The sequence below is a fragment of the Labrus bergylta genome, chromosome 5, assembly GCF_963930695.1.
Source record: "Labrus bergylta chromosome 5, fLabBer1.1, whole genome shotgun sequence".
Lineage (NCBI taxonomy): Eukaryota > Metazoa > Chordata > Actinopteri > Labriformes > Labridae > Labrus > Labrus bergylta.
In genome coordinates this window covers 21,724,669-21,865,128 of record NC_089199.1, presented here as the reverse complement: position 1 = coordinate 21,865,128, position 140,460 = coordinate 21,724,669, and the positions used below count along the sequence as shown (strand labels likewise).

At 39.8% G+C, this 140,460-nt stretch overlaps 17 protein-coding genes across 18 annotated transcripts in view; 14 read left to right on the top strand and 3 right to left on the bottom strand.

The window, feature by feature from the left end:
• Positions 1 to 19,433: 19,433 nt before the first annotated feature.
• On the top strand, positions 19,434 to 26,387 carry trib3 (tribbles pseudokinase 3). The gene is made up of 4 exons (XM_020630636.3): positions 19,434 to 20,058; positions 23,639 to 23,917; positions 24,024 to 24,316; positions 24,409 to 26,387. Exons 2-4 carry the CDS (start codon positions 23,639 to 23,641, stop codon positions 24,896 to 24,898), a joined length of 1,062 nt encoding a protein of 353 aa, XP_020486292.2. The 5' UTR covers positions 19,434 to 20,058; the 3' UTR covers positions 24,899 to 26,387.
• Positions 26,388 to 26,664: 277 nt separating this feature from the next.
• Positions 26,665 to 39,319, bottom strand: atrip (ATR interacting protein). 2 transcript variants are annotated; one of them, XM_020630630.3, is made up of 18 exons: positions 39,022 to 39,319; positions 37,885 to 38,228; positions 36,809 to 36,891; positions 36,301 to 36,471; positions 36,101 to 36,210; positions 34,848 to 34,993; positions 34,677 to 34,769; positions 33,931 to 34,036; positions 33,599 to 33,757; positions 33,044 to 33,308; positions 32,542 to 32,595; positions 32,177 to 32,361; positions 30,069 to 30,205; positions 29,890 to 29,981; positions 28,247 to 28,333; positions 28,071 to 28,149; positions 27,736 to 27,957; positions 26,665 to 26,996 (listed from the first exon to the last, which is right to left on the bottom strand). In XM_020630630.3, the coding sequence occupies exons 2-18, from the start codon at positions 38,225 to 38,227 to the stop codon at positions 26,923 to 26,925; spliced, it is 2,406 nt and encodes an 801-aa protein (XP_020486286.2). In that variant the 5' UTR covers position 38,228; positions 39,022 to 39,319; the 3' UTR covers positions 26,665 to 26,922. The 2 variants fall into 2 exon arrangements, with proteins under 2 accessions (XP_020486286.2, XP_020486288.2); XM_020630632.3 differs by having other exon boundaries at positions 33,599 to 33,754.
• Positions 39,320 to 43,790: 4,471 nt separating this feature from the next.
• LOC109981762 (uncharacterized) lies at positions 43,791 to 58,234 on the top strand. Its single transcript, XM_020630708.2, has 6 exons — positions 43,791 to 44,422; positions 48,374 to 48,597; positions 49,078 to 49,180; positions 49,682 to 49,777; positions 51,109 to 51,620; positions 51,845 to 58,234. The coding sequence occupies exons 1-6, from the start codon at positions 44,381 to 44,383 to the stop codon at positions 53,277 to 53,279; spliced, it is 2,412 nt and encodes an 803-aa protein (XP_020486364.2). The 5' UTR covers positions 43,791 to 44,380; the 3' UTR covers positions 53,280 to 58,234.
• Positions 58,235 to 59,800: 1,566 nt separating this feature from the next.
• Positions 59,801 to 61,284, top strand: LOC109981711 (transcription factor HES-5-like). The gene is made up of 2 exons (XM_020630624.3): positions 59,801 to 59,935; positions 60,045 to 61,284. The coding sequence occupies exons 1-2, from the start codon at positions 59,813 to 59,815 to the stop codon at positions 60,372 to 60,374; spliced, it is 453 nt and encodes a 150-aa protein (XP_020486280.1). The 5' UTR covers positions 59,801 to 59,812; the 3' UTR covers positions 60,375 to 61,284.
• A 2,234-nt stretch (positions 61,285 to 63,518) lies between these two features.
• LOC109981694 (transcription factor HES-5-like) lies at positions 63,519 to 65,228 on the top strand. The gene is made up of 2 exons (XM_020630605.3): positions 63,519 to 63,629; positions 63,739 to 65,228. Exons 1-2 carry the CDS (start codon positions 63,519 to 63,521, stop codon positions 64,156 to 64,158), a joined length of 531 nt encoding a protein of 176 aa, XP_020486261.2. The 3' UTR covers positions 64,159 to 65,228.
• A 4,128-nt stretch (positions 65,229 to 69,356) lies between these two features.
• On the top strand, positions 69,357 to 70,839 carry LOC109981710 (transcription factor HES-4-like). The gene is made up of 2 exons (XM_020630623.3): positions 69,357 to 69,467; positions 69,576 to 70,839. Exons 1-2 carry the CDS (start codon positions 69,357 to 69,359, stop codon positions 69,903 to 69,905), a joined length of 441 nt encoding a protein of 146 aa, XP_020486279.2. The 3' UTR covers positions 69,906 to 70,839.
• Positions 70,840 to 73,302: 2,463 nt separating this feature from the next.
• LOC109981708 (transcription factor HES-5-like) lies at positions 73,303 to 75,218 on the top strand. The gene is made up of 2 exons (XM_020630621.3): positions 73,303 to 73,741; positions 73,851 to 75,218. The coding sequence occupies exons 1-2, from the start codon at positions 73,619 to 73,621 to the stop codon at positions 74,265 to 74,267; spliced, it is 540 nt and encodes a 179-aa protein (XP_020486277.3). The 5' UTR covers positions 73,303 to 73,618; the 3' UTR covers positions 74,268 to 75,218.
• Positions 75,219 to 77,179: 1,961 nt separating this feature from the next.
• On the top strand, positions 77,180 to 78,772 carry LOC136179351 (transcription factor HES-5-like). Its single transcript, XM_065955529.1, has 2 exons — positions 77,180 to 77,302; positions 77,412 to 78,772. The coding sequence occupies exons 1-2, from the start codon at positions 77,180 to 77,182 to the stop codon at positions 77,829 to 77,831; spliced, it is 543 nt and encodes a 180-aa protein (XP_065811601.1). The 3' UTR covers positions 77,832 to 78,772.
• Positions 78,773 to 80,741: 1,969 nt separating this feature from the next.
• Positions 80,742 to 82,368, top strand: LOC136179350 (transcription factor HES-5-like). Its single transcript, XM_065955528.1, has 2 exons — positions 80,742 to 80,879; positions 80,989 to 82,368. The coding sequence occupies exons 1-2, from the start codon at positions 80,757 to 80,759 to the stop codon at positions 81,403 to 81,405; spliced, it is 540 nt and encodes a 179-aa protein (XP_065811600.1). The 5' UTR covers positions 80,742 to 80,756; the 3' UTR covers positions 81,406 to 82,368.
• Positions 82,369 to 83,990: 1,622 nt separating this feature from the next.
• Positions 83,991 to 85,052, top strand: LOC109981709 (transcription factor HES-5-like). The gene is made up of 2 exons (XM_020630622.3): positions 83,991 to 84,453; positions 84,563 to 85,052. The coding sequence occupies exons 1-2, from the start codon at positions 84,331 to 84,333 to the stop codon at positions 84,977 to 84,979; spliced, it is 540 nt and encodes a 179-aa protein (XP_020486278.3). The 5' UTR covers positions 83,991 to 84,330; the 3' UTR covers positions 84,980 to 85,052.
• A 2,852-nt stretch (positions 85,053 to 87,904) lies between these two features.
• Positions 87,905 to 89,517, top strand: LOC109981707 (transcription factor HES-5-like). The gene is made up of 2 exons (XM_065955527.1): positions 87,905 to 88,027; positions 88,137 to 89,517. The coding sequence occupies exons 1-2, from the start codon at positions 87,905 to 87,907 to the stop codon at positions 88,551 to 88,553; spliced, it is 540 nt and encodes a 179-aa protein (XP_065811599.1). The 3' UTR covers positions 88,554 to 89,517.
• Positions 89,518 to 91,480: 1,963 nt separating this feature from the next.
• On the top strand, positions 91,481 to 93,083 carry LOC136179349 (transcription factor HES-5-like). Its single transcript, XM_065955526.1, has 2 exons — positions 91,481 to 91,603; positions 91,713 to 93,083. The coding sequence occupies exons 1-2, from the start codon at positions 91,481 to 91,483 to the stop codon at positions 92,130 to 92,132; spliced, it is 543 nt and encodes a 180-aa protein (XP_065811598.1). The 3' UTR covers positions 92,133 to 93,083.
• Positions 93,084 to 94,884: 1,801 nt separating this feature from the next.
• On the top strand, positions 94,885 to 96,652 carry LOC109981706 (transcription factor HES-5-like). Its single transcript, XM_020630620.3, has 2 exons — positions 94,885 to 95,167; positions 95,277 to 96,652. Exons 1-2 carry the CDS (start codon positions 95,045 to 95,047, stop codon positions 95,697 to 95,699), a joined length of 546 nt encoding a protein of 181 aa, XP_020486276.3. The 5' UTR covers positions 94,885 to 95,044; the 3' UTR covers positions 95,700 to 96,652.
• An 11,156-nt stretch (positions 96,653 to 107,808) lies between these two features.
• Positions 107,809 to 117,976, bottom strand: slc5a8l (solute carrier family 5 member 8, like). The gene is made up of 15 exons (XM_020630706.3): positions 117,189 to 117,976; positions 116,828 to 116,893; positions 116,597 to 116,648; positions 116,088 to 116,155; positions 115,629 to 115,783; positions 112,607 to 112,747; positions 112,383 to 112,512; positions 112,181 to 112,269; positions 111,745 to 111,857; positions 110,361 to 110,428; positions 110,171 to 110,257; positions 109,859 to 110,046; positions 109,281 to 109,390; positions 108,830 to 108,915; positions 107,809 to 108,703 (listed from the first exon to the last, which is right to left on the bottom strand). The coding sequence occupies exons 1-15, from the start codon at positions 117,540 to 117,542 to the stop codon at positions 108,590 to 108,592; spliced, it is 1,821 nt and encodes a 606-aa protein (XP_020486362.2). The 5' UTR covers positions 117,543 to 117,976; the 3' UTR covers positions 107,809 to 108,589.
• Positions 117,977 to 119,571: 1,595 nt separating this feature from the next.
• On the top strand, positions 119,572 to 121,246 carry tshba (thyroid stimulating hormone subunit beta a). The gene is made up of 2 exons (XM_020630732.3): positions 119,572 to 119,880; positions 120,604 to 121,246. The coding sequence occupies exons 1-2, from the start codon at positions 119,719 to 119,721 to the stop codon at positions 120,880 to 120,882; spliced, it is 441 nt and encodes a 146-aa protein (XP_020486388.1). The 5' UTR covers positions 119,572 to 119,718; the 3' UTR covers positions 120,883 to 121,246.
• Positions 121,247 to 125,634: 4,388 nt separating this feature from the next.
• Positions 125,635 to 130,953, top strand: slc25a55a (solute carrier family 25 member 55a). Its single transcript, XM_020630725.3, has 10 exons — positions 125,635 to 125,768; positions 126,450 to 126,549; positions 126,789 to 126,914; positions 127,330 to 127,385; positions 128,672 to 128,762; positions 128,860 to 128,978; positions 129,088 to 129,283; positions 129,394 to 129,548; positions 129,644 to 129,719; positions 129,816 to 130,953. The coding sequence occupies exons 2-10, from the start codon at positions 126,530 to 126,532 to the stop codon at positions 129,973 to 129,975; spliced, it is 999 nt and encodes a 332-aa protein (XP_020486381.1). The 5' UTR covers positions 125,635 to 125,768; positions 126,450 to 126,529; the 3' UTR covers positions 129,976 to 130,953.
• Positions 130,954 to 133,791: 2,838 nt separating this feature from the next.
• Positions 133,792 to 140,460, bottom strand: part of LOC109981714 (CD9 antigen) — a 15,844-nt gene continuing 9,175 nt past the window's right edge. Inside the window, exons 3-8 of the mRNA XM_020630627.3 lie at positions 136,105 to 136,202; positions 135,608 to 135,682; positions 135,402 to 135,494; positions 135,250 to 135,324; positions 134,956 to 135,039; positions 133,792 to 134,833 (exon numbers count right to left, since the gene is read on the bottom strand). Of these exons, the coding sequence (XP_020486283.1) occupies positions 134,768 to 134,833; positions 134,956 to 135,039; positions 135,250 to 135,324; positions 135,402 to 135,494; positions 135,608 to 135,682; positions 136,105 to 136,202 (491 nt within the window). The 3' untranslated portion in view covers positions 133,792 to 134,767. The remainder of the gene's footprint in view (positions 134,834 to 134,955; positions 135,040 to 135,249; positions 135,325 to 135,401; positions 135,495 to 135,607; positions 135,683 to 136,104; positions 136,203 to 140,460) is intronic.

Sequence of the window (140,460 nt, the reverse complement as noted above, 5' to 3'; positions counted from 1 at the left end):
TTGTCCATGATGGATGTCAGCTTCACTAACATCCTCCTCTCACCCACCTCCTCTACAGAGTCCAGTGGACAGTCCAGGACAGAACTGGCCCTCCTGACCACTCTGTTCAGACTGGTCCATGTTGATGGCCCTCATTATCTTCACCTGTGTTATCAGTCTCACCTGTGTTTGATTACCCCTGTGTCTATTTAGTCTCTGTGTCCAATTAACAGCCTCAATGACTTCCAGCCTGCAGGAAATTTGACTATTTTAGTAGTGCCGTAACTAAGCTCAGCCATCATCACATATTGATTCTGTCAGCGCTGAAAACATGACTTATTATCATGACTGTATGAATCGGGAGCGGATGTAAAAAACTGGGACATTTTAGAGATTTACAGATATTCAGAAGGACTTTGGAAAACTGTTAACATATGGGACACACCATAAAGTCTGATCGCCATAGATATAAATTCATATTTAGTTACCAAAGTTTACTTTTTCAAGCCCTCCCACCAGAATGAACCTGAAGCAAGTTGTTATCAATTAACTCTGAAGTATACATTTAGATTTATTTTCCCACACTAGATCAATATTAAAAATTCTTCCAAAGCAGCTACGTTTGTCTGTCTTAGCCGTCAAGTTCATAGTTGGACTGGGGTCAGCCAATGAGAGCGGAGATCCTGCGCTTAACAAGCAGCAGATCGTCGGTCACTTCTGTTTTAATTGAAACGGTACATCCAGTCTCATGACCGCCGACACACCTCACATGTTCCGCTCTAACTTCTGTTCTGATCAGCTGCTGCTAATGAGGCTCATGAGGGCCTGATGGAGAGGGGTCAGGAGCAGACTGGACCCAGGGCTGACCTGGAACCAAGCAGAGACCAGGTAATAAGACAATGAAGGGAGTTTTTCTAAGCAGTCAGAATACAGAGTGTAAAACTGAAAAAAAAACTTAAACGCTAAAAAAAACTTGCCTTCAGTACATCTCAAGAAGCAGAAAGGGTTTTTTTTACTTTCTTTTTTTTTTTTAGGTCAAAATCTGGAGAAGTTTCACGTGTCACAGATGAAGTTCTTTTGGCTGCCATTAAAAGAGATCAGATGCAGTCTTTTATCTCTCTCTGTGTGTGTGTGTGTGTGTGTGTGTGTGTGTGTGTGTGTGTGTGTGTGTGTGTGTGTGTGTGTGTGTGTGTGTGTGTGTGTGTGTGTGTGTGTGTGTCTGTGCACGTGTTTGTGTGTGTTTTAACAGAAGCCATGTGGGAGCTGGTTATCAGGTTAATAAGCGGAGCACAGCTGGTGGTTAACAACACACAGACAGAGAGGCTGACTGACTGATATCACGTTATTCAGGGGGGGAAACTAGGACTTTACATAACATAAATACACTACAAAAAAATGAGACATCTTTATGCACATGTAATGAAGAATAGTTTAGTTTAGTTTTGATTGCAATGCAGCTCCATGTTGATCGGTAAGTCCGAGAATTAAGAAAAATAACTCTAAAAAAAGAGTTATTCCTCCAAATGTAAGTATGTCAACAATTAATTGATTTATTGGAATAAAATTTGGTGCAAATAGTCCTGATGCACAGAGGATGAATGCTGATGACTTTTAAAAAATAAAATTTGTGGTTCGAAGGGAATTGCCAAGAAATTACATTTTAAAAAATGAATTTTCCCCTCAAGATGAAATGTTATGTAATGTGTAGTTTGACAGAATCACAATATCAACAAAACAGTGGAGAAGAACATACCAGAGAACAGAAAACATAATCCAGTAGTTTAATTATAAATAAACAACTCAGGTCAGTTACTGCCACAAATGCCGATCTCCCTCAGTGCAAAACTTCACTCTCACAGTGTTCAAGGTATGACTGTATAAGTTTGCAACAGCACCTCAATACTTTTTCATGGAGTCACTGGACCTGATTTATCAATAATCTAATCTCTGACATTTTCTGTTCCACGCACCAGCAGGATCCACTATTTGAAAAGGTCTTTTGAGGGACAAAGTGGAGCAGTTGTAAGAGATTCTCGACCACATTCAGAGTTCATTTTAAGTCAAACGTTTACTAGATGAGATATCTTGTTAATCTTATAAACTTGAAATGAAATCAACTTGGTCACTGATGACGCTCCAGACTTTAACAGATACATTTGTGTCACCTGACTCTGGAATCTGCTGCTATATTCCAGTTAACCTTTTTTCAGCTTTCTGCCTGTCTGTGTTTAACGTCCGGCTGAACGCCCAACATTACTGCGTTCCTTCACTACAGCTGCAATGTAGAAAATGTGACTGAGTCCACTCAAACTGCATTCAGATATTTGACATTCCTGGACGTATATGTGATTTAAGCAGCTCGTTGAGTCCCATATTTTACTCCTGCTTTGTCAGCTCGACGAGGCCAGAATATATCAGGATGGTAATTCACACGACCCGTTTAAACGTTAAATTCTTGTGAATTGTGAATCAACTGTAGCACACGTCTCTGATTGTTACAAGAATAGATGGGTAACACTAAACGATACCAGACCAATAGGTGAACTTTGGATGGGGGATGTCAGAGACTAAGCCTGGCTACACACTGGATGATTTTAGATCTGACTTTGGGACACAAATCCCCTCCTTTGAGAGTGAAAACCATCAGTTTTAAGTCCAAAAGTAAAAGCTTTACGCCTGGATTTCTTTCTCTGTGTATATAAGTCGAGCGCACAAACAAAGTGAGTGTGTAAAATCCTGAACACGACCGCAAATATTTCAGATTCTCAGTGAGTCGTTTTTGGATTGTCGTCTCATTGTTTCTGCTCCACAAACTGATGAAGGAAGGTTTTATTCTGACTCTGACTGGGTTTTGTTTTGTTTGTGTCAGCGTGACGTCAGACCAGCATGTCATGAAGTAACAAAGAGAGACGATCTGGTTGTCATTCCAGAGAAGATAAACGAGAGGCTCAAGATAATTGTTCATGTAAAAAGGAATTGTTAATTTAACATCTTAAAATTGTGGTAACACTTTATTCAAAGGGGACATATTATGAGAAATCCACTTTCACAGTGTTCTTGAACATATATTTGGGTAACCTGAGTGTCTACAGACCCACAACAATCCTTTGTTTGTAGTCTGCATGAGTCTTAAAACAAAGGGAAATCTGCTCTGTTTCAAATGTGCTCTCCTTGTGATGTCACAGTGGGATTCTGGTAAAAGAAAATCGCCTCCCCTCCCCTGTATCTCCACCCATGGACTCCACCTAGAACGCCTAGAACAAAACTTTTGTGCAGGTCCACCATTTTTATTCTCTCTAGCAAGGAGTTATGTCTAAACTCAGGGGGGCTCATTGCATTAAAGAGACACACACACCAAAACGGAGCGTTCTGAGAGAGCTGGTTTATACAGGGTCACAAACCTCCTCTGGTGCTTGATTCATGTTATAGTTTGACCAAAGCACAGCACAGATGTTTCATTTAGACCACAGGGGACTGTTTGAAAAGGTGGAGAAGGGGGATAATATGTCCTCTTTCAGAGCAGAATGTGTGATATTTTACACATAAATAAAGCAGAAATAAAGTAAATCCTGTGTAAATGTCTCTCTGAGTCATGACTGTCTTCAATGAGTGAGAAGCGTGAGTCCCACCTGCTGTACTGTTGTCAGAGCCGTGTTTACATCTAACTAGTTTATAGTGAATATTGTGACCTTGTTTCCACATTTGTGTTAGATAAGAGCAAATCCAAAACCAAACCTTAAGTCATGAAGACAGTTCACACTAATCAGACAGATGTTGCTGTGATTCATGTGACAAAGAAGGAGGTCAATGTGTGTATGTGGAATCAAAAAAGTGACTCTTGGGTGCAATGGTACTGGAGGAAATTTAAACAAAAAATGGCAGAGGAGAGATAACAAGACACCGATTTAACTATATAGGCTATGAAGCCATCCCCACAGTCCTAGACTGAGGAACTGATGATAGTCGAGGACTGAGATGTTTTCCCCCGTTATTATGAAAAAAGTCCATCCTCTCTGTCTTTTGCCTGCTCCACTTTTCAGAAAATGTGTGCTCAAACAGGCTGTTTGGAGATATTCCCTTCATGACATCACAAAGGGCAGTAGCCCCTCCCCCAGGTGGGTGACACTGCCACAGCTAAGTGTTTGTTCTGCCCTCTGAGTCTGCCTGGTCATTGTTAAAAACTGGAAACGAGAAAGCCAGAGCCACCCAAGCCCTTCCAGAGAGGGGGCGTGGTCAGACACAGCTCATTTACATTTAAAGACACAGAAACAGCCTGTTCTGAGCAGGGCTGAAATAGAGGGGTTTATAGACATGATGAAATACAGGATCAGAATGGATTTAGAACAAGAAACTTCACAGACATGTTTTAGGGAGCTCTGAGACTTATTTAAACTGTTTGAAGAGGAGGAGAATATGTGACCTCGAATTAAAAAGACTATTTTTGCATTTATCTCATAATCTACAACAATAGGGAGGTTTTTTAAAAGTATGGACATAGAGTGAGAACATTTTAACATTTTTAAACAGGTAAGACTGTTCTGGAGACTAGATCATTGTAAAAGAGAGGAGCTTCTTCAAGGAAGAGGACTTTCTGTAAAGTCAGCGTTTTAGTTGGGTGCAGACTTTTTGTTACAGGAAGTAAAGACATTGCATGGAAGCAAGGATTAAAAAAAAAGAAAAATTAACATTTTTAAGTGAGTTATTCTGAGGAAGGCATGTTCATTTTGTGAGAGGGAACATATTTGGAAAAAAGAGAATTTTTATTTTAGCAGAAGATTGTGTGTTTGAATCGAAGAGTCTTTATCTTTTCTTTGTAATTTAAGACTCAGACTTTAGTCCAGATGTTTATAATGTTGGCTGCATTTTGACATATTTTAAATATATTAAGCATGTTTTTTCTTGTATAATTAAAACATGAAGAAGTATATTGATACCTTAATATTTACAGTCTATGATTGGTCCCTGTGCCAATGTAGACCTGATGAGAAGGTGGAGTTTGTCTCCCTCTTGTGGCCGCAAGTTGCTCTGCATCAAATCTCATGTCATCCTTTTGACTCATCCTGAAGACAGAAACAGTGAGAGGAAATTAATCACTGAGCTGCAGATGAGAGTTCATGTTAGTGTGAATCACCTGTTTCTGACTTCACAGTTCATTTTTTTAAAATCTGATTTTGAGTCGTTTTACATTTTCTGTGATCTGACTGAAGTCCTTCACGTCTGCAGCGTTTGACTGTCATTCATCAACAAAGTGAATGTGTGTGCGGTGGTTTATGGCTATTGTATGTGTGTTGCATCATGCAGACGCTCTGTACGGATCAAACTGACACACACACACACACACACACACACACACACACACGCGCACACACACACACACACACACACACACACACACAGGATGCAGCAGATGGGAGATAACTGGACGGGTTTCATCACATAAAAACACTGTGAGAAAAGTTAATTAATGGTTGTTCATCAATAATTCAGAGCGCAAACATCCTCTGACACTCAACCTTCAACTAATGCTGCTGAAACATTTTCACGCTGCTGAAACTCTTCAGTGTTTTCTCGTCGGTAATCAGCTCTTCAATGCAAACACGATTAACACACTGTTTGCGTTCACCCATACAGCTCCTATGGAGTTTTCTGCAAGTTTGGAAGCACTATAAGTGATACACTTGGACTTCTTTTAACATCCAACAACTTACAGGACAAGAATAGCAAAGCGATGAGGTACTGCTTTGTCCACAGGGGTCGCCAAAATTGACACAAGCCTAAAGTTCCTCCTTTAAGTTTGAGCTTTATTGGAGGTCACAAAACTCCAGCAACACTTCATCAGGGTCATGCAAAGGCCAAAAGCCGAAACGCTTCTGTCTAATTTGTTAATAAAGTTGATCTTCATACTACAAGTGTTGCTGGAACATTTTGACCTCTCACCTTTCACTCTTCATGCACCGTGGTAGTTGGTGAAGTTGTGCCAACTTCTGTGTCTGCTTCTTCAGTTTGAGCTTTATTGTAACAAGCTCATTTAAGGATTATAGACAGAAAATGTCAAACAAATATTCAAATATTTTGATCAGAGTATATTCTAAAAACTATTATAAAGTACAGCAAAAGATGCAGAAAGCTCTCAAACAGCCTGAAATGTAAAGCAAAACTAAACTTTATTCACACAGAAGAGAAGTCTAATCGTGCATTTGTGTTGTCACACACGGAGAAAGATTTGGTTGTATGCAACAAAGACGCAGAGCAAGTGACTTAAATTAAATTTTCATTTCTTTTTCATTTTCAAACCTTTATTTATCCTCGAAAGGACGCTGAGGTTTGCCTCATTTCCAACACCGTTGAGATTACAAGCACAGTAAAACAAGCAAAAACACAAGAAACACTCAGAATCAGTGACAAAAACCACTGAGATTATTTAAAACAGTTACAATTTGAAACATAAATGAAAATGAAAGTAAAGCAAAGCTTATAAAGATCAACAGAGTTTAAATGTTTTGTCAAAGCATTTTTACAATAATTTTATTCTGTGGATCTCTCAGAAAGTTGAAAACCGAAGCAGACGGAGCATTTGCTGCTCCGGCTCCTCGGCTGTCGATCGACCCACCTCAGGATCTCAGACGAGTTGCATCAATATCTTCTCTTAAATCATTTCTGAAGACTTATTTTCACCGAAAGGCCTTCTTCTTATCCTTGTTTTACCCATGATGTCTCATTGTCTCCTGTAGTCTTTGTCTCAGTACTTTCTATTTTAAAGTCTCTGTCTTCTTGTTTTCTTAAATTCATGGTTTTAATACGACTTTATTATCTCTGTATTTTACTGTTGACATTTTTATGTTCTGTAAAGAAGCACTTTGTGACTTTGGTTTTGATAAGAGCCTTTCAAAATAAAATTGATTATTCTTTTTAAGTTTTATATTTTGTTTTTGTTGCCCTAAAATAACTTAAAATTTAGGAACAATTATCTTATTTTTTTGAATATCGTCTTTCAACTTTAAGCATCTTCATCTACCACAACTTTTATTCTTATTTATTTATTTGAAAAAGAAAAAAATGTCAAAGCAAAAACAAAAAGCTTTTTAATTCCTTTTTATTTACCTCAATGTTCAAAACATGAATGTGTGAGTGAGAGTGTTCAGATGACTGCTGCTGTTCATGCAACTCTTACAGTATAGATGTGACATCATGGCAGTATGAGGTCAACACACACACACACACACACACACACACACACAGGAACTATTCAACACTCTGTAACTCTTCTGCAATCAGAGGCTGACTTCATCCTTCAACCAGCCTCACTGTGTGTGTGTGTGTGTGTGTGTGTGTGTGTGTGTGTGTATGTGTGTGTGTGAGAGCATGTTGTTTGTGTTCCTGTGTGTGTGGTGTGTGTGTGTGTGTGCTTGTGTGTGTGTTGTGTGAATGTGTGTGTTGGTCAGCATTGCGTGTTGATTGCACCTCGTTACGGCAGAAAGCAGCCGGATGGTGTGAGAGGGAGTGTGTGTGTGTGTTTGTTTGTTTTGTTTGTTTCGGTCGGAGATGGGTGAGTGTGTGTGTATCTGAGTGTGTGTGTGTGTGTGTGTGTTTGTGTAGGGTATTGCCTCAAGTTGCATTTGATGGTTGCACAGGAGAGCAATGAAACCACGGACACATGCACGTGTACACACACGCACACACGCACACACGCGCACACACACACACACACACACACACACACACACACACACACACACACACACAGAGTTAAAATAAAACTTAATATTTGATGCTTCTTTGATACACTGTTCAGGTTTTTTTCTAAACTATTTTAATCCCCTCATCTTGTTCCTAAAATCTTTTTCTCCTTTAGAACAAAACTCGTCAAATGTTAATCACTGAAGTTTTATTCAACTCTCTTTCTGTCACCTGAACATTTAGATTTCACAGTCGGCTCAGCTATCACTAAAGGAAGTGTTACCCTCTCCTATGATCCATTATCAAACAAAATGTTCGACATCATTCAAAACATATTGGACTGATTTTAATCCAGCTCGTTTCTACAGAGGTTTTTTTTTTTTTTTTTTTTTTTTTTTACCCTAATCTCAAAATTGTACCAAAGATAGAAGTCCATCGAGCCAACTTGTGTCTCTGGATCTTGATGCAGTTTTTGGGAAATTCCAGGCGGATAATCTTTGTGTATTTCTGGTCAGACCCAGAGGCGAGCGAGAGGAATCATAAAAATTGCATCTGAACTTATTCATATCTTGTCTATTTGTTTTTTCTAAAGCTCTGTGAGGCCTCGCACAGTTTCTTGTTGATACACTGGAGGGAAACAATGAGAACAAATAAACCAGTACAACTCCAGCAGCCAGAGTCCTGACACACCAACAAAATACATGTAAACATGGGGCGCTGGTGGCGCAGGGGTTAGTGTGCGCGGCCCAGGATCGAATCCCGCCTGTGGCTCCTTTCCTGCATGTCATTCCCCACTCTATCTCTCTCCCTGGTTACCCACTCTATCCACTGTCCTATCTCTCCAATAAAGGCACAAAAATCCAAAAAATAAATCTTTTTTTCTTTTAAATCTAAAAATGAATAAATGTAAACATTTAACACCAGTCCTCAGAACGATTCTGACCTCAAGTCAGCAAGTCGGGCACCTAATTATTTTCCAAATTTCTGAGTCGTTGTTCCGACTTTAGCAGGTATTCATGTGCATTTTACAACTTGGAAAGTAGTTTTTCCAATGTGTCCATATTCCACCAGATACCACATGAATGCAGCATCTGCACTGACTCCAGTCACAGGATATAAACGTCACTCCCCCCCCTCCTATTGGCTCGAGGTGAATTCTACTGATAATATACTGCTGCGTTCTCACATCAGCTCACTCGGACTTGCTGCGGAAGAACAATAGGGATCTGGCAGGAGAAACTCCGGGGGAAGTCTGAGGGAAAAATGTGTCTGTTTACTTTCACACATGCAGCTCCTCCAGGAAATAACAGAAGTTTTTATTTTTCTTTCTTTTTGCGGCTTTAATAGAGAGTTAGGACAGTGGATAGAGTTGGAAACCAGGGAGAGAGAGAGAGAGAGTGGGGAATGACATGTGGGAAAGGAGTCAAAGGTGGGATTTGAACCTGGGCCGCCCGCTTAGAGGACTACAGCCTCCATGCATGGGGTGCATGCACTAACCACTGTGCCACCAGTGCCCCATATCAGGAGTTTTTCAGGAGATTTCTGCAAGACGTTTTCAGGAGTGCATGCGTAAAAACAGCTTGACAAACGTTTAAAAGAAGCAATGTGTTAATGCTGAAAGAAAGACCTAAACACGAGAATGTTTCTCATCTCCACCATCCGTCCAATAAAATGATGCAAACGCTTCATAAATGTCGCGCTGGTTGTTTGCCGTGCTGCAGGAAAATCTTAATTCACGTGTCAGTCTGAAATCTGACACAAGAGCCCTGACGAGTTTGAATGATGAATCTGAATCATGTCAATAAGCATCGAGAGTCGCTCTGCACTGTTTTTTTAACGAGATTTGTATTTTGGTAAATGAGGAAAGGATTTGACGCTCACATGGGGGGAAGAATAAGGAGCCTAATTAGCTGCTGATGCAACACACCTGAGAGACGCTGAGGAAGATGAGAGGAGGATTTGTTTGATTCATAAATCCTAAACCGCATGAAGGAAACAGCAGTTATTGTGTGGGCTTTAAAAGCTTGTGTGGGATGGATGGTTAATTAGATTGTGCTCGCTGCTGGGGGATCAGAGAGAAGGCACATGCATGGACACAGATTTAACAGCATACATGGATTTTTTTTCTCTTCATTTGTGGGTTTGCATCCTCGTAAATGTGGCTCCAAAAGACGACACAAAGAAGAAACAATTTTCACTGAGTGCATCTACAATAAAAGTTCATTCAACTACTTTTGTATTTTTACGATGATATAAGCGGCAATCTCAGGTTTTGAAAAATGAAGCCAGTGCAGAAGTGCAAGATCCTGCAGTTCTTCAAGGGTCCGCTTGATGCTCGCTGCAGAAGCACAGGAAGTCACATACACACCCAATTCAAAAAAGTCATTTTTTACAGCATAGATTAACATGTTTACAGCCTGGTTCAAAAAAGATAAAGGTCTGATTAGTTATTGTGCTGTACTGGGGCTGACTGTTTTTTCAAAACACATCCGTTCTGATTTTCTGATCGATACATGTTATGCATAGTTGGGTTCATTGACGGGTGGGTGCGGTGTAGCAGTTTATCATACGGCTTAAAACCCGCCTCAGCTCCAGCTCTCAGCTTGTCGTCTATCTCTTTTCATTTGAATCATTTTCTCATTTCAAGAGATGCATTTTTTAACACCCCTGACATGTTCAAGAGATAGACATTGAAAACAGAGACAGAAAAGTCAGCACACTAAATGTCCTTCCAGTTTCCTTTATTTGTGTAAGAAAACAAAACAAAACAACAACGGACGCGTTTCAGCACAGTGTTGATGCTGATGAAGGCCTTGTGCTGAAATGCGTCCATTGTTGTTTTGTACGCTGCTCTTACCCAGATAAAGGAAACTTGAAGGACATTTAGTGTGCTGACTTTTCTGTCTCTTTTTTAGTCTTGCTGCAGTGAAATATATAGCTTTTAATAATGAAAACTTCCTTCTCTTATGTCAATATGATCATCCCCTGGTAACATTTATAGCTTCTGTTTTGCAGAGTGCAGTCTACGATGTGTGGCTGCTCTGACTCGTTACCATCGGCTTTAAAATGAAGATCAAGAGGTCCTCCATCAGGTGAGCTGAAAGGCCCAGGTGTAGAAACTAACCTAAGGTAACCTGCCTCCTCACCTGAACGCCTAGTCGTTCAGTGGCTTACTTAACAGAGCACAGAACTTTTAGTGTCTATAAACAGGAGAGACTCACCACCAGCCTCGATGGAGTCCGGACCTGCAGTTTAAGTCACGCCTGTTTGTTGAAGACAGGGAGCCCTACTTTTTAACCAGGTGTTGTCATCCTTGCTTTAATTGGACACGCCCCTCACCTCTATGTCAGTGCCCATTGGTCTGGCCAACAAACCTAACCAGTGGTGGGCTGGTTAGTTTTGTATTGGCTGAAATACAAATAAGTGGATGCATTTGATTGGTTGTCTTTACCTTTTTTTTAAAATTTTGTACCTCTCTTTCAATTTCCTACCTTCCCTATTTAAATGATGTTTGTTGCTTTTCTTACTACAAGTGTTGCTCGAGCTTTTTGACCTCTTGAAGACAGGGACACAGATCACATGAACAGAAAGACGATGGGGGAAATCATGCAGTAGCAGGTGTTATTTTTTCAAGTTCCTTAGAGATTGTAACCCTGAGTGTGTGCTCTTGTCAGCGTTCAAGTGAAGGCTGCTCTCTGATTTCAGGACAAATCATAAATCTGTGACCTCTTTCATCAGCATTACAGAAAATGTGTTTCACATTTGATTTGAATGTGCAATCAAGAATCATGCTATGGGCAGTGAGTTCTGCGGAGAAGATCAAAGTGCACAGATAATATAATGCAGCACTTTAATGATGTGCTTGGGGATTGTAGCGGCCGTGTGCATACAGTCTATGCACCGTGCAGCAGTCACAGGATATAAACGTTATCACAAACATCATGCCTTGTGTCCTCAGACCCCCAACCCCCTGCCCTCCTGTCTGACAGGGTTAGTCTCCCGCTGTGAGGTGCATGTGTGAACAACCAGATCAGGAGAATGTCCGCAGCAGTCCTCCTGAAATAATCTAGATATTTACAGGACATTTGCAGATGTGAATACGGTTCCTGACTTCATGCGACAAACTTACCGGGAGAACGGTTAAACTTCAGGAAGTTTTCAGGCGTTTTGTGCAAGTGTGAAGCCACTAACAGAGATTAAGTTGAAAATCAGCAAACATGCTCCGTATCAGGGGCTGCACAACTGAAGCATCGGCAAAAATATGCCAACGCAATCTTTCATTTTAAGCCGTTTCGTTTCATGCAATCCTTGTGCTGGGATTAAGATCAAACGCTTAAACACATAAAAAACAAAGTTAAAGGTAAAAATCATCTTTACGTCCAATTTATTTTAAAAGTTGACTTTAAGAACAGATTGCACAACTTTCTGTAACAGACACAGTGAGGAGGTCAAAGGTCCTCACACACACACACACACACACACACACACACACACACACACACACACACTCACTCACACGCGCACACACACACACACACACACGCGCACACACACACACACACACACACACACACACACACACACACACACACAGACAAACACACACGCGCACACACACACACACAGACACACACACACACACGCGCACACACACACACACACACACACACACACACACACACACACACACACACACACACACACACACACACACACACAGTCATGTCACAGTGGATGGAGTTGTCATGCCAGCAGCAGACATTACTGCTGGTTTCATCACAGAGACAATCCCAGGCTGGCCTCACTGTATGTATGTGTGTGTGTATGTTTATATAGATACCACACACACAGATACACACACACACACATAGAGTATTTAAGTATCCTCTTATCTCAGTTTTGCATCATCCCTGGTGACCTCTATGAGTGAGTGAGCGTGTGTGTGTGTGTGTGTGTGTGTGTGTGTGTGTACTTGCGTGTGTGTGTGTGCTTGCGTGTGTGTGTGTGTGTGTGTGTGTGTGTGTGTGTGTGTGTGTGTGTGTGTGTGTGTGTGTGTGTGTGTGTGTGTAGGGGAGAATTACAGAGGAGACTGAAATGAGGCGGCTGTGACGGGATCAGTTTTCATTTGATGTGAGCGTAACAAAGACAAAGTGTATAATAACCAAGGGCCTCAGAATAATTCCTTTGAAATTAAAATTAAAATTAAAAAAAATGACTGAAGTAAATCAAATCAACAATAAGTTTATGGGCTCAGCTATGGAGCAGCTCATGAGGCTGTGCTTGTGTATAAAGGACGCTGCGTTCAAGTCCAAAGCTGAGGTCAGTGTGTGTGCACCTCAAGTGTTTGAGGTGCACAAAACCAAAGAGATCATCGGGCTGACTGAGATAATGTTTTCTTTAAACATCTAAACACACAATGAAACTCTCAGCTGTGCACTGATGTTGATGAAAACATTCACACGCTTAGATGTGAACTGTTTCCTCTCCAGCAACCAGTCCCAATTTTCTGAGCTCTAGTTTGTTCTGTTACTTAAATCTGTGACCCTCCGGTTCCCAAGCCAGGTCTCTCCAGACGAACTACTGCCACCCCAGGATTTATCAGGATGCATTTCCAGGTAATCCAAGGGAGGCTTACACATTTAAAAAAAAAAAAGTTTTCTTGAAAAAAGGACAGCTGAGGTCCGAGGTCAGATTTGAACCCACAGCCTCTGTACATGGGACGCGCAACATAACCGCTAAATTAGACACTCCCAAGTTTTCTTTTTTTAGAGATTTTTCAGCCTTTTACCTCCAGTGATAGGACAGCTGCAGGCAGGCCCGGCTCTAGAACAAAATGACTTGGGGTGCATCTGAGATTAAAGAGGTCACAGCTACAGTGACCTGCAACAGCAATGGAAAAAAGCATAGGTTTCATGGGTACCGCATGAAGTCTCTGGAGAACAGACAGGTCACGTGCACGTGTCCTGACCATCAGAACATGGAGGTAAAAAAATCAGGATCTGGGTCACTGTTGTCATTTGAAAGCATTTTTTACTTTCTTGTGAATCAAAAATGTTGTTATTATTACTTTGCATCCATTGAATTGAGGATGCAGACATTTAAAATGAGGGTGCATCCTTTTGGACCCTCGTCGAACTGGGCCTGGCTGCAGGAAACAAGAAGTGTGGAGAGGAGAGAGAGCGGGGTAGATATGCGTCACAGGGCCGTGGTTAAGAGCCGCACCTGCAGTCGAGAACAGTAGCTTCTGTCATTTTTCCGTCTGCTCTACTGACTGAGATAAACCAGCAGCCCGGTCCGAGCTCATTTCAAGTCTTCAAATAACGTGCTGATACTGGAAGAACACTATCATATAAATAATACTTTTATTTATATAGTGCTCTAGTGCTGTACAAAAGTGAGTACAAAAAACATTTCAGAAACTAAAAACACTTAAAACACAATCGGGCTCTCAGAGAAACATACAGAGAAATCATGACTCATACACAACAGTAAACAGATGGGTCTTTAGCTTAGCTTTAAATACCTCAACAGAACAAGCCTGCCAGATGTCCAGAGGTAAACTGTTACAGTGTCCGCTCACCAACTGTCTTCTTCCTGACCTTTGGGACGCTCAGAAGACCCGTCCCCTGAGACACTACATTTTATGACTTCATCGAGCTGCACCACAGACGGGGAACTCTGGTTAAAAAAATGCACATGTTTTTCACATGATACACCTTAATCTGAAAGATGTAGAAGAGGCTGAAAATCAGCTCAGTCCTCGTTATGGGGGTTAAATGAATGAAGTGCTGTGGCCTCTGTTTATTGGGCTTCTGAACTTATGACCCCTCAATGGTTCTGTTTAATCATAAGAAGTTGTATGAATCAGTGAAGACACCATGAACTCTTCCGCTAATCACAAAGAGAGATACAAACTCACCACATTTGTCTTCATTGGACAGCGAGGTTTTGAGAGACTGTGATCTGAGAGGTAAATAAAGGTCAGAGAAATGTAGAGGAGGAAAAGCTCATTTATTTCCAAAAGACATAAAAAGGAGAACATTTTTGAGTATGCAGAAAATGTTCATGTGAAGTACAAGTATAAGAGTCCCTGTAAACGGGGATGTTCATAACAGGTGAGAGACTTGAAGTGATATAAAACAGAAAGAGCTTTAAAGTTCACTCAGACCACCGCCTGAACGTTCAGCCTCCCTGAAGCTGAAACCGTCTTTAACGCTCGCTCTGTTAGCCAAATATTAAACTCAGCAGGAGCCCCCCGAGGCTCGATAGACCAGCATGCCCTGCAGCAGGGAGAGACCACCCGAACACGGCTGAGTAGAACACACACACACACACACACACACACACACACACACACACACACACACACACACACACACACACACACACACACACACACACACACACTGCAGCCTGACTCAGGTGCAGATCAAATATGCAAGAGTAACAGCTGCACAGGGGTTCGTGCAGGTGGTCATCCTGAGAATGAGGACAGTGTGAATCAGAAATTGTGTGATGGAGAGAGACAGGGCGAGTGTGTGTGTGTGTGTGTGTGTGTGTGTGTGTGTGTGTGTGTGTGTGTGTGTGTGTTCTCGTAGCGGACCATAGTTGAGTCAGACACTTGGCCTCTGATTTCATCACGTCGGTTATGAAAGAGACAGTAAAGTTTAACTCACACACTCACACACACATGGAAACACACACACCCACTAAATTTAACACACAAACACACACACACACACACACACACACACACACTGACAATGTTCCTCCTCCTCTGTTTCTTCAATATTTCATCATAAAAACACACTAACCATGTGGAGATAACCTGCTGTGTGTGTGTGTGTTCGTTTGCATGTGTGTGTGTGTGTGTGTGTGTAAGCAGGTCAGTCAGGCTCTTTACCTAAGATCAGACACACACACACACACACACACACAGACACACAAAGAGGGCGCAGGTGACACAGACAGGATATCTGCATAATGAAGCTGTGACCTCATTTCCTGTGGAGCAGCAGGTGTCTGTGTCAGCGTCCTGCAGGATTAAAAGTTTCTCACGTGTGTTCAGGTAAAGAGTGTGTGTGTGTGTGTGTGTGTGTGTGTGTGTGTGCTGAGGTCCCTTCTGTCTGCGCCGGCTGTGAGGTGATCCCTCAGACATCCTCCACCTGTGTGCACACAGCTGCTCAGGTTCAGCTGAAAAGAGTTTGTGGATTAAAACATGAGGAGTTTTTTTTGTTGGTGTTGCAATTTATTGGTGTTACTTTATTTGATTTCCCCTCAGTCATTTCTTAAAGCTGATGTTTCTTTAGTTTCTTTATGCTTTATTTTTTTGTGTGTAATCTCCATAAATACATGCTGCATGTGAAAACAGAATTAATAGGCTACGATGAGATTTCTGGTTTGCGTTTGTAGTCGGAGTAAAATTTCCAGGAAGCGATTCTGCAGGCTTCGGCTGTATGCAGGAAATCTGTCTTTACAGAGAGCAACAAAACAACACATGAAGACATAAAAGACATAAAACATGATCAAAAAGACTAGAAGAAGGCATCAGAGGGAATAAAAATACATGGACTAGTAAAACAAAAGAAGGATAAATTAATATGTCAATAAATAAGAGCAATAAGAACAATACAGGACAATAAGAACAGGACTTTAGATGAGGACTGATGCATGAGAGGAGAAGAAGGGATAGAGGAATGGAGAAATTAAAACATGCAATTATGCACCCTATGACTAAAATGTGGGAGTTGCTAATGGTAACACAGTTTGCATCTTTGGAAAACAAAGTCTGAATTTATTCTTTTGAGACATGAATCCTCTGTGTTGCACAAATGTAAATAGATGAGATACCATCCCCTTAAATGAGATACTGACAGACCCTTTTAATCCAACAAGTTATTATTATAGCCCTGTTTCCACCAAGCGGGCCGGTTCAGTTCGGTTCAGTACGGGTGGAAAAGGTACCAAATTATGGATTTGTACCGTTCCACTTTTTTGGTAACCTTCTGTCGGGGTGCCAAGCGTACTGATCCAACCCTATAGGTTGGAGCTAGACACACTGAAGTCTGTTGACTGGGCGAAAGAATCTTCACTTCCTGTGCGACAGCGATAATAAAGGACAAATACAAAACGCTTCATGTTTAAATATCCTGCAGATTTGGAGAGAGTCATTTCAAGGCTGTTTCTGTTTTTGACCTTCCTAGGAATCATTGATCTTTGTAATGAGTCACATTCTTCTTCTTTGTTGGATTTATTTACACTATGCCGCGCTGCTGTGATTTAGTGATGTGTGAGGGTTTACTGTACTGAACCAAACTGGACCGCTTGGTGGAAACGGGGCTTTAGAGTGAGCAGCTGATCTGCCACATGTACTCTTACCTGTGTGAGTGGATTAGAGAGGGGAGGGGGCAGAGGCCGGTCAGGTGAAGAGAGAAAACTCTAACTTTAGAAATGGAACCAGCTTCTACCTAAACGTGTAACGCATCTGTTGTTGACATGCATCCATACATGTTATTTACTTTCCTGGGATATCTCATCTTATTTATCTCGTATCCACTGAGTTTAAAAAGCACAAAACAAACACAGGAATCGACTTAACATGCCCTCATTAGAGTGAGGCTTGGCAGCATGGCTTGTTGTGGTCGGGCAATGACCTGCCTTTTGTTTTCTATTTCATGGACAGTGAATCATGGCGTTAACACGAGAACACGTTAAGCTTATTTAAAGAGATAAATAAGTCGATTTCTCAAGAAAAAAAGGGAAAGCAGAATATATGTAAGGATGAATGTCCGCTCAGGGCTCCTGTAGTTTGCCTTCAGATGGTCCAGAAACCTGTGCTTTAATCCAGACTTATAATTCTCAGTTTTAATTTTACACTCAAAGTCTGCAGGTACATCTGTGTGAGTCAACCTTTACTTACTTATTTCCTGATCCCACATGTGACGAGGCAGATGATCGATTATTAATAGATGAGGTCGATTGAGTCTAAAAACGTGTTCCACGTGCGTCTGAATTGGAGCAAACTGCAGGTAAACAGCCGAGCGTGTTCGGGAGGTGAACACCTGCTGAGCCGCTGACCGCAGACTAACGATGCAGATTAAGGTCAACAGCAGTTCAGGTCAAGTCAAAGTCTGTGAATGGTGTGTAATCCTCCGAGGGAAAACCCACATCTACTACACACGATCACACTGTGTGACTTTCTAACAATATCAAAGTCAATACTACTCAAATAACAGTAATTTAACATTTATTACGTTATCTTTGATCCACAAATGATGGGTCATAATTGAATCTTTATTTAAACTTTCATCTTGTAGTTACACTTGATTACATTTCTTTCATTTTTGAGGACTATGTCGTAATTTATAACGAGTTGTATTCAATGTTGGGGAGGAAAAAAACAAAGTAAAAAAACAAACTGGACAAAGTTGTTAAACTAGGAAGCAGGATAACTGGGAAGTAAGTGAGCAGCATTGTTTACCTGACAGACCGGTACACCCTGAATTAATCCAACAACTTTACAGTGGACCCTCTGAACCCCCTTTTGGTCTCACCAAAGGTGAAATATGATATGTCTCACTTAATTAACTGATTTGAACTCGTCATTAAACCTGTAGTTTAGATTTAGACGTCCAGTCGCTGTGGATCAACATTCCTAATCATGTTGAGTCACATTTGGGGACTCTTAACAGTCCACCATGTTTTGATTCTGTTCTCGCTCCTCTCCTAAAAGTTACATTTAGCTTTTTTGGATGCTAAATGCTCATGCTCTTTATAAACAGCGAGGTGCATTTAGCCACCAAGATTACAGCGGACCCTCTGCACCCCCTTTGGTCTGAGTATGAACTCCTGACTTCAGGGCGCGGGTACAGAAGGACCAGGATGAGGAGTGAAAGAGGCGTTACATCCTCAGCTAACTTGGAATATGGAGACTAAGTCTTCTATAAAAAAAGCATTTTGAAGTATTTTTGGGAATAAAAACTCCCGTAGAGACACAGTGAATCGTCTGAAACTATAAATATACATAGAGTTTGTAAGAGACCAAACAGTTCATTTTAAAAAGACACTTTTAGTCCTACAGTGTGTCAGTAATGTGACTGTGTTCATTTTACAAAACAAGCAGCCTAGTGTAATGATTGATCCTAATCCCGTTTAGTTTGTTTCTCCTGATTGTGTGCCTGTTTATGCTTTCTCTTTCTAATTGTTTATTCCATCCAGGGAGTGACCAGGACCCCCCCCCCCCCCCCCCCCCCCCCCGGGGAAATCTGATTAACCGCCCCAAAATCCTGAACTATGATTGTTTTTTTGCCTTATCAGAGGCGGGACTTAACCTTACTCAACTTGAAAGTTAACTTGAGTACTTTTACTTTCTGTTATCTTTTTCTTCTTCTAATCTCAGGAAAAATAAAATAATATATATATATTTTTTTTACTTTTCTACGTTAATTTTCTGACTTCATTAACTTTAGGTTCAGATTTAGGCTATTTAAAAATAAATTGATAGGCTACTAAAGTATGATGCAATATTTTAGATTTAGATGTTTTGTGTGATCTCCAGGAGGGAAATTAAGAAATGACCCTGCATTCAATTAAATAAAGTATATATTTTTTAAAAACTCCACCTTTAACAGCTTCATTATGTACGAACTTAACGACACACTGGTGTTTTGGTCCCGTGTCTGTTTTCTGACGACTGATCGGCTCAGGATTGCAACATCGAGGCTCCGCCCCCTCCACTGGATGACGACACCGAGGGAGGAAACACCGTAACCAAACAAACCCAGAGCCAGTCCCAGGTCCTCAGAGCGGATAGAGTCCCGAAAGTTCTGGAGAGGGGGTAGGATACGGGTCTGAGCAGACCAGAGTCCGGAGGGAGTCAGACAGGATCTTAAAAACCACACCTTGAACCGGACTTTACTTTCATTTCACATCGGACAAGAAGGAGCGTACAGGACTCGGTTGGACTCGGCTTTGTTCGGCTTCGTTCGCTCCAGCCTCGGATTAAACAAAAAAAAAAAAAAAGTTCGGTTTTTACATTTTGGCATTTTTCGGGTTGTTTTGTTGAACTATTTTTTTTTTTTTTTTTTTTTAAAGTTTGCTGAAGAAGAAGAAGAAGCTCAACACCTCACAGCTGACTGACGAAAAGTTGCGCAACCGACCCGACAATAATAACCAGACAAAGACGTCATCACCGTAGCCTACAGTCCGCTCCAGTTCTCCCAGTATCAACACATCATCTACTGGATCCACCAGTCCGAGTTCAAACTCATTTTTGATTGGTATCTCCACATAAAGTTCTGCTCCAAAACTAGGCGGACCCTCAGTAACCATCTTTGACTCTAACGTGGTTTCTCCTGGATCTTACTGGTTTCCTGTTGAGTCAGTCCGAAACCGGAGAACAAGGTAAGAAAAGAACCACCTGAGAGCATTTGTAAAGTTTGTATTCACTCAAAGCCTGTCTGTCTTTCATAATGTATAAAGATGCAAATGTTTGCCAAATAGTGTACCTTATGCAGCCTAAACTAAACATGCGGAGTTGTACTTTTATAGTGGGATATTTCATATTTTTGTACTTTTAAAAAAACAATTTATTACATTTACTGATGCCTTTCCGTGAAAATAGCATCTGCATGGTGTAGGCTACATGTTCAAGGTGGGGTTCATTTGAACTTCACCTGTAAACCTCTCTCTAACATGTTTTTTTTTAATGTGTGATCATTCACTGCTCATTGCAAGGTATGAGCAGCCTCCTTCATGTTGAATGATTTTAGATAATATGATATCAGCCTGTAGTCCTGCATGCAGGTGTTGAGTCATAATGATGTTGGTTAAAATAGAGCAGGAGGTCTCATGTGTACAAATCCAGCCCTGACCCAGAGTTAGTCACCCCGGGTCTAAACGACCTTATACCACAGCTTTGAGGTTTTTGTTGTGGAGTCAAAAAGAACAATTTTAACCTCTGACATGTTGTGAACAAAGACTGAAATATAATCCCTAAAAGTCTTTATTTTTCTTAAGTGTTCCTCTACATTATTCACTGTACTGTAGATGTTTCAGACCAGTACCTAAAGGACAGCAGCTGGTGAGTTTAGAGGATCAACTATTAGCATCAAAGTTCACTCTTTATCTTCTTAATCAAAGCTAAAAGCCACTTTTCTTATTACATCAGCTGATGGAGGGAGCTCAGGTGTGTGGAGATGTTTCTGTCTTCAGGACTTCCTGTGTTTGCAAGACTGTGTGTTTCACTTTAAAGTTCTGGAAACAAACGGAAGGTGATGTTGATTTGGTCCGAAGTTTGAAGGTTTAACTTTGAGGCTGAGGCTTGAAGTCAGTTCAGACGAGTCCAGAATATCTGAGCTAACTCTGCAAACCGATGCTAAAATCTGCAGCGAGAGCAGGTACAGTAAGATGAGTTCACGGTGTAACTTTATGTATAACAGGTTAATAACATACTCAGGTTCATCACTGGAAAATGATTCATTAGATGAAGCAATGATGTATTCAAAAAAAGGATACCTGTTAATATTCTTTGAAAGGAATAAATAAAAACAAACTCAACAAAAATAAACATTAATCAGCACATCTGACTTTGTGTTGGTACAGATGAACTCAATTTAAAAGATAGACAAGTCTGCTGACAGATGCAGACAGGGTAGGCTACCAAAGAGGAAGAAGAACAAAAGTATGATTCATGAAGACTGTCTGACTTTATTCTGTTCTGTTGTTTTATTGTTCTTTTGATGAAAGGCGAGGTGATAGTTTGGAGTTGTGTTAGTGACGAGCTTTTCTGGCCCTGAAGCTGCAGAAGTATAAAAAAAAAACGATCGGGGTTAAAAACACATCAGAGAAGACGGAGACAGAAAACGTTTTCTAATGTTGTCTTACATCTTTGATATCATACGACTGTTGAATTAATTCTCTTAATTCTCAAGGGGCTTTCCGTCAATAAACATAATTTAACAAGAGAGACCCCTGGCCAAGGCAGCGGCCAAACACAATCAAAGACAACACAACAAAACAATAATAAACAATGACAAACATTTCAAATACAGAATCGACCTCTGATGAACAACAACCGCACGCCTTCTTTATGATTCTCTTTAACGTGTTGAGTGTCATCATGTCTCATTTTTTGACCGAAAGCTGAACATGTTTGTATTTTGGGATGTTTGTCAGAGACAGGAGAAGTTATTTTTAAGACGAGAAATCAGCGCAGACTCACAGGGAAATTCCCGTTTTCTCAAAATTTTGACTGTTATCAATTCAAGATTAAATAACTGGTGAAATAAAGAGCAGGAAGTGGGACTCCATGTAAAGTATAGGACATGTTTGTAAAGATTTCAGAGTATCAGTGGAGTTCAGGACGGGCTTTAGTTCATTTGACTTTGTGTTTGTTTTTCTTCTGCCGTCTGATCTCTGATTGTGAAACCGCGCTTGAACAGAAAGTGATGGAGAAATCTTTGGCAAATAGCTGATGAGATGAGACATCAAACAGCACTGATTCACTCTGTGTGTGTGTGTGTGTCAGGGGATGACGTTGCCATGGTGACACTGTGACTCAGGGTGTTTCACCAGAGTGAAAGCAACATTTGCTAACAGCAGGTTTCCACACAATGTCAGCACCGAGGCCGCAGGCTCTGAAATACTTTGTACCAAAACCACACATCTATTCTCACTGAGTGTGTGTGTGTGTGTGTGTGTGTGTGTGTTTGTGTGTGTGTGTGGTAGGTGTTGACTGTATTTAAAGCCTGTTTAAACTATAAACTGTTGTGCTCTGATGCAACGATCTGAAAGCTGAAGCGTCTGTCAGCTTACAGGAAGTTTCATCATGAAGCCTATAGACGTGCTAACATGTGAGCAGCGGAGACGCACAACACAGAGAGATGTGATAATAATATCGTTCTTATTACAGTACCAGGAAAATAACACAAAGGAGGGTTTAGAGCGCGGAGGAGGCTTCGGCTGCAGAGTCACCACGCACCAGCAGAGGGCGCTGAAGGGCAGAAATTAAACCAGGAATCAGGCTTAAGACTGACTACAACAAAACTTGACAAAAAAAGTTTCATGTATTAACTTTAGGGTCTCACAACCACCGTTTCTGTGCAGAACATGTAGACAGGATATATTTGAAGTGTTTGTGAAAGTGGTCATTTGTAGTGATTATCCTGAAGTGAGATACGAGGGCGCGGCTGTGTCCTTAAGTTACGAGCAATCTGATTGGATCAAATCTTGAAATTAAGGTTGTTCAAAGGAGAAAAAAAAAGGATTACAGGAACTGACAATAATAAAACTTAAAATCTGGTCAGTCAAAATATTTATGTTAGTGTTTAAAACTTTTTCTGTACTTATTTATTTATTAGATTAATCAATAAATGTGTTTTAAAGGTTTATTTCAGAGATTTTTTATGCCTTTATTTTTTAGAAACAGGACAGAGTGGATAGTCAGAAATCAGGGAGGGATGATTGGGGATTGACATGCAGGAAAGGACCAACAGGCCTGATTTGAACCCGGGTCGCCCGCTTGGAGAAAGTCCTCCGTACACAAGGGGTGCAGCAACTACTAGGCTGCCGGCGCCCCAACAATAAATAATGAATTAAATGTAAAGCAGCTGTCAGGATCTTTCATTTTGTGGGGAATTTGGCGCCCCCCCCGTGGACAAAGTTTGTAGTTTGTGTTGTTAACTATGCTGGTTGGTCGATGTGTTTTTAGCCGATTCTTTTGATGAAGTCTGAAACTTCATCAAAAAGTCTGAAACTTTAGGTGAAAAGCGATTTTTAAAGTTAATCATGGCGTTGGGAAGTGTTGTCCGCAGAAAAAGATACTGAAAACGAGCTCAGAAAAATGTCTTCACTGTGCACTAACTCAACTTTGGTACATTCTTAAATCTTTGATCCACTCTGACAAATGTCATTTTTTTTAAATAGTTCCTGAAAGTGAGTTTACAACTAACATGATGATGTCACTTTTCTCCTCCAATCACAGATGAGCATGGGCGTGGCCACAGCGAGGTCTCAGAAGTGTCTGAAGAGGTTACTGGACGAGCCCCAAGAAAATTTACCCAAATGCAAAGTTCCCCGTTTGGCTCCGCCGCCTCCGACCACAGGCATACCACCGTGCCTGAGGTCCAGAAGCCCCGCCCCCAAGTCTGACCAGAGCCAATCCCCAACCAGAGTGGGGCAGTATATCCTGTTGGAACGCTGTGACGGGGAGGAGACTTACAGGGCCTCGCACGCACAGACGGAGCAGCAATACACCTGCCAGGTAAAAATACCAAGATCGCAAATAATGCAAAAAGAATGAAACGATACAGATACAGCAAACACACACAAAGTAGCCATTTTAACCTTACATTCTGCCGTGGTCACAGGTGATTCCCCTTCATGGTTACCAGGAGCGCTTAGCTGCCTACACCCGGATCGGTGCCCATGACAATATCTGCGGCCTGCAGGACGTGGTGGTCGGACAGGATAGCGTGTACGTCTTCCTGTCAGGTCACCATGGCGACATGCACGCGTACGTGAGAAGCAGGAAGCGTCTGGGCGAGGAGGAGGTGGGGCATCTGTTCGCTCAGATGCTGAGCGCCGTGGCGCACTGTCATCAGCACGGAATCGTCCTGAGAGACCTGAAGCTCCGCAGGTTCGTCTTCACCGACAAGTACAGGTGAGCTATACAAAACGCAGCAACACTTGCGACCGATGCTGCTCAAGTTGTCTGATTCTAATTCGGGTGTGACCTTTGTTTTCTGTCTGCAGGACCCGTCTCGCTCTGCTCGGCCTAAACGACTGCGTCCTCCTCCACGGTAAACACGAGGACGACTCTCTGACGGACAGACACGGCTGCCCCGCCTACGTCAGCCCCGAGCTGCTGACCAACGGGATAGGCTCTTACTCGGGCCGCGCCGCAGACATCTGGAGCCTGGGCGTGTCTCTGTTCACCATGCTCGTTGGACGATACCCGTTTCAGGACACGCAGCCCGCCGCGCTGTTCGCCAAGATCCGCCGCGGCTCATTCAGCCTGCCCGATTGGCTGTCGTCGCGGGCCAAGTGTCTGATCGGCTGCATGTTGAGGAAGTTGCCCGCGGAGAGGCTCGAGGTGTCCGAGCTGCTGATGCACCCGTGGCTGACCAATCCCAGCACGCCACATCACAACGGGCATAAGACGCATCACAGCTCAAACAAAACGGCACAAAGCAAAGACCAGGACGACGACCAGGTGGTGCCAACGTGGACTGAAAGACACTAACAGACGTGTGTTGTTCTCTACTTGTGAGGACCTCCTAAACAGACACCCGCTTAAAGTTCAGCGCCACAGCTAACCGACCCTGAAACTAAATCTGACTCCCATTAAAATGTGATGAAGGTTTTCTACAGATTTTGCACCCAATGCATCAACCAGATAAAATGAACCCCCCCCCCCCACCCCCCAAAGTTTATTTTTTATTATCATGTGATGATTAACAGAGCAGTGCCATGTTTTAAACCTGAAGGTATCATCAGACGAGTTTATCAGAATCACAATCAGGATAGAAAATATGGTATCTGTCTTCACAGCTCTATTCCGGACAAAATCTCCTCACAGCCCGTCAAAAACAAATTCTCAATTATTTTAAATTTGAGTGAAATTGGTCCTCACAAAGATAGAAATGCAATTGCAGACACACACACACACACGCTTCCAAACAGCCTGATCCTGGATTACTTGACCCCACCCTCAGGTGCCTTTCACTCACGACAGCTGCGTCTCAAATCAAGCCCCGCCTCTTTTGAAAGGGATGTGACCAATGGAAATAATTTTCTGTGGTCACTCAGTACTCAACATACGGTGTGTTCAGGTGCTTTCTGTAAACTCATTCATTGGATAACTTTTGTAAAAAGAGGGAGAGAGACCGAAGACTTATCCATTCTAACAACAATATCAAATCATTTCTATTTAAATAGGTTCATATCGACTCCGAGCACACCGCAGGTTCAGTTCAAAGTGGACTTTGAAGGAGGCGGAGCGTGAATCGGGGTGCAGTTTCTTCTTCTCCGTGTTTACACTTCCTGGTTGCTCACTTAAAGACTTAAAGTGAAGGATCGATCAGTATTTTAGAGTCGACGTATTTCTCTGTGAAAACACACAAGTGGCCACCAAAGCTACTCTGCTGTAAACTCCGCTTCGGTCTGACCGTCCTTTTTGACGATCACGGTTTAATGGAAGTCAAATGATTGCTTTAAGTGTTTTTCAGTATCTCAAGATTAAAACTTCACTCACTCTGAAGGTTTTTTAATGGAGAACATGATGACCTGAATTAAAAAGTTTATTCTGGATACAACATGTTCAATAAATGTTTTCTTGATATTTTATTTGGCCTACCCTCCTCCAATAAAACTGAGAAATGCAAACAGGTTCAATCTGGGGAGCGCTTTCATCCACTGTTTGATGAAAGCACAAAATGTTTTGCACCAACTGAAGTCCAAAAATAACAGAAGAGGTGAATGTACGATCATGTGAACCCTACTCATGTCAACCTGAAACTTCATTTGAAGCTAAAATAATAAGCCCAAGGTTTTGAATTCAAAAGTAAACTTTGTAATCTTGAGATAACTGGGTCAGATCGTTTCTTTGTGTTTCATTTGACTGACTTCTCATAACCCGCGCGGCCTGCAGCCAGCGGACAGGATGCCTTCTTCTGAATCTGTCATTCAGACCTCATGCACAACTGAAGAAATAATAAAGATGTTTTACTGAATGTTCTGCTCCAGGACTTTTTTCGTTGTTATAAATTAAGAAGACTAGTATTCATTTTTCAGCTCGGGTTACTGAAGGTTCTCAGAGTTTCTAAGTCGGAAATCTGACTTCCTGATGACGTATCAGAGTGTCAACTCAGAATTTCTGACTTCTGAGATTAAGGAAATGCACCAGCAGGTTAGGGTGTTGGTTCTTTGTTTTGATAACGATATAAAATGTACACAAAAAAGGGAAGGTTGAGTGGAGGACAGGAAAGAGAGAAACGATACACTGTAAAATACACTCAGATGGGTTTGTTTTTTCCTCATCTTCAAGTTTTATTAATCTCATACTCAGACTGCAGAATAAATCCTCTCACTCTTTCATCCTGATCATTTTATTTTCTCTTCAGTCTTTTTTTTTTTTACTTCATCAGCGTGACATAACACAGCCTTCGCTCTGTCCTCGTCTCAGAAAAGTTCAAGCATTAGTCGGTAAACTGGTCTACATGTCTATTAATTGGTCATTGGTGAAGCTGAAGCAGCAGCAGCCGCCAATCAGGAGCCAGTGTCGGTGTCCATGTCGTCAGTGTCATCGCCCTCCGAGCGACAGATCTCCTCCAGAGCGAGCTCTGACAGACGGAAAACAGAAACAATAAATTAGTCTCATTGAAGGTAAAAAAAAAAAAAGGGACCTAATTGATTCTACTCTTTTACTCTTCAGGTAAAAGTTCATGATCACAAAAACGTGTCCTGAAAGAGTCAAAACTCAAAGAAGTTAATAATCAGAAGAATTTTTATTTAAGATGGATTGTAAATTAGTTTTACTCCAGAGAGTACATCAGGATAAATTTGGAAAAAGGGGTCAATGTTGTTTTCACACATGCACATAACTCCTGAGTATGTTCGGTGTGAATGCTTTTTTGACATGACTTTACCCAGAGCTTTTTCCTGCTGATGAACGCAGCAGAGAATATTCAGGGACAATTACTGCAGGTGAGCAGGCGTGCGGGGTTAATGCTTCAGACTCTTTGTCCGCAATCTTGGATTTCTGCAGCATCTATTTTTTTTCCCCCCATCATGTCTGAGACTCTTCCTCCTTCCTGACCGAGATGGAAAGTTGAGGCCGTGAGGGACATTATGTGAATAAGCGACTAAAGAAGATTTCAGGGACGGGCTCGAGAAATGTGTGAAAACAGCTCGACTGGCTCTAGCAGTTTTTGGTATGGAATTTTAAAACTACAAGGAGGAAGTGTTTAGAGTTTGTACCGCTCTTACAGGACGTCACAGCTGCAAATATTATCCCTTTTTTTTCTTTTCTTTTTTTTAACTTTAGTGTGTGCGTGTTCATGTATGGATGCGTGTTCATACCCTCGCTCTCGCTCAGCTCGGGGATCTTCCTCAGCGTGTCTCGTACGGCGGGGATCACCTGGTCGTACATGTGCAGCAGCGGCCTGCAGCTCTCTGAGAAGCTGCCGTGATGCAGCAGCAGCCAGTGAAGCAGCAGCAGACACTCTCTGAGCAGAGACGCCGCCGTGCTCTGCCACCATGGCGACGAGGGGGCGGGGTACTGCTGCGAGGGCGAGGTCAGACCTGGGAAAAAAAAAAAACACAACAGCCCTGATTGGTTATTGGATATATTGTTGTCATGCACAGTTTTAAAGGAAAATGTGGTGAATAACGTCAACATTTGAAATGTGAGCGACCTGTTGAGTCCGTCAGCTCCTGAGCACCTCGGAGATCCAACCACTGACGATGGAAAACAATCACCACCGTCTGAACCAGCTGAGACACACAGAGTCGTTTGTAAATACAACTTCAACACGAGGTTACATTTCACTTCATAGAGACCGATAGAGGCGGATTGAAACGAGTGTTTTACCTCGGCGTTACAGGGACAGCTGCTGCGCTGGCTGCTGCTCCAGCTCTCTGCTCGCTGAGTCATCAGTCTGCTCAGCAAACGAACAACCTGACACACACAAATAAATAAAACACAGTCTGAAAAGGAAGGACAGTCCCTTCTTAAAACACAAACTCAACTATCAGAGGGAGCCAGGACAAACAAGAAACCTTTTTTTTTTTAAAATAGCTGGCTCAAGTTTTCTACTTGAAATGAGAAGTAAAGGACTCCTGTGTTTAAATATGGATTACTGGAGGTCAAGGAGACTCACGCTGACTGGTTGATTTCCTGCCTCATGCCTGGATGACTTAAGTGTTTGATAAACCTCACAGGTGGAAGCTTTTTGACTCATGTAATATTCTTTGGTTATTGTTAGAAATTCACCATTTGTGCTTAAATTAAGCTTGTTTCACTCAGGCGTTAAGGACACCATGTCCATATCACGAACCCCATGCAAGAGATGAATTAAAAACACAAATATATATAATGTAGAAATCACCAGAAGAAGCAATGCGTCACACTGCAAACTTGCTGTGGAGATGTTGTTGGTAACGAAATGACCAGGGAGTGACGCAGCGAGCAGTGTGCAGACAGAATAAGCTCAGGGTCCAGCTGTTCAGCCTGGAGGAGGTGAACTAGATCAACTGCTGACCCTCAACTGTCAAGACAATTATCCCATGAGGTCGGCGAGGGACAGCACCCCCAACACGGTGGGAGGGGCGTCAGAGAGCTTCTAAAGTAAAAGCTTGTTGGATCTCCAAAATACTCCAGTTTGTGTGAAAGATAACAAACCTTTAAAGTCTCTTCTTCTTGAATTCTTAACCACCTTTATCTGTCAGAACAACATCGTGTGATAACTTGAACTTCCTCTACGACCATAAAAAGACAACAACCCCGCTGTTATTATTTTACATCCCTGAATGTAACGACAAGTCAGTGGCTGTTTCAAAACCGCCTACTCCATACTACTATCAAACTATCAAAATGACAGCCAGTCGGTGGTTATTTAGCAGAAAGCCCGGCCAGGCTAAGCTGTTTTCTGTTTTTAGAATGAGGAAGTAAACAACAGCCCAGCTGATGGCAAAAGCCGAGACAGCAGAGCATCCACTTAGAGTCTGAAAAAAAGCTGACCAGGGATTTCCATGATTTTGAGAATCAAAAAAGATAATAAGTGGTAAGATTGTGTGGTTCGGTCTGATTGTGATTGCTTCCACTGTTATGATTGGTCGATGTTTGGGCAGCAGTAGCTCAGTCTGTAGGGACTTGGGTTTGGAACCGGGGGGGGGAACGCCTGTTCAAGTCCCAGTGCGGACCAAGTCAGGAAGTTGATCTGGTAGCTGGAGAGCAGCCAGTTCACTTCCTGAGCACTGCTGAGCTGCCGTTGAGCAAGGCACTGAGAAGACTGATCTGATGCATACTGTAGATTTTTCCTGAAACATCCAGGCATTTTTGGCATACTGTGGATCTCACATTTGTCCCCATACTGCATTTTGACCAAATCAGTAAACACTTCTCGTATAATAGGCGGTTTTGGAAACAGCGAGTGTGTCCCTGAAGTGTGTGTGTGTGTGTGTGTGTGTGTGTGTGTGTGTGTGTGTGTGTGTGTGTGTGTGTGTGTGTGTTACCTGCAGGTCCAGAAGAATCCAGTCTGTGTGTGTAGCCTGATTGTCTGGTCGGGTCCTGATGAACTGGAACAACTTCAGGAACACACACGGGTCTAAAGAGAGCAAATTAAAAATATTGAACTCTAAAGTGAAGCCTGAACATTAGCGCAGATTCAGTGCTCAGGAATGAAGAAAGTCACCGTGCTGGGAGCAGAGCTGCTGAGACAGAGTCTGACGGTCGGACGTGGACATGAGGACAGACACGCACTCCGAGACCGTCTGCAGCCTGCTGTCTGCTGACAAACACGCACACACCACCTGCAACACGCACTGCAACCTGAGAGACACAGAGACAGAGCGCAGACCAATAAAGTGGATTTAGAACAAGAAACTTCACAGACATGTTTTGGGGAGCTAAGACTTCTTTAAACTGGTTGAAAATGAGGAGAATATGTGACCTTTAAAGATCAAAAACAGTTAAAAAAAAAAACATGAGCCCATGTAAACATGAGCCCAGGTGCACGACCGAAACAAGACTAAAAAGTTACAGAAAAGTCAGCACGCAAAGGTCCTTTTAGTTTCCTTTATGCGGGTACGCTGATGAAGGCGTAGTGCTGAATTGTGCCAGTTGTTGTTTTGCTGTTTCTACCCGGATAAGGAAACTAAAAGGACAATTGTGTGCTGACTTTTCTGTCTCTTTTCTGACCTTTAAAGATCACCTGTTAAGTGAATCATTGAATCTGATGATTTTTTATTGCATTATCTGTGGTTATAGGGAGTTTTTACTAAACGTGTGTTCAGAACTGTAAATGGTAGATGATTAATGGACTTCAGCTTGTATATTTCTTTTCTCGTCTTCTGACTACTCAAAGCTCTTTTACACCGCAGGTCACACCTACACATTCACACGCTGATGGTAGAGGCTGCTGTGTAAAGTGACCATCAGAAGTAACTAATCCATTCATACACCGCAGACGAAGCAGTGGGAGCAACTTGGGGTTAAGTGTCTTGCCCAAGGACACATCGGACATGGTGCTGCAGGAGCTGCGGATCAGACCAGACACAACTGAGCCACAGCTGCCCCCTACTGTCCACTCAGTAGAAAGGGTAAAGGTAAACTTAATCAGCATTTTATTTCCTCATAGTGAAACTAAAAGTGATCTTTGTGAAGCAGATAAAGGTTAGTCCCTCCAGTTATCACCAGTCACTGTTATGTCACCACAGTGACAGTAAAAAAACTTTACTTTACAGCAAGATGTTACATAACCTCTGACAGTTTGTGGAAAAGTCATAAACCAAACACTCACTCACTTCCTAGTCAACCACTCCTCCACCTCCAGAATTATTCATCCTAGGTGAGTGTTGCATCATGCGTGTGTGTGTGTGAGTGTGTCTTTGATATGCATTTAGAGGAATCAAAGGAGTAAACACTGTGTTGATGTGAGCTGAAGGGTGCGTCAGAGTGCTTCAGGTTTCATGACATCTTCACTTCTCCCCTCCGGCTAACACAAACATAGAAATCAAACATTCTTTAACTACAGGCAACACGTCTGTTCGACTTTCTACGACCTCTTTCTTGATCCCAATCATCCTTCTTAATAAAATATAAATCAAGACAATATGCTCCTAGTTTGGTAAAACATTACATTGCTGATCTCTACTTTATTAAAGACACAAAATCACATACCTACTTCTGAGTGTTGTAAACTAGTTATGACAATAACACAGTCAAAATAAACCAAACAGAAGTGTTAATTCCATGGGAAGATCATTCAAATTATACTCTAAAGACATGCACACTAGGTAAAGTTGTCCCGTACAGTGCTTAAGCTTGATTGTGACAGACATTAGTCAAACAACAAACTGGACTTCAGTGGTGAAGAGAGCTTAAAGATTGCCTTGTGTGAGTGCGCCCTCTAAAGGCCTGAAATGATAATGGAGTTAAATTCATAGGTGTGAGAGATAAAGGATGGAAGAAGCAGGAACGTTCAAATAATAAATCAAGATGGTCGACAAATATACGCAGGAGGCTGTAAACATGCCTGGGCAAAGTTACTTTGTGGGAAACATTGTCATGGATTAATAAAAATCAATCAACATTTCAAGTCAGAAAATCCAGAAATCTGGATAAATCCTTCAACTGGGTTTATTGTTTATTTTCTATTTTATCAATTCAATTTCATACATTAAAAATCTGTTGTATTTGTTTGTTACTTTACACTGAATGTAAAGATGGGGATGAGATCTCTGTTTATCTTTCTTGCAGGTATCAGAGTGGACACCTTTAGGTTTGTGTGTGTGGGTGTACCTGTCAGTGTGTGTGTCTTTCGTCCTCTGAATGAGGACACACAGTGTCTTCATGGCACTGAGGACGAGCTCTTCCCTCTGTAAACTGCTCTCACTGCCACCTGTACCTGCTTCACAGAGCCGCAACACTGACTGCAGCAAGGCATTCTGGGAGGACAGACCCACATCTGCAGCAGAGCACTCCACCTACAAGAGGGAGGGAGGCGGATTTGGTTTTTTATTTCACTCAAATCTTCGTTTTATAACAATAAATCTTTGTTTTATGATTACAAACAGTGTTGTGTCGTTTCTTATCACAGAGCTGATATCTTGAAATGCACATTTTTACGTTCAGTGGGGGAAAATAAAGGTGAATACAGGTTATACCTTTTTGTCCGTGTCTCTGCTCCGACTGTCTTTTGACACCACAGCCTGCACCACCTAAAACAACATCAAAAAGATCACACAGTCAGCAGCAGATTCAGAAAAACACTCGACAGGGAGATGATGGTTGGCTCACTCTGAAAAGGATGAGACAACGTTTTCTGTCTTTATCATCACAGGAGTGTTTCTTGTTCTCGTCTTTGAAACATGTTTGGAAGGATTTTAAAAGAGAAATGGTGAACATGAGATTCTTAGAGATCTACCAGTTTGTGAAATTCCAGTTTATTGAAGTTTTCTAGTTTGATATTTTGGTGCCTTGGGGCAGACGTTGTAGAGAGACTGTGATTGACTGCTCAGACTCAGGAGCAGTCTGCTTGGAATTATCTAGATATTTTCAGGAGTGCATGTGTGAAAACACCAGAGTGAACTGATATCTGACATTTGGAAATCTACATGTCAATAATTAGTGGCTCTGCTTAGTCGTTAAAAGTGTCTGTTGTGTCACCTCGTCGCTGTGGGCGAGCAGCAGGTAGAGGAGCCTCAGAGCAGCCAAACCCGAGTCCTCCACACTGAAACCAGTCAAACCAGTCTCTTCCAGGATCCCTGGTCCAGAAGCATGAGCAGTACGGCCCGCTGGGAGTGAGCTGGCAGCAGCAGAGTTTGAACTTGTGCTTTCAGAAGACGAGGACCGGAGCGTGTCGAGGGCCTGACAGAGTCGAGACAGGTGGAGGTCCAGCAGAGGGAGGAGGAGGACGGCTCCAGGACACGACCTTTAAACCAGAACAAGATAGACTTCAAATTTAGTTTAAATAAATATCTTCATCAGTGGATTATAAACTCTTCTGAAAGGAGGGAAAACAGACTACAGAAGTTATCTTCATTAACATAATGGTCTCATGGTGGTGTTCAGTGTTGTGGTATTTTTAAAGCTGTTCTTAAACGATGTGGCCAGAAGAGGGCTCTGCTCTCCACACAAACATTCAGCCATAACCTTCTTCTATACTTCTGGTTTCTTCAGTGAGCAGATATCAGAGTTAGTAGACCAGTAAGTCAGTCTTACCTTTTATTTCTGCCGCTGGCTGCAGCTTCTGCTCGGCTCTGACTCAGCATGTTGAGTCCAGTTACAGCCAAACTCTGGACCAGACTCGGAGCAGCTCTGGGAGCTCCACCTACACTTACACTGGCTGCAGCGTCAGAGGGAAAACCTCCTGACAGTCTGCTGAAGACACAACATAACAGCAACAAAGCACAAAAAAACACCTCTCCATTAATCAACTTGTTTCATTTATGGTTATGAACATACTGCTGTAATAAACATGTTTAACAATGCACTGTGTAACACATATTCACTTCTCCCCCTGTTGTCATGGTTACAGTGCTGTTTTTTTTTACCTGGACGTCAGGTGGTTGTCCGTTAGACTCATGGACAGCAAGTGAGAGAGGCCGAGGCTGCTGGGAGACAAAGGCTGCTGCAGCAACAACCCCAGCAGGACGCCACCTGGAGGACAAAACCACACACACAAACGTACAAACACAGTTTTCTACAGAGGAGATGACATATTCTGACATTTAGAAAAGCTGCAACTATAATAGGCCCGACATTTCCCATGATGCAGCTGGACATTATCTTTCATCCATCCCTCACTGCTGGCAAATGTCTTCATCTTTAAAATGCCACGGCATGAGATCATAACGCAGGTTTTCTGTCAAATATCGGAGAAGTCAAACCTAACAGCCATGACTACACGGTGGTACCTGACCAATCATCACAATTGATGTGATGCCGTTGCAAGGGAGAGGGGCGGGGCTAGACGACAGCCGCAAAGAAGACTGTAAAGGATAAAAAAAAAAACACACAAAAAAAACACTTGTTCTTTTGAACTGAACACATTTTTCCTTTGTCTCATAGTTTCATTTCTTAGGAAAATGTTAAAAGGAGTTGACCTTTTCTAGCGCTTTTACACCGCATGTCACACCTACACATTCACACCCATAAATAAATAAATGAAACATTTGTTTTATTTTTATATGAATAGGTGGAGCGTTATCTGTCAGATAACCAAACAGATCTGACTTAGTTTCAGGTTTAGTGTTTGCATGTCTTCTTCTTGCAGAACCTGCTCTGCAGACAGGCTCACCTCTGTGTTGCACGTGTGCCGGTCTGACAGACAGGAATGGATCTGGGCGAGTTACTTCCAGTCTGTCTCCAGATTTGCTGCTGGACCCCCTGTCTGCAAGAAAACACACAAACACACACGTCAACGAAAGTCCTGAAGAACAGACATCGTCACCCTCATTACCCAACCCACCGTCTCTCCGCGTCTTCACCGGGGTCGTTCTGGTCGGGATGCTGGCTCCAAACATCTCCTTGGTGATGAAACCGTTTGCTGTTGGAGAGGACGAGTTGCTGCTGCTCCCATGATGCAACTGGGCCAGACTGCTAAGTACTTTAGGACTGAGAGAGAGAAAAGAAGATAACCAATAAGATTTGAGTCTGACACTGATCAGTCAGTCAGTCAGTCACACGTCTTGTTCACATTTGCAGAAAACTTCACTTCTCAGACTTTATTTGGAGTTCCTCCTCACAGCCTTCAAGTATTTTTCCAAATGAAGTCTGAGTGAGCTGAGAATTCAGCTCACTCAGACTGAGAAGACGCAGCAGGAGAATTCACCTTGAGCGAGTAGGAGGTGGCGCACGTAATTAAACTCCTGCGTTACGTTGTTCTGTTTTCTGTCTTCTCCACTCTTTTATTCATATTGTGACATGAGATGAAGCATTGACACATTGACACTCTTAATACTCTGTTGATTCGTCAGCTACTTTCGCATTGTTCTTTGTACGTCATGTATTGCCTCATGAGATCCCCCATGGTCCCCCCTCCTGTCCGACAGGGATAACCTCCTGCTGTGAGGTTGATGTGTGAAACAAGTTTAGGTCGCTTTCAGGGACAGTCCTCTAGAAACGATCAGGAGTGCATAATGTGAAAACGCCTATACATGTTTGTTTTTCTGGAGCCACAGCTGGCACCTATATTTTAATCTTGACTCCCTGACAAATTATTGCTCCCTTGAGTCTTGTTTTACTTTTTTTCTACACCACAAACTCTGTAGCGTTTTTCACACACTGTCTTCAAAAAATGTCTTGAGAATTTCAGACAGCCTGCCCCTGAAATGATCATGAGTTGCCTTTTCATAAATGTCCCCCAGAGTGTGAAGTTTGGAGGAGGCACTGTACTGACATTTGTTTTGGCCTTTGAATCAATGCTCCGTGTAATTGGATGTAATCACAGGATGAACCAAAGACCGGAAAAGAACATACCGGTGATCAGAAAAGAGAAACAGTAAGAAGCAGCGTTGTTATGGTCACAATGATCGAACCGGTCGTACGATTCAAACATCATCAGCCCCTCCCACTTTCTTAAGGTGAATTTGTGTAGGGCTTAAACGGGCATGCATTATCTCGTCAACAATTTAAAAACCAAGGATATTCAGTTGACAGGGGAATAAAAAGGGAAACTTATAAAACAATAAATTCAAAATAGATATTTTGACGATGACCTACCTGTTTCTAGGCAGCGGTGAGGCCGTCTTGTTTTTGTCTGTACTGAGTTTGGTCTTCATTTCATTGATCTCTGCTTCTTTAAACTGCAGCTCCGTCTGCAAAGACTGGACCTGGAAATGGACAACACGTCATAATCAGGCTATTTTAAGGATTTTATGTACTGCATGTTCGTGTGTGTGTGATGTTCACCCCCCCCTCACCTTCCTGTTGAGCTCCTTCTCTCTCTCGCTGTGCTCTCTCTGCCTCTGAGTCTCCAGCAGGATCTGGTTCTGCCTCTGGGCCTCCTTCTCTTGCTGAGTTCCTTTCAGAGAGTCCCTGAGGACCCGGATCTCGCCGCTCTTCAGCACAATCTCCTCCTCCACCTCCTTCAGCTAATGACACACACACAATCACAAATACCAGATTCATCCAGAGTCTGTTCTCAGCTGGCACGAATCACTGAATGTATAAATATTATAACACACTGCTTTGATTTGAGAGATCCTCACGCTGGTCCCATCATTGATATCTTTACACTGTCCTACATGGTGTGCATATCAAACTTTTTGGGTCCAAATATAAATGTGTTGCAAAAACTAAAAAAGAGCGGTTCAAACGTTTTGCTATCTGTGATGCCATAAAACAAACTGGGTAATGTTTGTTTCCACTACATTTTTTACTGCCATTTTAAGAGTTTGGATTTATTTTTAAAATGTCTGTGAACCTCACCTTCCTCTTTAGCTCTGTATGCTGAGCCTCCAGCTGACTGTGGGAGTCTTCTCTGTCTGACCCGAACTGCTGCTGCCTGCTGCCTGAACACACAAAAACATCAGAGGTTTGTCAGCAAAAAGAAAACAACAACATTATTGTATCAATTTCTCAGATTATTGTCATGATACATCCATTCATATAATTATAAATGTGCCTAAATATACTAAATATATGAAATATTCTCATAAAATCTCCCCTAACTGTTGTCTTACACTGATTGTATGTCCAAACATCTCAAACTGACACTGAAGCTTCAGTGTTTAGCCAGCTCTGCATCGGTCTGTAAACCTTTCTGCGTTCTAACCTCTCTCCATTTTTCAAAAGCATCTCCAATATTGATCCTAGTTTGAGCACGTTTCTGCTCGTGGAGCTTATTAGAAACATGCAGAGGCTTTTTAGGTCGGGTATAATCACTTCTATCTGAACCAGTTCTCTTGCCTGCTTCCATCACTGCAACACCTGTTGGTTTGACCTGATAACTGCTCTCATATCTGGCAAACCGAGGGGCGTCCAGAACGGCTGTGTGGGGGTGCCTTAAAACTGCCTACCTTCTCTGGTCCAAACAAATCCAGAGCATTCAGGACCAGAATCTAAAATTAGAAGGAGGACATACTGGCTGCTGCATTGTTGTCAGAGAAGCCAGCACTTCAACATAGCATGTTTCCTTAATGTCTGATCATATAGTAAGGTCACTTTATCATTTAATTAAGTAGATATCTTACAGATTGGACCTTTAATTTTATGGCTTCTTATTCTACAAAAATAGAATAATGACATCACTATGAAAAAACAGTATGTTAATAAAAATGTTTGCAATGGTTTATATAACAGTAAGTGTCATAAGGGAACATTTTCACTGAAATTAAGTGTATTCAGCAGCTACCATAAGGAAGATAATCTCAAAGCTGATGAATGATTTGAAAAATGACCCGCAGAAATGTAGAGGAAATATTCCATATTTAGTCCTTTACATGTGACCATATTTTAAAAAACACAAAAAAAGTAATAAAAGTTCAGTTTAGCTCTAAACTCACCATGAAGCTCTCTCTTTGGTGTCCCAGCATCCCCTCTGATGCTGCTGCCGAATCCAAACGTGTTCTCTCTGCTCTGATTGCTTGTGGTTTTGTTCACAGATTTGCTCGACCCTGCAGACGATGACCATGGAGACCCACGGGCCGGCTCCATCGGTTTGGTCGCCGGTTTAGACTCATGTCCAGACGCAGCGGTTGAGGTGACGGCCTGGGAGGCGATGACGTCAATCTCATCCAAGTCATCCTGTGTGAAATCATCGTCACCTCCAAACGGGTCGTCAAAGGGCATCGCCGTCACTACATCCTGGTTCAGGCCTCGGAGGCGCTTTGTGGGGGGGTAGTTCATGCTGAGGGGAGGAAGAGAAGAGAGGCAGACAGGTCAACCAGTCGCAAATCTCCGATCAATTAGGACAGTTTTTCTAATAATACACATGATGATTTAAGTATAAAACCAGGAAAGGGGCTCGATACACACATCATGTAGCATCAGGGTAATACAAAAAACATGAGAGAGAAGAAGATATGCCTGCACACTTGCGCCAATGTCACAAAAACATTTTTTTTTTTTAAACCAGATCTTCTTTAAACTGCCCCAACAAATCATCCCACTTCATCTAAAAACTTAAAAAATTACTAAAATAATTTTTTTTTCTCCTGGTCGATTTGAGCAATCCTAAACATGCCACATTGTTTAAATGGTTTAAATGGTTGGTCGGTACAGTAAGGAGATCAGTTCATGTAAGAATAGATTATTAGATATAAATAAAGCTGTTCTTCTATGATGCTGGTGGTGGGTTTTAAATGTAATACATTATGGTTTCATGTATTTTTAGATTCTACAGCTTTAGATTTAAAAACCCTAAAACAGTGGACGTCATAGATTAAAGTCCTTTAAGTCTGTCAGTAAGTCCACATTATTTATACACCCCCAAAATCAAAGCAGTCTGGAACAGGGCCTGCATAAAGGGAACTAAACCACTTTCTGTTTCTGGGCTTAAAAAAGGAGTAACAACTGCGCATGCGCACTTCAGAGCACACTGACTCGATGCTGTAAGTGAATGTTTGAGCCAGTAAAAGACAAAGTGTATCTATCTGTTTGTTCGTGTGTCACCTTGTTTCCCGTCAGTACTGTTGTCTTACCTGTGGGCTAAAAAGTCGTCGCGAGATTAGTTAGCTTACATTGGTTTCAATGACATGTTAGCATGCTAAGCTAACACAGCTAACTCCATCAGAACAATATTAGAATAACGGAGGTTAACTCCTCATTCAAAAGGCGGAACTGGTGTCTGATAAAAGGCGATAATGTACTCTGACTTGACCTCGGCATTAAAAAAATAAAATAAAAAAGGGCTGGAAGTTGAGAAGCAGCTAAACACGAAGAAGTTTAAGATGTGAGGATAACTGGATGTTCCGCCCGCCCCGGTACCGCTGAGGAATTGGCCAATCACAGCTCGGCTCTGACAGCCTGACCAATCATAGGCGCCCATGCGCAGCACTGGAAACTGTACAGGTCCCTGCTTGAGACAAACTGTACTGAACGCTCAAATGAGGGAAAATAGGATTTTAAAAAGTGTTTGACCAGCGTTATATGAAATATTTATGTCAACTGCAAACAGGTTGAAATACATTTAACTAATAGTTTAAATTATTGGAAATGTTAAATTATTTTTTGGCTCGTTTTTAATAAAATATAATGTCAGCATTAGTGGCTGGTTTACTTTGCTAAGCACATTAAAAAAGGAGAAATCAGTATCAGAAATACTTTATTAATACCGGAGGGAAAGTCGGTCATTACAGTTACAGCACAGTTAGTCCAGTCACTCAGTGAGATTTAAGCTTAAAATTAAAGTAAATTGTTTTCCACAATTTCCCAGTTTGGGATCGATAAAGTTATTCTATTCTAAACAAATTTGTAAAATCTTTGCACATGACTAACAATGTAGTTGTCTGCTGCTCTTTACAAATAAAATAAAAAACAAGTTTTGTATCAGTGCTACAGTTTTACATGGAGATTTTTCAACATTTCTTACACTCAATTACAAAAATAATATTGTGGCTTTCAGGCTGTTGTATTTTTTTTGTGTTGTTCTCATCAACCCTAATAATATAAATGTTTGCCTCTTAGCCTTAATATAATCAAGATGGATACTTTATAAAACATTCACCTCCCATACAGTGTGTACGAATGAAGACGTGAGCCTACTCTGTTTCTGCACCAGGCTGCAGAAATATTTATTTCTGCTGTAAAAATTGACACTTCGATATTGGCCCTAAAGGGGATCCCTTGGCTTTTGCGGCCAGCCTCAAGTGGATACTTGTGGAACTGCAGCTTATTTTGCACTTGAACATCATTTTTCAACACCAGAGGTTGCTGCTTGGTTTTGACCCATTTAAGATCGGTTAACAATTCAGCCGCTACTCCTTGTAGCTCTGACGTATAAGGGCAACTATAAGTCCCTCCATAAATATGGGTGAGACCAAGGAAGGGAATCAGGATTGGTCTTCAGTAACACCACACCTTCTTCTTCTCCTAATGGAAGTATAATAAAACCAACCTCCTCGACTGGCCAACGTGAATAGAAACAAAATCATCCATGTTGCCTTCGAAAGTCACTAGTTTTCTGATATTGAAATTTTAGGCTTATTTTTCTTTCTTTTTTAACTTTGTAAGGAAAATGTAATAATTTGCTCCTTTGCAAAAACCTTCAGTGTGAATCTAATTAGCTGCCAGTTTTTATTCATCTTATTAAAAAGGCAAGTGATGTTAATATAAATCCCTCTATGTACACTCTACACATGCAGAAGCTTCTCGTGGCTTCTCAGCAACAGTAAGAGTACTTTCCATTTATAGACAGAGACAGGTCTATGTGTGTGTGTGTGTGTGTGTGTGTCGCAGCTCAGGCTCTACAGTATGTAACTCTGACACATGCTCTCTCTCTCTCTCTCTCTCGCTCTCTCTCCGCCTCCGTACTTCAGTTCAGAAATGGCAGAGCTCAGCGACAGGCATCCAGATGCACCCATCATCATCATCATTATCTGCAGCAGGAGCAAGACATGCACACACACACACACACACACACACACACACACACACACACACACACACACACACACACACACACACACACACACACACACACACACACACACACACACACACACACACACACAATTATTGCCTACATCTGCAACACCTTAATACAAACAGTATCAGTGGCATTCTGCAGCTCTTCGTATTTTAAACTGTGCAAGAGAGCTGGTAGCCATGGTAACCAAACAGTCAGAGCAGGGTCAGTGAGTGAATCAGTTAAAATTCAGCCTACATACATGCGTGTATGTGTGTTACCGCAGAGCATGTGAGCGGCTATAAGGCTCATGTGACTGTTTCTTATTCCGTCCGCTGAGGATAGGAGACATCTCTGGCTGCTCTACTCTGCAGCGTCACCTCGGGAGGTTCGAGAGCGCAGCCACCATCCAATCAGAGCGAGAGATGTGTTACATTAAGGTGGAGAGGATGCCCCGTGTGATGTGATATTCAAAGACAGATATAAAAATAAAAAAAACGCTCTACTGGAAGTCACTGAGTTCAAACACAGCAAGTTTATGTATAGAGTTCAAACCTGTGAGAAAAGGAAAACCAGATATACGCTCAGGTTGCCATGACCTACATCGCCCTCTTATACCCTTCATACACCAGAGGCCTGTACTTCAACTTACACAGTTCATCTTTTGGTTATATATGGCTTCACTAACCCTGATGTTTGGTAAATGGATTTCAGCTTGTATGGCCCTTTTCCAGCTTCCTGACCACTCAAAGTGCTTTTACACCGCAGGTCACACCTACACATTCACACACTGATGGACGAGGCCGCTATGTAAAGTGACCATCAGTATAACAAATCAGTTCATACACATTCACGCGCCGCCAACGAAACAGTGGGAGCAACTTGGAGTTAAGTGTCTTGCCCAATGATAAATTCAGACATGTATCTGCAGCAGCTGGGGATCAAATCCCCCGACCCTCCGGTTGGGAGACGACTCTACCACTGAGCCCAAATTTGAAATAAACACCAGGTACTTGTGTCTTAATTAAATAATAAGCACTCAGTGAAGACATCCCTTATCCCAATATGCCCCCATGCCGAACTGACAAGGTGCATAACCTAACTCTAAGGCCCCAAGTTGCCACGTGTAATTCAAAATCTTGAATAAAATGACCTGCTCATAAAACCAAAACACTGGTTTACTGACAGACTCAGTCAAATTATACTGAAGTTCAGATTACAGAACAATGATGTTTATTCACATTAAAACTGAACTGGAGTCCAGTGAGCAAGAAACCTGAACAAATGTTTGATGGCTGATAATTCAATGAAGTTAATCACAAAGCAGGAGTGCTGTGATGTTGCTTTCCTCATGTTTGGTTAGTGCGGAAGAGACTCGTTTGTTGGCCCTGAGAATATCCACATCCAGATCGAGCCACTCCTCGGCCCAATTTACACAAATGTTAAGAGCCACGGTAGAAACTCTGGGGTTATATTTGACAGTGACCTCAGTTTTAATCAAAACAGTAATTCAATTGAGCTTTTATTGACTTAGGAACATCTCAAAGATCAGGTCAATTTAAAAAACATGTATGCTTCTATTTCTTCACATCTTGATTATTGTAATGTCCCCTTTTTTACCAGCCTCAGTACAAGACCTGTAGCACAACTTCAGACTGTACAGAACTCAGCAGCCAGACTTCTCATGGGGACAGAGCGCACTTCTCACATCACCACTGTTTTAGCCTCACTGCACCGGTTGACAATTTCTTTTACAATTTGCACCTGAATACTTCAGTGAGCTTTTAAAGATAAAGATGTATTTATATTTTTTTGTGCCTTTATTGGGGAGACAGGACAGCGGATAGAGCTGTAAATTGGGGAGACAGATTGAGTAATAAAAGGTGAGAAAGTAGCCACAGGATGAATTCAAACCCAGGCCGACTGCTTTGAAGACTATAGCCTCTGTACATGTGGTGTGCTGAACAAACCACTCGGCCACTGGCACTCTTTAAACAAGACTTTAACACCTTAGTACCTAAGGAGACATTTTAGGCTTTGATGAGCTGATCATTACAAATCAGATTTGACCCACTTTCATATGTAGATTCCCACCGCGTTCTGAAACAGGCCACGTTTAAAAACTAATGTGAACAGCCAAACAAAAAAAAAAATCAGACCTGAGCAAAAAATCAGAGTTGAGCATGAAGGCTTGCAGTGCGAACACAGCCTTAGACCAGCCTCATCGGGCTTGAGTCAAGGTTGCGGTCAAAGGGTGATCGAGCTCATGCTATGATTGCACCTCAGCTCTGGAACATTCACTTTGTATTCAATCAGCGGACACAATTTCTGAGACTCATTTTTACAGACTCGCCTTTTAAACTGACAGATTATTTCATATAAGCTCCGGTGCATTTTTGAACGCAACATTTGTGATTGGCTTTTTTAACTTGGTTGTGTTTTATCTGTACATCTCAATGTTGCTGTTCTTGTGTTTACGTTTGTGATTATCCCTTTTAAAATGCTTCACTGCAGCACTTGACCTGCTTCTGTCTTGAAAAGTGCTTACAAATAAATATATTATTATTATTATTTAATTTGGGACAGCACCAAAAAAAAAAAAAAGGAATTCACAAAAGAGTACGTGGTGTACAAAATAAAATTAGGACACATCATCAGTCTGGACTACACTGCCTCTGGGAGAGCACTCATACTAATTCAGGCTTCTTTTTTAATTCATTTGTGCACATGGCTTCTTGGACAACTGAGCGACTGAAACAGAATACCTCTGATGGACACACTGGAGGGACTACTACTCCCAGCATGCCTTAAGCAGCATGTGTTGGAGGATCCTGGATTAACAGCGAGAAGATGGATGGTTGTATGGTGTTTTCCCACTGTTACTGTGTGTATCTCTGCAGTACAGACCCCCTCCTGCACATGTCGATGCTTCATGAGGAGTTTCAGTCGGAGAGGAAGATATCCAGAGGGACACCACTGCGCCTGATTGGCTGATGACCCTTGAAAGGCCACCAATCAGACACCATCTTTACTGTGTGACTGCCTGTGTTTCCCTCTTCGTCTCTGAATACACTGTGTCAGCCTGCGCATATTTTTCTGTTTGCAGAGCTGGATGCATGCAAGACTGTGTGTGTGCGTGTGTCTGTATGTGTGTGCAGGATGCTAAAATCTGGAGCTGTGGAGAAGGGGGAGGGGCAATGAAACGGACGATGAAGAAATAGATGAAAAAAGGAAGAAAAAGGGGAATATAGAAGAGAAGAAGGGAGGAGGACGGATGCTGAGGAGAGAGCGAAAGTGAAAAGAGCACTGAGGAGAGGTAGACGGAGAGAGTGAGGAGGAGGAGGAGGAGGAGGAAGGAGACGATCTGCTGGAGGAAGCAGCAGCATCGGTGATTTTCTTGGGAAGCAAGGCGGCTATCCTCTGTTGCCGTGACGATGGGGTGCTGGCTCTCTGGACCATGGATGGGAGACCAAACGGTGAGCATCCAAAAACCCTGCCTCAAAGTAATGCTGTGTGTGTTTTATGGTGTCTCATCGGAATACGATGGAGATGAGCTGTGCACGTCCTGTTCAGGTGTGTGTGTGTGTGTGTGTGTGTGTGTGTGTGTGTGTGTGTGTGTGTGTGTGTGTGTGTGTGTGTGTGTGTGTGTGTGTGTGTGTGTCTGTGTCTGTGTGTGTGTGTAAGATAAGATACAGATGCAAATTGGCATTGTTTTAAGATTATTTCTGCAGGACCATTTGTTTGTGTGGGTTTAGATAATTGACCTAATTTATGGAATTAAATCTCAAACACTTGAAATTGTTTTTTTTACTCAATAAGATTAATTTTCATGTTTTCTGAAAGAAGGATCTTCATGTTCGTCATATCCATCAGCTGCAGCCTCACACTCGTTCTTCTACCATCCTGTTTCCACACACAGGTGCCATTTTGTGCATCTCAACTCATACTGTGAGTGTGCATAGTCGGTGTGTGTGTGTGTGTGTGTGTGTGTGTGTGTGTGTGTGTGTGTGTGTGTGTGTGCGTGTGTGTGCATGTGCGTGTTTGGTTGAATGTAGCAGAGGGTGACTCATGGTTGTGATGTGCAGGAGTTAACAATACTGTTCATGCGTCTAATTCGATGGCTGCTGAGCTGCATGTGTGTGCGTGTGTGCGTGTGTGCGTGTGTGTGAAGTAGGCTGTGGTTTATGTTTGCTCGTAGGTGTTAACCCTTTAGTCCAAACACGAACACCGTGTCCACATTCGTCACATTTGATGTAAAATCACCAAAATTAGACTGTTTGTCATAATGGGATAAATTCACCATCTGTCTACAAAACAGTGCGTTGTGACCCAGTTGCATAATGTCGACTATTCCAGAGTTATCGTCTGGAGTGTAAAAACATACAGACTAGATGAAGTGCGGTTAAAATGGAAGCCTGACGACTAACATTTCATTAGTGTTGACGCTGTCTTTCCACAGAGTAAGGTTTGATTTTGGCATTCCTCTGGTGATTGAGTTTGTTACCTGAATACATATTTTAAGGAAAAGACTGAGATATGTTACCTTAAAGCCCCTGATGTGGGTCAAATTCCCAAAAAAGTGGTTCCTACATTTCCCACAATGCAACCGCATTGCATCTTGTGATTAAAACCTCACAACCTGGCAAGAACTTACCATTTCCAGTTTATAACAGGCTTTTTTTTTTTTTTTTTTTTTTTTTTTTTTAATAATTCATACGTTCGTTGTTCATTTGTCACCTTCAAACTGATGACATCTTTAGGGCTACTTCAATTTGCAGAGGAGGTCCAGCGTCTCTGCAAACTACATGTAAACTTGTGTACATGTAGGAGTGATGTGTTCATCACTGGTCGACCAAGGATGTTCTTGGATTTGGTGCATTAAGTCATTGATTTGTAATGTTAAACAAGCGACCAATGAATGACTGAATTTGGACTATCTTACATGGACCAACTCTAACGAGGCATACTGTAGATCTGCAAGATGACACTTTAGCACATTGTTAGTAATAGGAGACCATTTTATCAGTTATGTTAATATATAATTAATAAACAGACTTTCATTAGAAAATACATTGTGTCTATGTGACATTGAGTTACAGATGTGCTCAGAATAACCAGATGCTTTCATATGGTCAGAAAAAAAATGAATGTTTGCAAAGCAATATTTTTTGACCAATGTTCAATCAGTTGAACATTTTTGGTTGTTGTAAGACCACAGAGACTGAAACTTCTGTTTTTGCAATTCAACTTCTTTAAACCAAGCTTTATATTCTGTCTTTCAGTCATCATAACCAAATCATAGACAATGTTACCAACTACCTGTTGTTAGAAAGCGAAGCGTCGACAAACTAAAGAATGGGAATGTGTTAACTTCAATCCATTTAAACGTAAAATTTGTTCAAAGTAACATGAGGTTAAAAATGGTGCTTTACTACAGATGACTTGTTCGTGTTACTGAATTTCTGAATGGATTCAAAACGTCCAATAATAAATGTTTCAAATCATACTTTCTTACGCCCAAAGTAAATATTCACCATCTGCCAGTATCAGCAAAGTTTTTTTGTTTAGGTCACCCTTTCCACCTTCTTTGTTACACTGATGCAGCAGCAGGGGGGTGAACGACGGTCCTAGCTTGTCAGCGGTAAAGGTAGCTAGCTCTCAGCGTCGGTAATGTATGATTATATCTACGGTCTGAACTGTCATCCCGTCCTATTTCAATGAGAGCAAGGTTGAAGCCACTGTGGATTCTGCAATCCCTCGGGTGGGGGAAGTTTGACCTGATGTAGTCAATATGAAGGTCTGCTTAAGAAAGTGGAGTACTTCAGGAAAAAATCAAATGCCCGAGCTCACATCACGTCACCACCACCCAGGGTTGAAAAAACTGGAAAAATGGCCGACAACTGCTGACAGACACACACGGCATTACTTTACCGATCTGCAGCCAATTCTGAACGGCCAATTCAAATAAAAAGATCCATCGTCTGTTTAAAAAAAACCTTTAATCCTACAGCGTCCCAAACCATTCTTGGGGACGCTACCTAGATTTATGACCATGCAATTTTTTCCCTGGCAAGTTCCTGATGATAACTTAATTAACTGTTTTAAGGCCACAATTTGTTGTCATATAGAAGTATTTTTCAAGTTCAGCATAAACAAAATGTATTTTAGGTTTTCCTCTTAGTATTTAAGCAAATGTAATCAGCTGAGTATGAGCATTATGTTACAAATGTCAAGCTTTTTAATGTCAAATAATAAAGTGCTCAGCAGCTTGGAGTTGATCCTCAAATAGGCAGCCCTCAGTTTGAAACAAATCGTGACCCACATAATCAAAATTGTGAGATATCAAAAGATTCATTCCCCTTCTTGTTGTCTTAATTGGTATGATCAGTTAAGCTAGGCTAACTCAGCTGGAAGAGCGTTCGGGGTCTATTCATGACTGAATCTGTATTCTCATGGGATTATTGCCCTTTGCTGCCATCATCTACAATTTTTCTCGCATTGTTCATTAAAAGGTGCATGGTGAATTTAATAATCTTAATGTCTCTGAGTCTTTGCATGGCTCCTGTTGAGAATTCAAGAACCGGTAATGAGAATGAGGTCAGAGGGGACTTCAGGCTAAAATGAGGCTAATTAACAGTAAATGCATCTGTTCTCTAAAGTTAGCCTTTACTGTTGTTTTAAACATACAGTACATCTGATATAATCTAGCCCAGTGGTTCCCAAATTGGGGGAGACACTGGCAGGGGGGTCGCGAGGTGCCTTCCAAAAACAAATACAAATTTGAAATGACTTAAATTGCATATTTTACCCATTATTGCGAAATAGTCCTTAAGTGAGATTTGTGCTGGAATGAAAGCAAAAAAAAATCTGACTGTGACAATGTTGGTACTGCATGTGCTCTTTGTCAATAAAAATGCTCACAGACACACTGAAATAATATAATTATTTTAAGGCTGCGGTGTTCTTTAGTTTTGTTGTTATGGCAGTGTTTGGAAAGGCCTATTAGTGCGGGCTGATGTGCGCAACTTTAAATGTTTTAACCATTTCCAGGGACAGAGGGGATCCCCAGTATGTTGCATTGTTATTTTGGGGTGCGGGATAAAAAGTTTGGCGACCCTTGATATTACTGTAAGCAGCGATTTAATTTTACAAGTTTATTTAGGATTAACAATGGCAGTCTTTTTGGTGATGACTGGTGAAGTCCTTGTTTAATTCCATCAGTAAGGGTTGTTCTGCTGTTGAGAAAAACAGCTCTCCTTTGACTTTTTTACGACTTAGCTCAGTCCTTTCAAAAGATAGAGAATGTAGAAATGATACCCATATGGCTGACTTCAACGTGAGTCCAACAAGACGATGCATATCAGCCCAGAATGTGTGATTTTGCACGCATGTATCTGATCTACTTTTCACCTGTATGTCTGTCTCAGTTGAATGGGCGGAGTCTAGCACACCTGAGCCAGCGGGATGCTCTGAGGATCTTGGCAGCCAATCAGCGTCCAATCACACTGCAGATCAAGGGTCAGAGGGGGTGTGGCACTGAGGCAGACAGGGGGGCCTGGGAGACCCTGCCTCTTAACCTGCAGCATCTCAACCTGCCCCTCCCACCAATGGGGGCGGGGATGAATGCGTCCAGCCCCACCTACCAAGACAGGTACAAACACACAGAAAGACAGTTTGTCAGTATGTGTACCAGTTTTCCTTTGTATGAGTTCAAAACACTTTTTTTCCATTTTTGATGATGAAAGAAAATTTCCCTTTTATTCCTTTTCAAATTAAGTAAAATAAAAAAAAAGTATGGTCTGTCACTCAGCAGTTTGGTTTCCAGATTTGCAGCTTATCTCAGAATTCTGTTTAGTGATGAGGAAAGTGATATAATGTTAAATAATTTAAGATACCCTCTCATATTTCAGGGCTGCATGACATTCATTTTGTCATTGCAAGGGTTCATGAATTTTTATCAGCCCAGCACTAATGCTGCATCGAGTCTTTTCCTGAGTGCACATTTGAAAATGTGTTGCCTATGCAGAAACATATTGTGTGTGGAGGGCCTCTGGTTTAGTTTTGCATCAGGGTTTAAAAACACATTTCAGGTATAAAATGTCTAAATTTGTTTTTTTTGTTTGTATGTCAGACATTTTTACGGCCACCTGGCTTTGCCACAAGATCACTGTGAAGGAGGACGGTACGGCTACCTGTCCAGCTCGCCACGGGACACTGTGGACATGGTCCATCAGGTGACACAACAGAAACACACAGAAAATGGGCACAAACATACACACAAACATACACACACACACACACACACACACACACACACACACACACACGCAGTTCACAATTGAACTGCATCAAATTACTTGTTTCACACTCCATCCGACGGTCTCTACCATCGTTAAAGCAGGAGTCTTTGGAGATCCATGTATTCATGAAATTAAGCTCAGTAGTCTTACGGATTGTTGGAGAGAACAGACTAGACTAACATTATATACGCTGCGTTAAACAATCATGACCCAGTAGAGTGTCTGGATGCAAAAAAGTTTGGGTAATTACACATATTTTTGCCATCTTCATCCTTCAGAGCTTGCAAGCATACACATACATTACAAAAGGGCTTTTGCATTTGCTGTTTAGTACAAAACTGAAACACACAAAAACCTGTAATTGGTAACAAACAAACTACTCATAATACAATTGTGTTGTTTTTAATTGTCTTTTCTCTCATCGTTATCCCCCAGGATCCAGAGCTGACTGGTCGTGGACCTAATGGACAGAACTGCTTGATGGGATGTTGCAATACAAACTTAGAAGAACCTAATGGCTTCCACAGTCAGGTAAGAGCTGGAAAATTGTGAGCTGAAAATGTTTTTTTTAATTTATTGTGACCTGCAAATGTTCCTCATTCAGGAAGGCTATCTCTATCCCACTGACGTTGATTGTGTCATTGAAAACTCAAGTGCAGATCTGTATGAAAAGAATTAGGCTAGGATTTGAAATACCTTTTTTTCCAGTATCCTTGAGATTCTTAATATTTTTACTATCAAAATATCTCAGGAGCAGACTAAACCCAACACTGAACTGATCCCACATACAAGCATTGTCTCTGTATCCAAAGCTTGAAACATATTAGCTCCTGTGCCATTGTGCTGCAATGGTGTTAAAAAAAACAAACTAAAAACACATCAATGAGTCACACTGTTTAACTGATTTACAACTCTGAACGCACAAACTGTTGTTTGTTTTGACTCATCCCACACACTCAGTCCTACTTCCAGAAATACTGAAACACCAAATTTGGATTTATCTGCAGCTGAATATAGCCACATACAGATGCACTATTTCCTCCGGGTTAAGTTTTCTTACCGCTGTAGTGACCAGCTGTTTTATGAAACCACTATTCATTACTTTTCAAAGATGCTTGAATAATTGTATTTGTGAGCTGTTTTTTAAGAGTTAGATGGTTTAGTAAGACATACTTTTGTCTCTGGCCTACTGCATGGTGTCCAATGTCAACTAGAGTCCCCTCTATTGGCTTTCTTTGGTATTGGTAGTGGACAGTACCTTGTACTTTATTAGGCATTACCTGTTTATGTCCCAAGCAAGCTAAAATTCTACTGAGAGATGCTGTCAAAACCTTGCAGACTCTACTGATTTGTAGAGAATCAAAGCTAGAATCATTACTTGTGTGACATTGGACATCGTTCAAGAGCCATCAAGACAATCCCCAAAACAGTCAGGCCTACCATCAGTAGTGATCATAATAATTAACTTTACTGAGATTTTTAAAACCGGCTGTATTGATAAATTGGCAAGGGCAGAAGAAGATTAAGACAATGACGTAGTGGACAATAAGGTAAGAATCCTGCCTACACTGAAGGATTCTATCTGAAGTGGAAAAACAGATCTAAGAATAGTACTCGGTAGCTTAAACAAGTCCAGTGAGGCTGGGCCACATCATACAGGCACAACACAGGGATGGTTTTAGCCTTTGATTGTTTTAAGGAAATAATATAGTGAAGAATAATAAAAAAATGCACAATCATTAGGGCAGAATGTACTAAGGTCCTACACATAGATAGAAACTTGAATATGCAGTTTATTTATAGTATTCTGATGAAGATATTAGTTGGAATGACCTTGGGACTATGAATGCTTGTTGTTGCAGACGGACGACGAGGACTTCATGCTTGAGAAGCCTCTGGGCTTCATGCCCCTCCATCATGAGCTTGACAGCGGCCTGGGCTGGACTGATGGCTCTCTCCACCAGGGGGACCTCTCAGGACTGGAGACAGAAGAGGGAGGCCTGGATGACTGTCATTCTCATGGGGCCCTTGCCCCAGGGGGTTGTGGGGGCTATGGAGGTGGCTCTCCATCCTCTGAGTCTTTTATCTCCTCGGAGCTTAGCGACTCTGGCTTCTACAGTGTGAGCACTGGGGAGTTCAGGCACTTCCAGAGGCTGCTGGAGAAGCGAATGCGGCTGTACAATGCTAGGCTGCAACACCAGGGCGAACCCTGTGAGAGGCGAGAGCGGCGGGATAGCTGCCCCAAGAGCCACCGCGAGCTGCTGGAGGCTATCCCTGAGGCGCTCACCATGCAGCCTCAGTGTCCACGCCTGCAGCTCGGGATGGAGGAGACTGCTGAACCTGTCATGGACCTTCCACCTCGGGGACTTTTCAGGTAGCAACTGGTAGACTAAATGCTGTTCAATTATAGTCTAGGTGTAATTTAAAAAAAATTATATCTGGAGCTTGTTTCTAAAAGATGAATTTAAAAGTATACCTGTATAACCTATTTGTTAGATTAGAAGTAAAGGGCTGGTTTCATAAGGTCAAACTTCAAACATCTATGTTCCCAAACATGTTTTAGCTCCGCTGACTGATTTCACTGTTCCAACTTTCCAGGGTTTCATCGGTCCAGTTCAATAAAGCTGATAGGCCCTGTCTGAACCGTCACAGCTCCAGCAGTGGAGCCCTCTTTAACCCCTCCCATGCTGCAGTCTCAAGGATGACAGCTCCAATCCTCTCCACCTGCAGTACCCCCTCTAGCCATCGGAGATCCCTAGTTCCCATCCAGCAGCACCACCAGGGCTCTAGTTCAGTGGGGATGTTGAGGAGAAGCCGCACACTTCACCATCGCCCTCCTCCTCAGGAGTATCGTCGCAGGGCCAGCCACCCAGCCTCCCCCTCGTACTGTGCAGCAACCATGCACCATTGTGGGGGTGTTGCTCCATGCAACGTAATGCCGCTAGGCCTGCCAGAGGAAGGCGAGCTAAGGGTAGGTATGATTACTTCCCACCCAACTAGCTTGGCTGTCTCTCCCCAACAGCATCCCTCAGCTCTGGGGCATATCAGGGGTACCAACATCCATGAGAGATGCTATGAGCAAAACAGCCAGATCCCCCACCATGACTACTGGCACTCCCAAGAAAGACACATGATGCCTGAACCATTGTTAACAGAAAGGGACAGAGAGATCGAGAGGGAAATGGAACAGAAAAGGCAAATGCAACAGGAGAAAGAGCTGGAGAGGGAGAGGGAGGCTCAGATACAGGAAGAGATGGATAGAGAGAGGCAGCAGGAGCTGGGGAGGACCATTGCCAGAGATCAGCAGCACTTGCAGAGTTTGATTTACCCTCCTCAGGCTGGAGATGTCAATGACACCTGGCCGAAACCTGCAAACCGTCAGTCCCAGGGGGCTGGTGGAGGAAGGGGGCTATATAGCACCCTGGAAGGCAACACAGGAGTTAACTGTGCTGCTGGATGGGATGCAAAGATAGGACACATCAACGCAAGTTCGAGCCCTAATCCCAATTCTGGTATGCAGCCTAAAACTGATCTTAGCTCCAAACATAGCACAACCTCAAGGATCTCCAGGAGCCAGCTCCTGAGAGACCGAGCATCCCAGCTGGCAGATGAACGTAGTGGGATGAGCACAGATGAGGAGACCAACACTGACATGCTGATGGGTCGATACTGGAGTCGAACGGAAAGGAGGGAACATTTCCTTTTGGCCCGTGAGCAGAGGCAGCAGCAGCAGCTGCAAGCTAGAGGAGTGACTTTACGAGATTCAATCAGCAGGGGAGGGGCCATCACAGGAGGGGGAGGAGCTTCTGCTGGAGATGGAGGTATGCTTGACAGTAGAGTAGGCGGAGTTTTTACTGATGGGCGATGCAACACTGTTCTGGAGATGAGTCAGAGGAAGCTGAGTCGTTTGAGGAACAGGAAGCTATTGGATGACTGGACAACAGTAGAGGAGCTCCTGACTCACGGGACCAGGCTTGATAACCATGATGACATGCTGTGTCCCAGCTCCCTGCTGACAGTCACCACCGTCTAACTGCATGGGCATCACGTCTAACAGTAACACTGTGTGCAAGTGTGTGTGATATTACGCTAACAATACATTTTTAGTAAGTCATGTTGTTCTGTCTTTGCCAGATTCACATAATGAGATAGATATTAGTTAGAGTGGAGTAAAGAAATGGGTCCAGGACATGTTTAGCCTGGACACAAAGAAGAGGACCTTGTCCAATCAAATGAGGGAAAAACTCCAGAGCTGATCAAAATAAAAATAATTACCTTGATTTGTCTAACTCTGATTTGGTCATTAAAGAACTACTTCAATGCAAAATAAACATTAGTTCTGCAGCTGCAAAGCCTCAAAAGAATGACACATTTTGTTCATAAACAAACTAAAGTCCAAATTGTACTTTATTCATGGCTGGCAGATTTTTTCTGCATGTTCTAAGTGATAAAATGTTCATCTTCTGAAATACATGCAGACCCATCAGTGAGCATTTTTATCCATCCTCACAATTTCTGACTTTGAGATTGCTCACACCTACAGGACAATGAGCAGCTTTTAGCCTGCATCCTGCTGCCCTAGTCTGCTTTGGAGTAAAATGTTAAATTATCCAACAAAAACAGGGTCCTCAAGATTTCTGCATCTGAAGGGCGAAGACTAATATCCACCTTTTCAAATGACTCTAGGAAGGACAGAGAACATGATGATTTATGAAAATGTTTGACTGTTCCTTTAATGAATGTGCGTACGAGAGCAAACCTCACTGTTTTCGCTGTTCTCACCTCAACTGATAGCTTTATGTGTGGGTGTGTCAACACTGTACAGCACTCCGGACACAATGTGTCAGTGCATGACGCTTGTAATGACAAACAACCGAACAAGGTCAGATGAGCGCCTATGTTTGAATCATGTGGTTCATGCTACATCGTATGCTACAATCCCCCCCCCCCCCCCCACAAAGTCTTTATCAAAATTACAAACAATCCTTAAAAAAAAAGACCATGAGATTTCGGGGAGCAATACCGTTCTGCGTGATTTACCAGGCTGTGCACTAATGACAAAGTACTACTTTTACATCAGGGCCACAGAACACATCAACTGTAGCACTGAGGACAATGATAACTTAGATTTGATACCAAATCATAAACAGTTTTTTTTTATAGGAACACTGTTTACAGTTTAAGTATTGATTGGTGAGAGCAATGGTGGGGAGAAATGTGCCATGGGGATTTGCAGAGGATTTCAACCATTACCTTCCTCTGTGTTTCTGGAGGATATTATGCCACATTCACGTCATATCTTTCAGACCGTACTTGTATGCAGCCAAAGCTATTACAGAAGCCCAGACTAACCTGCTAGATTTAATTAGAAACAGAGGTTTTTAGGATCTGACAGCAACAATGTTTCTCACTAGCTGTAATGAACTAGGAAATATTGATAATATGGCTAAGAAATGTCAAGGTCCCCATTGGCAGTTACATCAAAATAATAGCAACTTTTACTACTTGTACTGTTGAATTGGATATAGAAAGGATACATACATGTAAGAAGTAAATAGCCCAATCAAACTTAACATTTCTATTTGCTCTTCTGAACACGTTCTGCTATTTGAGATTGGAATTGACCTGTCTTTATTTAGGGCACAAGTTCCTAATTTAATGCATTTCTCTGCCGGCAAAATATCAGTCGAGAATATCTAGTTTGGGCTACTGTACCATAGTTATGATATTAGTTATCTGAACTTGCTTTGGGAGTTTCAACCTTCTCTATTTTCAACCACATCCTACTCTTTGAAGCCATTTGATGAGATCAGAGTAGATTAAAGTGCAACTTGATTTGAGGGTCTAACCAAATTGCAGAAAACGAACATAGCTGTAAGGCAGCACAGCTGCAGCAGCTGGTTGTCTGAAATCACCTTCATGTGATTCTTAAAATAAGAGGTTTTTCTTTTCTTTCTCGTTCTTACTTTTCTACTGATATGGTGTGAATGCAGCATAAGATTTTTGGCCCCTCATGGTCCGTGGCTTCCTGTTCCTGCATCTGTGTTTACTCTTGGCAGGATGTTTACAAGTCTACCTATCCAGGTAACAGCTTATGCATGTTTATTGAAATCAAATGTGATGCATCGACTGTGCACCTCAAGTCAATTTGTCCAGACTGCTGCAGCATCTATAGATTTGGGAAGGAGAGAGAGCTTTAGTCAGTGTTGTTGACTTTCCACTGAAAGCTGACACAATGCGTGAGTAAATCTGAAATCTACTGATTTCAGGTCTGCAGTTTGGGAAAATGTGCAATAATACCTCAAGCTAGTTTTAATATGATAATGACAGAGCTCTGTGCACTGCCTGTCATGTTTCCATTGAATGCAGTTACTCGTTTTAAAACACAGATGCACAAAAGTAACGAGTCGGTGCACATCATCCTAGAGTCTACGGAAAGCGCAAAGGTCATGTAGATATCCCCATTATTTCTTTCCATTGTTTTCCATTAGAGGGACCTAAAAGAACAACTTTTTGCACATAATCTTTTGATACAAAAAGTTTTCCCTACCTTTCTGTACCAGGGACGGAGGCCAGTTGAACGACTGTAGATAGAACGACAGTGTGTATCGGTGTTTTCTTTATGAACTATCATAGTGATTTATGGAGGAAAAAAAATCTGTTTATCGTCATTGTGTTGGACATATTTAAATAATTTTCTTGTGATGGTTACAAAACTAATGTGAAAAGTTTTTATGATCTTTAGACTCTTTAAAATCTAGTTGATTTACCTAGAAGCTGGTGAAACTTTAATTTACCATTTTTTAAAGAGTGGACACAAAATGTGAATATTATTGTCTCTTTCAATGGCTAAATTGAAATTTACTGTTGTTTTGTGTCATTATGACATGTACATATTGATTTTGTCAGAAGGTTCAGACGAGGTTGGACTTGCAACAGTATCAGGACACGCTGATTCCATCAGACGCCTCCAGTGGTTTATCATGTGATTCTGTGGGTTTATAGCTGTGTTATGGAGGCTGTATATACAGCACAGAGATTTACATTTGTAGTATTAGTACATTATCACTCACAATATTGTTACAATTCATGGGAAGTAACTCAGATTGTACTGAATGTTAAATGTGGCATCCATGAATTATTACACTGACACTCTAATGCTCTAAACACGACGATAATCTGGAAAATCATCTTGTTTTGTTCTTTCTCCAGGGTTAGATATATCAAATGGATATCACTTCATCTCTGTGTCCCGGACAGAGATGCTTCTAGGATGTGTTTACAATGCATTAAGTACTGTGAGCTAGATTCTATGATGTCAGCACGCTACCATGCTCAAAATGACAATGTCAGCAGACTCATATTAAACAGACTCCCTGGTAAGGTTTAATTTACTTTGTTGAACTGAAAACAGAGTGTCTTTTGAGAATCATGAATATGTTACGAGTTCTTCTGGTATTGGGTCATAAAGCAACATTTTTACAAAATTCTTATTTCACCTGATGATGGTGCTGGTTGAAATGTTAGAATTTATCCCAAGGTCACCTTGTCCAAACATATTTTTGCAGACATACATGGAAACGTTTGTAAAAATGTCAGTCAGGAGAAGGTAAAACAATGACAAAACACTTGCACATTTGTATTAATTTACATGTTGTATCATCATCATCAAGCCAACATTTTGTTAACTGCTTCTAAAATGAGTCCAAAATTAAGGAAGCTGACAGATGGAATTTCTCTGTGGCATTACAGAAATTGCATCAGAAATACAAGACATTTTAAGACGTCTTGGTAGGATTAGAATAGGGGAAAGTAATATAATTAAAAGTGGCAGAATTAGCTCTTAGTCCTGGCATGCTTGCCGACTTTCCAACTGTAATTAGATAATAGGACAATTATTCAGACCAGACATTGTTCATTGACATTCACATTTTTTTACTAGACCAAGCCAAATGTCTGCTTTGAAAAATGTCCATAGAGAGCCAAAGTGAAATGCGAAGAGGCATAATGCCCTGGGCACGACGCAATCTCACATTTCACCAACTATTGTCTGGTGACAATTTTTAATTTCATTAGCTTGTTTAATTGATCTACATTGACATGCAAAATGGAGTTAGTAGACATTAGCCAAAGATGTCTTCCCTCAACTCCAACTCCATTTCTGCATCTCAAATTGCTCATAGGACTGTAATAATGACCAGCACCACAGATATACATTCTTGGCTGTGTTAGCTATTTCCCAGATATCCACTGGCTAATGCCCTGAAATATTGGCCATCGCCCCTTGAGGCTACAGAGCTGTCCGGTCATTGCTGAGGCGTTCCCAGATTGAACATGTAAGTTGCAGTCATCTTCATTGGCTTGAATGCAATGTTTGGCTTTGTGCTCATTTTCCCACATTAACATTTCTGGAATAAGGAAATAAATCAGTGATGGGTGAGTAGTGGTACTGCTGGGCCTGAGTACCTGCTTTGTTTGTCCTGCGCACAGAAAGATTAAACTGATATCCATCTTTTAAACTCACCCTGGAGAAAACAGAGAATATGATGATTTACAGAAATGCTTGTTTGTTGAAAACACTTGGAATCAGAAGTGAAATCAAACCTCAACCCGGTTTGTTTCCACTTTTATTCCTCTCTCGGCTGTGACTCAAAAGGTCTGAATAATGGATGACGAAGAAAGATTATTTTTTTTCCTTCTCACCCGCCCCCTTCACTCTCTTTGCTTACGTTACACAAGGACACAGAGAGCTGAAAATAGTGCTGCTGCCTGTCCTCATGTGATGTGAAATTAAAAGCACACTGGAGCGGAGACACTTGCTGCTGGGGAATTCTACACTAGATATCAGTCCATCTGACAATCCCTCCATCCAGCTTGCAACACAACCTCCATCAGTCTGTGCAAGGGTACTTTTCACGACAGCAAGCTTTTTGGAATATGATGATGTATATGTGATTGTAATAAAGAGATTTTAATTAGCTATTAAAACATGGTTTTGTGTTGTCATTGATACACTTGAATGAATGAAACCTTTATTGCCCCTAGGGGAATTTGCCTTGCACCGGGAGCATAAAATACTATACAAACAAACATTTACAGGACAGCACATAAAAACACATTAAAGCATCACATGATTAAATTAGGGATTTCAGTAACAAGTTAATTAAAGTGAGTGCCGAGTTCAAACTGTATAATCAGAGCTTATTAAGCAGCTGAATCCTGTGTGGTACAATGGATGTAATGCCTCTTTTAGTCCTCATCCTGGGCGTTCTGTACCAGCGCCCTGAAGTCAGTAGTTCATAATGCGACTAAAGGGGGTGCAGGCTGACATTTCATTGAATGTAACTGGGCACAAGATCTCTACTCTGATGGGTTTAACAATGAATATGTTGAATACAGTATGAAGTACCTGCTAATCTGTTTTAATGTTGTGATGTATAAAAAAGTGGATATATGTCATTAACAGAGCTACACTTAAATCCTCAACACCAAGATATCTTAATACATTTCTTAAAGATGTAATACCTTTAAAGTAGTTTTATTTCCCAGTGAGGTTTTGTATGTGTCATGTAGTCATGAAATAATGCTATGAGGTTTCTGTTTGTAGGAATCTACAACCTGTTTTGTCCAATCACTTTCAACGTGAAGCATCTTAAATGTATGTAGCTCATGTAGCCTTGGTACATATATGAAAGCAAAAATCAGTTTTAATAATGTCACTGTTTTCCTTTTTTAACTGAGATTATTTGTCTAAATCATAATTTACTCCTTTGATTAAGATAAGGTTAAGCAAACACACGGTTATTGTATATATACATACATATATGTTTGGTATAAAATGAAACAATAAGTCTTTTATTAAGACGGATACATGTCACTTTATTCTTATGGAGTAATTATGGTGGTGGTTGGGGCACATTAAAAAGACACTTTTACTGCCTCATTATTTATGTCTTACAGTCAGTTTCAATTTGACATCGACCAGGTTCTTATTCAACAGCTCAGCTCTAGTGTGATGTGTAATTAGACACACTTCTATTGTTCCTCCAGTGAAAGTGTAGGAAAGCAGAGGAACCTCTAGACCTTTGATATAAAGAGACGTCCATGTGAAGGTAGCATGGATTCCAAATAAACCTCCACAACTTAACAACTGACATTTTAACTTGTCTTCATATTGAAACATCCTTAACTAAAATACACTATTGCAATTTCCAGTTTTTTAGTTGGACTTTTGCAACTGCTTTATCAGGTCACAGTAACACTACACCTGAAGAACGATAGTCTCCCAAGTGAGTGCAGGTTGACGAGCATGTGCGAGTCATTGATCCCAGCAGCAGATTTGATATCTCTTCAGGGTCATCACTTTCCCAGCCGAAAAAGTGGTGACCCCCAACACCAGCATCTGGTCCCCTGATATCTAACCATTGCATTCAAATCAATAAAACCTTCTGGCGTATGTGCTCCTTTATGAGAAACAAAATCTCTGATTGGATGAGACTGTGAGAAAGTCCAGTCAGACCTAAACCCACACATTCATATGGAGATGTGGGACTATAAATAGGAGGGATGAAGCCAGCAGAGATCAGATTCTCTCTACAGAGACCTCTACAGCACAGACATCCAGACATGGCACCTACAATCACTGCAGCAATGACCAACTCTCAGGAGCATCTGACTCTGACCCACAAGGTAAATTCAAGATCCAAGAAAACTTAAACCTTTCATTTGAAGATGTCTTCTTACACTAACATGCTTCTCAGAATAAGTTGTCTAATGATTTTTGTTTTTCTTTCTGCAGCTCAGAAAGCCTCAGGTGGAGAAGTTACGCAGAGAGCGAATCAACAGCAGCATTGAGCAGCTCAAGTCTCTCCTGGGTCCAGAGTTCAAACAAGAGCCAGACTCCAAGCTGGAGAAAGCAGACATCCTGGAGATGACAGTTTGTGTCCTCAGACGACTGCAGCAGCAGAATCACCAGCAGAGAAGACTGCTGAACCACTTCAACAAGCTGCAGCCTTCCTCTGATAAGAACCTGAGAGAGGCTGACTTCTCTCCTCTGAGCTCCACAGTCCAGACCAGCAACACCAAAGAGAAGAGTCCAGTCAACAGCGCCCCCTGGAGGCCGTGGTAGACGCCAAGCCTGAAGTTTCTACCAGACAAACTGAGACGACCACATTGGTCAAAGACAAATTAACTGAATTCTATGAAATTCTAAAAATGTAATGCTCTGTATGTGCAGAACACTATTCTATTTAAACATTATATTTCAAAAAGAAAATGTAATGAAAATGTAAGAAGCAATATCTCTCGAATCGAGAGAGAGGAAATGGTGTCATGCATGTTGCATGGTTCAAAACAGATTGCATCAGCAGTATTATTATTTGTATACTATACTTACTTGTTTAGGTGACTTGTTCATTGTGAACATGGCTGTTATTGATCATACTGATCAAAACATGTTACTATCCTTTTTTTTAATTGACATATTATTGTCATGAAGGAGTTTTAAACTTTAATGTGTTTTTCCTCAAAACTGATCTGTTTTAAGATTCACATATTTATTCATGTTTAGTTTATCTTTTCAAAAATAATTGATTTACTTTTGTCACGTTCTGCTTAAAGATCAGTGTGTTCTCCTTTAATGTAAAAGGTTTAAATTATCACTTATTCCAGTCACTTACCTATTCAAACTTTAAGAATCACTTGTATAATTTGACCTGAGGTTCTGACTGCATCCTTCAATATTGTCTTTTATAAAGACAGTTGTTGTTGCTGTTGTGATGTATTGTCACCTCTAGATGGTGCTGTTTTTAATCAGTGTCAATTTACATTCATGAATAAACAAACACTGGAAACTGCACATTTTCTGTCTTATGAAATTGTTTTTTAGGGTTCAGTGGATAAAGATCTCCTACAATGACTCACTCAGTTTGAACCTAAACATATACAGTATTTTTTCGTCAAAATAATACCTGTGTAAGGGGGCGCATATGACCAAGTGGTTAGATTTGCATGTCATTCACAACGCTCTCTCCCAATTTACTATTCTGTCCACTTTCCAATTCAAGTAAAGGCATAACAGTCCAGGAATAAATAAAAAACAAAAAAAATCTGTTAAGTGTGAAGCAAGTAATGTAGTTCAAATAAAAGCTGTTATAGATGGAGTAATATGAATGTCAATCTTTGATTATCATGGGATAAATAAAGTCATTAAAAAAGAGGGGGAATGCTCACTTCAAAGAAACCTTCTCAGCACCATTATTTTGAAAAACTTTTTCTATTCCACAATAAAAAAGTTTAACATTAACCAGGCTTCTTTTTGAAGCGGTCACTCATTGTCCCTAAAGGCATGCATTATAAGGCACACTTCTATTGTTCCTCCAGTGAAAGCAGTGAAAGGACAAAGTGTGGGAAAGCAGAGGACGCTCTCTCACAGAGCCCTGTGGGACAATAGATACTGACCTCTGACCTGAAGAGAGACGTAGATTAAAAGAGACCCTGGCTCCCAGAATTTATTTTTTCTCTAACCTGTTTCTAATGGTATACTGAATTTTAAGCTTTCCATTTCCTTAAATTGGGCCTTAGGTGCCTTTATTATTACTAAATAAGTAAAATATGAAAATAATTCTAAAGTTATCGTGCTTCACATTTGGGTTGTTTTCTTTCACTAACATCCAAGGATCACAAATAAATTGTTTAAAAGAAAAACAGGTCTTCAGCATAAATGCCACACAGCCAAGGGTCAGAGTCCTGCTGGAAAATTATGACTTAAAGCAAAACAAATTACCTGGCTTTAATGCACACTGGTTGATTTTCAAGGTCTTAGGATGACAGACAGGATTTCCCTGCTGGTTCCCATTGCTCCCAATTTTGACATAAATTATCCAAACATTAAATCTTGATGATTGGAATCGCATTTAAATAAATAAAAGATGAAAAAGGACTCCAAATAGAATACTTTATTTTGAATTTGGCACATGTATTCAGGGAATTTTATCAGATATTTTAAAAACGTCCAGGCCCACTTTTCCTTATACATTTAAAAGTAGCTCTGTCGGATTTTCCTACAGGAGTTGACTTTTTAAATGTGTTATAGCAAACCTTCAGGAACACATTTGTGAAGAAATAATAGTTTGAAGGCGTAGTTTTTATGATTAGCATCTTCCCCCACCAGCAGCATAATAATTAACCAAAGGGATTGGGCACACTTAAGGAAACAGCTGCTTCAACCTGCCAATCATCTCTACAGAGAAATTGAAATTTTGATGAAGTTCAGATTACAAAAGTATAATTATGATTTAATTTAATAATTTGAATGTGATTAAGTAATTTGCAAAAATCTTAGCAGACCAATCATGACAACATGGCTTAAGTTTCCAAACTTTACAGACTAAAAAGAACCAGCCAATGGTATTCTTTCCCTCCAGATGGTTGGTGATGTCAGGATATGTTTCACTACGACACTCGTCCAGCATCTGTCACAAGAGCCTCATTCAAAGTCCTGTTGTTATTCATTGACCACAGCGTGCAGGACATCAGTGTGGGAAACTAAGACCAACTTTCTACCCACAGAGAGTACAAGGCACATGTCTAAACACTTCAACATCTGGGCACAAGCATGAGTATTGTCCTCAATGTAAAATATACATTTTTAGCACACAATGGGAATCATGTGCGTTCTAATATCTAAAGGGAAAAAGTGTCCTTCTTACAGAATTTGAATTTCTTGGAATTTTGTTCAAGGTCTAATTATATGTAAAATAATTTTAAATATATTATTGTAATACTATAGAATAATGAAGGGAAAAGCACTGGCTTGATTGGATGGTGTTGGAAATAATCTTCAGTATATACAGTTTGTGTAATACCTCAAACAATGCTTCTGCAACTGCCAGTGTTTTTTTATATCAGTGGCTTTAAAATAAATTCCGTTGTATACAGTTTTGCATTTCTTTTACTCTAGGCACAGTAAGGCATTATTCTCCCACTTTAGCTCAATCAAAGTCATTGATCCCAGCATCAGCCAGCAGATCTGCTAAAGGGTCAAGACTTTCCCAGATTCACACAGAGCTCTTTAGGTCTGTAGCTTTCACCCCTAAGTCCACCACCTGTTCCCTTGAGATCTAACCCATTGCCCCTTTACCATTAAAACCATTCGGCGCGTGTAATCTTTCATTGTGCAACCAAGCTCTCTGATTGGCTGAGACTGTGAGAAACTTCTCCCAGACCCAAACCCACACATTCATATGGAGATGTGGGACTATAAATAGGAGGGATGACGCCAGCAGAGATCAGATTCTCTCTACAGCACAGACATCCAGACATGGCACCTACAATCACTGCAGCAATGACCAACTCTCAGGAACATCTGACTCTGACACACAAGGTAAATTCAAGATCCAAGAAAACTTAAACCTTTCATTTGAAGATGTCTTCTTACACTAACTTGCGTCTCAGAATAAGTCGGCTAATGATTTTTGTTTTTCTTTCTGCAGCTCAGAAAGCCTCAGGTGGAGAAGTTACGCAGAGAGCGAATCAACAGCAGCATTGAGCAGCTCAAGTCTCTCCTGGGTCCAGAGTTCAAACAAGAGCCAGACTCCAAGCTGGAGAAAGCAGACATCCTGGAGATGACAGTTTGTGTCCTCAGACGACTCCAGCAGCAGCATCAGATTGTGAACTCAGCAGCTGTTAACCAGGGATTCTCCAGGTGTGTCCAAGAGACGACACACTTTCTGTCCAGACAGCAAGTGAACATGAAGTCCCAGAGAAGACTGCTGTACCACTTCAACAAGCTGCAGCCTTCCTCTGATAAGAACCTGAGAGAGGCTGACTTCTCTCCTCTGAGCTCCACAGTCCAGACCAGCAACACCAAAGAGAAGAGTCCATTCAACAGCGCCCCCTGGAGGCCGTGGTAGACATCTAAAGACTGGAGTTACTACCAGACAAACTGAGGCGACCACTTAGGTCAAATACTACTGGACTGAATTCTGTGAGATTCATGACAACAACATTTATTTTCCAAATGAGAAACGTTGAAATCTAGTCATGCATGTTGCATGATTTAAATCTAATTGCTTCAGCAATTGTTATAAATCACTGGATTACTGGACTGAATTCTGTGAAATTTGATGATGCCAACATATTTTTCAAACAAGAAAATTGAAATCTTTACATGCATGTTGCATGAAACACCTGATTGCAACTGCAATTAATGTAAAACCTAACTGACTTCATATATAGGTTCTATATAATGTGGTCCTACTTATCGTTTCCTTTTATAGATCATACTGATCGATTGTATTTTGTCCTTTATCAATTTTAAAAATTGAATGGACTATTTTCCTGAATTTCTGGTTAAGAAAAAAACAAATTTCCTTGAGAAAAAAATGAATGTGGCTTGAAGCAAGTCTGAAGTACAAAGCTATGTATCACTTTTTGGTGGTATGAGGTAAAATGATAATTACCAGCTAACTTTTTTATACTCCAATGGTCCACTGTGTAGACATGGAGAAACAATTGGGTTGAACTTTTGATAGTAATCTGTACAAATGGATCTGTTTTAGGATCATAATTTCATCCTTTGATCTAAAAGGTTTTCTTATGTACCTTTATCTGTCTGAGATCCCTGTGATACTTTTTCTCTCTTCTTTTTTTGTGAAGATTGATTGATTGATCTGGGTTCTAACCTACCTTTATCACTTTGTGATTATTATAACATGATCTGTTCTAAGGTCAGTGTTTCTTCCTCACTTCTGTTAGAAGTGCAGATATCCTTCATTTCAAAAATGTTTAATTTGAGTCTGACTGATGATTTTTGTCGTAGTGATTGGTGACTTTTGTGAAGACGATTGTTCCTCTACTCAGTTTGAGTACAGTGTGCCTTGGTGATGTCGCCAAGTTAATGTTGTGATGTGTCATCACGTGGACATATCCCATGTCCTTCTTTAACATTGACTTTTGTTCAATAAACAACAACAAAATCTAATCATCTGCTTGTTGTGTTCCTGTTTTACATGTTGATGAAGATCTACACTGTGATAATTCATAATTTTCCACTGATGGAGTGATTTTTCCTAATCTCATATGAAATCAGAGAACAGCATTTCAAACAAGTACGCTTGAATATTTTTTAATTTAATGAAAGCCTAGTCAATATTTCACCCTACAAAATTTTATAAACTCATATTTCATGTATAAGGTCACTATAGGTCATCAAAATTAAGAGGAAACATGAAGCTCTTCTTGTTTTTGTAGGACAAAAAATGCAGAGATTTAATTCCCATGCAACTTATAATTCAGCATGTGGACAGTGATGGTAAAAGATTTAGGGCATTTCTGACTGAAATCTAGAGCTTTCGTTTGAAACAAATAAAATAATTACAAATGTATATTACAAATCAAGCGTCATCGTGTTAAAATGCTCTAAGGAATTAAGATACAGTTCAGTTTATTTAGCAGCTGTAACCCCACCAGCAGTCCACTATGCCAGAGGGTTTGGCACACTTCAGGAAACATATGTCTCAACCCCCCCCCCCCCCCCCCCACACACACACACACACTCAACTACAGATCTGAAATATCTAATCCAGTAAAATACAGAAATACTCTTTAATAACTGTTTATTTAAATATCCTACAGTTAGAAGCTAAAAATATGGGGTGCCATATTGGTATGTTGGTGAAGATGTCATTTATTTTTGGTTGTATTTAACACAGTTTTAAGCCTTGATGGACACTAATGGTGTTCTTTCCCTCCAGATGGTTGATGACGTCAGGCTGTGCCTCTATTATTACACAGCACCAGCATCATTCACAAAAGCTCCTTTCAAAGTCTCTTTTTTTGTGCACTGACCACATCATGCAAAGACTGCGTGGGAAACTGGGGGCTACTTTCTGCTCACACAAACTACCACCCACAGCACACTGAGCCGACACACCTGCTACATCTGGACACCATTATGACTACATTCATCCCAGAATTTTCACCCGACAATTAATTAAGTTCTTCTCTATCCGAAATTAGAATAAAGAAATGCAAAAAATGATATTAAAATCACAAGTTGGTTTAAAGTGCCTTACATTGCTGTCTAAAGTATGTTTGGTTTTACATTAAAATAATTGGATGCTTAAAGTACAACCCTGTCATAAGCATATGGATTATTTTATCATGGATGTATAAATGTACACAAACAAACTTAAGGACAAGGGTGAACAATTTGAGCAAACACCAAGTCAATGTCATTGATGCCAGCATCAATACTTAATGTTATAATTGTCATTGATCAAACGATTCAGAAGATTGGATTGTCTTTATTGGCAGGTTTTTCTTACTGTGATGCTTGATTCCTGCGGCTGATCTTTTGTAAAATCTAACTGTTCATGCACTTTTCATAACAGTTTTGCTAAATGACAAAAATTTAAACTGCTTGCCATGCATTATTAAACCAATGCAAAAGGGGTTCGTGGGTGGCTGTTGCTCAGTTAGTAGAGTCAGTCGTCTCTCAACCAGAAGGTCGGGAGGTTGATCCCCAGCTCCCGCAGCAACATGTGCAATGTTTCCTTAGGTAAGAAACTGAACCCCCCAATTGCTCCTGCTGCTTCGGCGGGGGCATGTGCATGTGTGTGAATGGGATTGGGTCTTCTGATGGTCACTTTACACAGCAGCCTCTACCATCAGTGTGTGAATGTGTAGGTGTGACCTGCGGTGGAAAAGCTCTCTGAGTAGTCAAAAGACTAGAAAGGTGCGACACAAGCTCAAGTCAATTTACCATGTAACTCTTGGTTATTTCTGATCTTATTGTTAAACTATTTAAAAAATATTATTATAATGTGTTCTGTTTACTGTAAAAGCTTTGTTCAGTGTTTTCTTGTCGGGATATTCATGTGTCAATGTAGTTCCTTTTAAAAGAATCAATGAAATTTAATAGCTTTATTTGTAGCTATAGGACTTCTAAAAACAAGAGTTTCACAAAGTGCTTTGACACATGCAGGAGCATAACAGAGCAAAAGAACCCAAACAACAACAACAACAGCACAACAACAGAGTAACCGAAGGATTGAAACACCCAACCAACAACAACAACAACAACAAAACCCCCACAGTAAAAAAAACATTCATTAGCCAGTCATTAGCTATAATGACCAGATCAGTAGTGTGTTTTTGTGTTTATCCATTTAGAAAATACTCTCATACTTAATAGAGTATCGTGTACTCAGAGAATTCATGAATCATAAGTGTTTTGTTTTTTTCTCTTTCTGAGAAAAGTGAGTCTTGAACAAAACTACAAGTTGTCATTGTGATTCAGTATCAACTTTAGCTGAAGCTTTCTTAATTTATTGGGTTCACATCTTCTTGTGAAAACAAAGTCTGTGAATTGTAACATTCCTGAGCTTGTGTCATCGATTTGCAATGTCCCTTCAAATGTGGGCGGTACATGGCATTCCTCAAATATTTGAATGATAAAACATACCAAAAGTGGTTCAAGCAAAGCTGTTCCTGTAAATGTATTATAAATGAGTGAGTTGAAACGATCATTAAAAGGATTTTGCTGCAATTTTAAGACGTTTAAGACACTTCAGTGTTAAAACTCTAACAATGACAAGGTTCCTATTTAAAGGGGTCAGACATATCGTAAGTGGTGCATAATGAGGCACACTTCAATTGTTCCTGCAGTGAAAGCAGAGAGTGTGGGAAAGCAGAGGAAACTCTCTCACAGAGCCCTGTGGGACAATAGATCCCGACCTCTGACCTGAAGAGAGACAGATTCAAATGACCCTGCTACAAAAAGTTCCTAAGCAGTTAAAATAACTTTATACTTCATTTAAAAATGTTTTTCTTCTTGATCAAACACCCTTCACAACAATTGGGGTTCTGCAAACTGGTCAATTAAGAAATGTGCAAAAGGATTGTTATTTAAGGTTATTGATCTCTGAATCGTTGGGCTGATAAACTCCTGAACATTCCAGGTTTTGTGATGTTTTTTACATTCAACAGAGAGTTTATGGCACACCAGTCCATCTTCTGTTGTAGGAACATTTTAAAAGCCACAGTGATGTGTTAAAATAAGTGACCCTTGAAAATATTTTAAATATAGGTAATGTTTGTTAATATAGACACATGGCTTCAGAAGGGCTAAAACTCACAGGCGTTGTGTGGGAAAACTCTGGAAGACAAAGTTTAGGATTATTTGAGTTGCCCCCCTCCCCTTCCCTCCTTTCTCTCCTGAGGGATTTGGCACACTTCAGGAAACACCTGCTTCAACCCTCCGTCCTCAACTATGGAGCTGACATTTCGATAGTTGGTCATGTAACACTACTTTTATGATTCGATGGTAAAAATGTGTCATTGGAGGTTGAGTCCAAAATTTGTGAAATAAATGATGTAACCCTTCATGGCTCTGTTTCTACGACAAAACACTTCCAGCGTCAATTAAAGCCCCCTTTCATATCTCTTTCATTATTCACTGACCACAGCATTTAGAGAGTCACTATGGGAAACTCAGACCAACATGCAACCCACACAGACCAACCAGGCGTACATATGAAAACTGAACAGTTTATAAAGAAAACAAATATAGAGACATACCAGTAACACTCAAACTGCTGTGCCCCTCAAGTTTTAATTGACATAAAATTTGACTGAATGCTGAAAAAAATGTAGCATACATTAAAGCGCTCGTCGGAAATTAGGTAATGACACAATATCATTTGGATTTTAAAATAAAGTTTGTCGGATTATTGCAACCTTGCAAGAATAATATATTTCTTGATATCTAACTGTACTTCATCTATAGGTAAAATAGTAAGAATCTTTAAATTTGACTGAGCGTGTTCTGAGTCAAAGTCATTGATCCCAGCATCAGCCAGCAGATCTGCTATAGGGTCAACACTTTCCCAGATTCATACAGAGCTCTAAGAGATCCTGAACTTCACCCCTAAGTCCGCCACCTGTTCCCATGATATCTAACCCATTGCCCTTTTACCAATGAAACCATTCGCAGCGTGTAATCTTTTATTGTGCAGCCATGCTCTCTGATTGGCTGAGACTGTGAGAAACTTCTCCCAGACCCAAACCCACACATTCATATGGAGATGTGGGACTATAAATAGGAGGGATGAAGCCAGCAGAGATCAGATTCTCTCTACAGCACAGACATCCAGACATGGCACCTACAATCACTGCAGCAATGACCAACTCTCAGGAACATCTGACTCTGACCCACAAGGTAAATTCAAGATCCAAGAAAACTGAACCTTTCATTTGAAGATGTCTTTTTACACTAACATGCTTCTCAGAATAAGTCGGCTAATGATTTTTGTTTTTCTTTCTGCAGCTCAGAAAGCCTCAGGTGGAGAAGTTACGCAGAGAGCGAATCAACAGCAGCATTGAGCAGCTCAAGTCTCTCCTGGGTCCAGAGTTCAAACAAGAGCCAGACTCCAAGCTGGAGAAAGCAGACATCCTGGAGATGACAGTTTGTGTCCTCAGACGACTGCAGCAGCAGCATCACCAGCAGAGAAGCCTGCTGAACCAATTCAACAAGCTGCAGCCTTCCTCTGATAAGAACCTGAGAGAGGCTGACTTCTCTCCTCTGAGCTCCACAGTCCAGACCAGCTACACCAAAGAGAAGAGTCCAGTCAACAGCGCCCCCTGGAGGCCGTGGTAGACACCTACAGACTGGAGATACTACCAGACAAACTGAGACGACCACATTGGTCAAATATTACTGGACTGAATTCTGTGAAATTTCAAAGACTTGTTCTTCTGTTTTTACAGAAGGCTTTTCCCTTTTCATGGGAAATGAGAGCACATTATTTTAAGAAAGAGAACTTGTCATTGTCATGCATGTTGCATGAACATAAACTAATTGCATCAGCAATTATAATAATAATTCCTGTACCGGATACCACCTTTAAATATATGCTATGCATATACATGTGGTATTTCTGTTTACATATATCTTAGTATGCTACGGTAACATTTGTTATCTTTATATTTGCTTTATTATAATGATAAAAAAATGTTCGTATGGACTCGGGTTCATTTTTGTTTCTAAAACATTTTAAAGAGATCTGTTCAAAGATTTAAATGTTTACTCCTTTTTATTCAAAGGATTTCCTTATGTCACAATTTTCTTGTGATACTTATTTGATGACCTGTTTGTCAAAGTGAAAAAAATAATGGTGTCATTTGTTTCTTCTTAGGAAGGCATGAACATTGATTATTGAGAAATGATCTGTTTCAAGACCAATGTAAGTTTATTTCCTTTAGAGGATGGTTTATATGTCATATCGTCAGTTTTCCATTGACCTCACAATGTTTGCATTTTGATAATCAATTATATTAACTGATTATTAAGAATGACGGTTGAAGGGTTAATTTGTTTAATCCATATTGAAAACAAGTCTCAAGCTAAAGTGAGTACTGTGTGCTCAAACGTCATGTGTCTTTTATAAAGACGGTTCTTCCTTTACTCTCTTTGAGTACAGTGTGTCTTGTAGAAATCTACAAGCTGCTGTTGTGATGGATCATCACCTCTAGATGAAGCTTTCTTACTTCATCTTCCTTCATGTGCCTTGTTCAATAAAAAACAATGCAAACTGCAATTTTTTTGTTGTAATGTGTTTTTTTTTTTAAATCTAACTGAAATTATGGATTTTTATAATCTTTCAAACACTTGAATGATAAATGAAGCAACATTAAGCTTATTAATTTTAATGTTATTGTTATGACATATCTGTTCAGTGTAAAATTACAGACAAGGTTTAGATTCAAGTAAGATTTTCAGGGATGCCTCGTTATCTATGAAATGTGACTCACATGAAAAAAAAAAATCATAGAACCAAACAAGACAAAGTCCCCATTTTAACGATTGTTGGTTTAAGGCATTTATTGTAGACGTTTAGTGCAGATACTGTAAAAAGTGTGATGCTTAATAAGGCACACTCATCCAGTGAAATGATGTGGGTGAAAGCAGAGGAAGCTAACTCACAGAGCCCTGTGGGACAATAGACCGTGACCTTTGACCTTTGACCTTTGAGAGATGTAAGGCAGCCTGGCAACAAAATTTGTAACTTCTTTTTAACTTCAATTTTCACTGTTTCTCTGATACAAGTTAGCATTGACATCTATTTTCAGATTCATTTAGTAAGGTTAAATATTTTTTCATCAAAATTAAGACAAATGTATATTAATTCAAATAAAAACAATGCTATTCAAAACATGGTGCATCAACTTTGCAAAAAAAAAAATGAAGAAGATTAAAACAAGCTCAAGTCCACTCCGGAAAACAGGACACTTACGATGATCCTTTCTGCAAATGACTGTCTGACAACAGAAGCTAGCATGTTAAACTAGGTCTGCAGACATTTGTGTTTGATTTATAAATCTAAACCTGAGGAGGACTCTACCAACGCTTTAAAAAAGAAAGGCATTTTTCCAACATGTGTGGCGAAATTCAGAGGGGCAAGGAACAAAGTCTGGTCTTCTCCCCACAACTGTGAAAATGAAATAAGTTAGGTTTGGGAAAAAGGTTTTCATGGTCACTTGACCAAAGAATGCATCTATAAAGTTGTTGTGACCCAACAGAGAACCACACATCCATCGTCTGTTTGATCAACTAAGCATTTACCATTTTTAAAAACTATTAAGGGGTTAGCGCTGGGGCCACTGTGGCTTAATTTCTTTATTTGTTACATTTATCTCGTTCTCTAACATTTTCATGCACGTCAGTATCTGAACTCCATTTTATTGCGATCAACTATGACTCAAAAAAGTTTTTAAGACCATCTTTAAATTTGGAACTCTTCAGAAATGATCTTAGTCGTTATTTCTGTAAGATCTGACATGTACGGTGTTGGCTACTATCAACTTCATTTAAGTTTATTTTTCCTTTAGTATTACTCTTGCCTGACCTCAGTGGACAAAACAGGGAAATAAAAAAGTTCACTCTATCGGGCGGACCCAAAAATGGTACAGAAGTACCTCCAAATTAAGTTTTCTAGAAATATGGATCATATGTATGTGTCAGAATTATTTCTTTAGGGGACATTAAGTTCTACCATTTACACCACACACTCCTTGAGAACGGGGTATCTAAAAACCATTTATAGAGGGGCAAAGGCCTACAGTATTTTCTGCTAATACACAGAGTGTGGGAAAGCTCTGGAGAGCAGAGAGGAGTATAAAGGACATCAATCCCACCAGCACGGAAGTAATTCTCCAAAGGGATTTGGCACACTTCAGGAAACAGCTGCCACCCAAGATCCCTCCGGCCCCCCCTGGTCATAAGCTGAATTTATGATGTGATCAGTCATTTTCATTACTGAAAGTTTGATCAAATTAAGTTAATTTAGAAAGTATGAGAATGATTTGAAGCTGGGTTAAAATTTTGAATAAACCCCTAAAAATTCAAATTGTATTAAATGTTAGAGCCAGCCAATGGCACGCTTTCCCTCCAGATGGTTGGTGATGTCAGGTCCTGTTCCCATAACAACACTCAGCCGGCATCTGCCACACAAGTCCCTTTTGTCGAGCAATGACCACAGCATACAGGGAGGCAGTGTGGGAAAGTGCGCTCAACTTGTTACTCACACCGACAACATGGCACGTGTCAAATGACTCTGTTAGGCTACATCTGGACAGCAGGATAGTTGTCTTGCTTACGTTGCATGCAATAAAGAGGAAATACAGTATTTCAAACCAACTAGAGCATTCATCACACAACTCTGTATCACTGATGGATTGCTGTTTCATTAACACTTTATCCTTGAACAAGTTTGCATTGTATTAAGTTTGTTCATGATGTTCAACTGATATATGAAGGAAGGCAAATGTATTCATCGAGCACCATTCATGCATGAAGCAATTGGAAGTCCTTTACATGGTTAAAAAAAACATGACTTGACACTGGGAAAAAGTATAATAAAATATAAAGTTTATTTAATATTCTGAAAAAAGGCGATAAATGATTCGGTATCTGCTCTGTTTCCCCCTGTTGTGTACTGAAGTGCCCTGAGTCACTTTCCTGACAGAAGGTAAAATAGAATGACATTCCCACACATGTAATGGGATGATGTCATTTTCCCAGTCAACGCCATTGATCCCACCCTCAGGCAGCAGATCTGCTCTCTCTACATGGTCAATACATTCCCAGATTCTCACAGACCTCTTTGACTGTCTCTCTATCAGTCCAAAGTCCTCCACCTGTTCCCCTGAGATCTGATCATTGTCCCTCAGGCATGAACAGCAATAAGCGTGCTGCCGCCCCAGATGCCTTATTGTCTCAACGAGCTCTCTGATTGGATGAGACTGTGGGAAACTCCAGACAGACCCAAACCCACACATTCATATGGAGATGTGGGACTATAAATAGGAGGGATGAAGCCAGCAGAGATCAGATTCTCTCTACAGAGACCTCTACAGCACAGACATCCAGACATGGCACCTACAATCACTGCAGCAATGACCAACTCTCAGGAGCAGCTGACTCTGACCCACAAGGTAAATTCAAGATCCAAGAAAACTTAAACCTTTCATTTGAAGATGTCTTTTTACACTAACATGCTTCTCAGAATAAGTTGACTGATGGTTTTTGTTTTTCTTTCTGCAGCTCAGAAAGCCTCAGGTGGAGAAGTTACGTAGAGAGCGAATCAACAGCAGCATTGAGCAGCTCAAGTCTCTCCTGGGTCCAGAGTTCAAACAAGAGCCAGACTCCAAGCTGGAGAAAGCAGACATCCTGGAGATGACAGTTTGTGTCCTCAGACGACTGCAGCAGCATCAGATTGTGAACTCAGCAGCTGTCAACCAGGGATTCTCCAGGTGTGTCCAAGAGACGACACACTTTCTGTCCAGACAGCAAGTGAACATGAAGTCCCAGAGAAGACTGCTGAACCACTTCAACAAGCTGCAGCCTTCCTCTGATAAGAACCTGAGAGAGGCTGACTTCTCTCCTCTGAGCTCCACAGTCCAGACCAGCAACACCAAAGAGAAGAGTCCAGTCAACATCGCCCCCTGGAGGCCGTGGTAGACACCTACAGACCGGAGTTACTACCAGACAAACTGAGAAGACCACATTGGACATACTGTATATTACTGGACTGAAATCTAGGAGATTTTATAAACAGGTTTTCTTCAATTCCTGTCATGCATGTTGCATGATCCAAATCTAATTGCTTCAGCAATTGTTATATATCACTGTACTTTATGTATAGCTGGTATACGATCTGGGTACATTTGTAATCCTTTAATATTATTGATCATACTGATCAAAAACATTGACCTGTCCTACTGAAGACATATTGTCATCAAGGATCTTTATTTGATATTTCATAACTGATCTGTTGTAAGATCTCATTTCTTATCCTTTCTTGTAAAGGTTTTCTTAACGTCACATTTTTCTTGTGATACTTTTATTACTCCCTGCATGTGATACATGTCTATATGTTTGACTGCACATCATGTGCAGCAACAATGTGTAGGAATTTATTACCGATTGATAATTGTTATTGATTTTGAATTAACTTGTTCATTTCTTGAACATTACTTTGGATCACTTCATGTGATTATTGATTAATGATCTTTTTTAAGATCAATATGTTTCTCCTTTTATTATAAAAGGTTTGTTTGATGTACTCTCACAGTTTCCAGTGGGAATTTTATGTCATATATTCTCAGACTTCAATTTCATTTTTCTATTATTAAGAATGATAAGATGTGATGTAATGTTTTTTATAAGCTTAAGTTCTAATGTTTTGATACTTTGTGAGAAAATTCACATGGTTCAGTGAGGACTGTGTCCTCAAATATTGTGTATGGTTTGTCTTTTATAAAGATGTTTGTTCCTTTACTCTCTTTGAGTACAGTGTGTCTTGTAGAAATCTACAAGTTGTTGTTGTGATGTATCATCACCTCTAGAGGGAGCTGCAAGACTTTATGTGGCTCATTGTGTTTTCTGAAATAAACAAACACTAAACTTGAACTTTTTGGTTTGTCAATTTCTCACATGGAAACAAACTTTATACTTTCATTTTCATGATCAATAAATCAGATAGAATCTGAATCATGGATTGATCAACAAGACCTTTTTAAGCGCATATAGCAATGTTTATCCAAAACACAAATATTAAGAACACAAACTAAACATAAGGGCGTTCAATTACTAATTCTGCTAAGGGGGGATAGTATTTAAGATATTCCTTTATTTTGTGGAGATACTAAAGTCATTTAAAACACAATAGGGGAAAGTACAGTAGAAGAAAAATACCTTTACTTCACCAATATTTTAGTTTGGCTGTTAATTGAGGTTTAACTTTAACCATTTCCCTCAGAGGTCTTACATGGTGTCTAATGAGATGCATAATAAGGCACACTTCTATTGTTCCTCCAGTGAAAGCAGTGAAAGGACAGAGTGTGGGAAAGCAGAGGAACCTCACTCACAGATTCCTGTGGGACAATAGATCCAGACCTTTGACCTGAAGAGAGACAGATTAAAAGAGAGCTCAGCTTTTAAAACTGGAACTTCCCTTGCAACAGACATCTAATTGTTAATGTTTGTTGATATAAATCGGCTTATAAACGTTTCGGATATTCCTTTGAAGCACCAATATCTTACCCACATAATTTGAAAAGGTATCTTTTTAGCAGGAATGTATACATTTACCTTAAACACTTTAAGACAGTTATCTCCTCAAACTGCAGCTCAGCTTTCATAGCTGGAGCATCAATTACACTATACTTTTTGTTATGACTGCACTTGATCATTTTAAATGTGTGCTCTGGTTACAGTTTAATGCAGTGACCTGACGGAGGGCAGGTTTGGGTTGCAATACAACACATTGCAATAATAAGGCACAGGGGAAGTCCAGGATGTAACTGATCCAGGACAAGGTGCCTGCAGCAGCTCAGGGGATTGTGCTAGCAGAATTGTGGGGATGTGGATGGAGGGGCGGAGTTCAGATTAAGTGAAATTCCACCACTAGCAGTAATTCTCCAAAGGGATATGGCACACTTCAAGTATCATCTGCCTTCCTTGGAACTCTCCCAACCTAATGATGTTATTTGCTGCAGGTTATATTCAGTAAAGTAACATACTGAAGATGAGTGATTCAAATGAATGACAAGACAAAATGTTTGGTGATATTATGTGGCAGATTATTGCCAGCCAATGGTGTGCTTTCCCTCCAGATGGTTGGTGATGTCAGGGTCTGTTCCCATAACAACACAACAGCATCTGCCACAGAAGTCCTATTGTGGATCAATGACCACACCATACAGGGAGGCAGTGTGGGAAAGTGTGCTCAACTTGTTACTCACACCGACAATGAGGCACGTGTCAAATGACTGCTAACCTGGACAGCATTTCTTCGTGCTTTACATAGTTAATAATAGTTTTCCATGATTTCACCGACGTTTTAACAAAAATACTATTTAAAAAAAATGATGCACAAATCAAAATCTGATAAAAGCAAAAAAGATAACAATACCTATTTGCAAAAACAATTGAACAGTTTTACGTGATAGATTTAATGTTTGAATTGATAAAAACTTTAGAAGAGGAGAGTACACATTTGTTTTTCCACATTTAAAATACAAAATGCTCCATGAACAAACTCCCCATGTAAAAGTAAAGACATGTACAGACATGTGCTGAGTCAAAGTCATTGATCCAGCATCAGGCAGCAGACCTGCTCTCTCTACAGGGTCAACACTTTCCCAGATTCAAATAGAAGCTCTGTCAGTGTCTCTCCATTACCCCCAGTCCTCCAGCTGTTCCCCTGAGACCTAATCATTGTCCCTCAGGCATTGAGAGCAATAAGTGTGTTGCCGCGTCACATGCCTTATTGTCCCAACAAGCTCTCTGATTGGATGAGACTGTGAGAAAGTCCAGTCAGACCCAAACCCACACATTCATATGGAGATGTGGGACTATAAATAGGAGGGATGACGCCAGCAGAGATCAGATTCTCTCTACAGAGACCTCTACAGCACAGACATCCAGACATGGCACCTACAATCACTGCAGCAATGATCAACTCTCAGGAGCAGCTGACTCTGACCCACAAGGTAAATTCAAGATCCAAGAAAACTTAAACCTTTCATTTGAAGATGTCTTCTTACACTAACTTGCGTCTCAGAATAAGTCGGCTAATGATTTTTGTTTTTCTTTCTGCAGCTCAGAAAGCCTCAGGTGGAGAAGTTACGCAGAGAGCGAATCAACAGCAGCATTGAGCAGCTCAAGTCTCTCCTGGGTCCAGAGTTCAAACAAGAGCCAGACTCCAAGCTGGAGAAAGCAGACATCCTGGAGATGACAGTTTGTGTCCTCAGACGACTCCAGCAGCAGCATCAGATTGTGTACTCAGCAGCTGTCAAACAGGGATTCTCCAGGTGTGTCCAAGAGACGACACACTTTCTGTCCAGACAGCAAGTGAACATGAAGTCCCAGAGAAGACTGCTGTACCACTTCAACAAGCTGCAGCCTTCCTCTGATAAGAACCTGAGAGAGGCTGACTTCTCTCCTCTGAGCTCCACAGTCCAGACCAGCAACACCAAAGAGAAGAGTCCAGTCATCATCGCCCCCTGGAGGCCGTGGTAGACATCTGAAGACTGGAGTTACTACCAGACAAACTGAGATGACCACATTGGTCAAATAATACTGGAATGAAATTAAGGAGATTTTATGGAAATGTTTTTTTTTTTTCAATTCCTGTCATGCATGTTGCATGATCCAAATCTAATTGCTTCAGCAATTGTTATATATCACTGTACTTTATGTATAGCTGGTATACGATCTGGTTACATTTGTAATCCTTTAATATTATTGATCATACTGATCAAAAACATTGACCTGTCCTATTGAAGACATATTGTCATCAAGGATCTTTAGTTGATATTTCATAACTGATCTGTTGTAAGATCTCATTTCTTATCCTTTCTTGTAAAGGTTTTCTTAACGTCACATTTTTCTTGTGATACTTTTATTACTCCCTGCATGTGATACATGTCTATATGTTTGACTGCACATCATGTGCAGCAACAATGTGGAGGAATTTATTACCGCTTGATAATTATTTTTCATTTTGAATTCAACAAATATTTAATTTGTTCATTTCTTGAACATTACTTTGGATCACTTCATGTGATTATTGATTAATGATCTTTTTTAAGATCAATATGTTTATCCTTTTATTATAAAAGGTTTGTTTGATGTACTCTCACAGTTTCCAGTGGGAATTTTATGTCATATATTCTCAGACTTCAATTTCATTTTTCTATTATTAAGAAAGATAAGATGTGTTGTAATGTTTTTTATAAGCTTAAGTTCTAATGTTTTGATACTTTGTGAGAAAATTCACATGGTTCAGTGAGGACTGTGTCCTCAAATATTGTGTATGGTTTGTCTTTTATAAAGATGTTTGTTCCTTTACTCTCTTTGAGTACAGTGTGTCTTGTAGAAATCTACAAGTTGTTGTTGTGATGTATCATCACCTGTAGAGGGAGCTGCAAGACTTTATGTGGCTCATTGTGTTTTCTGAAATAAACAAACACTAAACTTGAACTTTTTGGTTTGTCAATTTCTCACATGGAAACAAACTTTATACTTTCATTTTCATGATCAATAAATCAGATAGAATCTGAATCATGGATTGATCAACAAGACCTTTTTAAGCGCATATAGCAATGTTTATCCAAAACACAAATATTAAGAACACAAACTAAACATAAGGACGTTCAATTACTAATTCTGCTCAGGGGGGATAGTGCTTAAGATATTCCTTTATTTTGTGGAGATACTAAAGTCATTTAAAACACAATAGGGGAAAGTACAGTAGAAGAAAAATACCTTTACTTCACCAATATTTTAGTTTGGCTGTTAATTGAGGTTTAACTTTAACCATTTCCCTCAGAGGTCTTACATGGTGTCTAATGAGATGCATAATAAGGCACACTTCTATTGTTCCTCCAGTGAAAGCAGTGAAAGGACAGAGTGTGGGAAAGCAGAGGAACCTCACTCACAGATTCCTGTGGAACAATAGATCCAGACCTTTGACCTGAAGAGAGACAGATTAAAAGAGAGCTCAACTTTTAAAACTGGAACTTCCCTTGCAACAGACATCTAATTGTTAATGTTTGTTGATATAAATCGGCTTATAAACGTTTCGGATATTCCTTTGAAGCACCAATATCTTACCCACATATTTTGAAAAGGTATCTTTTTAGTAAGAATGTATACATTTACCTTAAACACTTTAAGACAGTTATCTCCTCAAACTGCAGCTCAGCTTTCATAGCTGGAGCATCAATTACACTATACTTTTTGTTATGACTGCACTTGATCATTTTAAATGTGTGCTCTGGTTACAGTTTAATGCAGTGACCTGATGGAGGGCAGGTTTGGGTTGCAATACAACACATTGCAATAATAAGGCACAGGGGAAGTCCAGGATGTAACTGATCCAGGACAAGGTGCCTGCAGCAGCTCAGGAGATTGTGCTAGCAGAATTGTGGGGATGTGGATGGAGGGGCGGAGTTCAGATTAAGTGAAATTCCACCACTAGCAGTAATTCTCCAAAGGGATATGGCACACTTCAGGTATCATCTGCCTTCCTTGGAACTCTCCCAACCTAATGATGTTATTTGCTGCAGGTTATATTCAGTAAAGTAACATACTGAAGATGAGTGATTCAAATGAATGACAAGACAAAATGTTTGGTGATATTATGTGGCAGATTATTGCCAGCCAATGGTGTGCTTTCCCTCCAGATGGTTGGTGATGTCAGGGTCTGTTCCCATAACAACACAACAGCATCTGCCACAGAAGTCCTATTGTGGATCAATCACCACACCATACAGGGAGGCAGTGTGGGAAAGTGTGCTCAACTTGTTACTCACACCAACAATGAGGCACGTGTCAAATGACTGCTAACCTGGACAGCATTTCTTCGTGCTTTACATAGTTAAAAATAGTTTTCCATGATTTCACCGACGTTTCAACAAAAATAATATTTTAAAAGAAATGATGCACAAATCAAAATCTGATAAAAGCAAAAAAGATAACAATACCTTTTTGCAAAAACAATTGAACAGTTTTACGTGATAGATTTAATGTTTGAATTGATAAAAACTTTAGAAGATGAGAGTACACATTTGTTTTTCCATATTTAAAATACAAAGTGCTCCATGAACAAACTCCCCATGTAAAAGTAAAGACATGTACAGACATGTGCTGAGTCAAAGCCATTGATCCAGCATCAGGCAGCAGACCTGCTCTCTCTACAGGGTCAACACTTTCCCAGATTCAAATAGAAGCTCTGTCAGTGTCTCTCCATTACCCCCAGTCCTCCAGCTGTTCCCCTGAGACCTAATCATTGTCCCTCAGGCATTGAGAGCAATAAGTGTGTTGCCGCCCTACATGCCTTATTGTCCCAACAAGCTCTCTGATTGGCTGAGACTGTGAGAAACTCCAGTCAGACCCAAACCCACACATTCATATGGAGATGTGGGACTATAAATAGGAGGGATGAAGCCAGCAGAGATCAGATTCTCTCTACAGAGACCTCTACAGCACAGACATCCAGACATGGCACCTACAATCACTGCAGCAATGACCAACTCTCAGGAGCATCTGACTCTGACCCACAAGGTAAATTCAAGATCCAAGAAAACTTAAACCTTTCATTTGAAGATGTCTTCTTACACTAACTTGCGTCTCAGAATAAGTCGGCTAATGATTTTTGTTTTTCTTTCTGCAGCTCAGAAAGCCTCAGGTGGAGAAGTTACGCAGAGAGCGAATCAACAGCAGCATTGAGCAGCTCAAGTCTCTCCTTGGTCCAGAGTTCAAACAAGAGCCAGACTCCAAGCTGGAGAAAGCAGACATCCTGGAGATGACAGTTTGTGTCCTCAGACGACTGCAGCAGCATCAGCTTGTGAACTCAGCAGCTGTCAACCAGGGATTCTCCAGGTGTGTCCAAGAGACGACACACTTTCTGTCCAGACAGCAAGTGAACATGAAGTCCCAGAGAAGACTGCTGAACCACTTCAACAAGCTGCAGCCTTCCTCTGATAAGAACCTGAGAGAGGCTGACTTCTCTCCTCTGAGCTCCACAGTCCAGACCAGCAACACCAAAGAGAAGAGTCCAGTCATCATCGCCCCCTGGAGGCCGTGGTAGACATCTAAAGACTGGAGTTACTACCAGACAAACTGAGATGACCACATTGGTCAAATAATACTGGAATGAAATTAAGGAGATTTTATGGAAATGTTTTTTTTTTCAATTCTTGTCATGCATGTTGCATGATCCAAATCTAATTGCTTCAGCAATTGTTATATATCACTGTACTTTATGTATAGCTGGTATATGATCTGGGTACATTTGTAATCCTTTAATATTATTGATCATACTGATCAAAAACATTGACCTGTCCTACTGAAGACATATTGTCATCAAGGATCTTTATTTGATATTTCATTACTGATCTGTTGTAAGATCTCATTTCTTATCCTTTCTTGTAAAGGTTTTCTTAACGTCACATTTTTCTTGTGATACTTTTATTACTCCCTGAATGTGATACATGTCTATATGTTTGACTGCACATCATGTGCAGCAACAATGTGTAGGAATTTATTACCTCTTGATAATTATTTTTCATTTTGAATTCAACAAATATTTAATTTGTTCATTTCTTGAACATTACTTTGGATCACTTCATGTGATTATTGATTAATGATCTTTTTTAAGATCAATATGTTTCTCCTTTTATTATAAAAGGTTTGTTTGATGTACTCTCACAGTTTCCAGTGGGAATTTTGTGTCATATATTCTCAGACTTCAATTTCATTTTTCTATTATTAAGAAAGATAAGATGTGTTGTAATGGTTTTTTTTGTACTATTAGTTCTAATGTTTTGATACTTTGTGAGAAAATTCACATGGTTCAGTGAGGACTGTGTCCTCAAATATTGTGTATGGTTTGTCTTTTATAAAGATGTTTGTTCCTTTACTCTGTTTGAGTACAGTGTGTCTTGTAGAAATCCACAAGTTGTTGTTGTGATGTATCATCACCTCTAGAGGGAGCTGCAAGACTTTATGTGGCTCATTGTGTTTTCTGAAATAAACAAACACTAAACTTGAACTTTTTGGTTTGTCAGTTTCTCACATGGAAACAAACTGTATACTTTCATTTTCATGATCAATAAATCAGATAGAATCTGAATCATGGATTGATCAACAAGACCTTTTTAAGCGCATATAGCAATGTTTATCCAAAACACAAATATTAAGAACACAAACTAAACATAAGGACGTTCAATTACTAATTCTGCTCAGGGGGGATAGTATTTAAGATATTCCTTTATTTTGTGGAGATACTAAAGTCATTTAAAACCAAATGGGGGAAAGTACAGTAGAAGAAAAATACCTTTACTTCACCAATATTTTAGTTTGGCTGTTAATTGAGGTTTAACTTTAACCATTTCCCTCAGAGGTCTTACATGGTGTCTAATGAGATGCATAATAAGGCGCACTTCTATTGTTCCTCCAGTGAAAGCAGTGAAAGGACAGAGTGTGGGAAAGCAGAGGAACCTCACTCACAGATTCCTGTGGGACAATAGATCCAGACCTTTGACCTGAAGAGACACAGATTAAAAGAGAGCTCAGCTTTTAAAACTGGAACTTCCCTTGCAACAGACATCTAATTGTTAATGTTTGTTGATATAAATCGGCTTATAAACGTTTCGGATATTCCTTTGAAGCACCAATATCTTACCCACATAATTTGAAAAGGTATCTTTTTAGTAAGAATGTATACATTTACCTTAAACACTTTAAGACAGTTATCTCCTCAAACTGCAGCTCAGCTTTCATAGCTGGAGCATCAATTACACTATACATTTTGTCATGACTGCACTTGATCATTTTAAATGTGTGCTCTGGTTACAGTTTAATGCAGTGACCTGACGGAGGGCAGGTTTGGGTTGCAATACAACACATTGCAATAATAAGGCACAGGGGAAGTCCAGGATGTAACTGATCCAGGACAAGGTGCCTGCAGCAGCTCAGGAGATTGTGCTAGCAGAATTGTGGGGATGTGGATGGAGGGGCGGAGTTCAGATTAAGTGAAATTCCCACCACTAGCAGTAATTCTCCAAAGGAATATGGCACACTTCAGGAAACATCTGCCTTCCTTGGAACTCTCCCAACCTAATGATGTTATTTGCTGCAGGTTATATTCAGTAAAGTAACATACTGAAGATGAGTGATTCAAATGAATGACAAGACAAAATGTTTGGTGATATTATGTGGCAGATTATTGCCAGCCAATGGTGTGCTTTCCCTCCAGATGGTTGGTGATGTCAGGGTCTGTTCCCATAACAACACAACAGCATCTGCCACAGAAGTCCTATTGTGGATCAATCACCACACCATACAGGGAGGCAGTGTGGGAAAGTGTGCTCAACTTGTTACTCACACCAACAATGAGGCACGTGTCAAATGACTGCTAACCTGGACAGCATTTCTTTGTGCTTTACATAGTTAAAAATAGTTTTCCATGATTTCACCGACGTTTCAACAAAAATACTATTTAAAAAAAATGATGCACAAATCAAAATCTGATAAAAGCAAAAAAGATAACAATACCTATTTGCAAAAACAATTGAACAGTTTTACGTGATAGATTTAATGTTTGAATTGATAAAAACTTTAGAAGATGAGAGTACAAAATGTTTTTTCCATTTTAAGAATACAAAGTGCTCCATGAACAAACTCCCCATGTAAAAGTAAAGACATGTACAGACATGTGCTGAGTCAAAGTCATTGATCCAGCATCAGGCAGCAGACCTGCTCTCTCTACAGGGTCAACACTTTCCCAGATTCAAATAGAAGCTCTGTCAGTGTCTCTCCATTACCCCCAGTCCTCCAGCTGTTCCCCTGAGACCTAATCATTGTCCCTCAGGCATTGAGAGCAATAAGTGTGTTGCCGCCCTACATGCCTTATTGTCCCAACAAGCTCTCTGATTGGATGAGACTGTGAGAAACTCCAGTCAGACCCAAACCCACACATTCATATGGAGATGTGGGACTATAAATAGGAGGGATGAAGCCAGCAGAGATCAGATTCTCTCTACAGAGACCTCTACAGCACAGACATCCAGACATGGCACCTTCAATCACCGCAGCAATGACCAACTCTCAGGAGCAGCTGACTCTGACCCACAAGGTAAATTCAAGATCCAAGAAAACTTAAACCTTTCATTTGAAGATGTCTTCTTACACTAACTTGCGTCTCAGAATAAGTCGGCTAATGATTTTTGTTTTTCTTTCTGCAGCTCAGAAAGCCTCAGGTGGAGAAGTTACGCAGAGAGCGAATCAACAGCAGCATTGAGCAGCTCAAGTCTCTCCTGGGTCCAGAGTTCAAACAAGAGCCAGACTCCAAGCTGGAGAAAGCAGACATCCTGGAGATGACAGTTTGTGTCCTCAGACGACTGCAGCAGCATCAGATTGTGTACTCAGCAGCTGTCAACCAGGGATTCTCCAGGTGTGTCCAAGAGACGACACACTTTCTGTCCAGACAGCAAGTGAACATGAAGTCCCAGAGAAGACTGCTGAACCACTTCAACAAGCTGCAGCCTTCCTCTGATAAGAACCTGAGAGAGGCTGACTTCTCTCCTCTGAGCTCCACAGTCCAGACCAGCAACACCAAAGAGAAGAGTCCAGTCAACATCGCCCCCTGGAGGCCGTGGTAGACATCTGAAGACTGGAGTTACTACCAGACAAACTGAGATGACCACATTGGTCAAATAATACTGGAATGAAATTAAGGAGATTTTATGGATTTTTTTTTTTTTTTCAATTCTTGTCATGCATGTTGCATGACTCAAATCTAATTGCTTCAGCAATTGTTATATATCACTGTACTTTATGTATAGCTGGTATACGATCTGGGTACATTTGTAATCCTTTAATATTATTGATCATACTGATCAAAAACATTGACCTGTCCAACTGAAGACATATTGTCATCAAGGATCTTTATTTGATATTTCATAACTGATCTGTTGTAAGATCTCATTTCTTATCCTTTCTTGTAAAGGTTTTCTTAACATCACATTTTTCTTGTGATACTTTTATTACTCCCTGCATGTGATACATGTCTATATGTTTGACTGCACATCATGTGCAGCAACAATGTGGAGGAATTTATTACCTCTTGATAATTATTTTTCATTTTGAATTCAACAAATATTTAATTTGTTCATTTCTTGAACATTACTTTGGATCACTTCATGTGATTATTGATTAATGATCTTTTTTAAGATCAATATGTTTCTCCTTTTATTATAAAAGGTTTGTTTGATGTACTCTCACAGTTTCCAGTGGGAATTTTGTGTCATATATTCTCAGACTTCAATTTCATTTTTCTATTATTAAGAAAGATAAGATGTGTTGTAATGTTTTTTATAAGCTTAAGTTCTAATGTTTTGATACTTTGTGAGAAAATTCACATGGTTCAGTGAGGACTGTGTCCTCAAATATTGTGTATGGTTTGTCTTTTATAAAGATGTTTGTTCCTTTACTCTCTTTGAGTACAGTGTGTCTTGTAGAAATCTACAAGTTGTTGTTGTGATGTATCATCACCTCTAGAGGGAGCTGCAAGACTTTATGTGGCTCATTGTGTTTTCTGAAATAAACAAACACTAAACTTCAACTTTTTGGTTTGTCAATTTGTCACATGGAAACAAACTTTATACTTTCATTTTCATGATCAATATATCAGATAGAAGTCTCAATCATGTCTTTATTAACAAGACCATTTTAAACACATATAGCAATGTTTATCCAAAACACAAATATTAAGAACACAAACTAAACATAAGGGCGTTCAATTACTAATTCTGCTAAGGGGGGATAGTATTTAAGATATTCCTTTATTTTGTGGAGATACGAAAGTCATTTAAAACACAATAGGGGAAAGTACAGTAGAAGAAAAATACCTTTACTTCACCAATATTTTAGTTTGGCTGTTAATTGAGGTTTAACTTTAACCATTTCCCTCAGAGGTCTTACATGGTGTCTAATGAGATGCATAATAAGGCACACTTCTATTGTTCCTCCAGTGAAAGCAGTGAAAGGACAGAGTGTGGGAAAGCAGAGGAACCTCACTCACAGATTCCTGTGGGACAATAGATCCAGACCTTTGACCTGAAGAGAGACAGATTAAAAGAGAGCTCAACTTTTAAAACTGGAACTTCCCTTGCAACAGACATCTAATTGTTAATGTTTGTTGATATAAATCGGATTATAAACGTTTCGGATATTCCTTTGAAGAACCAATATCTTACCCACATAATTTGAAAAGGTATCTTTTTAGTAAGAATGTATACATTTACCTTAAACACTTTAAGACAGTTATCTCCTCAAACTGCAGCTCAGCTTTCATAGCTGGAGCATCAATTACACTATACATTTTGTTATGACTGCACTTGATCATTTTAAATGTGTGCTCTGGTTACAGTTTAATGCAGTGACCTGACGGAGGGCAGGTTTGGGTTGCAATACAACACATTGCAATAATAAGGCACAGGGGAAGTCCAGGATGTAACTGATCCAGGACAAGGTGCCTGCAGCAGCTCAGGAGATTGTGCTAGCAGAATTGTGGGGATGTGGATGGAGGGGCGGAGTTCAGATTAAGTGAAATTCCCACCACTAGCAGTAATTCTCCAAAGGGATATGGCACACTTCAGGAAACATCTGCCTTCCTTGGAACTCTCCCAACCTAATGATGTTATTTGCTGCAGGTTATATTCAGTAAAGTAACATACTGAAGATGAGTGATTCAAATGAATGACAAGACAAAATGTTTGGTGATATTATGTGGCAGATTATTGCCAGCCAATGGTGTGCTTTCCCTCCAGATGGTTGGTGATGTCAGGGTCTGTTCCCATAACAACACAACAGCATCTGCCACAGAAGTCCTATTGTGGATCAATCACCACACCATACAGGGAGGCAGTGTGGGAAAGTGTTCTCAACTTGTTACTCACACCGACAATGAGGCACGTGTCAAATGACTGCTAACCTGGACAGCATTTCTTTGTGCTTTACATAGTTAAAAATAGTTTTCCGTGATTTCACCGACGTTTCAACAAAAATACTATTTAAAAAAAATGATGCACAAATCAAAATCTGATAAAAGCAAAAAAGATAACAATACCTTTTTGCAAAAACAATTGAACAGTTTTACGTGATAGATTTAATGTTTGAGTTGATAAAAACTTTAGAAGATGAGAGTACACATTTGTTTTTCCATATTTAAAATACAAAGTGCTCCATGAACAAACTCCCCATGTAAAAGTAAAGACATGTACAGACATGTGCTGAGTCAAAGTCATTGATCCAGCATCAGGCAGCAGACCTGCTCTCTCTACAGGGTCAACACTTTCCCAGATTCAAATAGAAGCTCTGTCAGTGTCTCTCCTTTACCCCCAGTCCTCCAGCTGTTCCCCTGAGACCTAATCATTGTCCCTCAGGCATTGAGAGCAATAAGTGTGTTGCCGCGTCACATGCCTTATTGTCCCAACAAGCTCTCTGATTGGATGAGATTGTGAGAAACTCCAGACAGACCCAAACCCACACATTCATATGGAGATGTGGGACTATAAATAGGAGGGATGACGCCAGCAGAGATCAGATTCTCTCTACAGAGACCTCTACAGCACAGACATCCAGACATGGCACCTACAATCACTGCAGCAATGACCAACTCTCAGGAGCATCTGACTCTGACCCACAAGGTAAATTCAAGATCCAAGAAAACTTAAACCTTTCATTTGAAGATGTCTTCTTACACTAACATGCTTCACAGAATAAGTTGACTAATGATTTTTGTTTTTCTTTCTGCAGCTCAGAAAGCCTCAGGTGGAGAAGTTACGCAGAGAGCGAATCAACAGCAGCATTGAGCAGCTCAAGTCTCTCCTGGGTCCAGAGTTCAAACAAGAGCCAGACTCCAAGCTGGAGAAAGCAGACATCCTGGAGATGACAGTTTGTGTCCTCAGACGACTGCAGCAGCATCAGCTTGTGAAGTCAGCAGCTGTCAACAAGAGATTCTCCAGGTGTGTCCAAGAGACGACACACTTTCTGTCCAGACAGCAAGTGAACATGAAGTCCCAGAGAAGACTGCTGTACCACTTCAACAAGATGCAGCCTTCCTCTGATAAGAACCTGAGAGAGGCTGACTTCTCTCCTCTGAGCTCCACAGTCCAGACCAGCAACACCAAAGAGAAGAGTCCAGTCAACATCACCTCCTGGAGGCCTTGGTAGATATCTGAAGACTGGAGTTACTACCAGACCAACTGAGAAGACCACATTGGACATATTGTATATTACTGGACTGAAATCTAGGAGATTTTATAAACAGGTTTTCTTCAATTCCTGTCATGCATGTTGCATGATCCAAATCTAATTGCTTCAGCAATTGTTATATATCACTGTACTTTATGTATAGCTGGTATACGATCTGGGTACATTTGTAATCCTTTAATATTATTGATCATACTGATCAAAAACATTGACCTGTCCTACTGAAGACATATTGTCATCAAGGATCTTTAGTTGATATTTCATAACTGATCTGTTGTAAGATCTCATTTCTTATCCTTTCTTGTAAAGGTTTTCTTAACGTTACATTTTTCTTGTGATACTTTTATTACTCCCTGCATGTGATACATGTCTATATGTTTGACTGCACATCATGTGCAGCAACAATGTGGAGGAATTTATTACCTCTTGATAATTATTTTTCATTTTGAATTCAACAAATATTTAATTTGTTCATTTCTTGAACATTACTTTGGATCACTTCATGTGATTATTGATTAATGATCTTTTTTAAGATCAATATGTTTATCCTTTTATTATAAAAGGTTTGTTTGATGTACTCTCACAGTTTCCAGTGGGAATTTTATGTCATATATTCTCAGACTTCAATTTCATTTTTCTATTATTAAGAAAGATAAGATGTGTTGTAATGTTTTTTTATAAGCTTAAGTTCTAATGTTTTGATACTTTGTGAGAAAATTCACATGGTTCAGTGAGGACTGTGTCCTCAAATATTGTGTATGGTTTGTCTTTTATAAAGATGTTTGTTCCTTCACTCTCTTTGAGTACAGTGTGTCTTGTAGAAATCTACAAGTTGTTGTTGTGATGTATCATCACCTGTAGAGGGAGCTGCAAGACTTTATGTGGCTCATTGTGTTTTCTGAAATAAACAAACACTAAACTTCAACTTTTTGGTTTGTCAATTTCTCACATGGAAACAAACTTTATACTTTCATTTTCATGATCAATAAATCAGATAGAATCTGAATCATGGATTGATCAACAAGACCTTTTTAAGCGCATATAGCAATGTTTATCCAAAACACAAATATTAAGAACACAAACTAAACATAAGGGCGTTCAATTACTAATTCTGCTCAGGGGGGATAGTATTTAAGATATTCCTTTATTTTGTGGAGATACTAAAGTCATTTAAAACCAAATGGGGGAAAGTACAGTAGAAGAAAAATACCTTTACTTCACCAATATTTTAGTTTGGCTGTTAATTGAGGTTTAACTTTAACCATTTCCCTCAGAGGTCTTACATGGTGTCTAATGAGATGCATAATAAGGCACACTTCTATTGTTCCTCCAGTGAAAGCAGTGAAAGGACAGAGTGTGGGAAAGCAGAGGAACCTCACTCACAGATTCCTGTGGAACAATAGATCCAGACCTTTGACCTGAAGAGAGACAGATTAAAAGAGAGCTCAACTTTTAAAACTGGAACTTCCCTTGCAACAGACATCTAATTGTTAATGTTTGTTGATATAAATCGGCTTATAAACGTTTCGGATATTCCTTTGAAGAACCAATATCTTACCCACATATTTTGAAAAGGTATCTTTTTAGCAAGAATGTATACATTTACCTTAAACACTTTAAGACAGTTATCTCCTCAAACTGCAGCTCAGCTTTCATAGCTGGAGCATCAATTACACTATACTTTTTGTTATGGCTGCACTTGATCATTTTAAATGTGTGCTCTGGTTACAGTTTAATGCAGTGACCTGACGGAGGGCAGGTTTGGGTTGCAATACAACACATTGCAATAATAAGGCACAGGGGAAGTCCAGGATGTAACTGATCCAGGACAAGGTGCCTGCAGCAGCTCAGGAGATTGTGCTAGCAGAATTGTGGGGATGTGGATGGAGGGGCGGAGTTCAGATTAAGTGAAATTCCCACCACTAGCAGTAATTCTCCAAAGGAATATGGCACACTTCAGGAAACATCTGCCTTCCTTGGAACTCTCCCAACCTAATGATGTTATTTGCTGCAGGTTATATTCAGTAAAGTAACATACTGAAGATGAGTGATTCAAATGAATGACAAGACAAAATGTTTGGTGATATTATGTGGCAGATTATTGCCAGCCAATGGTGTGCTTTCCCTCCAGATGGTTGGTGATGTCAGGGTCTGTTCCCATAACAACACAACAGCATCTGCCACAGAAGTCCTATTGTGGATCAATCACCACACCATACAGGGAGGCAGTGTGGGAAAGTGTGCTCAACTTGTTACTCACACCGACAATGAGGCACGTGTCAAATGACTGCTAACCTGGACAGCATTTCTTTGTGCTTTACATAGTTAAAAATAGTTTTCCATGATTTCACCGACGTTTCAACAAAAATAATATTTTAAAAGAAATGATGCACAAATCAAAATCTGATAAAAGCAAAAAAGATAACAATACCTATTTGCAAAAACAATTGAACAGTTTTACGTGATAGATTTAATGTTTGAATTGATAAAAACTTTAGAAGATGAGAGTACACATTTGTTTTTCCATATTTAAAATACAAAGTGCTCCATGAACAAACTCCCCATGTAAAAGTAAAGACATGTACAGACATGTGCTGAGTCAAAGCCATTGATCCAGCATCAGGCAGCAGACCTGCTCTCTCTACAGGGTCAACACTTTCCCAGATTCAAATAGAAGCTCTGTCAGTGTCTCTCCATTACCCCCAGTCCTCCAGCTGTTCCCCTGAGACCTAATCATTGTCCCTCAGGCATTGAGAGCAATAAGTGTGTTGCCGCGTCACATGCCTTATTGTCCCAACAAGCTCTCTGATTGGATGAGACTGTGAGAAAGTCCAGTCAGACCTAAACCCACACATTCATATGGAGATGTGGGACTATAAATAGGAGGGATGACGCCAGCAGAGATCAGATTCTCTCTACAGAGACCTCTACAGCACAGACATCCAGACATGGCACCTTCAATCACTGCAGCAATGACCAACTCTCAGGAGCATCTGACTCTGACCCACAAGGTAAATTCAAGATCCAAGAAAACTTAAACCTTTCATTTGAAGATGTCTTCTTACACTAACTTGCGTCTCAGAATAAGTCGGCTAATGATTTTTGTTTTTCTTTCTGCAGCTCAGAAAGCCTCAGGTGGAGAAGTTACGCAGAGAGCGAATCAACAGCAGCATTGAGCAGCTCAAGTCTCTCCTGGGTCCAGAGTTCAAACAAGAGCCAGACTCCAAGCTGGAGAAAGCAGACATCCTGGAGATGACAGTTTGTGTCCTCAGACGACTCCAGCAGCAGCATCAGATTGTGTACTCAGCAGCTGTCAAACAGGGATTCTCCAGGTGTGTCCAAGAGACGACACACTTTCTGTCCAGACAGCAAGTGAACATGAAGTCCCAGAGAAGACTGCTGAACCACTTCAACAAGCTGCAGCCTTCCTCTGATAAGAACCTGAGAGAGGCTGACTTCTCTCCTCTGAGCTCCACAGTCCAGACCAGCAACACCAAAGAGAAGAGTCCAGTCATCATCGCCCCCTGGAGGCCGTGGTAGACATCTGAAGACTGGAGTTACTACCAGACCAACTGAGAAGACCACATTGGACATATTGTATATTACTGGACTGAAATCTAGGAGATTTTATAAACAGGTTTTCTTCAATTCCTGTCATGCATGTTGCATGATCCAAATCTAATTGCTTCAGCAATTGTTATATATCACTGTACTTTATGTATAGCTGGTATACGATCTGGGTACATTTGTAATCCTTTAATATTATTGATCATACTGATCAAAAACATTGACCTGTCCTACTGAAGACATATTGTCATCAAGGATCTTTATTTGATATTTCATAACTGATCTGTTGTAAGATCTCATTTCTTATCCTTTCTTGTAAAGGTTTTCTTAACGTTACATTTTTCTTGTGATACTTTTATTACTCCCTGCATGTGATACATGTCTATATGTTTGACTGCACATCATGTGCAGCAACAAAGTGTAGGAATTTATTACCGCTTGATAATTATTATTGATTTTGAATTAACTTGTTCATTTCTTGAACATTACTTTGGATCACTTCATGTGTTTATTGATTAATGATCTTTTTTAAGATCAATATGTTTCTCCTTTTATTATAAAAGGTTTGTTTGATGTACTCTCACAGTTTCCAGTGGGAATTTTGTGTCATATATTCTCAGACTTCAATTTCATTTTTCTATTATTAAGAAAGATAAGATGTGTTGTAATGTTTTTTATAAGCTTAAGTTCTAATGTTTTGATACTTTGTGAGAAAATTCACATGGTTCAGTGAGGACTGTGTCCTCAAATATTGTGTATGGTTTGTCTTTTATAAAGATGTTTGTTCCTTTACTCTCTTTGAGTACAGTGTGTCTTGTAGAAATCTACAAGTTGTTGTTGTGATGTATCATCACCTCTAGAGGGAGCTGCAAGACTTTATGTGGCTCATTGTGTTTTCTGAAATAAACAAACACTAAACTTCAACTTTTTGGTTTGTCAATTTGTCACATGGAAACAAATTTTATACTTTCATTTTCATGATCAATAAATCAGATAGAATCTGAATCATGGATTGATCAACAAGACCTTTTTAAGCGCATATAGCAATGTTTATCCAAAACACAAATATTAAGAACACAAACTAAACATAAGGGCGTTCAATTACTAATTCTGCTCAGGGGGGATAGTATTTAAGATATTCCTTTATTTTGTGGAGATACTAAAGTCATTTAAAACACAATAGGGGAAAGTACAGTAGAAGAAAAATACCTTTACTTCACCAATATTTTAGTTTGGCTGTTAATTGAGGTTTAACTTTAACCATTTCCCTCAGAGGTCTTACATGGTGTCTAATGAGATGCATAATAAGGCACACTTCTATTGTTCCTCCAGTGAAAGCAGTGAAAGGACAGAGTGTGGGAAAGCAGAGGAACCTCACTCACAGATTCCTGTGGGACAATAGATCCAGACCTTTGACCTGAAGAGAGACAGATTAAAAGAGAGCTCAACTTTTAAAACTGGAACTTCCCTTGCAACAGACATCTAATTGTTAATGTTTGTTGATATAAATCGGATTATAAACGTTTCGGATATTCCTTTGAAGCACCAATATCTTACCCACATATTTTGAAAAGGTATCTTTTTAGCAATAATGTATACATTTACCTTAAACACTTTAAGACAGTTATCTCCTCAAACTGCAGCTCAGCTTTCATAGCTGGAGCATCAATTACACTATACTTTTTGTTATGACTGCACTTGATCATTTTAAATGTGTGCTCTGGTTACAGTTTAATGCAGTGACCTGACGGAGGGCAGGTTTGGGTTGCAATACAACACATTGCAATAATAAGGCACAGGGGAAGTCCAGGATGTAACTGATCCAGGACAAGGTGCCTGCAGCAGCTCAGGGGATTGTGCTAGCAGAATTGTGGGGATGTGGATGGAGGGGCGGAGTTCAGATTAAGTGAAATTCCACCACTAGCAGTAATTCTCCAAAGGGATATGGCACACTTCAAGTATCATCTGCCTTCCTTGGAACTCTCCCAACCTAATGATGTTATTTGCTGCAGGTTATATTCAGTAAAGTAACATACTGAAGATGAGTGATTCAAATGAATGACAAGACAAAATGTTTGGTGATATTATGTGGCAGATTATTGCCAGCCAATGGTGTGCTTTCCCTCCAGATGGTTGGTGATGTCAGGGTCTGTTCCCATAACAACACAACAGCATCTGCCACAGAAGTCCTATTGTGGATCAATCACCACACCATACAGGGAGGCAGTGTGGGAAAGTGTGCTCAACTTGTTACTCACACCGACAATGAGGCACGTGTCAAATGACTGCTAACCTGGACAGCATTTCTTTGTGCTTTACATAGTTAAAAATAGTTTTCCATGATTTCACCGACGTTTCAACAAAAATACTATTTAAAAAAAATGATGCACAAATCAAAATCTGATAAAAGCAAAAAAGATAACAATACCTTTTTGCAAAAACAATTGAACAGTTTTACGTGATAGATTTAATGTTCGAATTTATAAAAACTTTAGAAGATGAGAGTACACATTTGTTTTTCCATATTTAAAATACAAAGTGCTCCATGAACAAACTCCCCATGTAAAAGTAAAGACATGTACAGACATGTGCTGAGTCAAAGTCATTGATCCAGCATCAGGCAGCAGACCTGCTCTCTCTACAGGGTCAACACTTTCCCAGATTCAAATAGAAGCTCTGTCAGTGTCTCTCCATTACCCCCAGTCCTCCAGCTGTTCCCCTGAGACCTAATCATTGTCCCTCAGGCATTGAGAGCAATAAGTGTGTTGCCGCGTCACATGCCTTATTGTCCCAACAAGCTCTCTGATTGGATGAGACTGTGAGAAACTCCAGTCAGACCCAAACCCACACATTCATATGGAGATGTGGGACTATAAATAGGAGGGATGAAGCCAGCAGAGATCAGATTCTCTCTACAGAGACCTCTACAGCACAGACATCCAGACATGGCACCTTCAATCACTGCAGCAATGACCAACTCTCAGGAGCATCTGACTCTGACCCACAAGGTAAATTCAAGATCCAAGAAAACTTAAACCTTTCATTTGAAGATGTCTTTTTACACTAACATGCTTCTCAGAATAAGTTGACTGATGGTTTTTGTTTTTCTTTCTGCAGCTCAGAAAGCCTCAGGTGGAGAAGTTACGCAGAGAGCGAATCAACAGCAGCATTGAGCAGCTCAAGTCTCTCCTGGGTCCAGAGTTCCTCAAACAAGAGCCAGACTCCAAGCTGGAGAAAGCAGACATCCTGGAGATGACAGTTTGTGTCCTCAGACGACTGCAGCAGCAGCATCAGCTTGTGAACTCAGCAGCTGTCAACCAGGGATTCTCCAGGTGTGTCCAAGAGACGACACACTTTCTGTCCAGACAGCAAGTGAACATGAAGTCCCAGAGAAGACTGCTGAACCACTTCAACAAGCTGCAGCCTTCCTCTGATAAGAACCTGAGAGAGGCTGACTTCTCTCCTCTGAGCTCCACAGTCCAGACCAGCAACACCAAAGAGAAGAGTCCAGTCATCATCGCCCCCTGGAGGCCGTGGTAGACATCTAAAGACTGGAGTTACTACCAGACAAACTGAGAAGACCACACTGGACATATTGTATATTACTGGACTGAAATCTAGGAGATTTTATAAACAGGTTTTCTTCAATTCCTGTCATGCATGTTGCATGATCCAAATCTAATTGCTTCAGCAATTGTTATATATCACTGTACTTTATGTATAGCTGGTATACGATCTGGGTACATTTGTAATCCTTTAATATTATTGATCATACTGATCAAAAACATTGACCTGTCCTATTGAAGACATATTGTCATCAAGGATCTTTATTTGATATTTCATAACTGATCTGTTGTAAGATCTCATTTCTTATCCTTTCTTGTAAAGGTTTTCTTAACGTCACATTTTTCTTGTGATACTTTTATTACTCCCTGCATGTGATACATGTCTATATGTTTGACTGAACATCGTGTGCAGCAACAATGTGGAGGAATTTATTACCTCTTGATAATTGTTATTGATTTTGAATTAACTTGTTCATTTCTTGAACATTACTTTGGATCACTTCATGTGATTATTGATTAATGATCTTTTTTAAGATCAATATGTTTCTCCTTTTATTATAAAAGGTTTGTTTGATGTACTCTCACAGTTTCCAGTGGGAATTTTATGTCATATATTCTCAGACTTCAATTTCATTTTTCTATTATTAAGAAAGATAAGATGTGTTGTAATGGTTTTTTTTGTACTATTAGTTCTAATGTTTTGATACTTTGTGAGAAAATTCACATGGTTCAGTGAGGACTGTGTCCTCAAATATTGTGTATGGTTTGTCTTTTATAAAGATGTTTGTTCCTTTACTCTCTTTGAGTACAGTGTGTCTTGTAGAAATCTACAAGTTGTTGTTGTGATGTATCATCACCTCTAGAGGGAGCTGCAAGACTTTATGTGGCTCATTGTGTTTTCTGAAATAAACAAACACTAAACTTCAACTTTTTGGTTTGTCAATTTCTCACATGGAAACAAACTTTATACTTTCATTTTCATGATCAATATATCAGATAGAAGTCTCAATCATGTCTTTATTAACAAGACCATTTTAAGCACATATAGCAATGTTTATCCAAAACACAAATATTAAGAACACAAACTAAACATAAGGACGTTCAATTACTATTTGTGTTATGGGGGGATAGTGCATCAAATATCACTTAATTTCATGTAGACACTAAAGTCATTTAAAACACAATGAGGGAAAGTACAGTAGAAACAAATACCTTTGCTTTACCAATATTTTGGTTTAGCCTTCAGTTGAAGTTTAACTTTAACCATTTCCCTCAGAGGTCTTACATGGTGTCTAATGAGATGCATTTAAAACTGGAACTTCCCTTGCAACAGACATCTAATTGTTAATGTTTGTTGATATAAATTGGCTTATAAACGTTTCAGATATTCCTTTGAAGCACCAATATCTTACCCACATATTTTGAAAAGGTATCTTTTTACTGAAAATGTATATGTTTACCTTAAACACATTAATCAAACACACAAATGATCTTCAAATATGAATGTTTGTCCCCAGCTCACACCAAATATATCTCACAATGAGCAAAGTGCTGTGTTTATTTATTAATCTGTTTATTTGTCAGGGACATTACATGTAAGCATTGTTAAATCTAATTAAAGTGCAACAGGTGTAATGTATCTAGGACTTCTAGACATGGCTAATTTGCCGTCCTTGTCCCGGGTTTGGCTTTGAGGAAATAACACAGATGATACACCAACGCAGTGAAATATACATACAAACTGACATTTGCAGCAGATAAAGATGCATAAAAACAAACAGTAAATCAGACATAGACACGCAGATTGAAAATAATGACCAACTGAACACATACTTTATGCTATACTCACCAGATCAAAGGATCACTGTACGAATTGTTCAACTTTAAGAAATACAGACGCAAAGAAGCATAGAATCAGTCTTGGTCAGCAACCAATCAAAAGTCCTTCTGTTATTTCAGGACCACCCTTATTTTTTAAAGCAGCTGACTTTTAAGAAACATGTTGATTTACAGGAACAGTAGAAGCTGCATGCTCTGATGCCTTCTGCAGGTTAATAAGAGCGCAAATCTTTATTGTGGTTGCTGCTAGAAATCCTCCTTTTCTACATTTTTAGTTTTCATCAAAGCTTTGTCTGTTCAGAAACTAGTGATGTTGGGAGCCCTTATAGTGTGATATCTTCAGCTTTCAACAGCACTATTAATGGTGAATAATATCAGAAGCATGGGAATGTTTCAGCAGCTCTGAAATTTTTATTTATTTTTCATGGCAAAAGCTTTCACTTTGATTTCGTACTTCTTAGTTTCTCTCCTCAGGTGTCGAGAGGAGAGGAAATCACTCCATGGGAAATTGAACAAGCACATAAGATGAGACGTTGCATGCAGAAGATTCTGTGACTGATGATTGCAGCAGCGGTCAACTGGCTGTTTTTTTGTGTCTTCAAAAGTTATAAAAAAAGAAAACTCACCACACCAACTCATGACAGTAGGCTACTTCTCAAAGTGTGGGAATGTTTAGTGAGCTGTTTCTCACCTAGGTTTGACCTAGGTGTGTGTGTGTGTGTGTGTGTGTGTGTGTGTGTGTGTGTGTGTGTGTGTGTGTGTTGTAATTATGTTTATGTAGTAGTTTTTCTGTAGCTTGTGTGTGTGTCTGTATTTGTGTGTGTTCAGGTTCGTCTGGTTGTCCTCAGCTTCGAACAGGCTGTGATACAGCTCTAATCTCACATTTTGGTTTTATTCCCAGCAGATACGAGAGAGTTTGTGTGTTGTGTGTTCAAATTCAGGATGTACGTGTTTAATTTTCACTTTAATAAAGTGCTTAAAAAAATAGAATGTACCTGAAATCAGGGCGGCAGTAGCTCAGTGTGTAGGGACTTGGGTTGGGAATCGGAGGGTCGCCAGTTTCCGGAACAAGTCCGGAAATTGGTCTGGTAGCTGGAGAGGTACCACTCCACTTCCTGAGAACTGTTGAGGTGCCCTTGAGCAAGGCACCGAACCCCAAAACTGCTCTGGAGCGCTCGCTGTTGGCAGCCCCCTCACTCTGAGACTATTAGTGCATGTCCATAGGATCATGTTTGTGCATGTTTGTGTATTTCAGAATATGTTTGTGTTTATGTTCATTAAACAGTGTGTGAAACTGAATTAATAAAGGATAAATTATTATATTATTATTAAATTGTTTTTTTTCTGTGTGTTTGTGTTCAAAAACATCAAAGGACTGTGATGTCACAGGACAGTTGTGATGTCACTACCAGCCTGTTATTTGTGTCCTAGAACACACAAACGTCTAGAAACACATAGCTAACACAGCCACAGAGACAAACAGGAGCGAAACAAACCTCATCCCAGTTCAAAGTCTATTATTTTGTGAGGTGCGATTGAGTTGTATAGAATAACAAACACAATGGCAAACAGACAACCGGAGCAGGAATTTCTCTCTATTGAAAAGAGGAGAGCCATGATTGTGGCATCCCTGGTGATAAATAGATGTGAGATTAAGAAGTTTCACAAAGCTATAGAAGCAAAGGAGCAGCATGTGTCACAGCTTGAGCGGCGGCTTGATCGTTTTAAAAATGGTCACAGGGAGTCACTCAACAGAGCTGAGGAAAGACTTGCAAAAGCCAACTTGGACTTTGATAGACAGCACAAGTCAAAAGAGGATGTAAACGCGATAAGTGAGGACTTACATGACAAAATAGCCACCATTAACAACGAATTGGCACAGACTGAAGAAATCATGCGTAAATACGATAAGTATAAAAAAATTGTCATCGCCTTCCTGCCTCAGTCCAAGGATACGTGCAGCCTTGGTGGGGAGATGCCTGGACAGTCCACGGCCCAAAACAAAAATTCTGAACTGGATGGTGACAGCTCGGAACTTGAGCAGAAATTAAAGAAAATGCTATCTGATCCCAAGCAGATTGTGGATCAGAGCCAGCAGCTGGCCGAGCAACACCTAGTCCTGTATCAGAGTATCACCAGAAACAATGAAATGCTGAAGGAGTTTCATCTGCAAACAGAGAAAATTGTAAATGCATTTAATGTGAAAGAAGTGAAGCTAAACTCTGAGCTAAATGAAGTAAAGGATCAAATCAAGAGATACAAAGAAAGAGGTGCCCATTTCAAACGCAAGGTTCAGCTCCATGATTCAATACCTAAAGATGGCCAGGATCTCTTGCTGGAAGCTCTGGGTATGAAGGTGACTGATGTGTATCGCACCATAGTAGATACTCGGTATAACACTCTCGACACTTTGGAGAAAATGGCCAGTATAGAGCACCGTATGTTTAGACTGTTTGATCAGCTTGACAAAATTCCTGAAGAAGTCTTGGCAGAAATGAAAAAATGGCATTACACAGAGAAGATGACGAGGCTGCGTGCAGAGGAGTCTAGGTTGAAACTTGAGAAACTGAAAGAAAGGGAGAAGAAGTGCATTCAAAGATCTACTGCTAATAACAAGCCGGTAAAGTGTAAAAAGCTCATGTTCAGATCACGCATCGGCATAGAGAAGCAAGAAGAAGAGAAGAAAGATGATTTGCAGGAGGAATATGACCCCTTTCTATCATTGGACGAGGAGACTAAAATATTTAAGAAATGGGATGACAGGTGGAGGCTGAGAAGTCCTACATCCATTTCCTGTAGAGACAATTTCAGGGCTGGAGAAACTTCAGCCGAGTGTTCTCCTGCTAGTGCAGAGTTGTCTCAGCATCAAGTAAATGGTACAGAGAAAACTTTGCATAACTCTGCCACTGCTCACATTGAAGAGCTAGGTGAGGTACATCTAAAGCAGAACCACTGTCTCTCAATTTCTGACACCCAAGAGTCAGGGTCAATATATGACACTGAAGATATACAGAGCACCACAAAGTGTTTAAAACAGAACAAGACGCCACCATCTAACAGAGGCAACAAATGGATCAATCCGCTGGTAAACCGTTTGCCATCTACTAACTCAAAGAACACATTCAAAGGACAGTCCTGCCCCCAGCTTGCCGAGAATTACGACTGCCATTCTAAGGAGTCTCGAGAATCCTTGAGGAGATTGGCCATTGCGCAGACCAAGTGCTTTCGCAAAACTTGGATCTCAAAAGGCTACTGACCAGAAAGACCTAAATGGTTAACAGACATCATTGTCCTGTCCCTTTCTTCTCTTTCTACTCAACCTTTCTGTTCCCCTCTTCTATTTCCCTATTCGAGTCACCATGAGGCATCAGCGGCTAGCGGCGCATGAATGTCCTCATTTGTGTTGATGAGATTGGATGTTCTGTGTGTGTTTAGGGTTTACTTCCAGGTGCTCTGGTTTCTCCCACAAAATCTCACATCAAAAAAAAAAAAAAAAAAACACAGAACAGAATCGATCAACACAAACAACAATGAATAATGAATGATAATAAACAGCATTAAAAATAAAAAATTGGGACGGCCAAGTCTGTATCAATGCAACATTATGTAGGAATTCAGTTTGGGGTTTGGTGCGCTTTTGTTCCCACCAAAGTCCTCTGAGTGCAACTACTACCTTAGAAATCAATGATTTGACACAAATGATAATTATGAAATTACTTTATATCCTAGCACAAACAGCAAATTAACAAACACAAAACTTTGACGGGGAACAGGTTTATGTGTTATTTGTACGGAATAGGAGTAGGGCCACGGAAAAATAAATGTTAGGGTTGAGACTTTAATCTCAGAATTCTGACTTTTTTTCTCAGTCAGAATTAAAATAAATAAATAAATAACAGAGCCCCCCAAAAAATGTTTTAGTGGCTCTAATACTCTATTCTAATACTCTTTATCTGCAACTATATAAAGAGTAATGGGTAAATGTTTCCAGTTTGCACCAAAGAGGTCAAAGTAAAGTATAGCCTACACTGTCTAAACATTTCACGTTATAGTAGATTTGGAGGGGAATGCTGAAAGTAGTTATTGTTATATTTCCTACAGCCGAGTCAACCCCAAATGTCAAATGCTCAGACGTAGTGAAGTTATTTACAGCAACAAGAAGCAGGTGAGAAGAGGTCATTTAGAGACACACACACTCCTCTGGTCCCATTCATCTGTTTATGCCAGCTTTAACAGGTCAAGTACCTAGACTTCATTATTAATTTAATATTCTTCATAGTTCATTGAGGTTAACCAAAAAATAAAAAAATAATTCAACATGTCATAAAAATAGAGGCTGCTCTCAGTTTGCTCCAAAAAAAAAAAGAAACACACTGAAGCCTAACCTCTATTCTTAGCAGTATGCACTTTCTGATAGTCGGTTCTGTGTTGTAAGAAACTTGAAACTTGTTGATTTGCAGCTTCAGTCATGTCAGTGTTTGTCTGCCCCACAGGGATGTAAGGTTCATTGTAACTAGTAGATTGTCACATCTAAACTAACCAAAATATTGTTGCAGAGATTAAGTTTTAACTTCATGTGACCAGTCAGTGGAAAGCTTTTATCTTAATGCAGTGTGTTTGTCTCTCAAGCCTTGTTGTCTTTAAAAGAGACAAACAGCTGAGAGAAAACTTCTGTTAATCTTCAAAGAGCAACAAAAAAGTTCTGCAAAATATGACAAGGCAGGATGATCAGGTTATAACTAAAAGCTACATTCTTAATGTACAGCTGGTGTAAAGAAACAACGGTGACATCTAGTGGTCAAATCATCAACTACAGCACAAGGCTTTAAAACGCTTCACAATCATTTCTGAGGGACGTAATCTCGAGTGGGAACTAACCTCTGCTTGGATTTACGCACAGCTGGTGCAACCCATTGCTGATTTGTTTTTCCTTTTTAAGATTATTTTTCAGCCTTTTTGTCTTTATTGGACAGGGAAAGCTGAGAAGAGATTGAATAGATTGAATTTTGAATATAAGCAGACAATAAAAATGAGATGGCATCACTGCAGCATTTAAAAAAAAAAAAACACAACCTTTTCACCTTTGACAATTTTATGAATTTCAGTAATCTTAAACTGTTTTTTAAATGTGTAAATGATCATGTGTCACCTCTGTTATCTGAATTAGCCATGAGGCGTCAGAGCTCTCGTACGAGTCTGACTTCATTTATCAAACTTCAAAGTTAAAAGTTCAAGCTTATGATGCTAAAGTTTGATAACTGAAGCTTGTTAGTGTATCTTTGTGGTTACAGGATGGAGAGAGGTTTTACCTTCAAACTGTGGGTACCTCCCAGGGTTCATGAAGGACAGGTGTCTGCTGTTCGACCTCAGGAAACACTGGAAAACTGTGATTTCATGAAAACATGAGACCAGGTGCGTTTGTACAGCCAACAGGTTACTATGGGTAAATTAATAAATGATAAATGCTTTCTCAGCACTTACACTTTCATACTGTACAGTAATTATTAGCCAACTTTTATGCCATTGTTTTACTTGTTGTGAGCAGTAATGAATGGAGCTGAAATGAATGGAACAAGGACGAGGCAGAACTGAAATGTCAACAGAAGATAGCAGATATGGTCGCACTAATGGAGAAACACAAGGTACGCTCATCATAACGGTTATGTGCCATCTGAAAAAGGTCTCTTCCAGCAGCATTGTTGATCCAAAGACTTTTTGCATTGAAAGGAATTTGACTTGTCATTACTAGAGCCAGTATGACCGGATGGTTGAAGAGAAGGATGCAGAGCTTGATGAGAACAAAAAGAGAGAGATGGAGGCGGTTTGCCAGAAGAAATCACTGGTATGATACAGCAATGTCATACATTAGTTATTAAATGAAAAAGTGACTGATTGAAATTCATCATTTAACATTCAAACCCTTCTTATAAACCAGGAGTTGGATCTTTTGAAGAATAAGACAGACAATGATAAGCTGAAGCAACAGCTGAAGACAGAAGTGTCAAAGAAGGTACATTAAGTCTTTGTTTGAATGTGTTTATTTTTGGCTCCTTACTTGAGCAAGATGTACTTTGTTATATGAGAGACGCTTCATTCTCTGACACACACTTTTGATTGCTTTTAGGCAAACCTGCAGAAGGAACTTTTGGATTTGAAGAAAGAAATGTCATCAATGAAAATCATTCAGCTATCAGGATCAGGAAACAAGCAGGTACAAACCTGCATATGAGCAAATAGGGAGCCACTAATTGCCATTGTTTATCATTTGTATCTAACAAAGATTTCATCTTAAAATTCTAGTCTCCTGCCTTAAAATCCACACAAGGGAAATCATCAGATACTCCAAAAGACAATTTTGCAACGAGACACGTGTTTGACTTCTCCGAGAGCAGAAAAACTCCCTCCCATAGTAAAGTCACAAGAAGTACGGCAGTGATGAAGAATGACATGAGTTGTATCAAATTTTTTCACGTAGTAAACTGTCTCATCTCATTAATTGAGATGGAGATGAAATCATGAAGTTGTAAATTCTTCATTCATTTCTATCTAATTATTACTCAAAATTGTAACAATGTTTACAGTTTCAAACAATTGTAATTGGAGCTAGTATACACATTGTATTCACTTGTCTATTTTCAGAGCCCCATCCCATTAAAGGTGCTACCTTCTTACCTTTTAACTGTATTTTCATTCCTTTTTTATTCAGATCTCCTCTCCATTATTCATTATTATTGTGTGTGAAGAAAAGAAAGGTGTTTTGGTGGGGTTTAGTCTATAAGCTATGTATGTGTGTATGTGTGTAATTAAAACTGTGTCCTCATGTTGTTCTTAATTAATGCTTTTCATATCATGAGTCACTGCATGCTATAACCAAGCACTTGTAAATTTAACTACTGTAACATTCTTTGTCTTCTTCACAGGATAAAGAATTTGATGCTGAATCCATCAGAACACCATGTGGAACATCACAAAAGACCCAGGTAGATGGCAGTTTGATGTATTACTGAGCAAATGTGATTAGATAATAGAGACTGTTATTAACACATTAATTCAGTTTATGATTGCGTTTACTGTTTCTTTCAAAATACTGCACACTGACATTGATTTTGCATCATAGGAAATTCAAAGTGGAGACCTGAAAACCCCACAAAGTCTTCCAAAAAGGATTGGAGGAACCTCAAAGATCAAAGTAATTTAATTCAGTTTCATTCTGACATTTCCCAAAATGAATAAAAAAATATTCATCACTTCTGCTGACATTCACTCCTTGAATTCCCTTCCAGTCCTACAGAATAAGGACACCCCCTTCTACTGAAAAGGCTGTATGCTGGAAGAAAACGATTGAGCTTGACCCCAAGTCAGACAGCTCCGATCTACGTGATCTCCTGGTAAGTTTAATGAAACTTTTTGTATCATGAATTGTATTTGATCGTTTGTGTTAAGTTGCTGAAGAAGATGATTCTGGTTCCTCTTTCAAAAAGACCTTTGCAAGTGCACTGCCAGCCAACTTTTCTGCTCCATCCTGCGAACAAAACATCTTCAAAAAGGTAATCTGTCCAAAGTCCAGCAATGCTATTTGAAAGACTATATTTAGAAAAAATAATAATTTTTCATTCAATCAGATCCAGAGTCCAGCCGTTCATAAATCACCAGGGAACTCCTTAAAGTGAGCTGCAATGAAAAGGATGAGAGATGCTGGGTGGACTACTGTTACTGGCTGTAACACAAAAAAAAAGAGGACCAATGAGAAGATCTTTTCTTAAATAGTCCTGTGACAGGTTAGACACAATAACCATATCTGAGAGAGGTTTAGGTGTTCATATTCCATCTTTCATGGATTATATAATAACATTTGGGATAAAATAATAAGTAAATACCGGACAAATGAATTTCACAGCATGCATTGAAAGTATTGTAATGAACTTGCTGAACCGTATTGTTTACAATTGAAAGTTTTATTGGCTAATATTCCTACAATTTTAGCTCATTGTTCTTCATTGCAATTTAAGTGACTGATTCAACATTCAAGTTTTTTAGTTGTTTGAATTGTGTTCAAGTTCTGTTTGGTGTTTTTTTTTACTATCTCGAAGAATTGGTCTTTGTTGGTGTTTAAATGGAAGCTCGTTTTGGCACAAGTTTACATTGTTGTTGTGGGAAAGATGATTGTTAAGTATTTCTAACTTAATATAGCTAATATATTTATAAATCCTTGTATTGGCATTGTTAACATTAAAGATCAGATCCATCAGCATTGTCTTTGAATAAATGTTCTGCACATCAGCAACTTCTCTTCCTCTCTTCAATTGGCCGTCAGGTTTAAAGGGGGGACATTTCAGTCTTGTATTAAGTATTCGCCATGCCAGTCAAGCACCAAAGGTGAAATCTCAGCGTTGGAATTCTGTTCACATTAATGAAGGAACTCCAGACGGAACTGAGATTGGTCTTCTGGGGGTGTTGGCACATTGTCGTATATTGGATGGCCATCATAAAGTCCTCCAGAAATTACAAGTGTGTCCTCATCTGCCACATATGCATCTGTAGGAAATGTAATAGGTTTTTTGTTTTAAATGCAAGTAATTCATGAAATGGTTTGTGTTTAACGTGTGATGAAGGGGGTTCCTTACCTGTAGCATCAGTGTTGGTTAAAGGTTGATGCAAGTATTGGATATTGTGTTTGTATTTGTAAAACAAGAACACAACCGGTACCACGGCAAACAATCCGAGGACAATGCTGAAGATAATAGTCATATTCATTTCTGACTTGTTTAAGCCCAAACCTAGAAATACAGAAACCATAACAATAATAAGCATTAAAGTAATGTCTTTAAGTCTTAAATAATAATGTCAAGCCAGTTGCCTACCATGTGTGGTGCTGTACTTTGAATCTGAGGTTGGGTTGACAGAGTGAGTTGAATTAGCTTTAGTAACTGTAGTATCAGGTGAAGTGACGTGAACTCCTGTAGTTTGCTGTAATGGTGTTGTCAGTGCAGTAAAAGTCGGTGTGTTGGTGCCGGGTGTTCCAGTTGTCAGTGATGTATGACTTGTTAGAGGAGTGGTGGTGATGGTTGTTGACTGAATAGTCTGAGGATGACTTGTGCTCTCAGTTGATGCTTCAATAGTTTTGGTGAATGCTTCCTTGCTATCAAAAGGAGTTGTGTTCTCAGTCAAGTCTGAGATAACAGTTGCATGTGATGTTGTAGAGTTTGCTGTAGTTGGCGTCATCGTTGTCTTATTTTGGTTTAAGGTATTTGTTGATAATGTAGGTGTGACTGTCGTATTCCCCTTATCTTTTTGAGCCACCGCAAAATGAAACGCCAAAAGGCAGCAAGCCAGCACAGCAAACGTGGTATCCATTGCCTTGAGGTCCTCTACTGTGAAAAGAAAGACGGACTAAAAAACACTGTAACATCTGTGTTATTATGCTTAACTGTAGTTATATTGTGACTAGCCTTTAGTCTTAGCTCTTGATATTGTTAGAAGGTAAACATTATATGTTATAAATAGTGTATGATCTTTTGAAAGTAGGTTCAATTTAAGAGTTTTCAAATATTTCATTCACAATGTTGCTGCTGGAAATAACTTCAGGCACACTAAACCACAGCTGTGTAAGCACTTAGAAAATGCGGTAACACCTGCTAATGCTTATCTTTTGTCAGATCAGTGGAAACTTTATAATTCCCTCTCATGAGAAAGCTAAGCTAGAGAAATCCTTGATGGAGAAGAAAAAACAACTTATGCAGAAAATAATATCATTAGACAGTTTAAAAAGAAAAAAAAAATACATGCTCACCTTTGTTCTTATCAATGAAACATTATCTTAGTTCATCTTCCTGCTATTGAGAGTGCCTCCATGTTACGGTAAACAACACACTTCCTGTATACTGACACAGCTTCAGGATCAGTTAGCTGGCGAACTGGCAGGCAAAAGTGGGCAGGTCAGTGCTTTGTAAACTTCCCTCTAGTGTATGTTGCCACAGAGACAAAGGACTCTGTTATTAACAAGACCAAAGCTCAGTTCCTCTCTTATCTGTCCCTCCCTCGCTCTGATCACTGCCCTGCCCTGAGGTTACGAGAAGCCTTGTTGCAAAAAGAATTAACTACGCAGTAAATGTATTTTTACTGACTGCATCAATGTTCTGTACTCTGTCTCACATACATACCAAGGTCATACACTCACGGAAGTTCCTTGTCTTCTTGAGAGAACTTGAAACGTGCTTGTGTAAGCTTGTTGTCAGCCAACACAGTTTAACTTTGTACAAAACATTTATTAACTAGTACAGGTAGTAGTTGGGGCTACTTCATACGGGTAAAGAGTTCACAATTTCCATATAAAAATAATCAAGTCATAAACAAATACTCAAAGAAATGCCCATTGTTCTTTCAAAACAGTAATGCCATCATACATATGGTAAAATAACAAACTAATCTAGTGTGCTGTCCCTTTTTGTATTAACGTAAGGTGGAGGAGGACAATGTTCATTCAGAATAAAGAGCTAGCAGCCATTTTAACAAGGGGCAATCATGTTATGTTACTGCTTAACAGGATGCCAGAGCAGTTAATCAGTGCAGAGCAAAATATGTGGCAACCTTGTGTTTATGTTACATGTCTTTTCTTCTATTGTTTAGGGGAATACACAACACCGTAAATGTTATAGCACTACGGAAAGGCACCACATGTTGCAGTAGATTTTCATACAGTAGGTTTTTTTTAACTGTGCTGTAACTTTAGTTGAGTTAGTTAGCTTGAATATGGAATTTGAGTTTGAATGTTGTGAAGTTTAGTTTCAATAATACTAAAATGTATCCACACGAACCTTTTCTTACTAAAACATCTAAAATCCCTTTTACCTCAAACGTAAGTCTTGTCAACATAAGGACACATACCAGTAGTTGTTGAATAATTATTTGTTCTTGGAATGTAGCAGCAGAAAATATATGTACTTATTATTTATGTGTATATACATTGAAGCGTCTCTGAAATGAAGTGAATTATAGAACAGTGTATCATTATGGAGTGTAGCAGCATCAGAGTTTGGTGGATTTTTCAACATCTGTAGTCATCATGTCGGCGTGTTTGACTGACACGTTGGCAACTCCCATGTTAAAGTCTTTTAGATCCTTTTCTTTGACTTCTGATTCCTGCAATAGGTTGAGAACAAGAAGACAACTATTAGTAAGGTGACTAAATTCAAGCTCAATGTTTTAGCTTGATGAGTAATATTATATGTCTGTACTTTATGGAACAAAAGGGTCAGTGACTCTTACCTCTGATTTATTACACCAGCTGAAGCAGAACAGGTCACTCTTCTTTACAAACAGATCAGGGTTCCTCTTTTCTTGCTTGCATCCACCTGAACATTAAACACACTTAGTATCTAAAGACTAATATTATATTTTAACATGTTTTTTTTGACTGCAGGAACATCTTCATAGTTCCTCCTTTTTTTTATTCATTCTACATCGCAGGAACTATGAACTACTTTATTTCCTAGAACCCTGTTAAGAGGAAACTTTTTAGCTCCTGCCTCAGAGTAGTTACCATGGCGGTACAAATGTAGACAGGAAGAAAGTTCCCATGGTGTTAAGTTCTCAGGGAACTCCCTAGTGGATAGTTCCCAAAGACCCAAAGTCCCAAAAACGGTTTGGTCTGAAAACACCAACACAGTATAGACCATGCAGGTACGGGTGTGCCTCAGCATTGTAAAAAAAGTCTCACCTGTGATCATGCTCACCAGCAGGCCAGACGCCATTGTAGTCAGTGCACCCAAGAGGGACAAGTACACATAGGACAGAGAGTACCAGGAGTCTGCCAGAGCAGGTCTGATACTGACACAAAAAGAAATGCATTATTTTTACTCATCACCCTCCTGTTTTTCTACACTTGTTACACCAGTACGATTGTCTAAGGACATAACAGTACTTGAAGTGGGGTTGATACTAAAAAGGATCGTATCTATACTCATATTATTCTTTGATCTCTTAAATACTTTGCTCAAAGTAACATCTTCATTAGGTTACTCCATCCAACTAACCACCACCCCCCCTCTCCAAAATGTCTTTACTCTTTTAAGCTGTCTCAACAATAAATACAAAAGGCACAAATAATAATCTTATAAAAAAATATAATGATTCTGTTTAGAATTACATTAAACAATAAAACCACAGGTCCTTACATTTGAGACTTTTTTTCTGCTTTGTTTACTTTGAGAGGTGATCGAGTATCCCTTTTCATTGTGATCTAGTTACATGCTTGAGTAACAGCAGGTGGACCTTTGTTTATGTCATATTACTTACTCAGGCTGCGTTGGCACTGGGCTGGTCCAGGGAGCTGCTGTTGTGAAGTTTTGGCCCATTGTGCTGTTGCAGCCTATCGTGCTGAGTGATAGAGGGTTTGTCTTGTCAGTGGTTGGTGGGTAAATCTGACCTCCGATCCCCACCCATAGAGTCAAAACTAGACCAATGATCATTCCCACAAGTCCTCCCTGTAAATCATATGCAACTGGGATCAAAAATGCCATGGATATATTTCACATTTGTCTTGATTTCTTTTTGTTATGTGAGGTCACAGTGGTGCTATTGAATGTTCCATTAACAGGAAATACTCACTACTGAATTTGTTGTGCGGAAAAGCATGCCTGATAGGTAAAGACCAAGAAGAGGCCCGCTGATCATGCCAAATATGGACAAAGCTGCCTGAAAATAGAAAATCACCAGGAGGCTTGTAGTTCTTAATGCTCACCTCTTGGTGGTGCTGTACAGCAATACATGGCTGCAGTTGAGTAGCAATTGGTGTTACCTGCAAAATGCTCCCCATCAGTGAAGCCACTCCAGCCATCCCAATACACAAGGCACCGAAAAATACACCTGGGAGGCGTTGAAATGAGCATTATTATCATTGAAAGAGAAACTGCAGATCCAGATGTTATTTACAGCAGATTAGCCAAGTGTCAACCACACAAGATATGATATGAGATATGACTGAATGTCACAGCGCTTCTGAATAGAATCAAGCTTTTTTTTTTTTACCTTTTTATTCTTTTCTTCTTCTTTTTTTTTACTTTCTATCATATTGCCAACTTTCAAGCAACATTACGTATCTATAAACTAAAGTAGAATGGTTTGGACAGAAGGTTTTGCATGCAGGATGTAATTTAATCTTAGCTAATCAGCCTCATCAGACCTATAGCAAATATTACCACTTCAATTTAAAATTGTCCTCATCTTATTATGATATTAGTTACATAATAATTACACATATGAATCATAATAAATACATTAAGAATTGTAGTGCTTAATCCATTCATCCAGCTCTGCCTTCACCTGGGTCATGTTCATGTACATTTAATCAAATATATCATCATTATTACTATGCTATACTCTAGGTAGGACTAAAGATTATTTATGACCATTATGATAATAAATAGTTTTTCTCAGCACATAACAGCCTCACTAGTTTTGCATTTTACTGTCATTTATGTGACAGTGGAGATAACAAAGGGTTAAGTGTCTCTTAGTTTCCTCTTTCTTACAGTGTTGGCTTTGTTGAACTGAACTTTAAGGATATTGTGACGTTCTTTGCAAACAGCATACAGAGTCAAACTCATTTATTGTCAATATTAAATTAAGGAAATGAATAACTGTGTTTGCCGTTCAATTTATGTAACAGAACCTGAGGTAGGGGCCACACCCTGTATCCTTGCCAAAAAGGTCAAATTGCCTACAAGTTCCCACTTGTGATTCTCTTCTCAGTGAATTCCCCTTGTGTAACCATTCACTTTCTTTATATTTAATTGCTTTGTGAAAGATATGTTCACTGTTTATCTCCTTCATGTCATTACTTGTTCATCTCCATCTTGTCATTACTTGTTCATCTCCATCTTGTCATTACTTGTTCATCTCCATCTTGTCATTACTTGTTCAGTAAAACAGAAAAGCTTTCCATTAAAGGAGCCATTTTTTAGGTTGTTAACTTCATGATCAAAGTGTAGTGAAAACGATCCTACGTGTTATAGTGTTTGAGGGTTTTTTGCAAGATGTCTTGAAATAAATAGTTAGGTTTACAGGAATGCTTTTCTGAAAAAGCATTCTTCACAGCAGTAGTTAGAGGCTCTTAACCTTTTTATCTTCTGATACCTGCTCACTGTTTGGCTACTGTAGAAGTCTTTTTTTACATAACTTACTCAGGCCCATGTTCATCCAGGTGGTCTGTCTCTGTGTGAGGTTTTTGCACACTGGAAGAATAAAGTCTTCTACAGTGACAGCTACTAGGGCGTTAATGCTGGAAGACACTGTGCTGAAAAATATGAAACAGTAAGCTTAAAGTCACTTTGAATGAAACACAGAAAGGCTCATGTACTTAAATGGCTCTTTAGATCAAAGATTAGTGTCAGGTGGCATGCAAAAGGTAGCTACTTGCAAGTTGTGTTAACAAAATGACTATAAATGTAAATGAAAGATTAACTGGCTCTAGCATCAGTTTATCAACAACTTGGACTATTCCAAGTCGAAACAACCAGGTATTTCCGGCTCATTATCTCCTTATCATTGCATCTTATCTACCTGAGCTTTTCCCTATCAACTAAACATAACTTTGTCCGCCGTTGTCTCAGGCCTCACCTCAGTGTACCACTGTATGCAGCTGCCACAAATAATCCAGGGATTCCAGGGAAGTCTGCCAGAATATCCATCACCAGGTAGGGCAGCAGCTGGTTCACAAATATTTACCATTATAAAACTCTTTACTATAATTAAGTGTTACATAAGAAGGTGTGAAATGTTTGTGTGATGTGAATTAAGAGAAAATTGCAGCTGCAGTTACCTGGTCAGGAGTGCTTATATCACCGTTTGTAAGTGGGTCACAGTTCTTGTATATGGAGTACATGGTGAGTCCAGAAAACATAGCCAGACTCACAGTAACCCACAAGCCAACCATGTTGACATACAAAGACCTGAGAGGTGAAAGAAGAGGTGTCAGGGCATGAACCTTATCTCACAGCCATCGATCATTGACTACTGTTTGCATTGCTATGCAGAAAATCTCACATCTTGGCGTGTCCCAGAGTTTTGCAAGAAATGTAGCGCTGCACCTGGGACTGGTTGATTGAGTAGATAGACACCCACATGATGCTGCCACCGACTACAATAGTCCAAAAAGTATGTCGCTTCAGCGGATTTGGGTCAAAACTGTGATCAGAGTCAGCAAAAGTGCACAATGTTAAAGGGAAAGCATCAACAGTTTAAAGTTCTGTAAAGACATTAGGCAGTTATCTGTTTTATTACACAAAGAACCCTTGAAGTGTCCTTCCGGGGACACTATAGGCATAAAAACTTGCAAAAAGATATAAACTTTTCAGCAGAAGCCATTTTCCTCTGACATCACATGACATTATAACAGCATGAATGTTGTCTATCTTAACACTCTGCTCTAAGTTAGTTATATAAATACAGTAGGGATGCAGCTATTCATCAGTTAAACGTCCATATTGGCTGATATCACCCTGTTGAATAATCTCCCCATCAGCAAATAATGTGGCACGTGCCGATGTCTAATTGTTGCTGGCAAGCAAGTATACCTAGCTGCTGATTGAAATATAAGTTTTTTGGGTTTTTTTGCATAAGAAGTCACCGGTTGGACAACCTATGTTGTCATTTTTCCACTTTATGATTAACCATCAACTTAAAGAATGAGTGGTGAACATCATGACATTGGGCTATTTTCGAGGTAATTCAACACATTTGATCACCCATTAGCTACCATTAGACAACACCTAGTGTTGGCATTCAGCCATTGCTTGGCTAATATTTAAGAGAACATCAAGCTGGCTAAAAGTAAACATAAGTATTTGGTAGTGTTAATCATGACGATAAAAAAGGTCTAAATTCCTATCTTACGGTTATGTTAGTTAAAACATTTTCCCTTCTCTTTTGGCAGCTCATGAGTTACAAAACATGTGGTTTTACCTTTAAATAAGTATTGTACTGTTCATTAAGATTATCTTTAATAAGTGTCCTATTAGTTGCTAATCAATTTGGAAGCATGTAAATGATAAGATTCGTCTGATTTCCCTCATTTATATGACTTACAAGTTGTAAGTCATATAAATGAGGGAAATCAGACTAGGCTGCTCTAAAGTCGTAAGTTACAACCTTAGAGTAGCCTGGCACAATAACAACACTCAAGCTTCCCACCTTGAGCTTGACAAAGGAAAATGGAAGCTGTGTAATTATGATGAGGAGAAAGGATGGAGGAATACTATTAAAGTTTGTTTTCTTGCTGCCAACTATTTGCCCTGACTCATTAGGCCCCATCCCACTTTAAAACAGCTACCTTGAGACACTTTTGATACTGTTGATCACACAATTTTGGTTGGTTTAAAGGAGACTGCACTTAGCTGGTTTTACTCTTATCTTTTAGAAAGAACCTTCGCGGTCAACATCGGTAACTACTCCTCCTCTACCTCTAACATTACCTGTGGTGTACCGCAAGGTTCGGTTTTAGGTCCCATTTTATTCTCCATTAATATGCTGCCTCTTGGCCAAATAATTGAACGCCACAATGTCTCCTTTCACTGCTACGCAGACGACACACATATATCTTCCTTTGAGACCTGAGGATGCTAGGAGCCTAGCTGCTGTCAGAAACGTCCTAAACAATATCAACTGCTGGATGGCACAAAACTTTCTCCAACTGAACAATTCTAAATCTGAAATCATAGTATTCAACCCGCCAAACTCCACTCATATCTCAAAGAGCAGCCTCGGTCCCTTATTCGCCAATGTCCAACCCACCGCCAGAAATCTAGGAATAACATTCGATTGCGATCTCACCTTTGAATCCCATATCAAAACAGTTGTCCGATCATGCTTCTTCCATCTACATACCATCTCCAAAATTAAAACAATTCTAACCCAACCAGACCTTGAAAAGATCATCCATGCCCTCATTTTCTCCTGACTTGACTACTGTAACTCCCTCTTTTCCGGAATCACAAATAAGTCACTGTCTCGCCTCCAGGTAGTCCAAAATACAGCAGCTAGGCTTCTTACTGGTTGTAACAGACGACATCACATCACTCCAATTTTAGCTTCATTACATTGGCTTCCTGTACGTTTTAGAATCGATTTTAAGATTTTACTCATTACTTTTAAAGCACGGACGGGGCTGGCTCCAAGCTATATAACAGAGTTACTGACACCATATGAGCCAGCCCGCAGTCTTAGATCCTCAGGTGGGGGCCTCCTGGTCATTCCGAAGTCGAGACTAAAAACTAAAGGTGACCGGACCTTTTCAGTCAGGGCCCCTCGACTTTGGAACGACCTCCCTGAGGAGATAAGACTCGCAGACTCCCTCAATTCTTTTAAATCCCTTCTTAAAACATACTTTTACAGACTATGTGATGTTGTCGTCTTAATGTCTCTTCTTACTGGTTTTACTATTTTTATCTTCTCTTACTTCTTACTGTTCTTTTATGTATGCTCTTATCTTGTATTTATGCTCATATCTTAATCTCCTCTTGTGTTTTAACTTGGTCATTTCTTATCTTACTTACTTTGTCTATTTATGTTTCATATTTATATTTACTTTTTATTTTTATTAATATTATAGTTTGGGGTTTTTTTGATCCTTTAACCACTTGTTTCTATTTCTTTTACTGCTCTTACCTTCTTATTGCTGTTATCTTTTTATTTATTTTTTTCAGCTCTTTTAGTTTCTTACATTTTTTTAAATCTTTGGTCCTCTTGGTCTCAGCTCTTGTTGTTGGGTTCTTGTGTTGCCTGGGTTCTTATAATGGCTCTTGTGATGGTCGGGTTATATATGTCTGTTGGGTATTGTGCATTTTGGGTTCTTTTCTGTTGAATTGTATTTAATTATTCTTAGTATTTTGCATCTGTTATATTCTTACTGTTGTTAATGTTCTTCTGTGTTTGGTTTAGTTTGCTTTGTTCTTGTTTTTTCTCTTCGTCAAAGCACTTTGTAAACCTGTGTTTTTAAAAGGTGCTATATAAATAAAGTTATTATTATTATTATTATTACTTGCACTCAAATCTGCTTGTGTACACTTACTCAAATGCCTCTAGTCGGCCTCCTTGGTCCGAGTCTTCCCATATCTTCGTCAGGCCTCCTTGTAGCACGGCTCCTCTAGCAATAACAGCAACAAACCCCGCCAGCATGATCACCATCTGCAGCACGTCTGTCCAGATTACTGCTTTCAGACCGCCCTGAAACCAAATCCATGGTAGAGCCAGCTTATCACTTCCAAGTACTATGGAAAAGTCTTTCGAATTACCGGTAAGTGCTAGTGTAGGCTGAGATGAGACTGGTTTATTCATCACAAATTTAAATAGATTGATTACAAAGTTTGGTATAAATACTATGAGGAACCAGATTTATTTGAGTTTAACATGAAAACACAACTACGGACTATAGGATTTCAGTTGACGATTGTACTCATCATACACATCATGTATATTGTTTTGATCTCAGACTATTCATTATCTACAACATATCATGCATAGTACAAACCAAAGTGCAGTAGAGGATGCACACTGCTCCTGTAGCCACCAACACTCCCCATAGATCCAGTCCTGTGACTGATTAACACAAAAATAATCCATTATGATTCAAGTGTCAAGCCTGTTGAGACATAGCAATGTGACAGTTTAGTAACTTGAAGTCAAATTATCTTTAACTTCAATGAAATGTCTTAAGAGGAACAGGAGAGACAGATACACAGCTGTATTTCTTAACCACTCAGTCAGTATTTTATAAACTCTGTTATCAGGACAAAGAAGTGGCATGCACAAAAGATAAAGCTGTATCATCAAGAAGCAGTGTTGTAATTCAACAAAGTTACAGTTAAGGCTTAGATGTACATCCCTATCTAAACTTATTTGTCAGAGATTTGTTTACAGGGCTTGTTGGAAAGAAAAAGTTGTAAATCCACAATAAACACAGATACATATGGAAGATGATCATCATACAAGAGTTCATTTTTCATGACTGTATCCAGAACAAACCGCATATGAACTTACTTTGATTCAGTGCAAGAGCTGGAGCATAGATGACCAGACCGGTGTACAGGGCCTGAGTGAAGATGTGACCATTAGTTGATTAGATGGAGTCAAAAAGGATTAAGGAATTTTTTTCCATGTTAATGATGGATTTTTTTCTCCATGATGGATGGTTTTATACATTTCTTTTTCCATTATCTAAGTACAAAAAGGAATGATTATTCCTCAGTTTTAAAAGCCTGTTTTACTTACCGTCTGTACGATGTACATTGATGTCCCAATTATTCGAATGGGCCGGCTGAAGCGCAACTCCAGGTACTAGAAATGAAAAGGAAAACTTGACCGTAAGACATCATGAAATTGATTAATTGCTCCACACAATGTCGCAAGAACAAATCATTAAAGCTCTTTAAACTTATTTTAAAGCAGTTGGAATCTATCAAACTTTGTTAATCATTAACCTTTGTCCATTTAAAAGTTGCCATGTTATCTGCAGCCTTCCAATAAAGTATGCTGGCTGCTATTGGTTTTTACATAATAAGTTTTTCTCGCTGCACTTGTCATCCAGCCTTGGTAAAAATACAACAATTAAGAGTTTGTGACATTTCCCTACCTCGTAGGCACTGGTGATCCCCAGTCTGTAGAAAAGCGGGACAAAGATCTCCGCGGTGATGGCAGACATAATGGTATAGGAAAAGCCAAAGAGCCAGAAGGCAGTTCCAAACCGGTAAGCCTCGGCAGGTGTGCCAATAACTGTGATGCCAGACATGAAGCTAGCAGTAAGTGACATGGCAACAGGCACAGCTGTCATTTGCCTCCCACCCAGCAAGAACTCTGCGTTGCTGGATTCTTTACGGCCTCTGATGGCCTGGAAAAGGCCAATGCCAGATGCCCCCAAAATAGTTCCAGCAAACACGACATAATCCCACACAGAGAAAGTGGCCACTGGACCACCTGTACCAACCATAGTTATCTCGGCAGAGGAGCTTCTGTTTGATGTATTATTGGTAAGTCGATCGTTCTTCCGTCTTAATTATCCTCAAACTCTTCTCAGATCCAGTTATAAATGTACCATTACCAACATTTCATTTTAAGCCGTTTACAAGATGATCCAAAGAGTTCAGGGCCCGTTTTTATTCTGTTTTTCCAACCAACTATCCAAGGCGCTCCATGCCTGCCTGATAGGAGAACAATGAGATACTTTAACGACAGCTCCTGCAACCGGTAGGAATCTTGTCCACTGTGATGCTTTCAGGAGTCTATAAAGATTAGTTCACTTTAGTTAATAATCCATCAAGAACACACTGAAGTCAGCCATAATTTCATTGACTGTCAAAGGTCAGGATGCTTTGTTTTGTAGAGGTTGGGCCGTTTATCTAAAGCCAAACAAGAAAATTCTGAAGTGACACACCTCTTGGAAGGGTCTTTATAGCGTTCACCTCCATGCTAATCGGTGGTTACTGGAGTTGTGAGGGATATCAGGAGGCAGGACGGGTTGTATGATTACAGCTGCTGTGACATCTTTTCTATGTGTCATAAATGATTACTGAAGCTTTTCTTAGCTGAACTATATCTTTGGTTATCACTACAGTCATGTGTGGAGACGCATGTCATTTAAAAAAATTAAACATGCTGACATCTGCAAAATAATTGCAAAGGAGGGAGGTTTTAACTGCTGACAAGGGCCTCTGACTGTACATAAAGTTTTATGTGTGAATCATTGTAATATATTGAATGAGTTAATTCAGTTTAGTCACTCTTAATGACAGCAATCAGATCCATCACACCTCAGGAAGTTAATGAAAAATGGCAATTACTGTTAATGTTTGTAAAGGTTAAGTAAGAGCCAGGGAAAGAAACAAGCTGCTAAATGGACATTGACCCTCACATTTTCTGTTTATGTTTTCACTCTATTGTAATGTTCACTGACAGAGTTACTCACTACTACTGAATGAAAGCACATGTCAGCCAGTTAGCCACGTGCACTTTAAACTAATATTTTCACAAGACAAAGACTTCAGGAACTGTGATCCAAGTGGAAAAAGAAGAAATCTGGTTTCCCAATACTTTTGTGTGAGACATTAATTTATGGCCCAGTGCAGGAAATCCAAATAAAATCTCAACAATGACATTAAAAACTAATTAAAATGCACCGTACTGATTATCAGACAGACTTTGACTATCATCAACTATCATTAAACAAAAACATAGATAAGAACATCTCTGTAATCTGATAGTGTTGGGAGGAATGATCGCAATGTCCAGACAGCAACTGTCAGTTTCTGCAGTCTGTATTTGAAGTACTTGGTTTGGTAAAGATTTATTTTACTTACTGTCTGAGTAGATTAGATAAACCAGCTCTGTACATTTTCTACCTGTGTTGTACACATGTTTGGACTGCAACTTTTTGTGAATTCCGTTCTGCACATTGCTGACTGGTGTAAATTGTTGTTAACAGTAATGCATGAAGCAACATTTAGTTATCCAAATCTGAAATAGTTTGTAGAGGAAAACAAGCTTGTTCTTGTTCTCATTTTTTTATTCAAATGAAATAATTTTTTTGGGGAAAATTACAACATAACACTTTAATGTCCGTTTGTACGGAAAGTACATAAATCCTCACATCACATAACAATCACATCACATGTAAATGAAAAATCACACAAAGACAACGTAAGTTGCATTATAAATCACAGTCCATGAGTGAGTAATGAAGTAAACTTCATGTTAAAATATAATGCATTCTTTAAGGCAGAAATGCATCTTTTAGATATTTTCTGACATCTAGTGGACAGATGGTAATATGAAGGCTTTCTTCTGGTATAGAATCCAATGCGTCATTTTCTTCGACTGCTGAATGAATACTCATCATGAAGGAAATCATTAATTCATGTCATTCACATAATGGACTTAAAGTTCAGTTCCTTTTCGTCATAGATCGAGGATAACAGCTAACATGGATAAAGGATGATTATAAAAAGTTCTCATAAATACTGTTCAGCTGGGATTCTCAGACTCACAGAATCATCAGACCTGCAAGCTGTTGAGGTAAATCCACCTGCAGAGAGAAACATAAAGGTTTTCCATACAGGTTCCAAGTTAATCGTAAAAAAAAGAAAAGAAAGAAAGCTACACCCTCTAACATGGAGACTGCAGTGTTCACCTGCTGGCTCCTTTTTCTGCTGTTCAGCCCAGCTGTTCCCATGTGTATACCCACTGACTTCACCCTGCACGTGGAGAGACCAGAGTGTGACTTCTGTGTGGCCATCAACACCACCATCTGTATGGGATTCTGCAAGTCATGGGTAAGAACGTTCTTCGTGGTGAAATAACAGATTGTCGTTCATATCTTTTGGTTGATAAGAAAAACAGACAAATCAAAAAGATGAAAACTATCTTTATTTGAACAGAGGAGACATTCATCAACATCTTAATGCTGCTGAGTGTGCTCAAAGGCTAAGCCTCATCAGCGGGTGTTGTTGGTATTCTAGAATGATAAAGTTTAACTAAATGAATCACATCTCTCACAAACTAGATGAAAATAAAAAATCAAATAGAAAAAAAATACATTTGATCACTATAGAAGTGGGTTAGCGCTGTTGCCTCACAGTTTGGAAGTTCCTGGTTCCAATCCCAGTCGGACAGGAGCCTCCATGTGTGGAGTTTCCATGTTCTCAGCGTGTATGCGTGGGCTCTCTCGAATTGGAAAAAGGAAAAATAGTTTGGATGATTTCTTTTGAAATGTAGTCATAAAATTCAATTATTACCTGACATTATTTAATTTAATGTATTTGTGAAATATGAATTTAAAATATTACATGTTAGATCTGACATTAAGAATATCCATTTCAAGTCTTGGTTGTGTTTGTGCTGAGATTAATTTCATACAATACATTTTTTTTTTTCATAATTACATTTCAATTTTTGGCTCCAAACAGTCACACGTTCTAAACGTTTGTGTTTTCAAGAAACTGAAATAAAGTTGTATTATAATTGAATTCATGTGTGTTTGTGTGTGTGATAAACAGGACAGTGTCGTAAAGGGCCAACACAGCTTACCCTTCCTCAAACAGAGAGGATGCACCTACGACACAGTTGAACATCGTACCGCCACTCTGCCCGGCTGTCCCATCAGGACGAACCCTGTCTTCACCTACCCCGTGGCGCTCAGCTGCAAGTGTGATTACTGCAAGACTGAAACGGATGACTGTGCACACAGAGCCGGCGCAGTTGGAGCTCGGTGCAACAAACCAGTCAGACGTCTTTACCCATATCCTGGCCAGAGCAACTACCTGACCCCTTTCTGATTCATAACATTTAACTTTCTCATGATTCATTCTTTGCTGAAGTTACACATCTTAAGCTGCATGATTCATATGTGTTTTTGAAAGAGAAAAACGTGACCTATGGGCTTGTGACGTTGCCTAGCACGTTCTGTTTTATTGCCTGTTGTACCAGACTGTTTCCTTGTGCCTTTGTCCCCAGAGCTGTCTGAACTGGAGCTCTGCTTCTCAGTTTACAATGCAGCTGTTGATCCTTTTGTGTGTTTTGTTAACCTTAATTAATTATCTTCCTCTGAACTCATAGATGTGAGACTCATGGATTTATTATGTTTACTCTGTAAGGGATACTCTGAATACACCTCAATTAAAGCTCAAGTCTCTAAATAGCTCTCTGCCTAAGCCTCGCTTGACTTAATCACATCCTGTGCCAATCCATTCTGCTCTGTTTTCAACACAACAAACACTAAAGCCATGACAGCCCACAATGTCACCTCAGGGCACTATATTTGCCTCACCAGTCATCTGACTGCACGTGTGAGTTGACACGCCTTATAATTTTAGACATCCTAGTGGAGGAGGGTTGACCCATAATGATCAAGCACACAGCAGAGTTGCCAAACGCCAAAATCACATGGTGAGTTTGATAACTGTGGGGTGATTTTGTCTCATCACAAGTAGTTCATGTTTAGTTTCCCGTCACATTTCCCGGGAATTTGGGAGGACAGCTGATGCTTATTAATAGTCCGTCCGAGTGAGGGAATGTATGACTGATCCATTATGTGGATCTGTATGACATTGTTCTTATCACTCTACTTCATAAAGTGTCACTTCTGTTTAGTTCAGCTTTCTTCTGTCAGTGACTATTCTGTAAGGCTCAGATCGTTATTGTTCCTATTTCTGGGTTCTGCAGCTGTCAACTTTTTATGATCAAAATTGAGTAAAAGAAAAAAAAAAGATATTAAAAAATCTGGTGAACAAAAGACCCACAGAACATCAGATTTAAAGGGATAGCACAAAAGGGAGATCAACAATGGTTAGATGTTATAGGTGCCACTTTATCAGCAAACAGAGCTGATCTAGGTCTGCATTACTCACGTTATGCCTGCATCACTCATACAGTTACTGACAGCAATCACAACATAAGTCACCTTGAAGCCACCTTGAGGTTTGTTTTTGAAAGGAGGCAACAAACTAAAGGAGGTCAAGCAGACTGTATAAGGGGGAAGAGAGTTTGAAAACTGGTTTCTAAAATGCTGCGCCACTATCAACTTAACAACCCTACACTGTTTAACCTTGCAGACAGTCAGCAAACACATTGGTGCACTACTTTTTCAACCGTGGTGTTTGTAGTCAGTTGGCTTTGGCTGTGTTTGTCCTTGAAAATATTTCATTATTTTATTAGACAGACATGTTTGTACTTGGTCAAGCTTTCTTTATAGGGGAAAGATAACCAATTCATATTAACCAACTCTCTACAAAGCTGACTATATGTGTATGTTAAAAAAGGCTAATACAGTACTTGATATGGTTGAGGCCTTGTTTTAATCCTTATGCCCACTACTTTGGGGTTAATCATATTAAATTGATAATGCTAACAGTTGACCTGAGGTGACTCTAAAGTCATCTGTCTGATATGGCACAATAGTTTGAAATACCTGGCCCCAATTCCCTGTGCTGTTGTTTTGAAAACGCTATTGGATAAGGCATGGGCTGAAAGGGAATTTGCTCCCATCAGCAGTCCAAGAGAAGCAGCCATGAGGTCCACATACCGACCAGTCATTCACACAAACTGTACAGTTTTGTTTGTGTTGTGTTTATTCAACTAGAAAAATGGGAGAAAATGTTTTGTCATGTGAGCCGCACAGGCGGACAATGATGGTCTGGCATTTGGTTAATCCGGGCACCAGTCTAGTCTAGACTGTATGGTTTACACCTCCATTTATCAACAACTATGGCGCAAGTTATGACATTCATTGTCCTCTGATTGGTTCCCGTGTTTTCGACAGCAGGGTGATATTCCTTTTTTTTATGCGACTGTTTAATAGATAGACTGTAATGAATATTGTAACAGATATTCATTGTCCCCACACATGTGTCCTTGTACCTTTTTTGACTTACCTTGTAACATCACCAGTTTTGTCCAAGACTGATGGTACTCACAATTAGGGCTAGGATGGGAATCTTTGGGTGTCTCACGATTCGATTCAGTTTTGATTCTTGGGGGTCACAATTCGATTCAGAATTTCCAATCCAAAAACGATTCTGGATTCATGATTCAAAGTATTAGTAAATACTTTAGGATTTACTCCAGTCATCTGTTAGACTGGCTGAATTTCTTGTTGCTCTTTTTGGCATTCTACTGAGTTAAAAAACAATAATAATAATACCGGTAATCGATTTTTGGAAATTATGAATCAATTTTAAATCTTAGAAGAGAAGAATCTTGATTTTTTTGCCCACCTCTACTCACAACATCAACAGTTGTATTTAATTAGATCACTACTAATTCACACTCATAGCATGTTAACACCCTAACCTTATATATGTTAGTATTTAACTCCTTCAGCCACAGTGACTATTTATAGCTAAACAAAGCTGCAAGCATGGCTCCATAGCGTGCAGGAACCTTGGAGACCTTGTGACTGTGTTTGTTTTAACAAAATGTATATTCAAGAAACAAATTCAAGAAGCAGCCATTTTCCTCTGAGTTCACGTTCAAAAATGTGAGTCTAAAATGTTATTAAAAAAGACAATGACTTAACACTGTAACAGTTATATGAATGTAGGGACTAATTGTGTCATCTCTTCTCAACTAATCAGCAACTGGGGTCTTATTCTGGTACGAATGTTGGATACTATATTATATTCTATTTGCTAACCACATCAACTGACATTAATCTGTCACCCCAATGTACAAAATGTATGCAGCATGGGTTGGTCTTTCATCTTTAAGAACATTATTATGTGATGCAGATAAAAGTAGGCCAGACATGTAATTGTAAGTATGAAAGACAAGTATGCATGAAGGTGTGTCATCCTCCATTGTGGCTTATACAGATGTTGCAATTGAAGCAGTGTTTTCATCATAACAACAGACAAACTAAGCATTCACATTCATACTGTTATTGTGCTCCAGTAACATTTGATACATTCCTCTTATAAACATATTGTTGTTGCATAGTATAAAGCTTATTTTATGATTTCAAACATTTTACAAAACAGACTGTCTGCCCTACCCCTGGGTAATTAATTTGAGTTATTACTCCTACCTGAGTCCTGAATTCCTACATATTTGGCAAACTGTCATTGAAATACAAGAGATAAAGATCTAAATAGGTCAAGTACGGTAGGTGTTGATAGTGAGTTACACAGAATAGACTAGAAACATTTAGACAAGACGAGACCATAACCTAGTGGATCTTTAAGTGTGATGCCAATGCAAAGGCTGCATAACTTGTAGATGATATGCACCACACCCTGTTGCAAAAAAATACATTAAGCCAGCCTGTCATGTATTTGCATTGAAAGACTACAACCTATTGGTATGGTATGACCACATAGAAGAACTAGTTCCACTCCGAACAAGAGCCATCTTGTATGTGGCATCTACCCCTTAATCATGCAGCTATTTCGTTCTGTGAGTTTCTGGGATATCCTTTGTTTCTGCTATCACTTTGACAAGAGATATGCCATGTTTGTCTTGCCACATCAGTACTCTTCTTGTCTCTACATGTATCAAAGGGGATTCAGTTGGATGCCACCTCCAGCAAAACCTGCTTCTTGTGCACACAGAGTCACAGCAGTGAGTTCAAAGCGGTGAGGGCTTTGCGTATAGGATACTTAAAGGGTGGACAATGAGGGAGGGGTCGAATTCTTCAGCTCCCCCCACCCACATTTCTCCAGCTATGGCCCAAAAGAACAAAAGACCAACATAGCCTACGTAATAAAGAAATATGATACTTATTTCTGCATTTAATAATTCTTAAATTACCACAGCGTAAGTACTGACAATGCAAGAACATTGACTTAATAAAAAATGTTTTTATATCATACATTACTCCATATGAAAGATGCATTTACATGTAACAAGCACTGTTGCAACACGTCAAGACAGAGGATATGTAACATGTCGCTTGTTGGCCAATACCAGTACATCTTATGCAATGACCCATATTTAATTAAAAAAAAACTCCCTTATGTGATACATCTTTTTCTTTCATGCAACTATTGCTGTTGGATTAAATATATCTAATTAAAATCTACAGTCAAAGTAGAAGTTCCCCAAAATGGTACTTAAGTAAAGTATATAGTTAGTAACTTTCCACTAGGACGCACACTAGCAGCAGGTGAATGGAAAAGTCTAGAATCATACAGAAAGATTTCATCCCACTTAACACACTCACAAGCTTAACTGAGTGATCCTAAAGCCATCATCAACTTAGCCCAGTGACTTTCAATTGGCCAAAATCACCTTAACTTAAAGGGCATACTATCCTACCCTTAGGTTAAGCAATAAACAGGTATTAACGCGGCTTTATTGACATTCTTTAACTTTAAAATCACACATTAAAACAACATAAACCTCAGACAATGGTTTCGCTCAACACACATCCGCGTTCATCCTGGTAGTATATGATTGGTTGAACATTTTGATTGATTGGTCTTTCGTCCAATGAAATAAGGGGAAGGTCCGAGTCAGCAAATCATTCCGAGTGTTCACATTTTCTTGACGCTGATTGGTTCTCAGGCAGTGGTAGTAAGGTCTAGGCAACGCCCCCACTTTGAAACTCAATGGAAATTTCCACTCTCTCCACTCGGTAGTATAATAGCAGAAGTGACTCCGGCAGTGAGATCATATCAGACAGACGGCTTGTAACAATCTTAAAGAACAATTACAGGACAATCTCTCGGTAAGTTAAACATTTTACATTATGATTTTTGTATAGTTATGTGTTTTCAAGTCATTAATAAGCTCGTGGTAGCCACCTTGTTCGCTTTTTGTACCAGTTTTTGGTCTGAATGGATACAAAAACCCCGTGGTTATCTGATAACCTAGCCGCCCGGTACAAATAAAACCGAGAACAACTGCTCGTAAACTTAAAGAGACACAACCGTAAATCAAATGAGACTGTGTAAAAAACCTTTTACAGTCATTCAGCTGGTCGGTGTCCGTGCAGAACCTTTTATTTAAAACGCTTTAAATGTTCACACTTGTTCGGAAAGAAGTGACGTGCGTTCTTCCATTAAAGCGCATTGAACTAAGCTTATCATGAAGTCAGTTTTACGTCAAGCCAAATGCCTGTAAATTGCGTTAGATTTCAGCTGTAACGAAAGCGGGCTATCAAGAATGTATGAAAGGCAGTAGTGGCCATATATGGTGTTCCGGTATGTGAGTTAGACCCCGCCCACTGCGAGTACTACTCAAATTACAGCAGAGCCCCTGCATCGTGACCTCGTGAGCCTGTGGCGCCTCGATACGTCAAATCCTGCCCTCTTGAATGAGATAAAGCTCTGTGTACACAGTCTGTGAGTTCTCGGGAACCTGCCTGTCCGTTCAGTGGTGATAAACTCATCCAATTTTGTCTTTCTAGGAATCTATTCATTGACTGAAGAAAACTTGGATCTACATTTCTACCTTTGCACATATATTTAAACTTGATTTAAAGTCATCATGTCTCAGCAGCAGATCAGGTGAGTGTCCCTTTTATATTCACATTTTGCTCCATATAGAGAACTGTATTAATGTATTTGTCCTATCCTCTGAAGATTTAGTTTTTTCATAATGAAAGTAAACAGAGAAATTAAACCTTCATAATTAAGTAGCTTAAGATAATTAATTATCCTTTTTGTACTTGTCAGATTCATGCCTTACAATCAATTCAAACAGTTTCACAATATTGATTGTTTTCGTCTCTGTTGTTGCCTTTCAGCCTCCCCGCCAAGCTCATTAACGGAGGTATAGCGGGCATTGTTGGGGTAACCTGTGTCTTCCCTATTGACTTGGCCAAGACCAGATTACAGAATCAGAGACACGGCCAGCAGGTCTACAAGAGCATGTAAGTATTTGTACTTCTCCGTCTGTAATGACATCACCCTCTGTTTTCCCAAATCTTATGGCATTACGCCTACTACCTCCGTTTGTAATCCAGTACTATTCCTGCTAATCCCACAATGACGCCAGGACCAGGTGTAGAAGAAGTGGAGCATTGGGTGAATCCCCGTGATGACCATTCATAGCTCACATTCCTATGAAATGAGCGGGTGGGGTGTTTTCAGATGCATGTGAAGGGTGGAAATTTACTGCTCCCTTTACTCACTCAGCATTGATGTTCCCTCAAAGCAGCCGCAGATTAACCAATATGATTGAACTGTCATTGTGATTTGATATTTGGGCTTTTTAAATTTTGCTTCAGGAAAGTATGAAATTGTTTCTTTTTATTAACTTTATTTCACTTTTTTTTTCTCCTGAAGGATGGACTGCCTTGTGAAGACAGTCCGATCAGAGGGCTACTTTGGAATGTACAGAGGTAAGACTAAAGCAAATTTGACTATATTACTAATCAGTAGCCTTAATGAGTAGCAATGGGTTAAATTTGAGGGTGGGTAAAATCTTTTTTTTGGTTTAACAATAATTACAACTAGGTTCATACTCGTAAGGATTCAGCTGCAGTTTATTCTGAATGCATGGGTTTCTTGATTAACTTAAACATGTAACAAATGGTTAAAATAAATGGGATTGGGATACAGTGGAAATAGTTGTTTTCATGCCAAGTGGTTTTGCAGCTTTAAGCTCTGGTGTGTTTTGATAGAATTCATGCATTACTTGGAAAAGCCCTTCTTGTTTGATTTAGATTTTATTTAATGTAGAAAAGGAAAAGGAAAATCTTGTGGTTGTTATGAAATGTGAGGTAAATTTAGACCTTTAGTCTGGGTCTCTGCTTGTGTGAGGAAAGCTGTTTGTTTGCATCTGTGTTTTTCATATTACAGACTTGGGTCCCCCTGGGATATTGAAGGCTAGCCGATAAGGCGCAGCCACGCTGGAGGCAAATCATTTAATGGTTCTTACAATATTGCTCTATTTAAAACTATAGGCACAAGTTTTTGTTTTGCCATCTATTTGTTCTGTATTTTGACTTCTTCTTCATAACCTCATGGCTGTCTCTTTACTGTCCTGTCAACGTGTCGTAAATCATTTTCTAGACTTTGAATTGTGTCTTTGTGGACTTGGGTTGCTCTTAAATCTGTGTTGATGTAAAGCATATTTTTAAAGGTCAACACTTTCACAGATCAGTCTGTAAGAATACCTAAAGTCTACGTACACAGTACTTGGTCAAATACTTCTGTCTGTCCATTCACTAACATCCCTTTATTTCTCTTGTATGCTGATGTCATCCTTCTCTTTCTGACCTGTACCCTCTCAATAGACTCACAAACTTCCTTTTCTCCAAGTTCTCTCTCCATATAGAGGGCTCTTTTTTCATAAACTGACCCACTGTATTTGATAGAGTTTGCATCTCCCTCTGGATATCCTTCTGTTTCTTTCCTTGTCTTGTGTCTCAGTTTGTTTAGTTTCTAGTTTTCCCTCTCAATGTCATGTTTTGATTTATTTCTGTTGATGTAATCCCTCTCCATCATCATAACTGAAGCTACTTTAAATTGTGTATGCATTAATAGTTATGGCCTTTTGTACATTTTAATGCTGTAATGATAATGGTGGAAATGTTTTGTTTTTTTTGTTTTTTTTTAAATATGTGCTGAACAAGAGATTTTTATCGGGACAGAAGGAAGTAACTGTGTTCATTTTTCTTCCCAGGTGCTGCTGTTAATTTGACCCTGGTCACCCCAGAGAAGGCAATCAAGCTTGCTGCTAACGACTTCTTCAGGCAACACCTTGCTAAGAATGGGTACGACACATTGTCTCATTAAAATCATCTAAAGATAAAAAAAAAAAAAAATACTGCTTGTCTTGTTTTACTGAGTTTTTCTCTCTTGTGTTCACAGAAAGGGACTGACAGTGTTCAAAGAGATGCTGGCAGGTTGTGGTGCAGGCATGTGCCAGGTCATTGTAACCACCCCAATGGAAATGCTCAAGATACAGTTACAAGATGCAGGCAGACTTGGTGAGAAGAATTGCAGTTAAAGTTGAACATTTTCAGTTTGGCTTTTACAAAGCCTAAAACAAACCCAGAATTTGTGTGTTTATTTCTTTCTTTTGTCCTTTATCCGCAGCGGCCCAGAAGCAAAAACCAGTCATGATGTCTCCCACCAAGCTGGTGGTCACCAACACCATGCTCAGTCGCTCATATATCTCTGGCACGGTGGTCTCAGCACCACGAGCTGTGTCAGCCACTCAGATAGCTAAAGAACTACTCCACACACAGGGCATCCAGGGGCTCTACAAAGGTCTAGGAGCAACACTGATGAGGTAAAACTCAAATGTCTTTTCCCCCTAAGAGCAACCATGTCAACCTGTTAGACAAGTTACGCTTGTATTAGGTTTCACTCTTATTCAACATTTTGCTTTATTTCTTTTAGGGATGTTCCTTTTTCTATACTGTACTTCCCCTTGTTTGCAAACCTGAACCTCCTCGGCAAACCGAGTCCTGAGGAAGCATCTCCCTTCTATTGGGCTTTCCTCTCAGGCTGTGTGGCCGGATCTACTGCTGCTGTGGCTGTTAACCCCTGTGATGGTGAGTTATATGAGCTTTGATGTTTTTTCTGATTATAAATTCCAAGACTGGAATATTTCTGCAATTTTTTTCTAATGTTTTGTTCTTTTTCTTAGTGGTGAAGACCAGACTGCAGTCAATGAACAAAGGGTCCACTGAGGAAAGTTACAATGGAATCCTGGATTGTGTGAGGTAAAACAATTGAGGTTTTCATTGTTGTATAATTACCCCTTTATCTCTGCTTTAATGCAGGCGTACAAATAAACTTTGTCCTTTGTTTCTCTGCAGTAAAATCATGAGGAAGGAGGGACCCTCTGCCTTCCTGAAGGGTGCCGGCTGTCGAGCTCTCGTCATAGCTCCTCTGTTCGGCATTGCACAGGTTATGTACTTTGTTGGCATTGGCGAGTACATCATTGACAACTCGCCTCTAAGGCTCCTGTCGCCGTGATCATCAACGCTTTATCTGGATATGAGCAGGACCTCTTAAGAGCGAAGGTGGTTGGAAAAACTGGCAGCTACATACACCAGTTTACAGCAAACTAATATAGTCTTGTCTGATGAGGTCAGAAAGGCTTCAGGGTGTGAAGACCTACAGTTTCATCTCTGTACGGTCCGACAGTTGTGTTGCACTTGAAAACTTTGTGACTTATCCAGTAGGCCGTGGCCCACGTTTGCACTTTAAGCGGTTTAAGACTTAATGAGATGTGGGGTCCAGAGTTGCAGTTTTATTCTTTCTCTATCCCTGAAACAGCCCTGCTGTGTTTCCCTCTGTGAGGGAGGGGAGCTCACTCCATCAAAGACAGACCTTAATCTGTGATTACATCATTTTTTTTAAATGTGAATGCTAGTTTATTTTCAGATTGCTGAAATACAGCAGCTTGCAGTACTCTTGTTAGTAAGTTTTTTTCTTCTTTGCCTTACATTTATGTGACTTCACATGGGGGACACTCCTGGCAACATTACAGGAATAACTTAGTATACATATTAAATCTGACTGACCATGAACCTTCATACTGATTAGGGACCACATACATTTGCCAAACCATCAGCAGTGTCAGCAATGCTCCAGCAGATACTTGATATTAACTCTACAGTTGTTAACTGGTCTGTGAACTTCAGTCTGTGTGTGTTGTGATCTGCAAAGACTGAATATGCATTCATGCTCATTATACATGTATATATAAACTTATGCACGACGTCTGTTTAGCCATAAACAGACAACAAAAATATTCTTGGTTTATTCCTTCAGAAGAGCAGATTGACATTTGTCTTTGGCATTGTGCCCACAAAGCATTATTACTGTGACTGAACATGTGAAAGATAACTGTTACAAAACGTTGTATTTGTCATGGCTTTTTGTACACACGATATATATATATATATATATATATATATGTATATGCATTAAAAACTTGCAGAAAGTTAATTTTGTGTTTGTTGAATGATTTGGCGACTATAACGAAGACGTAGTGTCTTATAAATCTAATATGCACTAATGTTTTCTTCAAACTGCTGGAAGTTTATGGTAATGTAAAAGATGTTAAATCAATACAATTTGGGTATGAACTAGTAATAAATGTTTGATTTTAGCTTTACAATTGTTATACGTCTTGAATTAGAAGTTCTGAGTAAATGCGTATCTTTCTAATCTGTCGTAAACTTACTAAACTAATTATTCCACAATATGGAAATGTGGCTTGAGAAAATTAATTATTTGCTTGAAAAATTATAAAAATCTTTACCTTTAAGGTTAATTGAACTATGATAACAGCAGCTCAATAAAAATAAAAAAACTTTTAAAATACCAGATACACTGTTTGCTAAGCCTTTAACCACATCCTGTGGCCTCGGTGAGTAAAGGTTCTCTGTGTAGCTGAAAATAGGTCAGAGGGACTTTTGCACAGAGGATTTTGTCAAGGCTGTGTTATATTTTCTCAAGAAGACCCAGTCCTGGGTCCCATTCTGTCATATTCTCAATTTTGCTGAATTACTCAAGTCGTATTTTACGCTCAGCCGCCCTTAGGCAAAATCTTTGCACTGATAAAGGTTGTCAGTCGAATTTGTCTTACATTTGAGAAAAGTCCTTTGATACTGAGGACCAGGAAATACTTCATTACAGGCTGGAAGAGGCTGTTACGTGATTCACTGAATGGATCACCCTGACACAAATAGTTCCCCAGGATTCAATACTTGGGCCACTATTCAACCTGTAAATGGTAAATGGACTTGAGCTTGTAAAGCACTTTTCGAGTCTTCCGACCACTTAAAGCACTCTTACACCGCACACCACATCTAACCATTCACACCCGTTCACACACTTACCGGTATAGCAGAGGCTGCTATGTATAGTGTTCATCAGTATTCACTTATCCATTCATACACATTCATGCGCCACGGACAAAACAACTTGTGTTTTGGTTAAGTGTTTTACCCAAGGCTGCAGCCGGGGATCAAACTACCGACCTGGTTGAGAGACAACCGACTCTACCAATGAGCCACAGCCGCCTTACATGTACAGTCTGTACACACTTTAGGTAATATACAGGCCAAAATGTTTATCAGTAAGCAGACGACACTCAGATTTACTCTTAACTCTTTCAGACAGATAGGATACTACAGGAGGTAGATCCTTCAGCTATCAGGCCCCTCTTCTTTGGTATCATCCTTTCTTCCTGCATCTCCCTCGATCCCAATCTAAGCCGACACAGTTTCTGCAGATGGCTGTTCATCATGAGTCTGGTTCTGCTCGAGGTTTCTGCCTCTTTAAAGGATGTTCATTTCCACTGTAACTTTGCTAAATGTTGCGTAGTGCTCATAAAGCCAATAATGTTGGGTCTTTGTAGATAATATGACAAAGAGTAAGGTATAGACCTGCTCTTTTTCTAAATTGTCTTGAGATAACGCGTGTTGTGAATTGGTGCCCTACAAAAAATGATCCATTGACAGTTCCTTGGAATCACTACATCAAACCCTTAGGCACCTGAATGTCTGGAGGCAATCCAATTTCCTTCAAGGAAAAATTAAGTTTGGCTCACCTTGATTCCAGAGCTTTAAAGAGGTAAACCCAGGTTAGAAATCTCTGTTTGAAAAGACCCAGATAGCGAGCCACATTAAGACAATAACCAACTCTACATTTGTAGGAGCCATTTTGTGTTTATCGTTGGCATGTTATATAATTAGATTTATCTTGACATATTATTTTCCACTAGGAACACTGCACAGGGGTGTATACAGTATATAGTGGCATAGGTGACAGGAAGGGGAAGGCACAGGTAGGGGGAGCACAGACAGTTCTCACCAGACCGGTATTCATGTTTCAGACCAGAACTCAGACAAGCAACAACAGGTATTCTACTGGCTACATTAAACTGGAAATGGTATGTTTTTTCTTCTCATATCCCCATCAATTAACTATAATAAACCTCCAACTCAACTATAGTAACGGCGGGAAAATCATTGTTTGCATCGCCTTAAGACTTCACCCCTACCTGTGTATTGATGGCAATAATTGGAACATGGGAAAAAATCGTAATATTGCCATTACAACATTTATATCCTTAAACAAAAAGTGAGAATCAGGGGCCTCGTGTCAAAGGCAACTTCACCTCATTCACAAGGCTGCTGCAAGAGTTGTAACGAGAGCAGATTATGCATACAGATGCTATTTTGTCACATTTTAATTAATTAAATGCACTGTCAGAAACACTATTACTGTATTTTAAAGGGTTTATTTCATTTGATATGTTTTTTTTCTAGATAGAAAAAACCTTCACACTTCCATTTCATAAGACAGGTGCGTAGTAGAGCAACGTGTCCATTAAAACCTAAAGGTAAACTCCCAGGTGACAAAGCAAACTGTTTGCCTGATGTGCGTAGATCTAGTATCTGAAAGGTTGCCAATACGTTTGTTTGCCAGTAAGACAGTGTGCAGGAGTTTACCTTAAAGTTAAATATATATGTTGGGTTTTTTACAATAAACACTTTTGTTAAATGGTATAAAGTCATTCTGTTTTTTTGGATGTCATTCTGAAGTTTCTCTCCACCTGTATAAAGTTAAACCTCTGTGTGAAATGTGCTATATAGATTTAGCTGCTTGCCTTGCCCTGGATGGCAGCCATTTCAACTTGATGAGTGTACACGTAGTGCGTATGTGTTCAGGAACTTCACTGACCACAAAATTTGCATTTACCCTCGACTTGCACCTCAGACAAACTGACAGGAAGTCTCCCTTTGATTCTTCAACAACGAAAAAACAGCCAAACAATTCAATAAAAGCACACAAAATGTGTTTTTATTAAGGTTAAGAGTATGACATAAACTATATTATCCTATAATTCACATCTTATTGGCACACCAACAAAATTTACATCCAAAATAATCCACACAAAAAGGCAAACTAACTCACTGTTACAGTTCACACATGCTCCCCGGGAGAGCTCAAGACGTCGTGTTACTCATGACCTTTTAGAATTTGGAGATTCAGAGTGGCAGTTTATCATCAGACATTTTCTCACACTTCGGGTTCAAACCATGCCTACATGTCCTGTATTGTGCTCTAAAAAAAGAAATACTCGAGAGTGTGTTGGCTAGGACTAAGCACAGGCGTTATGTACATATCGAAATCAGCAGGAAAATGAAGCTGGAGGCTTATCGTTGTGAATAAATATACAGTAGGCACATTATGGAAACTCACTCTGCAAAGGTCGACTAGTCCTCCAAACATTTAAGCACACAAGATAAGGCCAATAAATGACTTCAAAAGAGAGCGATAAATAATGTCAAGAGCAGGTGCATAACATAGGTGTTGGTATTTACAGCATTACTCCTCAATCACAACATTCCCGTGTCAAAGAAGGCTCCATGTTCTGAGTCGTGTTGGAGTTGCAGTGAACAGAAAGATGTTGTAACGGAGGACTGTAACAGAGTTGTGCCAAAAGCAGAGCGAGTGTTATGAAAAAGAGCAGAGGGTTAACTTTTTCAGGGCCTGTGGAGTGGGGGAGAAAAAAAAGAAACGATCCAGCGTATCGTGTTGAATTTGACCTGTAGACGGATGAAATCTTCTTTCTTTTTTAAGGAAATCCCCCACCAGCTCACTCTGGACTGTGAGAAATGAAAGTGAAATGTAACTTTGGTGTGTCCCTTCTCTTGCAGACGGGGTTGATTCTGAAGGGATGCAGGAGGGTGTAGTGGGCTTATTGGCTGGTGGGAATGGGATGGAAGAGGCGAAGGGTGCTAATCGACTATATAACCTCCCTGTTATTCCTGATGGCACAACACAGGAACATGCTGAGGAACATGCCAACGATCTGAAAGCAAACACCATTTGGAAAACGTTAGAGTCAAATCAGTATCATAAGACAAATGAGAGCAAAGATAAATGGTCAAAAAAATGACCGTGAATTCAATTTAAAGTTGTGACAAATCTCACCATGACTCCTGCGATTCCAATCCCAATGAATCCGATGATGTGCAGCTTCTCATTGAAGAAGTCTGTTATAGCAGTGAGACAGTCCTAAAACACAGCAGTTAGGATTTCATTAGGAAACGAAATGATTCACAACGTCCTGCTGTGAACTATTTCATATTAAAAAAACATCAATTATATATCAGGACTGATTCAACTCTGAATTGCAGCAAATCTTTGAATCTTAAAATAGCACCACACTGCCACCATGTGGATATGAAGTGTCATAGCAGTGTATAAAGTATCGCATGTAGTTACCGGTGTGTCCTCTGGAGTAGAGTCTGCACAGAGAGCAGTCGAGGTTTCTGACATGGATCCTCCACAGCAGTTCAGCTGTCATGAAAAAGAGTGATGATGAGTAATAGATAACAAAATTAAACCATGAACAAGTTTAACTGAATTGTACTTACAGTTTTGTGGTAAAGGAGAGCTATTGCAGTGCCATTGGCGTTGGAGACGTCAGAGATGGAGCTGCTGTAAAACTTTTGGACTTCCTCAACAATCTGTTGTGAGCAAAAGGTGACAAACAAATCTGTCATTTAGAGGATTCCTCTCCAGATTACGAGGAAACATTTAAACATTATTTATTTTTAAATGAATGACTTAAGAGTTGTACCTGTTCCTTATTTAAGAATCCAAACACACCAGCTGCGATTTCTGCTCCAAAGATGATCAGGAGGCAGGCGAAGAACTTGGGAAGAGAAAAAGGTGTTATTGTCTCCAAGTTTAGGGGGAGGAGTTTAGGAAGGTAACACTTCACGTTCTAGCTCAGTTATTTCTTGTTAAAACCTTTAAACTGAGACTGAAAGTGTCTGTGTGACTGTGGGAAACAGCAATTGACCAAGCAATCAATTTAGTGAAACATTTCCTGATAATTGAAGTTTCCCTCTTCCATGGAAAGTGTCCTTGAAAGAAACAAAAGCTCTAGGTAAATCAAAACTAACAAGACTTCATGGAGAGTGCACCAATCAAACTCTTTTTGTCTTCACAATTAGTACCAAATAGAAAAGAAATTCTAACAGGCTTCCCCCCCCCACAAGAAGTTTGTATCCAAACAATAAAACACAAAACTGTGAATGAATACTGTCATAGGCAGCTCATTCATGTACCCACCGACGAGAGAAGACACTGAGACTCTCGTACGGCCCCAAAACAGCCGAAGAACCCGACGATCATCATCAACCCTCCTGCCCCGAGGAGGATGTACACCGCTGAGTGGAGAAGAGAGGAAAAGATTAATACTTTAAACTGTGTCACTCTGTAGAAGTAAAACAGCTGATGAACTATACAACAGTCTAGTAATGTTTAGTGTTAAAAGACCTAAATGGACAATGAAGACCAGAATCAAATCATGGAGCTGTCACATGACTGTAGTTCACAGCTCCTCCACAGGGTGGCAGCATCACCCCACTCCTTGTGTTCTCTTCTCATGTCCTTTGTTCTGAAAAAGGCTCTTGTTGTTGTGTGTTTGACTACAAGAAAAGTGTAGGTGGAAACTCCTCGACTGGCCAGAAACCTCTGAATCGCCTCCCACAATTCACTCTGATTATCAGCATCCACCTTCAGGGCAGATATTTGTGAATTTTAAAGTTTCGAGTCGAGATGAGAGACGTCTGAGCACAAAGAGAATCTCTGACACAAACTATTGCCACTTTTTCTTGGTTGTTCTAAAATAGCTCTCCTTTGTCTCTTTGCCTCCACTCAGTATATCAATGAGTGATAAAACAAAACTAATCATTTGAGGTGCCTTCATAGAGCCAAACAGATAAACTGAAGGATGATATCCACCATCACCTGCCATCTGGCAAGTGATACAGAAATATCTGCTGCAGACTACAGAGCAGCTTCTTTCCTCAGACTCTGTGCCTTAAACTCAAAAAACTCAACCTCCATACTTTGACATAAAAATAGTTTTCCTTATGTAATTTAAAGAGACCTCTCCTGATTTTATTGTGCAAACCGTATTTGTTGTATCTGTCAGATGAAACCTGCATGGTTGTCAGTGGTCTATTCTGCTGGTTTTAAGCTGGATAAGCGCTCTTTAAAACAAAGCAAAAACTGTAACTGTTGACAGTAAATACACAAAGAGACCATCTGATGCAGCGCTGTTTTCTGCAGAAACCTTCCAATCCCACCCATCCTCACATGTCTCAGAGGTACAATAAGAAACCAAAATAGATACAGATAAACAAGCCTCTGATTTCATCCTTTGATGCATTATCACTCTTATATTTCATTTGTTTATGTGCGTCAAGACCTCGTTAACATGCTATCGAAATGATAGAAAACAGAATGGCTAGATGACATCACGTGTCACTGAAACAAAGACAGAAGGAAACTGCACCACGCATGCAAATAACTTCTGGCCCCCCCCCCGCTGGGCCATGAAGGTACTGCAGAGGGTAATTTATTTTGTGTGTGTGTGTGTGTGTGTGTGTGTGTGTTGTTAATGGCTGCTTGGTAGTTCATCATGTAAATATTCTAACAGTCAAAGTACATATTCATTCTAACACTACAAAATCCTGATTTCTTCCTCTATTTCATCCAATGACCTCATGAATTATCATGTTGTTCAATCTAAAATTACAAATAACCTGTCTTTTAGTTTTCATAAAAAAATATTTATTTTCCAGCTTTAGCTTTCATCTAAAGTCTACAGAAGTATCACACGATGTCATAACTCTGAGCTCTTCTTGCTATTTTTGCACAAACTGATCGTTCAGCCAATCAGACAGACTCCATGTTCCTGCAGGGTCAAACTGTAAAACACGCGCCATCTGTCCGGTGAAAAAAAAAAAAAAAAGAAAGAAGCAAAATCTAATTTTCAGAGGCTTGCTTAATTGCTGCAGAACAAGACTACATCCTCCCCCATCCCATCATCTCCTTACCTCCCTACGAGCCTCGATGTCATCACCTTCCCTCCTGTCTGCTCCCCTCCCTCACTACTACAGAGCCCCTTACACTGTAACCCAACACCGCAGAAGTCCCCCAGGTCCATGCTCAGGGTCTAATCAGTGACATAGACAGCAACCAGTGCAGCAATTTAATTAGTCCTCATGGGGGGGGGGGGGGGGGGGGGTGCAAGCTGTTGTTTTCCTGCTGCTGAACAGAAGCGGACGTAAAGATGAGCTGCTGGAAGCGAGGGATACCATGCTTCAAAGCAGTGTCTTGGTTTGAAATGGAAAATGTAACAGGCCAAGAAAGAAAAGTGTATATACAAAGTGTCGGCACAGAGCTTTATGTAGTGATGTTTTCCATCTCCTAATCCAGCCTCCACGTGCATGCTGGTAGCAAACGTTAATAAATGTCTTTAAAGTTCTCTCTTTATCTAGCGTAGCTTTGCACATAAAAGCTGTTTACAAGGAAGAAAGGTGACAGGATGGAAAGTAATGAATCTGTAGGGAATGCTGACGCTCTGCCTCGTTTTGGTCCCTCTCTCTGCGCGGTCCCCGTGCTGCTAGACGTACATGTAGGCAGCTCCATCGCTCTGCTCAGGGGGCTTAAGTTCATGTTTGTTTTGTTGCTAAGGCTCCACTGTAAGACCATCATCGATCCTCTGCAGTAGCTCTCACACATTCAAAAGAACTGATGCTGTTGCGCTCAGTAATCTGCTGCGGGTTGTTGTTGCCTAACAACGAGAGCTGCCGCAGGGCCGGGCAACACTTGTGCACAAAGATCTTACATCTTTTTTTTTCTTGTGTGTATTCATTATGATCAGTTACTCATTGTAGATTGTTCCGATTCATTTTGTATAAGTGTTGCCACAAATGAAGTTGTGCTTTCGGTGCTATTTGTCTGTTAGCAGGATAACAGAAAAACTACAAGCATCATAGGAAAACAAAAGAGTGGAAGCGCTGCTGGTTCTTTCTAGTCACAGATCCCTGAGTGCGGTTTGCTATGGTTAATCCATCTTGTGAAGAGGTGGCATGCAAACTGCAACTACCCTGCAAAAGACACTCCAATGCACACTGTAGGATTTTTATGGAATGAAATGCCTTTATTGTACATGGCAAAATATAAACATTTTAAACTAGCTGGTGCATTGCGACCAACTCAGGTGTTCATCAGTCGTTGTCGACAAGATGAACCACAACCCCTCCACAAGATGAATTAATTGAACTATAGCATCATATGTGTAAAATGTGTTGAAGGGATGACTGATGGGCCAAAGAAGAAAAATGTAATCTAGGTCGGACTCATGAACATGAAGTGTTTTTTGATAGTCTTCAACGGTGTGAAGACTTTGTGAACTACGTCCTTCAAAGTAAATATTCAAAGACGATGTGAGATAATGACACATCAGCTGAACTATGTTTTTTTTTATCTCCAGACACACGTCATTGTTTTGCTTTCAAATATTCATCAGATTAAAGATCAGAGCCTTGTCATTGAATGACTTTAAGACACTGATGCAATTATAAAATCAGGATTTCAACATTGTTCCAGGTCAAGATGAATATTTCCTGTCAGTTTTGTGCACTTCTGGACAGCTTAAAGTCCCCATAATACAAACAAAATACATTTTCCTTGTTTAAATCCAGCATTCCTGTGTTAAATGTTCATTTATACATCTGCCACAACATTTCAATAAAGCATCATCTGAGTGTTTTAACATCAAAATAACTTTATTCTCTCCTCCTGTAAACCATTTAAAATGTGTGATGACTCATCCTGCACTCACTATCTCTTTACGACCAATTAAAAAGCTTTGTTGAAGTTAATGATCCAATCCAATTCATCCCATCATTATGTCCCTCCTTCTATTTTGGGAATAATTCTATCACGACACGGCAGTTAGATACCCTCGAAATCCCGTTTTATGAGGATTTGAATCTATAAAGAAGTATCAACATGATATTAAAGACAAAAATCGTCTGTCTATAAAATCTCCCTCTTCAATGGTACCCTTTAGATCAACGGTTCTCAACCGCTGGGTCGGGAGTCGGGGCCCAGAGGTGGGTTGCGGAGTCATTTTCAGTGGGTGGTGAATGTGTGTCTGGAAAAACTTGAGTAAAAAAGTATTTGAAGCACTTTTTAAACATGTTTGTTTTGTCCGGTTTCCTGCTTCTGTCACGTTTTTTTTACGGACTGAGGTCCAAACTGCAAAAAAATTTCAGTAAACAAATCTGATTGGTCAACAAATGTCAGAAATTCGGGGCCCCAATTTTTCACAGAGGAGAAGGTGGTGGGTCCTGAGGCTTGACGAGTTGACCTTCAGATGATATTATAGTGGAAGTTTAGGCACATTATTTGCTGCTGAAGTGTGTAGTTAACTTCAGTACAGAGAGCTATTTAAGTTCATGCTTCAGTAGAAACTTCAGGTGAGCTTGATGATATTTGCATCTCAAATGTACCGATGAACGTTATCTCACCTGCAGCTCTTTGCATAAACACCTGTGAGAACATTCAGTCCGTTTCTGCTCACTGACACTTTAGATCATATGATGAGACTGAATAAAAGAGAAGTCT

Coding starts and splice junctions, on each gene's coding strand:
- trib3 (XM_020630636.3), top strand. CDS start 23,639: ATGAGCATGGGCGTGGCCACAGCGAGGTCTCAGAAGTGTCTGAAGAGG. Junction 23,918..24,023: donor AGCAGCAATACACCTGCCAG/GTAAAAATACCA, acceptor CCGTGGTCACAG/GTGATTCCCCTTCATGGTTA. Junction 24,317..24,408: donor GTCTTCACCGACAAGTACAG/GTGAGCTATACA, acceptor TTCTGTCTGCAG/GACCCGTCTCGCTCTGCTCG.
- atrip (XM_020630630.3), bottom strand. CDS start 38,227: ATGAACTACCCCCCCACAAAGCGCCTCCGAGGCCTGAACCAGGATGTA. Junction 36,892..37,884: donor ACCAAAGAGAGAGCTTCATG/GTGAGTTTAGAG, acceptor TTGTGTGTTCAG/GCAGCAGGCAGCAGCAGTTC. Junction 29,982..30,068: donor GCAGCTCTGCTCCCAGCACG/GTGACTTTCTTC, acceptor TGCTCTCTTTAG/ACCCGTGTGTGTTCCTGAAG.
- LOC109981762 (XM_020630708.2), top strand. CDS start 44,381: ATGGGGTGCTGGCTCTCTGGACCATGGATGGGAGACCAAACG. Junction 44,423..48,373: donor CATGGATGGGAGACCAAACG/GTGAGCATCCAA, acceptor TGTCTGTCTCAG/TTGAATGGGCGGAGTCTAGC. Junction 51,621..51,844: donor CCACCTCGGGGACTTTTCAG/GTAGCAACTGGT, acceptor CCAACTTTCCAG/GGTTTCATCGGTCCAGTTCA.
- LOC109981711 (XM_020630624.3), top strand. CDS start 59,813: ATGAAGCCAGCAGAGATCAGATTCTCTCTACAGAGACCTCTACAGCAC. Junction 59,936..60,044: donor ATCTGACTCTGACCCACAAG/GTAAATTCAAGA, acceptor TTCTTTCTGCAG/CTCAGAAAGCCTCAGGTGGA.
- LOC109981694 (XM_020630605.3), top strand. CDS start 63,519: ATGACGCCAGCAGAGATCAGATTCTCTCTACAGCACAGACATCCAGAC. Junction 63,630..63,738: donor ATCTGACTCTGACACACAAG/GTAAATTCAAGA, acceptor TTCTTTCTGCAG/CTCAGAAAGCCTCAGGTGGA.
- LOC109981710 (XM_020630623.3), top strand. CDS start 69,357: ATGAAGCCAGCAGAGATCAGATTCTCTCTACAGCACAGACATCCAGAC. Junction 69,468..69,575: donor ATCTGACTCTGACCCACAAG/GTAAATTCAAGA, acceptor TTCTTTCTGCAG/CTCAGAAAGCCTCAGGTGGA.
- LOC109981708 (XM_020630621.3), top strand. CDS start 73,619: ATGAAGCCAGCAGAGATCAGATTCTCTCTACAGAGACCTCTACAGCAC. Junction 73,742..73,850: donor AGCTGACTCTGACCCACAAG/GTAAATTCAAGA, acceptor TTCTTTCTGCAG/CTCAGAAAGCCTCAGGTGGA.
- LOC136179351 (XM_065955529.1), top strand. CDS start 77,180: ATGACGCCAGCAGAGATCAGATTCTCTCTACAGAGACCTCTACAGCAC. Junction 77,303..77,411: donor AGCTGACTCTGACCCACAAG/GTAAATTCAAGA, acceptor TTCTTTCTGCAG/CTCAGAAAGCCTCAGGTGGA.
- LOC136179350 (XM_065955528.1), top strand. CDS start 80,757: ATGAAGCCAGCAGAGATCAGATTCTCTCTACAGAGACCTCTACAGCAC. Junction 80,880..80,988: donor ATCTGACTCTGACCCACAAG/GTAAATTCAAGA, acceptor TTCTTTCTGCAG/CTCAGAAAGCCTCAGGTGGA.
- LOC109981709 (XM_020630622.3), top strand. CDS start 84,331: ATGAAGCCAGCAGAGATCAGATTCTCTCTACAGAGACCTCTACAGCAC. Junction 84,454..84,562: donor AGCTGACTCTGACCCACAAG/GTAAATTCAAGA, acceptor TTCTTTCTGCAG/CTCAGAAAGCCTCAGGTGGA.
- LOC109981707 (XM_065955527.1), top strand. CDS start 87,905: ATGACGCCAGCAGAGATCAGATTCTCTCTACAGAGACCTCTACAGCAC. Junction 88,028..88,136: donor ATCTGACTCTGACCCACAAG/GTAAATTCAAGA, acceptor TTCTTTCTGCAG/CTCAGAAAGCCTCAGGTGGA.
- LOC136179349 (XM_065955526.1), top strand. CDS start 91,481: ATGACGCCAGCAGAGATCAGATTCTCTCTACAGAGACCTCTACAGCAC. Junction 91,604..91,712: donor ATCTGACTCTGACCCACAAG/GTAAATTCAAGA, acceptor TTCTTTCTGCAG/CTCAGAAAGCCTCAGGTGGA.
- LOC109981706 (XM_020630620.3), top strand. CDS start 95,045: ATGAAGCCAGCAGAGATCAGATTCTCTCTACAGAGACCTCTACAGCAC. Junction 95,168..95,276: donor ATCTGACTCTGACCCACAAG/GTAAATTCAAGA, acceptor TTCTTTCTGCAG/CTCAGAAAGCCTCAGGTGGA.
- slc5a8l (XM_020630706.3), bottom strand. CDS start 117,542: ATGGTTGGTACAGGTGGTCCAGTGGCCACTTTCTCTGTGTGGGATTAT. Junction 116,649..116,827: donor CAATGTACATCGTACAGACG/GTAAGTAAAACA, acceptor ATCTTCACTCAG/GCCCTGTACACCGGTCTGGT. Junction 111,858..112,180: donor GCATACAGTGGTACACTGAG/GTGAGGCCTGAG, acceptor CATATTTTTCAG/CACAGTGTCTTCCAGCATTA.
- tshba (XM_020630732.3), top strand. CDS start 119,719: ATGGAGACTGCAGTGTTCACCTGCTGGCTCCTTTTTCTGCTGTTCAGC. Junction 119,881..120,603: donor TGGGATTCTGCAAGTCATGG/GTAAGAACGTTC, acceptor TGTGATAAACAG/GACAGTGTCGTAAAGGGCCA.
- slc25a55a (XM_020630725.3), top strand. CDS start 126,530: ATGTCTCAGCAGCAGATCAG. Junction 126,915..127,329: donor CAGCAGGTCTACAAGAGCAT/GTAAGTATTTGT, acceptor TTTCTCCTGAAG/GATGGACTGCCTTGTGAAGA. Junction 128,763..128,859: donor CAACACCTTGCTAAGAATGG/GTACGACACATT, acceptor TTGTGTTCACAG/AAAGGGACTGACAGTGTTCA.